Source organism: Eleutherodactylus coqui, chromosome 4 (genome assembly GCF_035609145.1).
Source record: "Eleutherodactylus coqui strain aEleCoq1 chromosome 4, aEleCoq1.hap1, whole genome shotgun sequence".
In the NCBI taxonomy this organism is placed as follows: Eukaryota; Metazoa; Chordata; class Amphibia; order Anura; family Eleutherodactylidae; genus Eleutherodactylus; species Eleutherodactylus coqui.
Genome location: NC_089840.1, coordinates 63,670,799 through 63,814,977, shown reverse-complemented (window position 1 = coordinate 63,814,977; position 144,179 = coordinate 63,670,799). Strand labels below are relative to the sequence as shown.

Sequence of the window (144,179 nt, the reverse complement as noted above, 5' to 3'; positions counted from 1 at the left end):
CTGAACGTGGATTTTAAGGTGAATTTAAAATCCATCATTCAGCCGCAGACAGATAAAGCATCTCTCAATAGAGCGTATGCTGTGTTCTCCACGGGAGCCGGGAGATTACACTGTATTCTGCTGGCAGCTCCAAGGAGAACAATGCAGTAGTGTGCAGAGCTCAGACCACATGCTGGGCTCTGCTAACAGCTCCTGGAAGCCCTTTTACATGCAAATGAAGATGATAAAGTGTTAATGGACATAAGTTTCCATCAACACATCATGCAAAATATCGCTAAAACTTTCAATCGTTTGAAAGATTATTTATCCGTGTAAATGGGCCTCAACTCTACCCCAGAGAGAAAAATCACAAGGCATAAGGTACGGGAAACATGGAGGCAGAGGAAGGAGTTCTCTATCGTCATGACCAGCACAGCCAATCCATCTATTTGGTAGTTGCCTTTTGAGCTCACATCTGACTTCATTGTGAAAACCTGCAGCAGACGCCATATGTGTAGCGTCCAGGTACGAAATCCCCGTCATGATTTCCTCATGGAAAAAGAACACTTTCCTACGTGTTATAGCGTAAAACACATTCACCTTGGGGAGTCGCGCATACGCTACGTGTAGACAAGTGGGTTTTCCCTCCCCCAGATTGAAATTATGTTTGTTGCCCGAAAGGTGGAAGGCACCTTCATCACTAAAGTCTCCATGAAACCTTCGCTTCCATTAGAGTTTGCTGCCTTTTCAGAAAGTACGTCGCCATGCTTTGTCATCCGGTTTTAGGGCCGGACAACAACTACAATCGATAGGCATAACATCACAAACATTTGCGCAGAATCTTCCGCACAGTTGGCTGCGGGATGTACATTTCTCCGCTTGCTCTGACGGTGGATTTCTGAGGACTTCGTGTGCACGGACGCGCTCCGCTGTTTCCTCGCTTACTGGTGGATGGACGGATTATTTTTCTATTACAGTTGCAAACGTTTTCCTTAAAACTGGAATACCGCTTATAAATTGTGTGCCCACTAGGTGGATCGTCAGCAAGCTTTGTTCAGAAATGAGGTTGCACAAGGGCACAAAACTCTTTCCTGTCTTCATTGGCAGCCATTTTGTCCCATATCCCCTTAGCAGCGACTACGGCAGAATAAAACATTTTGGGCCTCATTTAGCAAAACTGTCTACCATAAGAATGTTCTTGTTGTCCATAGCAGCCAATCACAGCGCAGCTTTCATTTTATCTCAACAGCTTGAGAAATGAAAGCTGCGCTGTGATTGGTTGCCATGGGCAACAAGGATGTCTTATGGTAGACCGTTTGGCTAAATGAAAATGTTTGAGTTTCTGTTTCCATTGATATCAAATTTCTGTATCCGAGTGTCATTAAACGTGAGTCATGATGGACAGCCAATCGGGAACATGGCTTGTAATAACCCTATAGATAAAAAGGTCATTAGTGCACCAAAAATGGCGCAAGTACAAAGTGCCAGCCAGTAAGATTTCTTTTTTAATTTAGACTGTGTTGATGAAGCTCTATATTTGCTATGTATTCCGTACAATATGTCTGACGCGCATTGTGCAGCATAAGAGGTTTGCAACCGTCTGATCGTCAGCATTTTTCCATAATTATAGATGTGGTGATTCCGTATTTATACAAGAATCACTGCGGCCAGACATTTACTGAGATTATATGCTTCACAATCTAATGTTGTGAGAAAGTATATGCCCACCAGATTTTCCATCATTGCATATATTGAATGCTTTATGATCTCTATCCAAAATGTTCTATTAGACAAAGACAATCTGAGTTAACACAATTAGTTTGTCTGTTACCATGGAAACAAATTGGTCTGTACAGGAGCTGTAGACACAAAATAGGAAATTTTCAATTCAGACAATTTACAGAGTTGATTTTTTAAAATTCCTTTCATTTCTTGTGAAGGCGGACAGAGCCTATCTCCAAGAAAACTGTCACAACCCAAGAAAGTTCCAGAATAGATGAGGAATTGGTTGAGATCAGGGGCATAACTAAAGGCTCAGGGGGCCCTGATGCAAAAGGTGAGCTGGGGCCTCCCCTCTATCTGTACCCGTACCCATACCTAAACCATGCTGCACATAGGCAGAACTTGAAGCTTCTGGGCCCCAATGCAAAACCTGTAACAGGGCCCCCAACTATAATGCTTTATTCATAGTACTGGGCTCCCTATATGGAGAAGAGAGGCCTTATGGGCCCCCTAAAGCTCCTGGGTCCTGGTGCAACCGCATCCCCTGCATCCTCCATAGTTACGCTAGTGCACCAGTTATCAGCCCAACATTCCCCTGGGCTCTGGCTGGCTGACTCCCATCCTGCCAAAAGTAGAGAGGCCTTGTGGGCCCCCTAAGGCTCCTGGGGCCGGGTGCAACCGCATCCCCTGCACCCTCTATAGTCACGCCCCTGATTGAGATATATCAGTTTAAGGGCTCTTTCACACGAGCATAGGCGATTTTAGTCCGGCTGTGTCAAGGCCACAGAGTGACTGAAAATCGTGTGAACGGGCGTTAAAACTACTGTTTTAACGCCCGTTCAGACAGCCGAATAGGCGATCCAACCCGTTTGTGTGCAGGCCACCTTAGGGTCCAATCACACGGGGCAGTTTGGTTGCAATAAAAACCACACCAAAAAGTCTATTGGTGAAACCATTTTTTTTTTACCAGGTTTGTAGTAAAATGTGGCAAAAACCGCATGCAATTTTGCACATGCACTTTTTGGGGCGGTTTCTATTACAATCGAACTGCCCCGTGTGAATGGAGCCTTAAACATTTATACCACAGAGGGAGTCTATGGAGAAGGCTTCGCTGTTTCGTCTGCTACAACTAGTTATCATGAGCAGTGGTGACAAATTCTGGGCTCAAAGATGCAGTCAAATCAGTGGCCGGGGATCTGGGTTTTACCGGATTGGGGCTGCATTCACACGAACGTATAGTGGCTCGGTTTTCACGCCGAGCCGATATACGTCGTCCTCATATGCAGGGGGGGGGGGGGGGAGGATGGAAGAGCCAGGAGCAGGAACTGAGCTCCTGCCCCCTCTCCGCCCCTCTGCACTATTTGCAATGGGGAGAGGTGGGGCTAATTCTCGGAACTTCGCCCCCCCCCATGTCCCACCTCTCCCCATTGCAAATAGTGCAGAGGGGCGGAGAGGAGGCAGAGAGGGGCGGGAGCTCAGTTCCTGCTCCTGGCTCTTCCATCCTCCCCCCCCCTCCCCCCCTGCAGATGAGGACACCGTATATCGGCTCGGCGTAAAAACCGAGCCGATATACGTTCGTGTGAATGCAGCCTTAATGCTATGTTTAGACGGAACAATTATTTTTCAAATGAGCAAAAGTGAACAATAATAATATAATAATAATCTTTATTTGTATAGCGCCAACTTATTCCGCAGCGCTTTCAGGCATGGATAAATGCAAAACAATACAACAATTACAATATAAGGTACATTGGGTTAGACACAAATGGGTTGAGGGTGGTACAGGAGGTGCAGGGGGTGGGGAACACAGGCAATAGGAAATATTATGTACAGATCATTTATCAGAAGGCAAACAGGGTGGAGCACCATAGTGAGGGGCAGGGGACTAGGTCAGGAGATTTGGTATGCTTCCCTGAAGAGGTGCGTTTTTAAGGCACGTCTGAAATTTCGTGCATCGGGAATTGTCCGGATGCCTTGGGGTAGAGCATTCCAGAGGATGGGTGCTGCTCTGGTGAAGTCCTGTAGGCGAGCATGAGAGGTTCGTATTACAGGGGTGTTTAGTCTGAGGGTGTTAGCTGATCGGAGTGAGCGCGCTGGGTGGTATACTGACAGGAGGGAGGCAATGTATGGTGGTGCAGCGCCATGCAGAGCTTTGTGAGTGAGGTAGAGGAGTTTAAATTTAGTTCTGCAGTGGATGGGCAGCCAATGCAGCGACTGGCATAATGCAGAGGCGTCTGAATAACGACTAGATAGAAAAATGAGTCTAGCTGCTGCATTTAGTATGGATTGGAGCGGAGCGAGTCTAGTGCGGGGGAGGCCAATGAGTAGCGAGTTGCAGTAGTCAAGCCGGGAGTGGATGAGCGCAACCACGAGCGTCTTTAGCGTGTCCGTGGTTAGGAACGGACGTATTTTAGCAATATTTCTGAGGTGCATGTGGCATGTTTGGGCCAGAGATTGGATATGGGGGGCAAAGGAGAGGTCAGAGTCCAGTGTGACGCCAAGGCATCGGGCATGCCGTCGGGGGGTTATGATGGTGCCAGACACTGGAATGGAGATGTTCAGGGGAGGTCGGTTAGAAGGTGGAAAGACAAGGAGGTCAGTTTTAGAGAGGTTTAGTTTGAGAAAAAGGGAGGACATAGTGTTAGAGACAGCAGACAGACAGTCGGTGATATTTTGGAGGAATGGTCCAGAGATTTCACGAGAGGAGGTGTATAGTTGGGTGTCGTCAGCATAGAGATGGTATTGGAGGCCGAATCTGTGGATGGTTTGTCCAATTGGGGCAGTATAGATAGAGAAAAGAAGGGGACCAAGGACCGAGCCCTGGGGTACCCCGACAGCGAGAGGAAGTGGAGCAGAGATAGAACCAGCAAAGGAAACACTGAAAGAGCGGTCAGAGAGGTAGGAGGAGAACCAGGAGAGAGCAGTATCCTTTAGACCAATAGAGTGGAGCATAGTGAGAAGGAGATTATGGTCGACCGTGTCAAATGCAGCAGACAGGTCAAGGAGGATTAGTAGAGAGTAATCACCTCTCGACTTTGCAGTCATCAGGTCATTTGTTACTTTTGTAAGGGCAGTTTCGGTCGAGTGTAGAGAGCGGAAACCAGACTGGAGGGGGTCGAGGAGTGAGTTGTCAGAGAGAAAGCGAGTAAGCCGGGAGTAGACCAGGCGTTCCAGTAATTTGGAGATAAAGGGGAGGTTTGAGACGGGTCGGTAGTTAGCAGCATTAGTCGGGTCCAGGGTTGGTTTTTTAAGCAGAGGGGATATAATGGAGTGTTTGAATGAGGAGGGAAAAGTGCCAGAGGTTAGGGAGAGGTTGCAGATTGTGGTAAGGTGAGTGATGAGAGCTGGGGAAAGGGAGTGGAGGAGGTGAGAGGGGAGAGGGTCGCTGGCGCAGGTGGTAGGGCGGGCAGTGGAAAGGAGCCTGGAGACTTCTTCCTCTGTCGTTGGTTCTAACGTAGATAGTGAGTAGGTGCTGGGTGCAGTGCTGATGAAGCTGGGATCAGGGCTAACCACGCAGCTTTCAGAGATTTCTTTTCGAATGTGGTCAATTTTTTCTTTGAAATAGGCAGCTAGCTCTCCAGCAGTCAGGTCTGTCGCAGGGGCCTGTTCCTTGGGGCTGAGGAGGGAGTGAAAGGTCTCAAAGAGTTGTTTGGGGTTGTGGGATAGTGAGGAGACAAGGGAGGTGAAATAAACTTGTTTGGCATGGTGAAGGGCTAGGTTATACATTTTAAGCATGAATTTGAAGTGGAGGAAGTCTGCTGGCAGCTTTGACTTTCTCCACAGCCGCTCGGCGCACCTAGAGCACCGCCGGATGAAGCGTGTTTGGGACGTGAGCCAGGGTTGCCGTGGTCTGCATTTGACAGCTCGCGTCACGGGCGGTGCCACTTCATCCAAGGCACGGCTGAGGGTGGTGTGGTAGTATTCGGCTGCCAGGTTAGGGCAGGGGAGGCGAGAGATGGGCGATAGGGAGGACTGAATAGCTTCGGCAAACTGTTTAGTGCGGACAGACTGGAGGTTCCTAGAGGTGCGATAGATAGGAGGGTCAGGAGAGATGCTAGGGTGCCTGATGGAGAAAGAGAGAAGGTTGTGATCCGAGAGTGGAAGTGGGGAGTTAGTAAAGTGAGAAGCAGAGCAGAGACGGAGGAAAACTAAATCGAGAGTGTTACCATCTCTATGAGTGGGGGAGTCAGAGATTAGCGATAGGCCAAGGGAGGAGGTAAGTGTTAAGAGCCGGGAGGCAGATGAGGAGCTAGAGTCGTTAGTAGGAATGTTGAAATCACAAAGGATGAGGGTTGGGATTTCACAGGATAGGAAGTGGGGGAGCCAGGCAGCAAAGTGGTCTAGAAACAGGCGGGTAGGACCTGGGGGGCGGTAAATAACTGCGACACGCAGAGGCAGTGGGCGGAAGAGTCGCAGATAATAATCATTCTGTTTAAACGCGAGCCAACAACTGAACGACGAATGGGAATCGCGCACTTTTCGTTCGTTGTTCAGTTTCTACGGGACTAAAAATCCCCATTGGCTCAGGCACTTGTCATTGTGTTTAAACGCTCCCAACAGAGGAATACGAAACCATGAACGAGAAGTGAAGGATTCTCAACGGTGATCTGCTTGTCTGTACGAGTGCAAACAAGTTAGCAGTGACTGTGAAGAAGTACATTTTTTTTCTTTGTTTAACCCCTTAGTGACCACCCGTACATTTTTTACATCCTGGGTGTCTGGGCTTTATTCTACAGGGCCGTAAAAGCACGTTAGTCCTGTAGATTAAATCTGCAGGATTTGGGGAGTGTGACAGCTCTGTCACCGGGGGCCGTGGTGTGTGGTCCCCAGTCAAGTAGATGCTGTTTAACAGATAATGGTGATCACGTGAAAGTTACATTTTTTTTTTTTAAGTTTGTAAAGTTCGTTTCAATCAGTGAAGGGAGATGAAACTTCTTACCACAGTCCTCCAGATTTGTCCCCTGACGCAATCATCCTCCATTGACCTTGCGAATGCGCTCGCTGGCGAAATTGGACGCATGCGCAGAAGCAGAGGACAGCCCAGGAAATGTAAAATCTCCTTGCTCCCGACTTCCCCAGTCACATGATCGCCATTATCCAATGGTATAAAAGGGTAGTAATCTACCTTATTCAGATCACTTCCTATAATGTCTACAGAATTTACAAGAAGTCCCCGGGAACGCTCACTGTCCTGCAGTTCCACCAGCAGCTTGTTGAGCGCCTTTTGTTTGAGACGAAGCATACGAGTCTGAGGAGGTGCGCAGGCTCACAGAGCGCCACTTTTTTACACCCCATCTCTGCCACTGAGGTCAAGAAATACCCCCCAAAAAATGTTTAGTTTGCAGCAAGCATGGGAGGAGGGATACCAGTTTTTATTGCCCCATGTGCCTATCCCACCCAGGCATCTGTAGTTACCCCTGTTTTGAGACATACCACACAGTTTTACACTATTAGGGCTTATTCCCACGAGCATATATTGGCCGTCCGTTTTCATGGCCGGCTAATATACGCTATGATCTGATGCATCAGATCACATGGCCGTATTCCTGAGACGTAAAAGTGCCCCGCCAGGCCGATATAGCGCTGGACGTTTTTACATCGGGCCCAAAAGATAGTCCTGGAATTATCTTTTGGGCTGGCATACGTCGGCCGCTGCATGGGCTCCTGCGGGAGCCCATGCCAGCGGCTGGAGGTGGGAGGGAGTTTAGCAGCATGGCTGCTAAATTCTTTCCCTCTGCTCTCCTTCCCGCTGACTCTTTGCAATGAGAGGGGGCGGGGTGGAGCTAAGCACATCTCGTCCCGCCTCCTCCCATTGCTGGCTGCGGACAAGGGGCGGGATGTGAGGGCAGCTAAGCTCTTTCCCTCTCGCTGCCCCTTGTCCATAGCCATCAATGGTCGGAGGCAAAGAACCTATTGCAAAGAGCCAGTGGGGAGGAGAGCAGAGGTTAGCCTGCAATAGGGAGGGAGGGGAAAGGGGCGACGGCATGGTAGTCTCAGCGTATACGCGCTGGGACCCATGTCGTGTGAACGGGTGCACAAACATTTGATAATTTTATAATAATTTTTTGCAAAAAACTGTGGGGTCAGAATGTTCAGTACACCTAGATAAATGGGTGATGGGGTCTAGTTTTCAAAATGGGGTAATTTGTGGGGGATGTTCTATTGTTTTGGCAACTTCATGGCTCTTCAAGTAAGAAATGGAGCCTGGAATTTATTCAGTTGTGCTCTGAAAGCCAAAGGGTGTTCCCTCCACTCCAGGCCTAACCATGTGTCCAGTAAGTAGATTGGGGCTACAATGGGTATGTATCTGAACACAGGACAAACAGGGCTATCCCTTTTGGGGCGTAAATCCTCATTTTCATGTGCACTATAGAAAAAATCCTTTTTAAAATGACATATTTGTAAATATATAAAGTTTTTATTTGTCTCCTCTAAATTAAATTCACTTCTGAAAAAAAACTGTGGGGTTAAAATACTCATGACACCCCTCAGTGAATACATTAAGCTGTGTATTTTTTTTAAAATTGCCTTTGCAGTCTTGGTTTGGTGTAGGAAAACACAATGTTCCTCAAAATTTTAATTAATGCTATGTTTGTATGTCTCCTAAATGGTTAAAAAACCTAAAGTTTTTCCAAATTTGCTTCCAGAATAGAATAAACAGATGGAAATATATATCTCATCAAAAGTTTGTACAGTATGTTTGCACATTTTTTACATATTACAGTTTTTTACATATTACAGTATTCATGCCGGCCGATATACGGTGTCCCTCTCTGCAGAGGGAGGAGGCTGGAAGAGCCAGGAGTAGTGCCCTGAGCTCCCGCCCCCTCTCCGCCCCTGGCACTATTTGCAATGGGAGGAGGCGAGACAGGGGCGGAGCTAAGTCCCGGAACTTAGCCCACCCCCACCCTGCTCCCGGCTCTTCCAGCCTCCTCCCCCTGCAGAGAGGGCCAGCGTGAATACCCAGCAGATATACATTCATCTGAATAAGCCCTTACTTGGATATGCAAAACCTTTACAGAGTTATTCTATGTTACAGTGACATGTCAGTAAGATTTGGGCTGGTCATTAAGGCGCAAGGAGGCTTGGTCACTAACGGGTTAAGGACTCTTGTAGACGAACGTAGGCGTATATACGTACGTTTGCGAGAGCCTGACGTGATTGCGTTGTGAAGGGAGCACTATCACGTGCTTTTGTTCGCGTTCTGCTGTACGTTTCCATGCTGCCTGGCCCATTCACATCACAACGGGACACACCCATGCTGTGATTGAACTGCTAAGCAGCCTAATTAGTCCACAGTGTTGTCAGTTCACACAGCGAAATTGTGCACATCCCCATAGACTTCCATGGTGCCAAGGATGTGAAAATGCGCAAAAAACATAGAGCATATCGCCTCCCTGAATAGACAGTGCAAAAACACAGAATCTGTTCTATTGTCAGTGGTTTGCGCGTGTGGGTGCGCAAAATCATCTGTTTTGCAGGAGCCCTAACGTTGGTGTTTTGTTTGTAACTTTAGTTGCAGTGAACGAGTTCCTCTGCTTAGACAAAACTGTGTGAAGGATTCTTCTTCCTTGCTTTTCCCATTGGGCTGGCCACTAGAGATGAGCGAGCGTACTCGGAAAAGCACTACTTGCTCGAGTAATTTGCTTTATCCGAGTATCGCTGTGCTCGTCCCTGAAGATTCGGGTGCCGGCACGGAGCGGGAAGCTGCAGGGGAGAGCGGGGAGGAACGGAGGTAAGATCTTTCTCTCCTGCCCGCTCCCCGCTGTGACTCACCTGTCAGCCGCAGCGGCACCTGAATCTTCAGGGACGAGCACAGCGATACTCGGATAAAGCAAATTACTCGAGCGAGTAGTGCTTTTCCGAGTACGCTCGCTCATCTCTACTGGCCACCTAATGCTCTATCTCTTCCTTTCTTTTTGGGGTTTGTCACCTGGAAATCATGTATTACAACTGAGGAAACCCTCCAAAGACAATGTGTCAATATGTTTTGTGTGATATCACTTAGCTGCACTGGTGAAGCTGCAGCAAGGAGTGCCTTCTTTGAGGCTATAAGGCTGGGTTCACAGATTTGCCGCGGAAATTCCATCTGGAATTCCACCTCATGTGAAAGGGCCCCTAAATTGTACTGTAGATTGTGGTGGAATTTCAGCTCACATTCCACAGCAAAAATTCTGTAGCAATTTCGCTAACATGTAAGTAAATCAGATTTTACAAACTCAGGGTGCATTCAGACGACCGTGGGAAAGGTGGGATGGGGGCGGAGCTAATTCCCCAAACTTAGCCCTGCCCCTGTCCCGCCCCCTCTCATTGCAAATAGTGCAGAGGGGGTGGAGAGGAGGCAGAGAGGGGACGGGAGCTCAGAGCACTGCTCCCGACTCTTCCAGCCTCCTCCCCTTGCAGAGAGGGAGACGCCGTATATCGGCCGGCGTGAATACTCGGCCGATATACGGTCGTCTGAATGCGCCCTCATTCACAGGACTTTGTAGAGATTGTTGCTTTTGTATTAGGAATCAAAGCATGCCCTGTCCTTCACCATATTTTGACATTTATGTGACGTTTTTCTCCCACTGAATGAAATGGAAAACAGATCCTTAAAAGACTCCTGTAAACTCCCTTTCACATCTGTGGCTGAAAATCCCAAATGAAATGGCGCATCAGGCTATGCTATTTTGCCAATTAAAATACTGGTCAGAAAGCTGGAAGTGGTCCCTATACTCAACGGGGTCCGAGGAGTCAAACAAAGGAAAGAGACAGAACTGTGGACACAGATGTGAATGGGGCCCAAAGCAGAGCTTTTCTAGATAACATATGTATTAGGGCTTATTCAGACGACTGTATATCAGCCGCGTATTCACACCAGCCAATATACGGCGTCCCTCTCTGCAGGGGGAGGACGCTGGAAGAGTCGGGAGCAGTGCACTGAGCTCCCGCCTCCTCTCCACCCCCTCTCTACTATTTGCAATGAGGGAAGGCGGGAAGGGGCGGAGTTCATTCCCGGAATTTAGCCCTGCCCCCGTCCAGCCTCTCATTGCAAAGAGTGCAGAGGGGCGGAGAGGAGGCAGAGAGGGGGCGGGAGCTCAGAGCACTGCTCCTGACTTTTCCAGCCTCCTCCCCCTGCAGAGAGTGACGCCATATATCGGCCGGCGTGAATATCCGGCTGATATACAGTCGTCTGAATAAGCCCTAAGTCTAATAATCATAACTCATAGATCAAATACATGCAGATATTAAATAGCATTTTACAAATTCCCTAATTCTTTGCCAGAAGCATATCCTGTGCCGATGGCCATGCTGCCATTTATAAGAGTATATAATGGCTTGCGAACCGTGTATTCGCTTTTCATTACAGTAATGCCCTCACGACCCGGAGCCGATCTCCAATAGCAATCAGGTGCAGTGGCTTTATCTACGCATTAGAACGCAGATCTATCATCTTCGATTAAGATTAGCTGGCATTACATTAGAAATCACTTTCTGCAATCACTGCCCCAGGGAGGCTTTAATGTGCAGTTCATTTAAAAATTTGGTTTGGCATGAATTTCTTCCCTAGATGCGATAACACTAATAGAAACCGGTCTCTTACCAGAGTTTATAGGAAAAGTATGCCCCCTGCAGATAGACAAAGGGAACAGCAATGACATTATAACCGTCCGTTATATCCAGCAGAAAATCAAATTACTTCTTAGCACTAAAAAAAGATTTTACCGCAATAACAAACAATCTGATAACATGAGATCCACATAATCCTGGACTGCATATAAACTAATTGCCGGGACATCTGATTAGATGAATGTCATTAAGACAAATGGATACTTGATCCAATTTAGGACTTGTCTGTGATTCAGCTTTCTACCCAGCTCATCAGTGAGTACATTCAGATAGCACTTACTGTCTTGAGTAGCCTTTCAAATCTTGTCAGCAAAGTCTTATATTAGATGTGTTTTTGTATAAGAGAGTGGTGTATCTAATGTAAAAGAGAAGGGGCCCCGCAGCAAAGATCAAACTGGGCCCCTTATTAAGGTGCTAGATTTTGGTAAGCAAGGCAAAAGAATCTGGTGTTCATTTTCCCCTTCACTCACTTTTCATGATCCTTAGGGCTCTTTCACACGAGCGTATATCAGCCGCCGTTTGCACAGTCGGCCGATATACGCTGTGATCTGATGCATTGGATTCCAATGCATCAGATCACATGGGCGTATTCCTGCGACGTAAAAGCGCCTGGCCGGGCAAATATAGCGACAGGCGCTTTTACATCGGGCCCAAAAGATAGTCCTGGAACTATCTTTCGGGCCGAAATACATCGGCCGCTGTATGGGTTCCTATGGGAGCCAATGACAACAGCCGGAAAAGGGAGGTGGGAGGGAGTTTAGCAGCATGACTGCTAAACTCCCTCCCTCTTTTCTCCTTCCCTCGGGCTGATTGCAATGGGAGGAGGCGGGAAGGGCAGTGCTTAGCTCCGCCCCCACCACCTCTCATTGCAATCAGCCAGAGGGGAGTAGATAGGCAGTGAGCCGGCAAGGGGAGGAAAGGAAAAACGTTAGATTTGTGCGCCCGTTCACGAGTTTTTAATCATCATATCGTAGCGTATATCGGCGAGCTGTGAAAACGGTGGCTGATATATGCTTGTGTTAAAGAGCACTTAAGAGCTCTTTCACATGAGAGTAGGCCTTTTTACATTTTCTCGTTTATGCCATATATTGCCATGAATGGAAATTTTTCGGAGATCACGGCCAGTGTTTTCTTGCCCATTCACACAACCGTGAGCGTCGTTGGACTCCCTTTCTTTGTCCAGCTCCCATAGGAGTCTATTGGAGCCGCAGCCCTATATCGGGCAAAAGATAGTTCCAGAACTATCTTTTTGCCCAGCGTATATGTGGCAGCACGGATTTCGGTCGCTTATGTTCCATTTTTTTTACGGTTCAACGTTTTTACGTGCTGTATATTTGTCCACGTGAACGGATGCATTGGAAACCAATGCCTCAGATGGTCGCGTATATCAGTCGGGCATAAAAACATCCCCCGTTTATGTGCTCGTGTGAATGGAGCCTTAGACCTTATTCACACGCTATTTTACCGCAATAAAATGGTGGCCGAAAATTGCAACCATCTGAAGTTTCAATGCATTCATTCAAATGGGCGATTTTACGGCACGGAAAATCGGACAGCTGAAAAAGATAGCACATACGCTGACAATTCTGGTCGTGCCCTATCTTTTGGCAGCTCCCATAGAATCTATGGCAAGGGAAGGGACTTTAGCATGACTAGCGCTGCTAAACTGTCTCCCCCCTCCCTTTAACGGCAGCTCCCATAGGCTTTTATGGGAGCTTCTATTGCCGCGATCAGCTGGCAAAGGAAGGGGGAGTGGTGGAGAAAGAGTTTAGCACAGCTAAACTCCCTCCCCCTGGCCAACAGAATTCCAGGCTACAGTGTATATATGCTGCACCCACCAGTGTGAACGGGCAGAAAATGTGATGTTTAGCCGTGACTTGGTCGCTGCTTTCTCTTGTTCATGCCATTTTTTTTTTGGCCGCGATGTGTGTGGCTGAAATTTGTAACACCTGTGTGAATAAAGCCTTAAAGGAGTTTTTGAGGCACAAAATGAAAAATCTGAAAATGCTGAAATGCAGAAGGTTAAATTAGTTCCATGTCATGGCAGGCTAGCTTCACCCCCCGCAGTGAAGTCAGAATGAATGGAGCGCTGGCCGAGAAAGAGCAATGCATTTTGAACATTAGAAACTCCTATTGACTTTTGCGCAAAAAAATTGCGTTCGGCAGCGATGTGATGCAAGGTTATTCTCAGGAATAAGTATTGCTGACACACATAAATCGCAGGAACAAAGATGCGATTTTCTCACGGCAAAATCGCAATCCCCAGTGTGAAGGGTCCTTTTACACAGGATGACCTTTCGGGCGCAGATAGCTGACAGGTGGTCCCAGCAATACTCTGTGCTTTTGCACAGGCATGATCATCATTAGTGAATGGCGGTGCAGCAGGTCAGGGATCGTTCCAGCCCACCCACCTCCATTCACAGTAAACAGGGAGTTGTTCATAAATGAATGACTGCCTGTTTATATGAGCTGATCCGTTATTCCGTTTTAGACTTCATTCGCACGAGCGTATATCGGACGCGTTTTCACGGCCGGCCTATATGCTACCCATCTGATGCATTGGTTTCCAATGCCTCAGTTGAGATGGCCTTTTTTGCGGAGTGTAAAAACAGCCATCCGGAAAAGACAGTGCATTAGGTTCGCATTCCGGTTGGCAATTTTTATGCCGGCCCGAAAAGATAGTTCTGGAAACTCCTATGGGACCTGCCGAAAAAGGGAGGTGGGAGGGAGTTTAGCAGCGTCTCTGCTAAACCCCTCCCCGCCCCTTGCCTACTGTTGGCAAAGAGAGGGGGTGGAACGGGGCAGGAGATTAGCACAATAGCTTTCGCCCCGTCCCGCCACCTCTCATTGCAGACAGCCGGCAAGGAGCGAAGAGGGCCTAGAGTTCAGAAAACTAGCTCCCGCCCAATGCTATTGCAGCCAGCAAGGCGTGGAGAGGGGGAGGGAGTTTATCAGAGCTAAACTCTCTCCCTTCACCCGACTCTATTCCGGGTGCGGCTGTCTGAACGGGCGCAGAAACAGAAGATGCAGTCATGACTTGGTCACGGCTACCTCTCATTCATGCGATTACCGGTCGGGTTATGGCCGTGACACGGCTGGACAAAAATCGCTGCGCCCTTGTGAAAGAGCCCTTATACGTGCATAAACTGAACAACGAATGAGAAGTGAATGAATTGTCATTTGTCGATAATTGGTCAGATTTCCACTGAATGCAGAAATCTAAACCATTTTTATTGGCCGTGTACAAGGGTCCTTAGGAAGAACTTTTTATGGTTCCAACAGGCCATTTAATGGGTAACTATTATCAAACATGAACCAGGAGTTTATGGGAGTTCAAACATCATTGTTTACAAATCACCATTGTCTGCTTGTTTAATCGGGCAAACGTATCAGCATTGTCCTCCAAGCCCTCTGTTTGCCATCTTGATATTTTATCATTTAGGGGAAGGTTAGCCAGGGAGTGATGGGGGCATTTTATGGTATTTAAGAGTGGATTAGGCAGAGGGGACAGAGCCCAGATTGGAAACAGACATTGTGCTTCTCTCATGGAGTTCTTGGGTGTAGTTGCATGCAATGTTCAGAACTGACTGAAGTTAAGTAATCTTTTTCTTGCTTAATGTTACTTTGTTATTTATGCGCTGATTATTATTATTCTTTACTTGCTTATGTTACTTTGTTATTTATGTGCTGTTTATTATTATTCTTTACTTATGTTACTTTATGTCTTTATTTTTCCTGCTACATTAAATAAATTCCTATTATTTTACAGGGTGAGCACAAAAACAGTCCTTGATTTCCAACAGATGTAGATTGAAATCAAGGACTGTTTTTTGTGCTCACCCTGTACTTATCATTGTGACTGTATCTGTATTCATTACAATCTTTGCATCCACGGTAATACATAAACTTTAGGCCATATTTACCTTGCGCCGAGTATCATCTAATTGTGATACAGATGGAACTTGTATGATGAAATGACCCATTTTTTTCTGCGTATTCATACAAATGAGCAATTTTGATCTTGGACCTAGAGACCGAGATAGAAAACTCGCAGCATGTCCTGTTTTTTGGAAGCTATATCACCCATTATTTTCTATGGGAGCAAAAAAAAAAAAATGCAGGACACTTGCACACAGATGCAATTTTCATGTGAGTATGATGTGATTCTATATTTTACCTATTGAAACAACATGCAATGTTTTTGTGGGTAAAAAAAGTTCATGCACAGGAAAATCGCATCTTGGACCGATATCGCACTCGTTCGTGTAAATCCAGCCTCAATAACATTGGCCTGTTGAAAAACGAAGGGACCAAAAATAGTGTAACAGTGTATATGGATATGTAATATCAGAGACCTTATTCACTGTTCTGCTAAGTAAAATGTTCATTCACAGCACACGCCTTACATTAACCCCACCGATTTCCTATTACTTACACTTGAAACGAGTGTGAATAATAGCTGAAATCTATGCCAGATCATAGTTGGAGGCTCAACGATGCACCAAATATATTAAAAGGCCTTCGCATCTTTATACATTTGCTGCACTTTATGACCGCTCAGTCTTTACTTAGACCGGCATATATAATGCCACTCTTAAGTAAATCTGCACCTTAATTTTAATTTTGTCCAAATTTTCATTAATGTACATATTGCTCGTCTATGGACCATCTTGCCAGATTGCAATATTTTCATTGCTCAAGGCAGGCATCACACGGGCCACATTCTCGTTCAAGATCTATGCATTGCGAGACGCACAAATTTGAACCCCATCCTTTTAAATGGGGTCATACACATAAGTGATTCACCTTCACCCTGTCCGCATCATGATGCGAGAAACAAATCGCAGCACCTCCTATTTTTGGTCGCGCCCGCGCATCAGCCATTATTTTCAATCCCGCCTGTGGCAGCATCGCCCTATGTGCTAGGTGCACGCTGGTGCGATGCAAGGACTCCCCATTGAAAACACCTGCATTAGAGATGAGTGAGCGTACTTGCTAAGGGCAAATACTTGAGCGAGTATTGCCTTTTGCGAGTACCTGCCCGCTCGTCTCAAAAGATTCGGGTGGCGGGGAGCGGCCGGGGAGGAACGGGTGGGAGATCTCTCTCTCTCACGCGCTCCGCCCTGCTCACTCCCGCAACTCACCGCTCACCTCCGCTGGCACCCGAATCATTATAACATCATGAAGGAAGGTTATATAAGCAATCGCCAACCAGACCCTGATTTGAGGGTTTTACTTGGAGTTGGATTGTAAGTATGTCCCTTCATTGACTCTTGTTTATCTGTTGTTCCTTCTCATCTTCCATGTATATACAAATATGTATATGTGCATATTTGGTGTATATATGCATTTTTTTTTTTTTTTCATTCACTTTGTCTTCTCTGTATTCTTCACTCGCGCAAGAAGGACCAATTGATTTCAAACCTTTTTTTTTTTTTTTTACACTTTCTCCTGGCGTTATACGTAAAAACACAGTGAATACGCCTATAACATGCGTATTCACTGCAATTTTTTAAAACTCTCCCATAGATTTGAATGGGCGATTTTGGCCCGTTATACAGACCAAAATGGGACATGCTGCAAGTTTTTTTTCATGTGCGTGAAAAACATGCCAGCATATTGGCAATGGAGACCAATGGTGTGCTATGCTGTCTGTAAAAAAAATAGGGACTTAATATAGATGCTATATATCACTGTATGAATGAGCCCTAAGTTTCCTCTGTTTAATGTGGCTTCTCCTCTTATTTCTAGGCCCTTTTATTCTGTGATACTTCAGGCGGACGACTGAGAAGGAGCAGCATTTCCACGTGGATCCTACTCCTAACTTGAACATGGACCATCCACTATTCTTACCAGGATATGTAAGTCAGCATGTATCATCCAACATAGAATTAGGTGAGAACAGAAGTTAAAGGGGTTTTCCAGGACATAAAAAAAATTATGTAAGGTTAAAATGAAGAGAAATGGAATATTCACCTATCCTGGTGACTCCTGGACCAGCATCGGAGCCCCAGTGCCTGCGCAATGAACTTAGAAGAAGCAGTTGGCGGTCAAATGTTGTACATGGTGCACATGAATGCTTAGCTAGTCACAGGCGTCAGCAGGGATTCTTCCATGGCCGCTGAAGCCTATGACTGGCGGTTATGGGCATAATGAATGGCACATGACCACCCACTGCTTCTGCGGGATCCATGCGGCAGGCACCGGGGCTGCAGCGATCAACAGGCAGTCACTGGCATAGGTGAAATATTCAATTTTTCTTCATTTTAACCTTGTATAATTTTTGTCCCAGAAAACCCTCATTTTCTTTATGTAACACTCACTGAGTACATCGGATACAATCAAGCAGGAAAGTCACACTCTGTGCTGTTTGTGTAGATTATGTATAGGATATCTGTGACTATGTAAAATCTTCCAGTGATCACACAATGTTACATGTGTGACTGTTACTATACAGAACAGGGGTGTAAAATATGTAGAAGGAACATGTAAATGCCATACATTTTATCTGTTACTTCACATGGTGTACCATTTCCAAGGGGCAATTCGAATCCTCCCTAGAGGCTAAAGGGCTTAATTGGAGCACAACTGGCGGTCATTGTGTGGTTTATGGCCAGACTCGCACTCTGAGTGTTACATGATCTTCATTGTTCCCTTCTTGTTCTAATAATCAGGAATGTATCCACAGAGAAGAGAGCTATAAAGAGAAACCACATTGTAAGGAGAACGGGGTCTGAGACCTCATCCAGACTTCACTGTAGTAATATGCAGAATGTAACAGAATTGTATCAATGCTTCAGGATTTATTGCTTTTTTGGCATAAGGAAGACTATTTTTGTTTTTTAACCAAGAAAATAAGTTTGCTGGAGATATCAGCTACTACCATGTTTCCCTGAAAATAAGACATACCCTGAAAATAAGACATAACATGCTTTTTCCAGAATTTTTGAGGATGCAAAATAATTTTTCAGGCTTTTTGAGGATGCTTGAAATATAAGCCCTACTCCAAAATTAAGCCCTGCTAACAACAGTTAATTTAAAAAGTCAATTTAAATAGTGTCCAGGCAGCTATACATGTAAAAAAGTTAAACCTTTTTGAACAAAAATTAATATGACACTGTCTTATTTTCAGGGGAAACCGGTAATTGCTATAATATAGAACTATACTGCACGGGTGTGTTTATACACTGCGGCATTACTGCAGTTTTATGCAGATTCCGCACCAAAAGTCTGCAGTATTTTCCTGTACAATGCATGTGAATGGGGTTCACATCATTTCGGTGGGGACCATGTAGCATATAAACCCGGAAAATCTCCTGATGTACTGTACAGTATGTTTCTAATGCCCATAGACCTGACTAACCAAAAGAATGTCTTTTACACATGTTAGGTTAGCAAATGATCACTTAGGCCTCCTTCCCACAAACGGATTTACGCCGCGTAAATCCGCGGCAAAAATCCGCTGCGTTGCCCCCTGCTATTAGGTTCTATTGAACCTAATAGCACAATGCTCACGGTGCGGAATTCCACCGCGAAATCTCCCGTCCTCACCCGCAGCATGCTCTATTTGCCGCGGGTGTACGCGCTGACGGCTTCCATTGCAGTCAATGGAAGCCGTCCGTTCACGCTATCTCCCGCTGTAACGAGCGGAAGATAGCGTGAAAAAATGCTTCCCCGCCTACCGCCGCGCGTCATATGACGCGGCCGGCGCGTCACATGACACGGCCGGCCGCGTCATATGACGCGGTGGGCGTGTCACATGATGCAACGGCGGTGGACGGGGAAGCGTCTTCACGCTATCTTCCGCTGGTAAGTATGGGGTCTCTGGAGGGCGCCGTGACGGGCTTCACTGCGGAATATTTCGCAGCGGAGCCCGTCACGCTTGTGTGAAGCCGGCCTTACAGTTACCTTAATAAAAAATTGTAGCTAGGATTTTCAATATAACTGTATGCAAATAAAGAAGTAATCTAAACTGTTTATCGGCTTCACAATGGGGTCAATGGCAGCCATATGTATCTGTAGACAAATGTAAGGTTAATTTCGTCTCTCAGTAAAACCACTGGTTTAGAGCTGCCTCCGACATGTACAGTACTGTGTAAAGTTTTTAGGCAGGTGTGCAAAAAATGCAGCAAAGTAAGAATACTTTCTGGAATAGAAATTAGAGATGAGCGAGCATACTCGAGCGAGTAGTGCCTTATGCGAGTACCTGCCCGCTCATCTCTAAAGATTCGGGTGCCGGCGGGGGAGAGAGGTGAGTTGCGGGAGTGAGCAGGGAGGAGCGGGGGGGGGGGGAGAGAGTGAGAGAGAAATCTCCCTCTCGTTCCTCCCCGCTCTCCCCCTGCCCCCCACCGTCACCCGAATCTTTAGAGATGAGCGGGCAGGTACTCGCATAAGGCACTACTCGCTCGAGTATACTCGCTCATCTCTAGTGCTAATAGTTTGTCAAATTCTAGCTACAAGAGGGGCCTGGACGCCTTTCTTGGGAGATACAATATTATAGGTTATAATGATTAATAACTTTAGAAGGTCATCCAGGGATTATTCCAATCGCTTATATTGGAGTTAGAAAGGAATTTTTTTCCCTTAAGTGGGGACATTTGGCTTCTATCTCATTGGGGTTTAATACTGATTTGATTTAGATTTCTCTTTTGTTGATTCATTTTTTTTATTTTGTTAGTTAACAAAAAAAATCTACTAACACTTTTATCTTTGAAGGCATTCTTAAGGCCCTTTTTACACGCAACAATTATTGCTCAAAATTAGTTCAAACGGCCCAAAGTGAGCGATAATCATTACATGTAAACACACGCAGTCGTGCACTATTCGTTCATTTTTGCTTAGAGATGTTTTTTAGCCAGCATAAAAACCATCCCTTGGCTCTTCAAAAGATTTTCTTAACAGTGTACTCATTGTGTTTGCTTTGCATACATAATGAGTACACTGTTTACTCTTTAGGGAGGAGAACAATGGAATCAGCTGGCCAGATATTTGCTCAACTGGGAGTGTGCTAGCCATCACATAAACACACGCCGAGCTGAGCAAAGAACTCATGGAGGAAAATGCAGATGATTAAAGCTATTATCTGCACATGTAATTTTATGCAAAAATTTTGGCAGTTCGTTTAGTCGCTCTGATTTTTACGTGGTTAAAAGGGCCTTTACTTTGCTGCATTTTTTCCACACCTGCCTAAAACCTTTGCACAATACTGTATCTGGCTGTACTTTCTGGACAAAGTACACATTTGTAAACAGCCTTTTAAAATTTCCAACACTACTTTCTAAGGTTTATCGAATGGTCCAATGGGCAAGCTAAACAATCTTTGCTGCCATGGGTTCGTTCTATAACCCGGCCTCCCTTTGCCTCTGTGATGTGAATGACCTCTCCGACATCATCCACAGGAAGATTGAAATGTTCCGCATGCATCTGGAGCTCGCAGGCTGGCGCATTTGCAGATGAATCTGTGCAATAAAGAGACACAAAAGATGGATAAAGAGGAACAATTAATGTTCAGCAGATGATGTTTTCTTTTACAGGTCCCAGCATCTAAGCACATAAAGAAGATGCAGGCGTCGTGTTACGTTGAGGTAAGCAGACTGTTACATAGGAATATACTATGTGATACATTTATAGCCTCTGTTTACCCTATGTCATTACTAAGGTGAACAGATCTTCCCACAGCGGGACAAAGGGGTGTAATCAGGGGCGGGGCTTATCATAACATGTTAGTTTACCTCCATCATTATAAAATGTACAAGGCCATTTAAAAAAAGACAGGGAGCAAATTCCACAGCATTTCTGCATCACCTGACAAGCGGCGCTGCAACTGACCAGGCCGCTGAGAACTGGAGCGCTGACAGCGTGAAGCCTTCGGAGGGGGGAAGGGGGAGCGCCGCTTAGTATGAAATTGGCTACGGATACTTGGCTGATTTCCAGTCAAAGTCTGCACTAGTAATATTGATTTTGACTGTCTTTGGATGCGGAAATGCTGCCGACAATCTGCAGCATTTCTGCCATGTGCAAGTCTGGGTTCACACGGGGCGGATTCCCGGCGGAAATCTCGCGGTTTGGCCGCAACGAAAAACCGCGAGATTTCCGCCGGGAGAAGCGCTGCTTCAAAACCCGTGGCTGAGTGCCGCGGGTTTTGAAGCGGCCTGGCCGCTCGCTTTTCCGCTGCGGCTGGCGCTCCCATAGAGGAGAGCGCGGCCACAGTGGAAGAAGAAAAAGAATGAACATGCTGCGGCCGACGAATCTGCGCCGCAGCTCCGGCTTCTGCCAGCTTTGCCGCGGTGGATTCGCCGTCCCGTGTGGACGAGATTTCTGAGAAATCTCGTCCACATGGCTGGCCAATCCTGGCATTAGCGGCCGCAGGCGGATCTGCCGCGGCGAAATTCCCGCGGCAAATCCGCCCTGTGTGAACCCAGCCTAAACAATGTGGAAGTATGTGCACCTGCAGCAGCGCCTTTTCCCTTCTCCTCTTCTCCTGCAAGACCAAGGAGGAGAGGTCAGGGGAGGTAGATCGCAGTGTGCGCATCCGGCATGGCGCCGCAGAGTGATTTCCAGCCGGGGAGCTGCAGCACCCCGGTTGGTAATCATTTTAATGTTGACCCCATGTCACGAAAGTGGGACACACTTCTCGAAAGCAGGACAGATTGCTGTCCCGCTTTAGACCCAAAGCTTGGCTGTCCCACCTAAATCGGGGTGTCTGGTCACTTTATGATTACTATTACAGGAAGAAGAGGCCGAAGTACAGCAGGCCACAGTGACCCACGAAAAGGGTGAGTTCTGATATTCTATAGCAACTTCTCTCCAAAGGTTTACATCTTGTACTGTCATATTTGCCTCATCATATATTTAAGCCATGACTCCTCTCCATTGTGACAGCCGATCTTTATTCGGTGGGTCAGTATAATTATGGCAATACCAAATGTATAGTTTTTTTACGTTGTACTACTCAAAAACATAAAATACATTTTTTTAATTGCTTTCTGTTACCATTCTTTGACCTTATAACCTTTTATTTTTTTGTCAATGGGCTGGTGTGAGGTTTTGTTTCTAGAAGGATAACTTGTAGTTTCTATTGCTACCATTTTGGGGTATTTTTTAATCCCTCTTCATTCAGTTTTTTTTAATTGAAGACAGGGGAACCAAACAACACAATTCTAGCATGCAGATGTAAATTTTTTTTCTGATGGTGTTCACTGTGCAGAATAAATAATATAATATTTAATAAATTGTACTTTTACAGAAAGGAGGGTACCAATTTAAAAAAAACAACTTATTTTTTGATATGACAATTTGGAAATTTTTTTTTTAACCTTGTAATATTTTTCAAATTCACTAATAATTTTTTTTTTTAAGTTTTTTTTTTTTTTTTTTTTTTTTTTTTTTTAGTCCTCGTAGGGGACTTGAAGTGGTTATCATCTCATCATTTGTGCAATATACTCAATACTTCCATATTGCAGTATATCATACATTTGCAAGCATTCTAATAATGGCAAGGCATAATAAGACATCCATGGCTGGCCTGGGGGACATCACAAGGCATGGTAACTGAACAGCACCCATGATCTTGTCGTAGGAAGGCCTTTTCGATAAACGAACCCCCTCCCTCTTTTGGGTCATTTAAATGCCATTGTCAGTTCTGATAGTGGCATCTAATCTGGGATCAGTCTTGTCTCCAATCATGGCCATTGCCACCAGGTGTTGGCTGTGAAAGACAACTGACGCCCACTGTGTATGGCGTGTTTGGCTTCGGAGTATGCTCTATACAATGACGCCTGACTTGTGTAGTACATGTACAGTGCTCGCTAGTTGGGTTATAAAGTACTACATCATTCAACATGATGGGTGGCTTTGATGTTTACTCTTATATATAACTACTAGTAATAATCTTATTTAAACCTTTTTACAGAAAGAAAACTAGAACCCGGGACGGGCCATGACTACAATCCAAACGTGACGTAAGTATAATACATGAAGACAATAGAGGAGAATTCAAGACAGATGTAAAAGAAAGTGGCGCAGTTGCCCATCGCAAGCAATTAGATTATGGCTTTTATATTTTTAGAGGCCCCTTTCCTAGAACCTTCTTAGTTGCTTTGGGCTCCATTTCTCCCTTGTACTAGTTTTGATAAATCTCCCCCAATGGAGCAGTGACTGGTATCCCCTCATAATGTGTCCTATAGAGATGAGCGAGCGTACTCGCTAAGGCAAATTACTCGAGCGAGTAGTGCCTTATGCGAGTACCTGCCCGCTCGTCTCAAAAGATTCGGGTGCCGGGGGAAAGATCTCTCTCTCCCCTGCTCACTCCCGCAACTCACCGCTCTCCCCCGCCGGCACCCCAATCTTTTGAGATGAACGGGCAGGTACTCGCATAAGGCACTACTCGCTCGAGTAATTTGCCTTAGCGAGTACGCTCGCTCATCTATAGTGTCCTATTTCTTCTTTTTATTTCTCTTACAGATGGCTGAAGAAGATGATGAGAGCGCCGCGACCATCTATGCGTTTAGGTCACATTACAGATACCTTCTTTGTAGCATGATTTACAAATAGTCAGGAATATGTGTGTCTTATTTATGCATAAAGGACAATTCTCTTCCATCTATGGGAAGCTGAAGATGAAAAAATCCTGTATATTCTTGTATTTTTTTTTTGCTTTTTTTTTTTAACTCCATACATCACAATAAATGAGGTTTTCTGTAAGCGTGTATTCACATGGGCGCGTTTCACACGTGAATTATGTGCATTGCAATATGCACAGAAATCACATGTGAAAACAACCTAGTTTTTTTGATTTGTTAACTTACATGAGCATTTTAGATTTTTTTTTTTGCTCACACTGAGCACAAGAACGAAAAATCACAGCATGTCCCATTTTTGGCCGATTTTGTTCATTATTTCCCAGGGGAGCCAAAAGAAATTAGATCACGCTCGCATGTACAGTAAATGCGATTTTTTTTTCATGCAAGTGTAATGCGATTTTCTATTTTTTAACTATTGGAACAACTTACGATTTTTCGCAGTAGGAGGGGAAAAAAAATCATAGGTTTACGAATGCGGTATCGGTTCCTTGGATGAATATTGTACTCATCCATGTAAATAAAGCCTTACATTTAAATAGAACAAAGTCCTAATAATTGTAACCTATGATGTGTTTTCTGTTATAGGCAAACCTATAGTGGAGATCAGTACTTTCCTTAATGACAGACCATCGTCATCATGTAAGTATGAAAAAGCTGCAGAGCTGAATTCATACTGCTGGAGTCTGGTGGTTATATCAACACAAGTTTTGCTTTATAATCCCCTCTGCATTTCTTTTTATAAGGCCGGTTTCACATGAGTGTATTATGGCTGCATTTGTTCAGTGTGTTCTGAACTAACTGTTGGTATCCTGACCTGAATCCCCGAGTTTCATAGAAACCTATGATGCTTAGAGTTCGGGTCAGGATACCGACAGTCAGGCTGAGACACTCGTCCATATTGTGGACACATTAATGCAACTATAATATTCTTGTATGAAACCAGCCTAATTCCTGTATATGCACTGGCTACCACACTATGCATATATTGTAGTTATATATATGACCCGTCTTACATATGAGTACCCAGCTTGCTGGGGGGTAAAAGATAACTGGGAAAGGCAATGGGAAACCACCCCTATCTAGTAGATAGGCTCACCACGGAAAATCGCAGCATGCCGCGATTTGAATCCCGCAAGCGGAGAATGGCTATGATTCTTCGCTCGTGGGCATCGGGCTGTGCTTTCCATAGTTAGCCTATAGAAAGCGTGTCATGCGAGGTCCACGGGCGATTTATCACAGCAGATCTCGCAATAACTCTCCCGTGGACAGCCAGCCTAATGCTACAAGGACATGACTATAACCAGAATGAACGTAATGTATGTACTTTGCAGGTGATTACAAGAATCCTTTTCTATCTGTCCTTTCTATATAATGTCTTCAATGTTTCTGGTTTTGTTAAATTAATCAAGTACTTCTAATCATTTCTTGTTCATTTCTCTACAGCAGGAGAACCGGCTTCCTATCCAGGTAAATGCAAGCACGGTTAAAGGAACCTGTCACCGCACACTGAATCAGGATTTCTGAGATGGAAATATCCCTCTAATGCTACAAGGATGTAACCATAACACTGTGCAACACAATTTTTGTAACCGATAAGCAGATAGGTGGCTCATAGTAACTTTGGTGCGCTGAATTCAAATAGGATATCCGTTTTTTTCTGCCACGTAAGGTTTTCCAGTTATGGGGAATAATGTAATCCAATTGCCGTTGTACTTTATTTTTTGGAAATCTGCCTATACAATTAATCCAGTCGGCTCGCCATTAACCTTGCTTAATAAAAAGAATAACAGAAGTGATTGTGCAACTATTCCGCAATCACTTGTTACACACCGTGTGCTGACTGAACACTATAAGGGTAGGTTTATGTTACATATAGGGTATGTTTCCATATGGCAGAAACGCTGTGGATCATCCACCAGTAAGTTGTAATTAATGAACTGTGGTTTTACAGATCATTGGTTAGACTGGGACTATTTTTTTCAAAATTTAATAACAATATGGTTGAGCGGCGCGGATGTCTAAACAACCCAGACAATTTCTTCGGAAAGTTCACAACAAGGACACAGCAGAGGAAAATAACATCCTTGGTAAAGTGGGCCTATCACAAGTATTTCAGGATAAAGCTTGGTGACCAAGATAAGAAGTGGCACCGCACATCCTCTGTGTGTCATGTAACACTCAGTTCATAGAGGCTGAGAGCAAGAGTAGAACGCCATTTGCCATTCCGATGGTATGGCGAGAACAAAGAGACCACCATACTGACTGTTACTTCTGCATGACAAATACCAAAGGTTTCTCCAGTAAACACAAAGATAAAATTCTGTATCCACATATACCTTTTGCAATAAAACCTGTGCCCCATGATGCCAGATTACCTACTCCTGATCCAATGGGGGGGGGGTTACTCTTGGCCTCTGGCTGGGCAGCATCCCTGGGACTACTATGGTGGTCACTATTACTAGTCGGGCCAATATAGGGGACGCTGTTACTACTGGGGCCCCTATGGGAGTCACTTATTACTGTGGCCACTATGGGGGTCACTATTACTCCTGGGGCTACTATAGGGGTCACTATTGGGGCTCATTCCCATGGATATAAGCGCATTTGTCATGGAAATGCGATATGTAATTGCAGGACCAAAAATAATTTACACCCGCGTTTTTCGCCTGCCCTGACGTGTTTTTAAGTGCACGAATACACTGCATATTTGTGCATGCAAAAAAGAGCGTAGACAGGCTCATTGGTGTCCAAATAAGCAGGTTTCCTGCATACATGCTGCGTATTTGTGCCGCTCATTTACTTCAATGGCTTATTGCAGTGTGTAATAGGCCCCAACAAGAAACACTGCGTATTTTTTCATGCGATTGTACATCGTGCGAAAAAATATGCTCATGTGAACGAACCCATTGAAATCAATGGGTTCTATCTACTGCATATTACGCATGCCAGACATCTCAGTCATTGAAGATGGGAAGGAAAGTACAATCCGAATATGATGGGTTCTTACAGAGGCAAAGTAATCTTTCTTACCGGAGGAAGTCAAGATCCAAGCGTCAATTTCCTCCCAAAACAGTTGAATAGTAATATTACGGCACGTCCAAACTGCTATCATCATAAATAAAGGAAATGGTTTGTAACTTGAAAGTGAGACATGCGGCTAGTATTCAATGTTACCAGTAGAATCAGCAGGTTCTAATTTAAAAAAAAACTAACTTATCAATTACTTTGTTATGAAAATTAAAAAAACAATTGTTGCACAGTATTATCAGAATGAACATCATATGTGTACTTGCAGGCGGTGACGACAATAATGTTTTCTTTTGTCCTTTCTATGTAATGTCTTCAGCGTTTCTGGTTTTGTTAAATGAATCAATTATTTCTGGTCATTTCTCTTCAGCAGAAGAAGTAGCAGGAGGACCGGCTTCCTGCCCAGGTAAATACAAGTGCGGTTAAAGGAACCTGTTACCCCATATTGAAAATGGAAATATCCCTCTAATGCTACAAGGACATGACTATAATTAGAATGACCCATAATATATGTACTTGCAGGTGGTAACGACAATAATGTTTTCTTTCTGTCCGCTCTATATAATGTCTTCAGTGTTTCCAGTTTTGTTAAGGCCTTATGTCCACGGTACGCATCAATTCCCTGCAGGGAGTCCCGCACGGAATCCAGCACTGCCCACAGCCAGTGAACCATGCTTACCTGCATTCCCCGGCAGCGGCACCCGCGTGGATCTTTCCACATGCGGGTTCGCTGTACCGCGCATGGTCCTCACGGCTCACTGTCGGACATGTGCAGTAGTTGTTTTTTTTTAAATCTCCTGCTTTCCCGTGAATTGGACGGCTTCCATTAACTTCAATCAAAGCCGTCTTTGTGGGATCTGCACAAAAATGGAGCATGCTGCGATTTGTTTTCCGGACCAAAAGGTCGGCAAATCAGATCCACTTATATTAATCCATTTGCAGACGCCCATGCATCTCTATTGGGTGGCTTGATTTGCGGATCTCCTGTGCGCATTCTGCAAATTAAATTTGCCTGTGGACATTAAATTAACCAATTATTTATTGGTCATTTCTCTACAGCAGAAGAAGTAGCAGGACAATCGGCTTCCTATCCAGGTAAATATAAGTGTGGTTAAAGGAACCTATCACGACACATGGAAACAGGATTTCTGGTTTTGTTAAATGAATCAATTATTTCTGGTCATTTCTCTTCAGCAGAAGAAGTAGCAGGAGGACCGGCTTCCTGCCCAGGTAAATACAAGCGCGGTTAAAGGAACCTGTCACCCCTACATTGAAACGTCGTGGAAATATACCTCTAGTGCTACATGGACAAGGCTGTAATTAGAATGAAGATAATATATGTACTTGCAGGCAGTAGCTACAAGAATCCGTTTTCCATCTGTTCGTTATATATAATGTCTTCAGTGTTTCTGGTTTTCTTAAATTAATCAATTTCTGATCATTTCTTGGTTGTTTCTCTTCAGCGAAAGATGCGTCAGGAGAACAGTCTTCCTATCCAGGTAAATACAAGTGCGGTTAAAGGTACTTGTCACCAACATATTTCACTGGAAAAAAGCCAAAAATGCAATACCTAATAAAGGTGCAAAGCAGGCAAGATCACCATAACACTGGCATTAGAGCCGCTAAGCAGGCACGATCGCCAGTGGACCGTCACAATGGCCGTAAGGTCAGTACAATGGCCGTAGAACTAATATACAGCAAGCCAGACTATAAACCAAGGAGTCCGTCACGGAATCCAGCACTGCCCGCAGCCAGTGAACCATGCTTACCTGCATTCCCCGGCAGCGGCATCTGTGCGGATCCCTCCACATCCGGGTTCGCTGTACTGCGCATGGTCCTCATGGCTAAGCGTCGGACATGTGCAGTACAGTTTTTTTTGTTTGTTTTTTAATCTGCTTACCCGCGAATCGGACACTTCAATTAACTTGAATCGAAGCCGTCTGTGTGGGATCTGCACAAAAATGGAGCATGCTGCGATTTGTTTTCCAGACCAAAAGGTCCACAAATCAGATCCGCTTGTATTAATCCATTTGCGGGCGCCCATGCATCTCTATTAGGCGGCTTAATTTGCGAATCTCCCACGAGGATTCCACAAATCAGCTTTGCCCGTGGACATTGGGTCTAAATTAACCAATTATTTCTGATCATTTCTTGGTCATTTCTCTACAGCAGAAGAAGTAGCAGGAGGACCGGCTTCCTATCCAGGTAAATACAAGTGCGGTTAAAGGAACCTATCACGACACACGGAAATAGAATTTCTGGTTTTGCTAAAAGAATCAATTATTTCTGGTCATTTCTCTTCAGCAGAAGAAGTAGCAGGAGGACCGGCTTCCTGCCCAGGTAAATATAAGTGTGGTTAAAGGAACCTGTTACCCCATATTGAAACGTGGTGGAAATATCCCTCTAATGCTACATGGACAAGGCTGTAATCAGAATGAACATAATATATGTACTTGCAGGCAGTGGCTACAAGAATCTGTTTTCCATCTGTTTGTTATATATAATGTCTTTAGTGTTTCTGATTTTGTTAAATTAATCAATTTCTGATCATTTCTTGGTCGTTTCTCTTCAGCAAAAGAAGCGTCAGGAGAACAGTCTTCCTATTCAGGTAAATACAAGTGCGGTTAAAGGAACCTGTCACCGACATATTTCACTGGAAGAAAGCCAAAAATGCAATACCTAATAAAGGTGCAAAGCAGGCACGATCGCCAGAGGACTCGCACAATGGTCGTAAGGTCAGTACAATGGCCATAGAACCTACCAATATGCAGCAAGCCAGACTATAAACCGGAGGAGCTAAACTGTCCACTGCAGACTTATATGCAGTCACCCACTCAACCCAGCCCAGATTGGGGAGGAGCGACTGCATGCAACTAAATCCGCTATGTGAACGACACCACAGAAGCCAGCCAATAGATGGGTGCGTCCCACAACACAGGATTACAACTCACACTGACATAGCAGTGGGTTGCCCTGTATCTCAACAGTGGGCCACATTGGCTGACATCTTGGGCTCCCCCAGAAGTCTATAGCAAACTGCATAAAGGAACTATTGTTACACACTAATAAAATGCGGGTGTTAGTTAGCATTTTGGCTAAGACGTATAAGCTGACGGGCCGAGGCCACACTGCGTCCGTCAGAACCTACACTATCTCACTGTAAAGTAAATTAAAATCACAGAGGTGAGGGGGAACACAAAAACATATTTCACTGGAAAAAAGCCAAAAATGCAATACCTAATAAAGGTGCAAAGCAGGTACGATAGCTGCTAAGCAGGCACGATTGCCATAAGACCGGCACAATGGCCATCAGGTCAGTACAATGGCCGTAGAACCTACCAATATGCAGCAAGCCAGACTATCAACCAAGGAGTCCGAGAAGAAATCCAGCCCTGCCCGCAGCCAGTGAACCATGCTTACCTGCATTCCCCGGCAGCGGAATCCACACGGATCCCTCCACATCCGGGTTCGCTGTACCGAGCATGGTCCTCACGGCTCACCGTCGGACATGTGCAGTACAGTTTGTTTGTTTTTTAAATCTCCTGCTTTCCTGCGAATTGGACGGCTTCCATTAACTTGAATCAAAGCCGTCTGTATGGGATCTGCACAAAAATGGAGCATGCTGCGATTTGTTTTCCGGACCAAAAGGTCCGCAAATCAGATCCGCTTGTATAATCCATTTGCGGACTCCCATGCATCTCTATTGGGCGGCTTGATTTGCGGATCTCCCATGAGAATTCCACAAATTAAATTTGTCCGTGTACATTGGGTGTAAATTAACCAATTATTTCTGATCATTTCTTGGTCATTTCTCTACAGCAGAAGTAGCAGGAGGACCGGCTTCCTATCCAGGTAAATACAAGTGTGGTTAAAGGAACCTGTCACCCCTACATTGAAACGCTGTGGAAATATCCCTCTAGTGCTACATGGACAAGGCTGTAATCAGAATGAACATAATATATGTACTTGCAGACGGTGGCTACAGGAATCCATTTTCCATCTGTTCGTTATATATAATGTCTTTAGTGTTTCTGGTTTTGTTAAATTAATCAATTTCTGATCATTTCTTGGTCGTTTCTCTTCAGCAAAAGAAGCGTCAGAAAAACAGTCTTCCTATTCAGGTAAATACAAGTTTGGTTAAAGGTACCTGTCACCAAATTCATGCAGTTATGTACGGCATGTATGTCAAATTCTGAAACGCGGAGCGTTTGAAAATGAACACGCCTCGAGTTAGATACTGTTTGATTCTGGACAGTGCTGAGTCTCAGGGAAGTGTCACGATGGCTTCTGCCCGCCTGCATCCTTTAGAGTGGCAACTTGCTCCCTACATACAGGCAGGGGGAGGCTGGCGCAGTGCCGTCTCCGTGACGTCTCCGTAACTCAGGAGTGCCATTCGAAATCAAGGTACAAAGTATTTTTATTCTGATACGCCAAAAGGTTCCAGAATAAGACCCACATTGGCGCATTGTGCATACCTGTCCTGGGTGATTCAGGCACTATGAACCAGGTAACAGGTTCCCTTTAATACCTGTGATGTAAATCCCTGACTTCCTTCTCTTCAGTGTAAAGTCTACAGTGTTTCTAGATTTGTCTGATTTCATAAAATTCACATTGGTTTTTCTCTTTTTTTTTGAACTCCGGTCTCTGCTGTGTCTGCAAGGGCAATAATCTTCTATAAAAGTCTTCAAAATCTCTCTCTTAACATAAGAAGCCGCACTGCTTCTCAGGGTCAGTGAGAAGTCTTAAGCTCAATGTCCACGTGCGGATTTAATTTATTAAATCTGTGCGGGAGATCCGCAGCTCTAGCCGCCCATAGGATTTTCTTACCTGTCCAGATCCGGCACGGGTCTCCTCTGTGCCGGCCAGATCTTCTTTCTTCAGCACAGCGAATCTGTCCGGACAATCTGGCGATGTGCTGGTCGCATGCGCAGTGCAATTCTTATTTTATTTTATTTTTTTTAATCTCCTGCTTTTTCTCCGGATCCGCGTCCCGTCCACAGTGACAGCTGTGGCTGTGCCGTGGATCGAATAGCTTCCATTGACTTCAATGGAAGCCGCCCTGTGGGATCCGCAGACGAATGGAGCATGCTGTGATTTCTTCCCGCGTGTGCAGTTTGCACGCCGGGAAAAAAAAAATGACATCCGTATGCTTTAAATTGCCTTGCGGATGCTAATGCATCCCTATGGGCGACTACAGGTGTGGCTCTCCAGGGTGGGAGACTTGAGCAGATATTATAATTAAAATCTGCCCGTGGACATTGGGCCTTAGAGTGCCTTCACATGGGGCATATTTGCTGCTGACTGTCTACAGCAGAAAATCAGCAATGAATACTCAGGAAATCCATAGAGACAAGATCCGTACCTAAGTGGTGTGGATTTTGCAACAGATCTTGGTTTTAGACCTTTGCATTACAAAGGTTGACATTTGCAGTCAAAATCTGCAGCATAAATTGACAAGCTGTAAATTTAAAATCTGCAATGCATTTCAAAAACACTCCACCCAAATGATTTTTTTTCTTTAAATCTCGTCCACATAGCTTGTATTGTAAATGCGGCTAATTTTCTACAAAAAGTCATCATTTGGATAAATATTCTTAATGTCACAAAAAAGTGCACAGACCAGACTTTGATATGTTTTTCTATTTTGATGTAGAGTTTAGAAATGTGAAATCTGATTTACTTTTCACTTGATACAGATCTTATGTTAATACATCATATTTTTGTTTGGCTTATCTCCCATACAGTACCATCAGAGGAGGAGTCTAAAGGAGAGGAGGTGGTGCCCGCGCCATCTTGAGACAAATGAGGCACTGTTACTATCTGGAGGGTTCATTTGTCTCATGTCGGAGAAGGAAGAGGCCCTCTTTATCCTCATAAGTTAAAATAAGAGTCATCCACCTTAGCTGGGTGATAAAAAACCCTATTAAATTTTGATGAAGCATCCTTGAAACAGAAGAAGAATTTTAATGGTTTGATATTGCTATATCTGCAAGCTACTCCTAACTTTATGGGTATTTTGTACAAAAAGTATTTGAATAGTCGATGCTCAAATCAACCATTTCGATCCAAGTGTTTTTTGATTAGCTAATTTCCTGGGTTTCTCGAGATCCCACCACTTTCTTTATATGAAACTTTAGAGAATATGATGTTATTATCTTTGCAATATGGTTTGTTTGTCCTGTCGCAAGGAGTACATTAATTTTATTATGTTAAAAAATCACTAAAAATACAGTTTAAACAGAAACCGAAGAAGAGAGGATATGCCTAATGCCATCAGCAGCAGTAGAGGTACCCAAAGGTCTACAGAAGAGGAACCTCTAGCATCAGGTACAGAAAGCCGATTAGCTACCATTAGTGTTAGATTTTATATCCTATATCTGAAAAAAAATCTCCTAATCTCAGGAGCCCATTGGTTACTTATCTTTAGCTACATGAAGATGCATTTTATGGCTAGTGCTATATGGTGATTTTTGTCCAGGACTTATGTCATGTGGCAAAAAATAAATAAATAAAAATCGCACTATGGCCCTACTATATTATCCTAATGTAAATGAATTTGGTCGCACTATGGTCTGCAGGTTGCCATGACCTAACAATCACAAGATATCCAAACCTGCTGGATTACTTGCACTTGTCAAGTCTAGATCATGGTCACTTGCGAGTTGCAATGCGATTACCGTATATACTCGAGTATAAACCTAGTTTTTCATCGCAAAAAAAGAAACATAAAAAGCCTCCATACGCCCCTCCCAGCCGACGTCCGTGTCCCCGGTGGTGGTGCAGCAAGCTGCTAGAATCCTGATCACTGTCCTCTTTGCTCAGCTCTGTCATTCACCGCCGTCAGCGCTGTGATTGGCTATGAATGATCGAGCACCGGCTTTCACAGCGCTGACGGCTGGGGATTTGAAAGCCGAATTCTCCCCGCTGTCATCTCCCTGCTTGGCTTTCAAATCTCCCACTGTCAGCGCTGTGAAAGGAAGTGCTGCGATTGGATCGAGCACTGGCCAATCACAGCCGCCAATCGATCATTCACAGCCTATAACAGCGCTGATGGCAGGGAATGACAGAGCTAAGCAGAGAGGACAGCGGGGAGGATTCTAGCAGCTTGCCGCACCGCTGCCCGGGACACAGAGGTCGGCTGGGAGGTGAGTATGGAGGGGTTTTATTTACCCAGCATATACTCGAGTCAATAAGTTTTACCAGTTTTTTGTGGTAAAACTTATTGACTCGGCTAATACTCGAGTGTATACAGTACATTAGGATGTGATGTAGCAGGGCAATAGTGGGATATTTATGTCATATGTAAAGTATGTCACAGCAGCTATCAGCCGCACTTTCCCAAACAGCAGCGTCTGCAGTAGTAAACTGATATTAATAAGTGTCCGTAATTTGTCGTGACACCAGTGCTATACAGTACAAAGTTGTGAGAGAAGCAATCAGGCAGAGGCTGAAGATTATAGTAGAACCACATTGCAATGGTTTACCGAACTCCACAGGCTTATAGCATTCACAGATTCTCAGCATACAATTATTTACAATCTTCGCCAACTGTACAATGGCAGTCACGTAGCCTGAGTGATCTGGGGAGGAGTTGGAGGTAAGCCACTTGCATAAAACTAGACCCTGCTGCGTCCCAAATAAGGAATAGATGGCCTTCTGTGAACAGGAGGCTTCTGTGGTTCTGGAGACTACCGCTCTGACCTCGGTGTACTCTCTTCTGAACGGATTAAGGCACAAGATGCTGTGCTGACTCGCTCACCCAGGGAACTGGTCCAGGCCTGAGGCTCGTGGGTGGTCTCGCTCACGGTTAAAAGCTCGCTCGTGACTCCAACGGGAAGAAGGGCTTCTCCGGACTCCTTCCTCACAACTTCTCACATGTACTAGACCTTTTCTACGCTCCGCTCCTTGTTCCTCTCCCTGGCTTCTCCTCACTACTCTGTTCCTTACTGCACATATGACTACTCCATTTGCTTTCCATAGAATGACTGCAAAGTCACTGCGTGCTTCCGGTCTTCCTGTTTGGGACTTTTTATTCTCTCCCCTGACCAATCACGGGCTCCCTCCCTCTGTCATACCACTGTCTATCAGCTAATCCCCAACACTTTCTCAAAGGACAAACTTGCCAATAAGAAAAATATAAATTATTTTAGCAAATAAACTTGGAGAACAAGTTGGAAAGAGAAGCTTCAGTTAATAGAATACAAGTACGCAATTATAACAGAACCATTGAATAACCCCACTAACTCTAGTAAGGTCGGGCTCATACGAGCGTAACTTTACCGTGTATTACGCGGTAATTTGCAGACAGTCAAATACATTTCCTTATGCTGTTTCCTTGACATTTGCATGTATGCATTGCTTAAAAGGCAGGCAAAAAAACGCAGCACACTATATTGGCGCGTATGTGTGAGCCTATTGTGCGTAAATAATGCTATCTATACACTTACATTGCGTATAGGTGGTGTAGACACGCGCTGTTGCAAAGCGACAGCGCGAGAAATTTAAACAAAAAAACAAAACAGGAAGTCGGCACTTTACAGCATGCGAGAGATGCTCTGTTATGCGCCGTACAATATTGCTGCCATATGTGGTGATAGGCCGGCTCCACAACGTTTCAACTTAGCAGTGGCGGTCACCAGCACACAGTCCTAAGGTAACGCAAATATTGTTCAAAATCTTGTGTTTTTTTTTTTTGGCATTGGCTTAAGCTCTTTTATCTTAACTGACAGGCCTGCACTTTATTCACATGTTGGGTTTTTCTAAGGATCCACCTCACTTACATATTTGCAGCGTGTTTGGTACCGAAGGATAGGTGACGTTTCTTTGGACTTATCTTGGGGGTACCCTGATGCATAGAGCTGCAGGACGATTTGGGCTTTCTGTAGCAGTCTCTATAGCTATAGTCCCTGCTGCTTTGTTTTCTCAGCGATATCAGTTCTGATGTACTATGAGGCCGCACTTCTCACATACAGGTTCCCTCCGTTCTCATTACCCTGTCCCCCTCTAGCAAGTGCAACATCTCCAAGTCTCATCTTGCACAGTTCCCTCAACTTACTGCTCACTACTTTTGCAGCCATCTTTACCTGCAAAGCCTGAGCACTACTCTAATAACTCTGCAGCTTGCCACTTGCTCCCAGTGTCTTGCTTCTATGATTCCTGCCCATGCACCTATCATCCCCAGCCTTCCAGACATCCCACCTTGTCTCTGCAACCAATCAGAAGTAATATACAGCACTCCACAGAGAAATACACAAAATGCAATGATGTTTGATGGCCAGTAGAGGTCGCCCTTATACTATCCAAGGAAATATCATCTGAGCCCCTTACACAATTCAGAATTAAGACTTTCTAACAATTGTCTAATCTATTCCTGGCAGATACCTCAGGACAAACCTTTACACAGAATATCAGAGAAGATTGGGGTGAATGTGACAAACCTGATGAACGTGACCTTCATATATTTCCCGATTCCTTTTCTACAGCTGCTGAAGAAAAAATATCATCACATTTGCCATCAAATATCTAAGGGAAATGACTGTGACAAACTTGTAAATGTGTCCTTCAAGTTCACTTTTACTGTTGGTGCAGAAAAATGTGGCGTTCTGTCCTCCATGTAATCATATTCTACCATTAACTGATATTATTACCAATAATTATACTCCAACAACAATAAAATCTCATCATTTCTAGTTTTCTTTCATGGGTAACGGATTCATGGCTGGACGGCTCCGGGTGATGACAACCCGAATTCATGCCAGTTTGGAGTCCATTGCTTCCTGCTAGGGACAATTATTATGAATTAGATTTGCATATAAAATATTACATAAATGACCTGTCAGCTAAATCATAATGGATATAGCTTGGGATATGTTGAGATGCCCGCTGCATAATTTATCCTCTAGGGCCCTGGGCAAGGTAAATCAAACTGATGCTGACTATATGTAAATATGCCTGAGAGCTTTTTCACATGAGCGTATATCAATCGCCATTTTCATGGCCAGACGATATATGCTACGATGTGAATGGGTGCACAAATCTAACGTTTGTACGCCCATTCAGATGGCATGGGCCCAGCGCATATACGCCGAGGCCGCCATGCCGTTGCCCCTTCCCTCCCCAGCTCACCTCCTCTTTCCGCCCCTTTGACTGATTGCAATGGGGGGCGGCAGGACGGGGGCAAAGTTAAGCGCCGCCCTGTCCCACCTCCTCCAATTGCTGGCTGTAAGAAGGGGGCAGGAGCTTAGCTCCGCCCCCACCCAGCCCCCTGTCCGCAGCAAGCAATGGGAGGAGGCAGGATGGGCGGTGCTTAGCTCCGCTCCGCCCCCTCCCATTGCAATCAGCTGGAGGGAGGGAGTTTAGCAGTCACTATGTGATCTGATGCATTGGAATCCAGTGCATCAGATCACATCATATATCGTCCGACTGTGAAACCGGCAGGACGATATGCGCTCGTGTGAAAGAGCCCTCAGGCTGCTTTCACTTTTGCAGCAGGGATTCCGTTTTTCTGCCACTTCCATGCAGTGCCGCCTCCTGTTTGATACTTATCAGGCACCAGCTTGATGTTAACATTTTTGCTTTCACTTTCAACATCAATCCCATGATGCATTAGTACAGCATTACATGAGCCGCTACAGACTGTAAAATCATTAGTAGCTGTGATAGGAGTGTCTTTGTCCCCTTCTAAGAAGTTTCTGTGGTATGATCCATGTAACCGCATCACACAGACTGAGAAATTGACTAATTTCTAATCAGAATCAGAGCCTTTAATGAGGAGGCGGACAGAAGTTTCAGACAGAAATGAATTACTAATCAAATTAACAATAGCCAACATAATGTATGTATATGGGGGCTCCTGTTACAATTTAGTGCAAAGTTGTTATGTGGTTGCAGAATACCTATTTAGATGCATTTACACACAAAGATGATCGCTCAAAAGATGGCTTTTGAGCGATCATTTTGCATAAACTACTACTTGGTACTAATGCCTATTAGTAGCGTGTGAGCCGCCAGGAGCTGTATTCAGGGAACAGACCACCCACTGTTTACTGAATACATTCCCTTTGTTCTGCCATGGTGCTGACTCCTTCCACAGAGCTCACAGGCTGGATACCGGCTCCTGTATGTAGGCTATGCTGAAGGGCCTGGTACAAAACCTAGCTGGCAGCCATTCCTTCCTCTCTTCAGCATGCAAGGCCACGCCAGGAGGCTTGGTACAGAATACCCACCAGCAGCTGCTCCTCCTTCCTCACATTGACATTGGTGTACTTTACTCTCATGCTGCAATCTAGTGCCCCAGAATGTTAAGAACCTTCCTAGACATGTGATCTCCCGACTGCCTTTCACAAAATAGTATACATTTATATTGCAAAAGGAACCAATAACAGTTAACACTGAAGGGCGACAAGTAGTCGGCATTCCTCCACAGTTTAAGGTTTGGCACACACTTGCTTTGAATGTGAGTTGTGCCCGAGAGCTGCAGCCCGCATAATAGCAGGCATCTGCATGTCCCAATTCTTGTCCATGATGTGGACATGTGATGAGTTTCTTCATGTGTACCATAGGTCCGCATGAAAAAAACGTCAGTGTGTATAGCCCCATAGGCTATAATAGGTCCCAAATACGCTAGTATGCCAGAGACCTAACACAAATTTCAACATATCATATATGAAAACAAGATAACAACAAATCTTGCACGTTCCTTCATGACCACCCCCTTACACTACCTTCATAAGAAGAATCACAATGAAAGTGAATTTGGTTGCGTTTCGACCCACAAGGTGCTGGGACAAAAGTTGCAAGAAATCCAGCAGACGATGATACGGGATGCTGCAACAAAATAACTATTTTAACAATAGATGTCTTGAATGCAGAGATGAAAATGACCTTCAACGGTAAACCAAAGATAATTCTACAACCATGGCTGACTCGAGTGTTCAGCCAGTCAATGATCTGCTCATATGCAATCATTGTGTATGAGATATAGTCATTGGAAATACCTGACTTCGGCTTAATAAATCAGAACATACAAAAAGGTTTTATACCATATGCAATCATACCAATTTGGTATCAACTCACCGGAGTGTACAGTCATGTGGACCCTTGTACGCTGCGCTACGAAAAGTACCTGTTGTATAATATAAGTGATTAGCGAGAGATATCCACTTACTTCACTGAGGGGGCAGGATATACATCCCATTACCCCCTCACTCCAAGTTTGCTCATCAATACACTTGGTCCAAATAGCAGGTGTTACACAAGTTCATTGGCATCAAGTACAGACAACTTAAATACATCCAATATATAGCAGACAATAGGGTTAGCAACGCATTTCAGGTTTCCGTGCCCCCTTTGTCAAGCCCTTATTTCTAATGTTGTACTCATTATATAGAGTTCTATGTAGTTTCTACATAATGGGTAAAACAGTGGTAATGGCTTGACAAAGGGCGCATGGATGCCCGAAACGCGTCACTGAGTCATCGTTTGCTTGGGCGAACAATTTCTCACCCTGTGTAAAAGCAGTCTTAGGGTGAGGGGGTAGTGGGATGTATATCCTCCCACCTCAGTGAAGTGAACTATGAATATGGCTTAAAGGAGTTCCAGTGCTTTGTGGGGAACTAGGATGTACACAAAGGAGTAGTCCCATCTCAGACAAGTATGGTATATCCATAGGATATACTATAAATGTCTTATAGCAGCGGGGTACCACCTTTGGGATCAGTGTTGGACTGGAGTGCCTAGGGCGCACCAATAAAATTTATGCTTGGGGCCCACTGTACAGATGAGGAACATGAGGCACAGGAAGAGAGAATAGTGTCTGGCCTCCCATTGCATCTGGATATTTCAACCAGCCTATGTAGCTTCATAAATAGGACGTATAGGCTGGATGATATGTCGCCTGGCTGTATGTACTGCAACAAGTGTACTCAACCTTGTGCCATGGGGGTTCAGGTGTTTGGGGGGGGGGGGGGGACACTCCTGCCTCAGGGCCCACCAGGGAAATCACCTGTTCACCTTGGGCCAGTCAGAGTCTATTTGGGACCAGCTCCTATACTGAGAACAGGGGTTCCCTCACCCCGTCTCATCTAACATGGGAACATCTCTTTAAGGGCGCGGGCAGACGAGCGTAGGCGTATTTACGTTCGCATGAGCGCAACGTATAATCGCCCGAGCGATCGTTTTTCACCGATCATGACCAGAGCTAGAAAGCGTATTTTCGTTTGTTCCTACTTTGCAAACGGTCTTTTCGGCGATCGAATATGCGTTGGCGCGTATTTCGGTCGCATATGTTCCGTTTTTTTTCGAATTGCCGTTTTTACGCGCCGTAAAATCGCCCATGTGAACGAATAGATTCGAAACCATTGCCTCAGATGGTCACGTATATATGTTTGGTCGCAAAAACGCGCCGTTTATGCGCTCGTCTGCCCGCACCCTTACTTAGGGTCCTTTTAGACCAGCCAATTATCATCTGAACGAGCGAGTGACATCATCACTAACTCGTTGGCTCTCGTGCAGCCTGTTTAGAGAAGCCGATACATCGTTGGCTCGTTCATACGAGAAATCGTTCAGAATTGTTCAGTCTTTCACATTCGCTGTGAATGAGAACGAATGAGTGAGCGCTGTTTAAACTGAATGATAAGTGAATGAGCCAACGATAATTTTTTTTGCCTGCAGAAAATTAACAACAGGCGAAAAGCGAACGATTAACGATCGTTGTTGGCTTGCGTTTAGACCGAACGAGTATTGTTCACTTTTGCGTGTTAGAACGATAATTGTTCCAATTTAAAAGCACCTTCAGAGCAATAAGTGCCATGGGAAGAGCATGTCCAGATATACTCCGTGACTCCCTATTGTAAAGCATTGCAGGACGTCTCTGGCATTAGCTGCCGGCTGAGGAGAATCAGCTCATTACTGACACTTCCTGGTTTATCGCATAGCAACCGAAGCCAGCCAAACACACACACAGCCCCGTCCACGGGGAGAACCTGCATCATATACTAGCAGGCCACCGCTACGTTATTTCTCTGCTTCGCCGTCACTTTACAGGTAAGAAGGATCATTACTGCGCTGCTCATATATTCACTTTTAAGGTCCACTTGTCACTAGAAAGAACGGCCTCACTAAGTGACCCACATTTACTGAGTCTTTTTGACCTAATCTAAGGTAGTAATTTGAATGCAACTTATTAAATGGTGCACACCGCTTAATAAATTTGGCGCACTTTCACTTAAGGGTACATTGACACCAGCAATTTTCACGCATGGGATCTGACCGATTGTGATATGGTCAGATATTGCTCTTGAAATTGACCAATTGATGATGTAAATGTATTTTTAACATTATAAAAGTCCTATTGATATTTGCATAAAAAAAAACCCGCAGCAGTATCGCGATCGCAAGTGTGAAGGCGCCCTTAATTTCAATGGGAGCAAAAAATTAATAAATCGCATTGCATGATCATGCAGATACAATTTTCACGTGAGTGCAATGAAATTTTTCTATATTTACTATTGCCAAAATATGATTTTCATACAAGTAAAAATCACAAGTGCAGCAATGTGATACATTTTAGGAGAAAAACGTATCACAATTGCAGGAAAAATTGCAGGTTTAAGACCTGTGTCACACGGGCGTGTTTGTGTGCGAAAATTTTGAAAAAAACGTATTTTGTGTGCGCAAGTGCATCACGTGAAAAAAAAAACACAGCGTGTTCTATTTTCCTGCGCATTTGCCAAGAACACATCTTGAAGTCATTTAACTAATTGGCCATTTCGATGGCTGAGAGCGTCAGCGAGTTTGTTTTTTTTTGCACTTGCAATAGCGTACATCTTGCGCTCTTGAGCATATTAATATTTGCGCGCACATTGGCGCTACGGTTTGCGCATCAGGCATTGCGAATTTGCATTCTTTAACAAACCCCATTCATTGACAGTGGAAGAAGTCCACAGCTGAATTCAGGCATGCAGTATGCAACATGGAATCTGCAGTAAAGTCATGTGTGCATTTCATTATGGACTTTGCTGCAAAATTTCCATTACGTCAGCATCTACCTTTAGGGCTGCTTCACACGGGCGTATTTTTGCATGTGCAATACGCACATAATAGAATGCATTGATTTCTTGATACCGCGCTGCGTATTGCACATTTGTGCATCTCCCATTGACTTCAATGGGGGCCTTTGCTGCGCAATACTCAGAAAGATATAAATGCACACGTAAAACGCGTTCATGATAACAAACCCATTGACATCAATGGGTTCTATTCTATTTTAGCATATGCAAATATGGTCGTCTGAAGAAGCCCCTAGCTGTGGATGTCTGCCGTGGTCTAGTTCTTCAGACGACCGTATTTGCGCATGTTTTTGTGCACGTAAAATATAGATGTGCAGAGAATAGCATCCAATTATGTCAATGGGTTTATTCTCAAACGTGTTTTGTGTGCACAAAAAAAAATATACCTTCTCTTTCTGCATATTGCACAGTAAAGCCCCCCATAGAAGTCTATGGGAAGTACACAAATGCGCATGCAAATACACAAAACGCTGCGCAATTCAATGACAAACAGAATACATCTGGATCTCATTAGGCTAAATAGTCTTTAAATCAGGGTGGGGGGAGTTTTGTGCGCATGTGAACAGATCCTGCATGTGTAAAAAGTACAGTACTATGCGCCAATATACCGTATACGCAAATCAACATTGTTCACTGTGCGAATACGTTGCGCTGAGGCAAGCGTATTTGCACATACAGTCATCTGAGTAAGTCCAGGCAGTTATTTTATCGCCTTTTAGGATAATCTTTGATCTAATACCTAATATTTGTATCTTTACCTTAGACAACTATGGACCCAGGCTGCAGTGACTCCATGGAGGAGTGCGACTCAGCGATAGGCTTCACGGACATCTTGAAAGACAGTTTTTCTATTGAGAACGAGGCCGCCTATAAACAGATATTTACAGATACAATGCAAGAGAGAGGACTAAAACTGCACCAGAAAACACTAAAAAACATACAGATACAAAGAGAGCAGAGAGAAAAAACTGAAAAAGAAGAACCGGCTGATGTTCTGGCCAGGGAGTGGTTCAGCCAGGAGAAGTCCTCCGCAGACACAAGATCTTATCTTCTTGACCAGTTGATGCCTTCCGTTGTACATGGTGTTGAGTCTCTTTTAATGGAGTTGGAAAACAAAAGGGTTCTCGAAGATGATATGGTTACGTTTGACCCAATTAATTATCTTGGAGAGTTCCTCATGAGACAAAACCCCAAATTCTTTCCAGGCGCTGAGAAGTTGGCCTACGTTCGTGGCTTGGAGCAAGTAGTTGCTGATCTGAAAGACCAAGTGTTTGATTTACAATTTAACAGGTGAGGGTTAATGAGTCTATAGGGTGCATGTATGACTGTGCCTTTGGTAATATTTGTTAAGGGTGCAATTTTTCCACATTCTGCACAGCATGGCGCAGGATTTCCACATCAAAATCCACACGGCTTCTTGCAGATTTTGATGCGGAATGAAAATTGCTTTGTTCTGCTGGCAATTCTGCATCAAACTTTGCAATGACATTTGTGGTATGGAATGCAGAAAAATTCCACCAATGTGAAGGTACCTTAAAGCCAGGGCGTAACTATAGGGGATGCGATTGCACCCAAGTCCTGGAGCCTTTAGGGGCCAATAAAGGGTCTCCAGTACTATGAATAAAGCATTATAGTTGGGGGCCCTGTTACAGGTTTTGCATTGAGGCCCAGAAGATTCAAGTTACGCCTCTGTCCTAAAGGGTTTTCTGGGATGTCAAAATGTTAAAGGATTAAAATTGTGTAAAATAAAGAAAGCATGCTCACTAGCTCCATCCAGAGCGGGAGCCTTAGTGCCTGCTGCTGCTGGGAACCCAGTATAAATTGGCGGACAGTCAAGTGTGATACATTGTCTGCTTGACTGTTCAGCCAATCACAGGCTTCAGCCGCTAAGGAAGGTTCATTGCTGAAGCCTGTGGAGCAGTGATGTATACAATGAATGGCACCCGACCACCAGCCTACTTCTTACATGTTTGGAGCCATGGGAGGTGGGGTTCCAGCACTGGATGTGGGGTCACTGGAGCAAGTGAGTATGCTTTTTTCCTTTATTTTACACAATTTGAGGGTGCATTCACACGATCGTATATCGGCTGGGTATTCACTGGGTATATACGGCGTCTCTCTCTGCAGGGGGAGGAGGCTGGAAGAGCCAGGAGCAGTGCTCTGAGCTCCCGCCCCTCTCTGCCTCCTCTCCACCCCCCTGCACTATTTTCAATGAGGAGAGGTGAGACGGGGGCAGAGCTAATTCCTGGAACTTAGCCCCGCCCCATCCCGCCTCCTCTCATTGCAAATAGTGCAGAGAGGCGGAGTGGAGGCGGAGTGGAGGCGGAGTGGAGGCGGAGTGGAGGCGGAGTGGAGGCGGGAGCTCAGAGCACTGCTCCTGTCTCCTCCAGCTTCCTCCCCCTGCAGAGAGAGACGCTGTATATCGTCCGGGCGTGAAAACCCAGCCGATATACGGTCGTCTGAATGCACCCTTAGGTCGGATTCATACAAGCGTAAGCTTATTTGTGTGTGTTTTTGCGGAATGAGTGTTGTGTATTTGCGTGTGCAACAAAACATGCACGGATGTTCTCAGCCATTGAAATGGCCAATAGTTTCATGACTTCAGAATGTTGACAGACTAGTATTAGGCTCTCTGACCAGTGTGAAAATTGCAGGATTTTAGGATTTTAAAAAAAATACAGATCGAGAGCAAAATTAAAAAAAAAAATCAAAAAAATTCTTTAAAAATTTGTTTACCACAAAAATGTGATTTATACACTAAAATAGGTCATCTTTTGATGATACATCCCCTTTAATGACATTTCAGTTTTCTGCAGAACTATACTTAAAAAACATAAAACCATGTATATTTTTTAGTATTGACCAAGTTGGATATTATTTGTGGTACCTGGTCTATGGTTTCACTCTAGTACTTCTGTATTTAGCTTCAATGATGTATGATATTATAGATTATGCTGTATTCGGTGATTGTCATAACTTTGCTGATTGCAGGCTTGGACAGCTAAAAGAGCAATTGAAGGAAAACCAAAATAATAGGGTACAAGTGGAAAGTATACAGAGCCAAGTAATGGAGATGAGAAAAGGAGCCTTGTCTTTACAGTTCCAAGAATGGACTCTGGATGTTAGTGGCAGGATTCCCCTAGCACTGGTAAGTGTAGTTATGCACAGACACACATGCAACTATGTTACATGATACACTGGTAAGCCAGCAGCTAAAAGAGTAGTGATGAGCCAACTATTGAAAAGTTTGGTTTGGCCAGTTCGCTAAATTTCGGCAAAACGTTTGTTTTGATCCAGATTACTTTGAACCAAACTAGAACTTCATCAACACCCCTAAGACTGGTGTATAACACTAGAGCCCTAAATACCCTGTATAGCACTCTTAGGCCTCATGTCCACGGGCAAATTATGAATTAGGATCCGCAGCAGATCACCCGCATGCGGATCCGCATCCCATAGGGATGCATTGACCACCCGCGGGTAGATAAATACCCGCGGATGGTCAATAAAAGTGATTTTAAAAAAAATGGAGCATGGAAAAAAATGGACCATGCTCCATTTTCGTGCGGGTCTCCCGCGAGGACGGCTCCCACAGGCTTCTATTGAAGCCTATGGAAGCCGTCTGGATCCGCGGAAGACCAAAATCAGAATATACTCACCTGCTCCGGATCTTCCCTTCTTCGCGGCTTCATCTTCTCTCCGTCGCGGCCGGATCTTTTTTCTTTGGGCAGGCGCATGCGCTCGGCACGCAACCAACATGCCGTGCACATCCGCCGGGCCGAAGAAAGAAGATCCGGCCGTGACGGAGAGAAGATGAAGCCGCGAAGAAGGGAAGATCCGGAGCGTGCGAGAGGTGAGTTAATTCTTCTTTTCAGCACTCATGTCCGCGGGGCAGGAGGGACCCGCTACGGATTCTCCATGGAGAATCCGTAGCTGGCCTGATTTTCCCCGTGGACATGAGGCCTTAGGGCAGAGAGGAGTGGGTCTAGGTACTTTTGAGATGTTTTTAAGGCAAAGTCAATGAAAAAAAAAGACAAAAAAGGAGGGAAAAGAAAAAGAGGAAGAAAAAAAGCAGAAAGAAAAAGAAGAGGAAAGATTATTTTTTCTTCTTTTTTTCCCTTTTTCTTCTTTAGCAGGTTTAGTCAAGACGAACTGCTTGAGGTTTGGGTTCTCAGCATTGCAAAGCTCGATCTGAAAGAGTACCAACTCTCGGGTTACTCAGCATAATAAAAGAGTAACTGTACTTTTTCAAAACTTTTGACATGATAGAGTGACATGTCAAAAGTTTTGATCAGTAGGGATCCGGGTATGGAGACCATGCTGTTCGCCGAAATACAGAGCTTGCGGCACTCACACAAGCGCTGGGCCCCTTTTGCTGTCTTTGCCGGCTCTGCTGGGCAGCTGAAGACGGATTCATACACATGCTGTAATTTATTTCTCGCTGGTATACATGGATCAATCAGCCCATTGACTTTCATTGAATCCATGCACAGTGAATCATGCGTGCGTGCATTGCATGCATGATACACTTTGCAAAACAAGTTCGTGGCAACCAGCCCTTACTGCCAGGTTTTCCCGCAGATTATAACTAATTGCACGAAGTTACTTTGTAATCAATTTACTGTGATGGGACCCTAAAAGGTGAAATTGTTCAAAGTGGAAAATCCCTTTAAGATGCTTTTCCTGGGGTATACTACTACATCTTATTCCTTAATTATTTCCTGTTCCCTCTCCTGTTTAGGTACAAAGTGCTTTAAAGTCCTTTTTTGAGGTCGTCTCTGAATATGCATTCGATAACCAAGCAGGTAGGATTCACTAATAGTAATAATATAAAGTTCATTGGTGAACACGGCATACTTACTGCCTCCTGTCACACTGATGTATAATGAATGATGATGATGTTTTGCTGTTACACATATATAATAAATGATAACCTTTTGTTCTGGCAGCATACAATAAAGAACTGGTGACTGCAGACACAATGGAGCAGAAGTTATATGAGGACGAATTTGTAGAGGTAAAAACATTAATCCCATCTGTCTGTTCTGCTTTCTTTCCTTATTTAATAGCTGCCGTCGTTATCTATATATTTGCCCCTGTACAGCGATCTCACACATGCCTTTGCCGTATACATGAGGCATAAGGGCTTATTCATATGGGCCATTTTCATATATATGCTGTGTGTATATGCAGCTGACTGCCCATGGATAGCACACTGGGAGATAGTGACAGATATTAAGGGCTTAAACAGATGAACGTGTTTGCGCACATTTTTGTGTTTAATATGTTTTTATTAGGACTTTTGTAGAAATTCTTTACATAAAAATAACAGTACAGACATAACAAGTAGCTAGTCTCGCAGGACTGCTTCATTAAACCAAGAGCTATAAAACTGTTCGATCATACCAAAATCTATTGAGGCTCACAAATGCTCGATGCCTAGCTGGCGTCCCATCATTAGTTATAGATTTGACGTGGGTCTTTCCATAACCGGACCCGCCAATATGCTTAGCCCTTATAAACAAAAGAGAAAAAAAAACAAGAAAGGGAAAACAAAAACAAAAACACCACAGATTTTGAATAGTTGAGACCACAAAAAAAAGAGAAGAAAAAGCACCGAAAAGAAAAAACACGGGAGCGTACAGACCTAGAATACAAGCAGATGGGAAAGGGGATAGTATGGGGGAAAGGGGGGAGAGAGAGAAAAAGAGAAAGGAAAAAAAATATATATATATATAACAAAAAATATATAATGATGAAAATAAAAGGGGGGTGGGGGGAGTTATCAGGGATAGGTAACCCAACAAGAAGGGGGGTGGCCCTTACGTGGCGCGCAGAATGAATGTATGGCCGCTCTATTCCAATCAGCTGTCAACCCAGGAACCGTGTTTGCGGCCTGACCTTGTGGGAGCCCTGGGGAGGCTTGTCTCCTCACCACCCTGTGATATTCTGAAACTCTGCTGAGTCGCGAAATTCGTTCCATATTGACCAGGCCCGCCTGCCTGGGCTCCCGACACCAGAGCCCTCATCTCACAATTCCTCCATGTACATTAGCTGATTCAGTTCTTGTATAAATTCCAGAGTCGATAGGGTGACGGCGCTTCGCCAGTGGCGTGGAATAACGGCCCTGGCTGCAGTGAGGAAATGACGTAGGAGACCCTTCTTGATCGTGGCAAAGAGACCAGGAATAACAGAGAGCAGTGCCAGTTGTGGGGTGACCTCCACCATACTGTGGGACACCCCCTCAAACAGTTCAAAAACGGTCCTCCAGAAGGACTGAATGAGCGGGCACTCCCACCAGATGTGCAGCATGGTTCCACGCGCGATCCCGCATCTCCAGCAAGTGTCTGGCACTGATGGGAATATGCGGTGGAGCAGATCTGGGCATCTATACCACCTGGAGAGGAGCTTGAAATTTTTCTCTTGCACCGCACAGGCCAGGGGTAGTTTGTGAGCGAATGTGAATGCTCTCTCCCAATCAGAGTCCTGCAGTTCCAGTGACAGGTCCCTCTCCCACCCCTTGGTGTATTGGGGAAGACCCTGGGTGAGCTTCCCTAGTATAATGCCGTGGATCCTTGAGAGAGCACGGGGGGGGGGGGGGGGGGGGTAGTTTGTAGAAACAGTTTTTCAATGGGTTCCATGGGATCCCGGAGGTGACACGACTCCATCCGAGTCCTCCAGATGGAGGACAACTGGAGGTATTCCAACCATTGTAGTTTTGTGTCAGGTTGGGATGCCTGTAGATCATTAAATGATGGGAGGCCCACTGGTCCCATTATCTGACAGCATCGTGTGTCCTCTTCCTCTCTCCAGCAAAGGAAGCTCTGTTTGTCCTGCCCTGGGGGGAATGCGGGATTGTGGAACAGGGGGGTCATTGCTCCTCTACGGATCACAACCTCTCCTCTTGCCGTCAGTCTATCCCATACGTCAAGGCAGTTCATGGTCAGGGGTGTATGAGGAAGAGCCACGGCAGCAGGTGTATATGTGGCCATACCATCGCTTTTTCTAGGTCCACCCATTGTTTCGCACCGGCGTGATAATGCCAGTCCAGTAGTCTAGTAAGGACCGCGGCTGAGTAATAAATTTTAAGGTCGAGTAAGCCCACTCCCCCCCTCGCCTTTGGGCGGGACATGGTCCAATAGCTGATACGACTATTCGGGCCCCCCCACACAAATCTGCGAAACACCCGTTGAACCAATTTGAAAAACTGTGCCGGGAGTTTAATTGGCAGAGCCTGGAAGAGGTATAAAAGTTTGGGGGCCACGTCCATCTTCAAGACATTAACTCGTCCGAACCAATTCAATTGCTTGGCAGCATAGCCATCCAGCTCACGTATCACTTTCTCCAATAAGGGAACATAGTTAAGGTGGTATAAGGAAGAGATAACTGCCACAATATGTGCTCCTAGATATTTGATGGAGGTTGCTCGCCATTTGAATTTGAATTGATCAGCTAGATGGGCTACCTCGGTAGCCAGGAGGGATACATTCATGGCTTCAGATTTGTGGAAATTTACTTTAAAATTACTTAAACGCCCAAATTTAGAAAACTCCTGAAGGATCGCCGGGAACGAGACGCGTGGCTGAGAGACAAACAATAAAAGGTCATCTGCGTATAGAGCTGCCCTACAAGTCTGGGTCCCAACCTGCCAGCCGCGTATGTTGGGGTTGTCTCGCAGTGCCGCAGCCAAATGCTCCATAGCGATGGCGTAGAGAAGGGGGGACAGCGGGCATCCCTGTCTCGTTCCGTTCCTAATAGGCACGGGGTCGGACAGGAGGCCATTCACAGGAATCTTTGCCGACGGGTTCCGGTACAACGCGAACACCCTGTTCAGGAACTTAGGCCCCAACCCCGTCAGTGAGGAACGTAAGAAGTCCCAACTAACGCGGTCGAAGGCCTTCTCCGCGTCCACCGAGAGGAGGCAAAACGGCCGTGACAGTTGCTTGGCCTGACTAATCAGCAGGAGGCTCTTATTGGTGTTATCTCTTGCCTCCCGACCTTTTATGAAACCCACTTGATCGTTATGTATATGGGCCGGCAAGATTGGGGTCAGCCTATTCGCTAGAATTTTGGAAAACAACTTAATGTCTAGATTAATGAGCGAGATAGGGCGATAACTGGGGCATAGCCCCTGATCTTTGCCTGGTTTGGCAAGCACGGTAATATGGGCTGTGAGTGATTGTGCAGGGAATGGGGTCGACGAAGAAATTTGGTTGAATGTATCTCTCAGAATAGGAGTTAAGATTTCCCGGAACTGCTTAAAAAAATGGGAGGTAAACCCATCCGGTCCAGGGGCCTTCCCCGATGGCGAGGTCTTTATGGCTTCACTAATCTCTTCCGCGGTAAAGTCTGTCTCTAAAGCTTCCCTATCCTCTTCTAATATGCTTGGTAGGGCCGTCTCGGCGATGTATTCGTTGATCTTATTTTCCCGGGTGTTATGGGCCATATCCGCCAAGTGACCTCTTATATTGTAGAGCCCATGATAGTAATCCCGGAATGCCTCTGTAATCTCTTTGGGGTCATGTTTCTTGTGGCCTGTCCTGTCTAGGATGTGGGGGATGTATGTGTGATTCGACCTGCCGCGAAGATATCGTGCTAGGGAGCGTCCACATTTGTTGGCATGTTCGTACGAGTACCGTTTCAAACAGTCATGGAATTTGCGCACATTTTTATGTGCACAAGACTCGCGCCCACCAAACGTGCCAAATCAAACCCATTGCTTTCAACAGGTTTGTTCTCATGAGTATGTTTCTTGCGCGCAATTTATGCGAGCAAAAAAAAGATAAGACTTGCCCTATCTCTTTGCGTTTTACGCAGAAAACTGCCATAGACGTCTATGGCAGGTTAAAAAAAATCAAGGGGAGGGTGTGACCCTGCGGACAACACAGCGAAAAGGAGACAGCCGGCCCTTATTAGGCTTTAAATAGCCCTTCAATTCCACGGAAAGGTAGTATCACGTATGCGTGTGAACTGGCATTGCAAGCGCAAAATTAACATTACTATGCGCTGACACCCGCGTATCGGCCTGAGTATTGCCATCGCCAAATCTTGCTCAAAGGCAAATACGCTCTGTTGCGACGAGCGTATTTGTGCATATGTTCCCTTGTCGAAGCCCTAAAGAAATTGCAGTATGCCCTATTCTGACATCTTGAACAACAGTCTCCCATGCAAATCAATAGGTGTGCAAAAAAAAAAAAAAAAGGCAATGGATGGCACACAGATGTAAAAAACAGACACATGCGACAAATAGGAAAGCAACACGGTCAAACATACGGATTAAAATTGGTCCATTTTGCATAGACCACAATCGGACACTCTTGTCTGAATAAGCCCTAATTCTTTGTACAACCGTTTTATCCTTGACATATTCCGGATTCTGTTGTCTCTGTAACTAATGGATGCAAAAGTGCAATAATATAATTAGCCTATTTACTATTTTATAAACTGGCCCTAAGGGGATTTGTGTTATTTAGGCCTCTTTCACACGGGCGATGCGTTTTCCCACTGGCTGCATCGCGGGCAAAAAAACATGTGAGAAGGAAAAATCTGCGATCGAGTTGTGGCTCATCTATTCACACAGGCGGCGTATTAGCAAAAATGTATGATACATCGGTTGGCATAAATCCTCAGAAGGGTTAACTATAGCCAGCTGTCCTCTTTTCCCAGCGTTGGACGCAGCTAAACTCCCTGCCAGCTCATAGAAGCCTAGGGGAGGCTTCAGCATATTTCGGACGAAAGATAGGGCAAGACCTATCTTTTCCGGCTGTGCATAAAATCAGCCACTGATTGCAATGGATTTCAGTGGATTTGTTTTCACTGTTGGGATTCTTGCTCGTTAATTGTACGGGCGAGAAAAGATAGGACTTTGCCGTATCTTTCCTGCAGGTAGTATTAACCACGCATGGGAAAGCTAGGACAGGACCTATCTTCCAACAATTTTTTCATACTCCGGCGCTATGGTGCAGAGTTTGAACAGCCATCGAAAAACCTCATTCAGGCGCAACTATGCTCTGCACCGGCGAGCATAGTGCGCCTACGGCCGTCTGAAACCACCCTTATAACGTAATGCTTGACTACTGCATGTCATTTGCCTTTATTCTATTCTTTCTTTTCTCTTGCAGTATGTATATCCAGTCATCAGTCACCTCAGCACAGACTTATTCCAGGAGCTCCTGCAACACATGGCGCAGTGCGCTGATATGTTCCGCGAGACCATTCGACATGATATTTGGAGGCAGAAATTTTCTGATCTGTTTCTTGCATGTGATTCAGGAAAGGTTAGTTCCTTGTGTTCTATTTATTTTTTTTTAAAGGGAACCGATCATCAACTATAATCGCAATAAACCAAGTTATGGTACTTGGATGACGTGGACTCTGGGGAGCTGTGCTTTGTAATCACACAATCACGGCTGCATAACGGCACAAAACGAAACCATTGATTTCAATAGGATTTTAGTGGTTTCGTTTTTACTATCAGGATTCTGCAGCCAAGAAAAAATAGGGCCTGCCCTACTACATGTGGGGAAGATTGGGCAGCACCTACTTCTTGGTCTGCACTGAGTTTAAAAAGCCTGCAAAGGGGAAGAAATTCCCCTCATTCAGGTGCAACTACACTAGTCTGAAACCGCCCTTATACTCGCACATAGATAAGACTTGTATACGGTGCCGGTCACACAGATACGTTTAGTGCACTCTGCAGACTTACAGCCTGAAAATTATGCCTGCAAAATGCGATGAAGCGAAGCCATTGATTTCAATGGATTCGTTCTCACGAGCGTTTCTCGCTCGCAATTCCTACATGCGAAAAAAGATAGGTCCTGCTCTACCATTCTGCTGCTTCTTCTTTTGCACACGCAATAGCTCAGGCTTTGAACAGTCCCATCGACTGTTTTACTTCTTCATACACAAATACGCTCCGTAAAGTCAAGCGTATCTGCACACATGTTCATCTGTTTAAGCCCTAAGCGCTAGTAGTGACGCCCATACTTCTAGATCAGATGGGCTTCCCCACACTTTTTAAGTGTACCACACAAAGTGCTGCCAACCCAGGCGACTTCAACATTTCAAGGTCGGACTGCTTCTGCAAAACCAATTATAATTTTGTGGTATTAGTTGATATCTTGTCCAAAATAAGCAAGTTCACAACATGCATTAACCCTTTCCAATCCACAGTCTGACCTCTGAAGACATTATGATTTAAGGCTGTACAGCTCCAATGTTGGAAGACACCTGTTAGGGTTCTCTTACTGTATATTGCCCACCTCTCTGCTGTTGGAGCCTATCCAACGTGTCACCTCATGCAGTACTGGCTTTAGCCAGCAGATAGCGCTGTTGTGTAACGGCATAAAAAGAGTAAGCCCCCTAGGAAAACCAGGATACAAATTGCATTGGAAAGGGTTAAGGGTCTTCACATTAGTTTGAATTTAAGTGGGCGGTCTCTTACTGATAATGGGTGATATCAGTAGACGGAGGAAACCTGATAGCACCCATTGACAGTGCTGCAAAACTGTGCTGCCATTGGCACTGCAGGTGGGCGGGGTTTGGCCATGTGCAGCTAGACAGACTGCCTGTTTTTACCCTTAGGTTAGCGCCACACTGAGTTCTTTTGTATTGAGATTTTCCCATTTTAACTATTATGGAACTGTTGCAGTCCACACCAGTGCAGTAGAGGGGGTACAACTCATTATGTTCCTCTTGACAGTAGTCGTCATTCGACACAAGTTTTTTGCAGTGTTTTTATACAGTTTTTCTATCCAAAACAAAAGAGTCGATTCTAAAAAAGAGCAGAAGTAGAATTTTGCCTGTATATTTCCTCTCACTTTACGATCCATGCCTGACATTGGCTTCTAAAAATCCATTAAAAACGTCATGATAATGGCACATGCAAAAGTATCATCAGATACTAATTAGGAAATACACGTTGTCTCAGCCAACCTCTTTATCTAGTTGTTGCAATGAAGAAAAAGGCAGTAGAATACATATTTTGAGAAATCTGCATTAACTCTGTTTATCCTTTATGTTCCTAGGTTGGCTTCCTAGACAGGCAAAGAGTTCTTTCTCTCATGGAAAACTTTTATGACCTTTTAAGTTTGAAGCCAGAGACATGGCAGCCACGCAACCCTCGACAATGTGAGACCATATACAGTATATGCCTTGCCCTTTCATTACAGTTCGGAATGTGGATATTCATTCTTGTACCTTTTCATGACCCACCAACACACTCGCATGAGCGCGATATCGGACTGTGAAAGTTGACCTGATTTCTCGCTGGCCAACGTGCGATATACCCGCGGATGTGAGGAGTTTTTCGGGCAAAAACACCTCCCATCACTTCAGGTAAAGTAGCGATCCTCCGGCATGTCGAAGGAGCGGCAAGTGTTTCCCATTGTCTTCAATGGAAAACCTTGCATCGCACTCGCGTGCAAGACGCATACCGTGCGATGTGTCTTCCTGTCCCATTGAAAACAATAGGCAATGCGTTCCGAGGAACAGAAAAAGATAAGTCAGGCAGTGATTTTTTTTTTTTTTCCCCAAATTTTTTGTTTTTTTTCTGAGTTTCACACACATACACAAAACCTCCGCAAACACACTCATCTGTTTAAGCCCTCATAGGGTTGTTTGACAAAGGAATGATGATTGAGATACATTATTTAAGTAACCAAACATTTTTCCATATCTGATTTAACTTTTTATATTTTTCTCTTTCCTTTAGGGCCACTAATTGAATTGGGGGAAATGGATCTGACTGATTTCTGGGCTGAATTCCAGGAAGGAGATAATCAACCAGAAGAGAGAGAAGAAAACCCCACTACTGCAGTTTCAACTGTAGTCAGTAGTCCTGGAGAAGGACAGAAGGAAGTGCAGTCAGACGACACTGGAGAAGGTGGAACATAAGTAGCATGATGAAATATGGAGTATGCAGAAGTTTATAGATCACTGCAGGGGGAATTAAGTATTAGATGCAGACCATTCAAATGAATGACCAAATATGTAATACAGTAATGCCCAACCAGTGGCTTGGAAGTCATATGTGACCTTTGAGCCCTCGCCTTGTGGCTCCACTATGTGAGACCTGAGTTACAATCTGGCTACTATAAAACTTTCACACTGACAATGTTACAAACATATTCTGAATTCCAGACAGTGCCAATTTGGTTGGTATCAGGGGTATAGTTTCACCGTTTTGATTTTTTAGGAAAAGAGTAGATAAAATATAACTTTTATTAATTGTTCTAAAAGAAAAATTTCGAGCTTGTAAAGAAAAAAAAAGAAAAAATAAAACCCACCACCAACACTTGACTGAACTACAAATTCCACGTGTGGTCCAGAGGAGTATAGTATCCAAGACAGGTTATTACTTCAATACCTATCTCTGGTGTTTCAAGGCTCCACCAATCGGATACTTGATCTGTATATATTTTACTCATAAGAGAGACCCCTCTCAGATAGTGTCTTCAGATGTGTTTTATTCCCATGAGACAGTTATAATAAAATAGTCCTGATGCTATGTTGATTTTGTACTTTTTATTTAGAGATGCGCTGTCATTTGTGAGTACATTATCAGACAATCATTTCAGCATCTAGGTCATCGCATAGCATGCAGACACAACGATGCTGCAGTGACCCAAAGGGTAATCATATTAATCTTATCCCCTTTCTGAATCTCTTAGTTATCAAGATTGTTCGATTACCGCTACCTATGTCAAGTGAGCAGCTTTACTAGTTCTGCCTAGTTCTGATATAGTCAGATGCCTTATTTCAGAACTACTTCACAAAGTAGTTCATGAGAATGCAATTGATATTTTTCATTAACCCCTTAATGACATGGCCTATTTTGGCATTGAGGACCAAGCGATTTTTGGTATTTTTCCATCTTCATTTTTCAAAAGCCATAACTTTTTTATTTTTCCGTCGACGCGGCCGTATAAGGGCTTGCTTTTTGCGTGGCGAACTGTAGTTTTTATCGGTGCCACTTTTGGGTACATAGACTATATTGTAAAACTTTTTAAATTTTTTTTTATGATAACAGGGAGAGAAAACGCATCAATTCTACCATAGATTTTTTTTATATTTTTTTTACAGCGTTAATCATGCAGCATACATGACACACTAATTTTTTTCTGCGGGTCGGTACGATTACAACGATACCAAAATTCTTTTTTTTTATTTAGGTTTTTACACTTTTTTGCAGTAAAAACCCTTTTTTTTGGAAACTTTTTTTTTCTCTATAGCTGCATTCAAAGTCCTGTAACTTTTTTATTTTTCTATGTACTGAGCTCTATAAGGGCTTATTTTTTGCAAAACGAGCTGTAGTTTTTGTTAGTACCATTTTGGGAAATGTATGGCTTTTTTGATCACTTTTATTGCATTTTTTGGGAGGCAAAATGCTAAAAATTAGCATTTTGCCTGTTTTTTAGCGTTTTTTGTTACGCTTTTTGCCGTACAAAATAAAAAGCATATTCAACTTTTTGTACACGTCGCTACGGACGCATCAATACCCAATATGTGGGGTTTTCATTTTTTTTTACCTTTTTTTATGCTAATATTAGAAAAAGCATAAAAAAAGGGTTTTTTTTACCTTTTTTTTTTACATTTTTCTTTTTTTTACATTTTTCTTTTCTTTTTTTTACACAATTTGAGTCCCTCTGAGGGACTTGCAGCACTGTGCCTATGATCGCTGTGATAAGGCATGGCAGAGCTACTGCTCTGCCATGCCTTATCGCTTATACAGCGATCATAGGCATTGGCAATACAGGACGCGCGCTCCCTCTGTGAACTCTTTCCTTGTCGCAATGCCTCCCCGCTGTTGCAGCGGGACGCCGGCTGTGACTGACAGCCGTCTCCCGCTGCGGGATAGCGCGAGGTCAGTCATGATCTCGCGCTATCCCGATGACGTACCGGTACGTCCTGTTGCGGGAAGTACCAGGCTCCCAGGACGTACCGGTATGTTATGGAGCGGGAAGGGGTTAAAGTAAATTTGTTATGGTTTGGTTCAAAGTATCAGGGGTGTAAGTATAGGGGGTGCAGAGGGTGCGGTCACACATGTGCCCAGTAGCCCAATAGGGCCCATAAAGTCTCTCTTCCCTTTTTAGTTTGGGGCCCAGTTCCAGATTTTGCACTGGGGCCCAGCAGCTTCAAGTTACGCCTCTGTATCTATCTATCTATCTATCTATCTATCTATCTATCTATCTATCTATCTATCTATCTCTGGTATAAGTTGTACATCTTCTTGTATATATTGTATATAATTGCACAATTTACACACAAGTATTAAGTACTGTATGCAGTTTCTTAAACATGTATGTGGTCTTTGAATATTGCATGCATTTTTTAATGTGTTTTTTTTAAATTGTGGTTCAAAAGTACAACAAAAAACATGAACCACCCCAAGGCCACTCTCACACATGCTTTCAGAAAATGCAGCTCGAAATCGTGGCATTTTTACCGCATTTTCGAGCGGCATTTTGGATTGCATGATACTGCAATTGACAACTCTTTTTAATGCACCCCATCATTGTGATGGGTGAGAGTGGCCTAAGAGGCTACAAAAGATTTTTCATGTAGTGCAGGAAATGAGTCATGTTTGGAAAGATTATACCAAAGGGCTAATTCATGTATAGAATTTGTTTTGCAGCTGTATGCAGCACGATTTAGGTATGGGTATGGGGGAAGACCCAAGCTGAATTTTTGCACCCAGGCCCCTGAACCTTTAGTTATGCCTCTGCTTGGTATAATGAGAATATGTCAGTGTTCTGCAAATCTTTGCAGTTTTATGACTTCTTGATTCTCAATGTTTACTAAGTCTCTCGAGTTAAAGAAGACCTCTCGTGTCCTCTGATAAGGAGAAAGGACTACATACCTTTACAATGGAATCCCACTGATTCCTCTGCAGTTTTCAGTTTTGTATTAGGTCCTCCCCCATTCACCCTCAATGGCTGCAGTTATTTTTGAAGCCCAATGCTAGTGTATTGTCAAAGTCTTCCCTGTCCAGAGTAAATCAAGCATCACATGAGCCATGGAAACTAGGTGGTGGAGACTGCTAGCTTTACAATCAACTAGTATCGGGCTCCAAAAGTAAAGACAGTCACTTCGGGAGTGGAGTAGAAAGCCTTAAAGAAAAAATAAAAACAGCAGAGGATGGAGCGGGAATGTAACTGTAAATTATGTAGCCCATCCTAATTATCAGAAGGCAGGACAAGTCTTCTTTAGAGATGAGCGAGTATACTCGCTAAAGGCAATTGCTCGAGCGAGCATTGCCTTTAACGAGAATCTCCCCGCTCGAGACGGAAGGTTCGGGTGCCGGCGTGGGGGAGCGGTGAGTAGCGCAGTCAGCAGGAGGGAGTGGGGGGGGGAGAGAGATCTCCCCTCCATTCCGCCCCGCTCTCCCCCGCAGCTCCCTGCCCGCTGCCGGCACCCGAACCTTCCGTCTCAAGCGGGGAGATACTCACTTAAGGCAATGCTCGCTTGAGCAATTGCCTTTAGTGAGTATACTCGCTCATCTCTAGTCTTCTTTAAAGGTATGTTTACATGCAGCGGAATTGGTGCTGATTCCACAGCAGAAAGTCTACACCAAAATCCATATCGAATTCTGAGTCAAAAACTGTGTTAAAATCCACACCATTAGTGTGGATTTTGATGCAGATCGACAGCAGACTTAACCATTTCAATTGAAATGCACCAAATGGTGCAGTTTTTTACGTGAATTTTGGTATGGATCCGCACCAAAATCTGCTATGTGTGAACAGTGAACTTACTCTAAATGTGGCTTTCAGGCAAATTTTCCGTAGGTTGGGGACCTCTGATGTAATACACTGATTGTCGGGGTCTGCTAGCTGATTATAGGGCATTAGGTAACGGTTTGTCTTCATGAGACAACTCCTTTAAAAAAAATCAGTAATACTATCTGGTATGGATATGGTAGCAACTAGACTGAAATATTCATAATTTTCTACTCTTTACATTTTGATCCTTTTAATATGACAAACTAAAGATACCTGTTGTTGAACTCATTGGGTAGATAATAAGTAGTATTTCAAAGCGAGTTCACATTTGTAATTTTTAGGACTTTTTGGTAAAAAGTACACAGAAATATTCTTCCTGCAAATTTGTTATAGAAATGCAGCAAAACATGGCAAAACTACAGCAAAGACAACTAATTACAAAAACCGAATACTACATAGTAGACAAAGGGAAACAATACTAATCAGTATATTTTTATGACTGTGTAATTGTACAGATGCATCACAGAAAGAAGAGAAGACAAGAGACCATCAGGCTGAAGACAACACAAGCAGAATGTCCCACTTTATTGAGGGCAAACCCTGGTCAGGTGAATAAGAACAAAACCTTCCAGCTCCAAATCGTATCATGGCTTAAATTGGCCTCTTTCACACGGGCTATAAAATCTCACTACAAAACGCATGCATGTGAAGCTCATGGTTTCCAATGGGTTCTTTCAGGCTACAAAACATCATTCGTGTAAGAACCCATTGGAAACCCTGGGCTTCACATACCTGCGTTTTGTAGTGAGATTTTATAGCCCGCGTGAAAGAGGCCAAAAATAGAAATACTGTGCCAACGGCTGTTTTCACATCTGCGGCAGGGGTTCCATTTGGAGAGCATGAAAGGGGAATCCCCTTGCCGAACAGGTCCATCTTATGACGGAACTAGAGATGAGCGAGCACCAAAATGCTCGGGTGCTCGTTACTCTGGACGAACTTTTCGCGATGCTCGAGGGTTCGTTTCATGTAACGAACCCCATTGAAGTCAATGGGCGACCCGAGCATTTTTGTATATCGCCGATGCTCGCTAAGGTTTTCATTTGTGAAAATCTGGGCAATTCAAGAAAGTGATGGGAACGACACAGCAACGGATAGGACGGGCGAGGGGGCTACATGTTGGGCTGCATCTCAAGTTCCCAGGTCCCACTATTAAGCCACAATAGCAGCAAGAGTGGGCCCCCCCCCCCCCGCACTGTCAGCATAAAGATCGTTCTCCTCTGCCATAGCTGTAACAGCTGTGGCAGAGAAGAACGATGTTTGCCCATTGAATTCAATGGAGCCAGCAATACAGCAGGTTCCACTGAAAGCAATGGGCTGCCGGCGATCGTGGGATGAATTGTCGGGAAGGGCTTAAATATATAAGCCCTTCCCTGCAATTCATCCAGAAATGTGTTACAATAAAAATATATACCGGCGTATAAGGCGACGGGGCGTATAAGACGACCCCCCAACTGTCACCTTATAAGCCGGGAATACAGCGGAGCAAAGAATAAAAATCATTACTCACTTCTCCTGGCATTCTGCAGTGCTGCTGCAGGCTGTCGCTCCCTCCTAGTCCCCGGCAGAGCATTGCTTTCTGGACGCAGTGGTTGAAATCCCCGCCTCCAGAAACACACGTGCCTTCAGCCAATCACGGCCATTCAATGACATCATTGTCATTGGCTGTGATTGGCTGAAGGCACGTGTGTTTCTGGAGGCGGGGATTTAAAGCCCTTCGTAGAGAAAGCAATGCTCTGCCGGGGACCAGGAGGGAGCAACAGCCTGCAGCAGCGCCGCAGAACGCCAGGAGAAGTGAGTAATGATTTTTATTCTTTGCTCCACTGTATTCCCGGCGTATAAGGTGACAGTTGGGGGGTCGTCTTATACGCCCCGTCGCCTTATACGCCGGTATATATTTTTATTGTAACACATTTCTGGATGAATTGCAGGGAAGGGCTTATATATTTAAGCCCTTCCCGACAATTCATCCCGCGATCGCCGGCAGCCCATTGCTTTCAGTGGAACCTGCTGTATTGCCGGCTCCATTGAATTCAATGGGCAAACATCGTTCTTCTCTGCCACAGCTGTTACAGCTGTGGCAGAGAAGAAGGATTTGTCTTCTATATGTTCTCAATGGGGTAGGCGCTGCTGCCGCCGGCCCCATTGAGCGCATATAGAGAAGGGCAGATTTTAATACTCGGGTGACACCTAATCTCGCCAGCCACTCACTGCAGGGGGGTGGTATAGGGCTTGAACGTTGCAGGGGGAAGTTGTAATGCCTTCCCTGTCTTTCTATTGGCCAGAAAGGCGCGCAAATTTCTCAGGGAAGAAAATGAAAGTAACCCGAACATCGCGTGGTACTCGTCTCGAGTAACGAGCATCTCGAACACCCTAATACTCGAACGAGTATCAAGCTCGGACGAGTATGCTCGCTCATCTCTAGACGGAACCGAACAGCGCTGAACTGAGCCCATTAACTATAATGGGGTCTGCTCGCTTTCTGTTTAGCTGCCTGGCATTTTACCGGATTTTATACCGCATTTGCAACGTAACCTCTGAACGGAGGTTCCAGCGCAGATGTGAACCCGGCCTTGCATTCGTATTTTCAGTTTTGTGTGTTTATTAGGGAACTTTATTTTTTACTGTAGGTAAAATGGGACAATACAATATTAGGCAATAAAAAGCTATGTTATTTTAGGCTGAGCCAGATGGGGTGTATAGTCAGTGTTTGCTATGGAAATTCTTTTGTTGTATATGCCAGTGTGTCCATTGGCCAAAAATATATTTAAAAAATGTTCAGTTGCCACATGCTTAGCCGGTGTTTGTCAGTATAGCTTTGCCTCAAGTGTATCTAAAAGCATACTGTAAGTCATAAGATTTGCATCTGGTAGAATTACTAAGCTCTACATACTTTGTAGCCATAGTTTATCACTGTGTATCTGTGTAGGTGACTTGCTGACTTCAGATCTGGCTATCCGGTATAGTTCATATGGAGACAGAAGTGAAGAAGAATGCCGTGATGCTGCCACTAAATTCACAGGTAATAGAAGCCTGTCTACTTTTGCTACTTAGTATCCGGTAAGTGGATTTAGCCCTTTTCAATGTGTGCAGATTTTCTGATGCAGAATCCACATTCTTTTTCTTCCAAGTATGGATTTCAAATCTGCATGCAGAAACGACCCGTACCGCATAGACTATGGCACACATTTCCATTAAAAGTAATAGGGTGCAGATTTGCCATGTGTTTGAAATTTTGTATCCCATCCGCAGCAAACAATACCATGTGAACATGGTCTAAAGGTTAACTGTGATGTGAGCAAAGTTGGCCAAACTAAATAGCTTTGTGTGGCGCAGAGTGCTAAGGCAGCAGAAATGCAGTCCTAAGATCTCGTTCGCAACCTGAAGGTTGCAAGTTCAATCCCTGCGTGGTTCAGGTAGCCGGCTCAAGGTTGACTCATCCGTCCAAGGCTGGTAAAATGAGTTCCTAGCTTGGTGGGGGGTAATAAATAAATTACTTGAAAGCGTTGCGAAATAAAGCCTGGTTTAGGCACAACGATTATCACTTAAAAAATCTTTTGAGCGATAATCGTTGTGTGCTTTTTTTTACAGCGCAAGGTGATTGGTCAAACGTTGAGCAATCACCTCGTGCTCTGAGCAGGAATGCAGAAGACAAGCCGGGCTGCTTGTCTTCTGCATCCAGCTGTTCCCCGCTCGGAGCGCCCGGCTGTTATAAAGCTGAGCGCTCTGAGCAGAAGATGCGGAAGACAAGCGGGGTGGCCCTGCTTGCTCTCTGCATCCAGCTATTCTCTGCCCGGAGCGCTCTGCTGTTATACAGCGGAGCGCTCCGAGCAGGGGAGGCAGAAGACAAGTGGGGTGTCCCCCGCTTGTCTTCTGCATCCAGCTGGTTTCTGCACAGAGCGCCCCGCTGTTATACAGCTGAGTGCCCCGAGCTGGGGATGAAGAACACAGCTGGACAGCTCTGTTCGACATACCCCGCCTGTCTTCAGGGAGCGGGATACAGCTGAAATAATAGTATCAGCTATAGCCCGCTGTGAATTCCTGATAACTGGTCGCTGATCTTTTAGCGATCAGCGACAGCTTAACGAAAACTGCACGATGCCAGTGCAGTTAGACACAACGATTATCGCACAAAAGATGGCTTTGAGCGATTTTTGAACGAAAATCGTTGTCTAAATCAGGCATAAGTTGGCGCTATACAAATAACAAGATTTATTTATTTATTCTAGCTTCTCTAATAACATAACACATTCAATTGCGTGAAATAAAATTATGCTGCAACTAACAAGTACAGAGTCTTCTGACAGATATTGGCACCTTAGTTTTAGTGGCTATTGCTGTTTTTGTGTCATGAGAGTGTGCACCATGTCCCTACGGCCCTGCTGTTTATTTGTGGCTTAGAGTTTTCTGACGCTTGTGGTTATACCTCATTGGTAAGGCCCTTCTAGATGGACTGATAATCATTCAGTTTTCGCAGATCCAAGAGGTCAGTGTAAATGCATGCACCGACTGAACGACGAATGATAATCCGTTCACTTATTATTCAATGTTCAGTTCAAATGAAAAATGGAACAATGCCTCTGTGGCGCCACCTAATGGAAGGCAGCATTCCTGCACGTCATTTTTATAAATTTATATAATACATGCAGCCAAAATGATGTCATCAAAAAATACAACTTGTCCTTACAAAAACAAGCCCCCATACAGCTACGTCAACGGGAAAATTAAAAGTTATGGCGCTAGGAATGCAAAACCTGAAAGAGTGATGATTAATCATTAGGACCTAAAATGGGCCCGTCATTAAGGGGTTAAGTATATTACACTGTTACACTTATTCTCGGCTCTGCAGGTGGATCTTCTTGACCAAAATAATAAGATGTGTTCATTAAAGATGCAAGTCCTTTGTATTCTTTGCCATGTGAAATTAGTGTGCGCAACCTCTGACATTTACTTTGAAGTGGTCATTCGCTGATACTCTTGTGTTTCATTAGTAGCAAGATCAAAGCAAACTTCTGGCAGCTTCAATGTAAATATAATCTGTCCATCTTAGAAGATAATGGATTCTCCGAAATACACTGCTTCACAACATAAAGAATCCCGAGCCTATAAAATGAAACTTTTTATGTGCTTCTGGTACTGTACAAAGCTCCACAGTCTCCATATTTGTGGCTTCTTTTGAAGTTTGAAATTTGAAATAATGAAAAAAAGCTAGAAAGAAAATTGATTTGCTTCTTGTTTTGGAAGGATATTGTGAAACTCCACATAAAAGGTTGAAAACCTTGCCAATGTATAATAATTTTATTTTAATACGTTCCTGTGTTTAATTTTCAGATCTACAGACCATCATCTCAGATATTCATACCCGCGGTCCATCGCGTATCCCCAGTGCTTTTGATGATAGTGCCCTTAACTTACCCCAGTTTGTTCAGCTGATGGAGACGTTTGTTGGAGAAGGTGCTCCACTGGCAGCCGTAGAGGAACTCGCGTCTTTCATACAGAAGCAATATGCTGAGACGGAAGAGGAGAGAATTGCATTGTTGGCTAAAGTATGGTACTTTTTGTTCCGATTACATGCTGTAATATTTGTATTTATGCCATATTTAGTCTTTTTTGGGTGTTTAATCTTTACTCATTTCTGTATGCCCAACGTAAGTGATCATAATCTGTGCGATATGAATGAATAAATAACCATGCACTCATAGGATTCTGTAACACAGTGGGTGTGGACCCACCGTGTCACTGACTGATGTGGCTTTGGTCACTCCGGAGGGCTACTCTAAGGGTTCCCCTGGATTTCACTCTATTATCCATTTTTAAGGGATCTAGTCTTTGCAACAAACCCCTTCCAGGTCGCTTCACCAAGAGTAGTCTCAGTGCAGTGACAACTAATCTGGGTGAACCAAAGGCGCAGAAAAGTGGACCGGCATGGATGAAGTCAGTATAATAGGACATGTCAAGTTTATACGATATGGTAAATCAGGCTGGAGGTCTGTACAGGCGGCAATCAATCGAATCATAGTCAGAAGACAGTTGGATCAGGCAGAGATAGGGAAAGCCAGGTGCAAAGAAAAAACGGGAACACCTTCACTTGGGATGCTGGGAACATTTTGCTCAGACACCTTCTTAAATAAGCTTGGAATGCCTGAGGGAAGGAAAAGCTGGGTGCGTGTGTTGGCCCCTTAAGAGATGGGCTGAACATGCATTTGTACCCTACGGGCAGTGGCAGGAGGGGTGATGTGGCATAACAAGCGACAATACTGATGACAGTAGCCAGCGGCAGGGGATTGTCAGTGAGGGCACCACTGGTCATACCCAGTGACCATGACAGATTCCCAGAGCAACTGTATGTAGGGCTAAAAAGGGCCTTAGCTGTGAGCTTTTAATATCATGAGTGTCTAGCCTAGAAGGAAGAATGTAATCCGCTGAACATGATTTAAGGATAATTTGTTTCCCACTTGACCATAATGCAATATTCTTAAATTGATGGAGATTATATCATGTATAAATATCCTATAAACTGAAATGCTCCTTAAAGGGGTTCTATACTTACCTATTCCTTCCCCGTTAATCTACTTACCAGATCTTCACCTCACTGATCTTCTCCTTTCTACTGCAGTCCTAGGGGGTCACTTCACCTCCAGCTGGCTGATTCATCATCTTCCTGTGACGTTACGTACATTCACAGCCAGTCTCCTCCTTGCCCGGCAATGTACAAGTTCACAGCCTAACAGGGAGTGCCGAGCTATTGCAGAGACTGCTCATGCCCGCTGTCTCTGCAATAGATCAGCATTCCTCCCTAGCCGTCACAGGGACATGACCTTCACTGACCTGCAGGAAGAAGAATGCGAGGAATGCTGGCTTCATAACAAGACTGCCGACTGGAGGTGACGTGACCTGGGGGACTGGAGAAGCTAAGAGAGGAGAAGATGCTGTAAGTAGACTGCCTGTGGAGGAATAGGTGAACATAGAATTTGTTTTTTTAATGACAAAACCCTTTTAGGATTATCATAAAAAAACTGTTAAATTAATTTTATTTCTATGTCAGAAAGTGTGTTCTCTATTTTCTAGAGGCTACCATTTAACTCTAATATTCTGCTTAACTACACTACATCCCAAAGGTGCGACAAGAAGCTCTTCTTGCACGACAGAAGCTAGTGCTGCAAGCCCTCTTTGAAAAATGGGACAATGATGGTTCAGGATTTCTACAGCTGGAAGAGGTAGAAGTAGTCTTGGCCAACTATAAAGAAGGGATGGAATCTGAGGTGGTGACTAGAGGTGAGACGTGCTTTTCTAAACTCATCATTTTTATGTACAAATTTACTACATAAGTTTTATAATAATGACATGAAATAGATCAAAGTGGCAATTCTAAGAATTACAATACATTTTGTAATACTAAGCATCAACATGTGGAAGCTTCATGTAACGTCTCCACAATCTATTGTCAAGGTCAGGAGTGTGGACACATTACACTACCAAATGTAATTGCACATCTGAGCAAGAATCAAAATTAGTATTTATTTACATGTGATAATACATAGTAGGGCTCCTTTGGCCCTAAAGACACCGGATATTCTCCATAGCATACTTTCTACTAACATCTAATACACTTCAGCTGGTATTTCCCTCTATTCATCCTGCAAACGATGAGTTCTCTCAGAGAAGATGGACACTGTTCATATTTGCTGACCTGATGTTCATCTTTCCGCTGTTCAGTAGGGTTCAGATGGGGACTCTGTGCAGACCAGTCCAATTGTGGAACATCCATATCCTCAAACCAATGGATCTGTGACAAGGTGCGTTGTCTTGTTGGAAGGATTGCTGACCATTTCCAGAGTATTGCTACATTCTTGCCAGCACATTATTGTCTAGCATGTCAAAGTACACCACTGTATTCATGGTTCTTGCCACAACAGACTGAGGCCATGACATGTAAAACATCCCCAGACTATAACGGAGCCTCCACCGTAGTTAACTGTTAGCGCAACACACTCAGGTAAAATACTTTCCCCAAGCTCCTGCACACCCAGGTACAGCCATCTGATCTGAAGATGGAGTAGCGTGATTCTTCACTCCATTGTTCAACTGTCCAATGACTACACTCCTTGCATCATTGGAGACTGGCAATGCATTTTCTTTGAGAGAACTCACCAGATGTTTGCAGGATGAATAGAGGGAAATGTCTGCTGAAGTGTATGCCACGGAAAGCATCCAATGTCATTAGGGCCCAGTGAGACCCCTCTAAGTATGAACACCTGTAAATAAATACTACTTTTGATTCTTGCTGAGGTGACTAATTACATTTGGTAGGATAATGGATGTCACTATAGAATTTATTTAGGAAAAGCATGGTGTAGTGGACTTCAGAATCCCACGTATGTATTGACTTAGTTGAGCGAATCCCCGGAATAGTCTCAAACAGCAATGACTTATGGCTTACAATTCATATTTACAAAGCAAGGTACCAGAATCCAGAAATAGAAGTGCAGTCATACAAAACTGAGCTCCGGGCTGGCAGAGTTCATGCAACACAATAATACAAATGCTGGTCAGGGTAGACAATAATACGAAGGCAGAATTAGAAAAAATCCAGGTCAAATCCAAAATGTCAAACTGACAGACACCTTCACAAAAAAACAGGAACCAACAGGCGTAGCTAAAGGCTCATGGGCCCGGGTGCAAAAGTTTATCTTGGGGCCCCCCAACGTCTCTTAACCCCTAACACAGTGGCCTAACTTGAAACTCCTGGGCCCCAATGCAAAACCTGTAACAGGGCCCCCAACTATAATGCTTTATTCATAGTACCGGGCCCAATGTATGGAGAAGAGAGGCCTTTTGGTCCCCCTAAGGCTCCTGGACCTGGGTGCAACCACATCCCCCATAGTTAACGCCAATGGGAACCTTGGTTATAACATAAGATGTGCAGTCTTAAGCAGGCTTATATAATCTGAAGTGATTGGCCACAAAGTGAGCACTGACCAGCTACAATAAACCTGCCCTTTTAAACTGTCACAGGATGTATGCACACTATGAAGAAGCCGTGTTGGTGAAATGACACATGTTGAGAGTAATCACTTGCGCCAATTTGCGCAGTGGTCCTCATTCCATTATATTTGCTAGATTGGCCTCTATTGGGCCTCCTTGGTTTATATACAATGTCTAGATGCACTTTATATATAAAATTACTTTAAATTGACAAAATTCTTCCTTATGCAAAATTTCCCATTCATGGCTGTCATACAAGCCTTGCATCCAGGTCACGGACTCATTAGCTTTTGTCGGCAGTAACATTTCCAAAGGCATGATTTGATCTTTTTATTGCTTTTGTATGTGGATGTAGACAATTAGCTAGCTATGACTATCAGGTTATCTTCTAGCTGGATCACACGGAATGTCATCTTCTTGGGAAATAGTAATTATTTCTTGTCTTTAGGAAGGGAGAGTCTGAGCTCTTCACAGTCTAATCGAGGATCAAGAAAGTTGTCAGTGGCCGAGTTCATCAGGTACATCCTGGGTTTGATCCATCAACTTCCAGGTCCAGAAGAAGAGGTCTATGAAAATATGGTAGAATTTCTAACCACCAGTGTGGAACGGACTCACACAGAGAAACTTCGAGGAGCCTCTCGCCGAAAGTGGCTGCAACACATTCTTTCGGTGTCTGAAACGAGTGGTGGAAGACTTGAACCAGTGTACAAAGCTGTACTTCAGGCCCTGTATAAGGTATGTCTGTTTCTCAACTCCAGTCCTCAAATACCCCCCAACAGGTTATGTTCATGATGTTCTTAGTATTGCACAGGTAATATAATTATTATCAATGTCTCAGAAATTGTTATAGGCATTCTCTATGTAGGATATCCTCAAATCATGAATTGTCTAGGGTGCCGGAGGAATGGAGCAAAGAACCACTGCTTAGATCAACATGATGTCAGGATATACTAGCATCTATAAACCTCTACAACTTTATTCCCTATATACAGGATGCAGAGGCTAATGGGAACAACAAGAAGATTAGTGCAAATATCGCCCTGCTGGAGCAAAGCTCCATGATGGAAAAGTGGAATGAAGTTCTACGTTATGTCGCTTGTACTTCCGAAGATGCCATATATCTGTTAAACAAGACACTGACTAGAGATATGAAAGGTGTCAGGTAAGAAAGTAATCAAATGACCTAGTAAAAAAGAAAACCTAATTGTGAGGCTTGATGACATAGTCATTAGAGATGAGCGAGTATACTCGCTAAGGCACATTACTCAAGGAGGAAGGGCCTTAGCCGAGTATCTCCCCACTCGTCTCTAAAGATTCGGGGACCGGCGCGGGTGACAGGTGAGTTGCGGCGGGAGAGAGGGAGAGAGAGATCTCCCCGCCGGCTCCCGAATCTTTAGAGACGAGCGGGGAGATACTCGGCTAAGGCACTACTTGCTCAAGTAATGTGCCTTAGCGAGTATACTCGCTCATCTCTAATAGTCATCTAAACCTACAATGCAGTATATGGTCATATAACAGTGAATGACTGAATTTGTTTTGTTGCGTTGCATGGCATTCCAATTTTTAGTGCGTTCATTTTGATATCAGTTTGTATTGTCAATACACTTTTAGGCCGGCGTCACATGGGCGTATCTTAGCGAGTGCAAAATTTGCGCATACAATGCGCAGAGAATAGAACCAATTGATTTCAATGGTTCCCATGCTCTATTTTCCTGCACATTTGCACATCAAAAGTCCCTGTAGAAGTCAATGAGGTTGTGCAAATGCACACAAAATACGCTAGGAGATGCGTGAAACTGCGCAAATGCATAAGAACCAATTAGCTATTTCAAACCGGAGTATATTTTTTTTGCCGCATGCAAATGCACACACCCTGCATATGGGAATAGTACAGTAAAATACGCTGATGCGCATGCAAAAGAGTATCATTAGTTTCACAAAACCGCTGCACTCATGCACGCGCAAATAGGCATACCTACGCGTGACGTCGGCCTTATTTCATATGATTTGCTTTCTAGATTTTTCTTGTGTTTTTGATAGTTTTGGTCTTTTTTTTACCAATGTATACCAATCATACAATTCCCCAGTGTTGACTACATATAATGTTCAGCTTTGCAGCAGTGGACAGTGGGATACCACAACATGTGCCTCGAGTCCAATATCACGGTAATATTCAGTTCTGGAATACGGAACGGTCTAGTGATGAGAGAAAGGGTTCTCTCATTGTACTGCCGCTTATGGACACGCAAGAGCGAGTGTTCGGTACCCTCAGCATCGATACTCTCAGAGAACTCCGAGACAGGAATATATTCCTCACACATGAAATCAGTTTTTATCAGGTATGTGTGAACAACATCAGTCTTCTACTTCTGGAAAGTGTTGAGTGAACTTTTAAGAAGTTTGGTTCGTCAGGTGCCCAAACTTTGGCCAAAAATTCAGTTTGGTCTGAATTAGTTCGAACTGAACCAGAACTTCATCAACACCCTTAAAATTGATGTATAACATCAATGTGTTGGTCCTGTGGCTCAGCGCTGTTGCCAGATCTGACCAAGGACCATATCTGCATGGAGTTTATATATTCACCCTGTGATTCATAATAATCACCTTAATTTATATAGCACATACATATTACGTGGCACTTTACATCACTTGATGCTGTCTGTCCCCATTGGGACTCAAAATTCATATTCACCTATTAGTATTTTTATTGGAGTGTGAGAGGAAGCCCACATAAATCCAGGGAGAGCATATAAGCTCCATCCAGATGTTGTCCTTGGGCAGATTTGAACCTAGGGTCTTGGCATTGCTGCACAAAAGGTACACCTTCTGAAAAATTTCGGATATCATTGTAAATTCTTGGTGGCTCAGTGGTTCCTATAGTTGCCTTGAAGCACCATTCTTGCCCCCCGTGCAGCTTCTGCATGCATTTATGTCCCCCTCATGGTCGCCTGGTTGGTTTTCCATTGCTCTAATTTCCTCCAACAAACAATTTTTGTTTCCCTATAAAACAGTATTTGTTTTTGAAGGGATATCATGTTTTTGGTTTCATTTCTCTAGGGTGTGACAAATGCTTTCAGTACAGCATACCACCATGTCCAGAGGCAAAGGAATATACTACAGCTGGTGAGCAGTGCACTTGCTTGGATCTACAGCCGTGCTCCTAATATTCGGGCCATTAACACCTACTTAATGGAACCATGTGTGGATAAGGTACTAAGATTTGGTCAAACAGTCTGTTACCAATAAAATATTATGTTCTATATATGGAGAATCGATCCTAGGCATTTAAAGTCTATGTGCATCTTTTAACCCCTTTAGTGGCACACCCGGAAAATCTCCGGGGCTTGCTGCACTAACCATGCAATTAAATTCTGGAATATTTCTGTGGACAGCTCTGGTGCTGAAATGTGCAAAGCACTGAGCTGTCATCTGAAATCTTCCGGGGTTTTAATTGCATTAGTGACTCATTTAAAAAAACTGCCCTGTGAGGCATGACATGGTAATAATAAACCCGCCACTGAAGGTGTTAAGGGGCAATTGTTTTTCATTTAAATGCATGGGCTGAAAATCATTTTTGTATTACGGTTTAATTAAAAATGTTGCACCATTTGTCTTCTGCATTTTTCACATATCACTATATACAGACACTGCAGTCTAAAGGTACCTATGCATGGGACGCAACGACTATGGCTCCAATGCTTTCACATGATAGTCATTTAGTGAATGGAGCAGGAGCGTACCGGAGATCTCTTCCCGCCGGCCACCCCCAATCACAGTAAGCAAACAGTCGTTCAAAGATTGAATGACTCATGTTTACAATGAGCAAGAAGTCACTCCTAGTCGCTTTATTTCATAGAGGTTAACCTTACCCGCTTCCACGATCCTGCGGTGTCCCCCAGTGAAGTTGGCACACGGCATGAAAATCTGACTCTTCAGAGTCCTCTGCACACACTCTCCCATATACTTGTATGGGAGAGAGCAAGCACAGGAACCTGAAAGGAGTCAGTCATTGTACTATGCACCCACTTCAGAGGACACCGCTGGATCGCAGGAGTGGATGAGTATACGTCACCCGGCTCCCTAACAGTACCATAAGTTAGTTTCTGGTGCTGTGGGGATGTGACAGGCTCTAGAGTTGAGCAAACGTACTCTGCCGAGCTTGATGCTTGTTCGAGTATATTAGCATACTCGACGGTGTTCGTTACTCGAACGAGCATCATGCCAGTTTTTGGCTCCTCTCCGCTGTGACGTGCCTGTTTTGGCCCCTCCCTGCCGCAGCGCACGCGTCAATTGCAAATCTTTTGGCTGGCGGGCAGCCGGGGGGGGGGAGAGAGAGAGAGAACGAGAGAGAGAGAGAGAACGAGAGAGAGAGAGAGAGAACGAGAACGAGAGAGAGAGAGAGAGAACGAGAGAGAGAGAACGAGAGAGAGAGAGAGAGAGAGAGAACGAGAGAGACAGAACACGAACCAAGAAAAAAAACTAAGACTGATCTCATACTTACAAACCCATGTTTTTTATGAAGGTGCGATGTGTTTTACAATAAAATCACTTCGCACTCACATGACTGCACTTACGATTTTCACTATGGAAGCAAAAACGCATCGCATTCTCACGAAACTCACATGTACATGTGAGAACAATGCGTTTTTTTTTCTTTTACCTGCTCCCTATAGGGAAGAATGGATGAGTCTTCAACTGAATCACCCAAAAATAGAACACGCTGCAATTTTTCTCTCACATCGCTTCTTCTCGCAGCACTGCAAGAGAAAAATTGCCTATGTAAATGCACCCTGTAAAATGATGGGTTATTTTCCCGTGCGACTTCTGTGCGTCTCGCAATGCACAGAAATGGTGCTGGAAAATTGCCACTGACTGATGATAAGTGCAGGAGAGAAGAAATAAGGCTGAAAACCGAGCCGTCAGTCCAGCCTCACTGACGGTTCTCCTCCCGAGACTTAGAGTATTTTTAGACAGGACATGCTTTCACACAGGAACGATAGTCGTTTAGTAAATAAAGGCAGAGTGCGCCAAAGATCTCTTCTGGCCACCCGCCCCCATTCATAGTGAACGGACAGTCCTTCATTGATGAACGACTGAATGTTTAGACTAAGCGAGATGTTACTTTATTTCAGTCATCTGAAACGAAGCGACTAACGACTGATGAGCGATTTTGTGCTCGTTATTCTGTCAGGTCCCGCTTTTGCACGGGATGACTAATGGCCAAAATCACTAGTTTGAGCAACTTTTCAGCTGCTAGCCAGCCCATGTAAAAGTACCCTTAGACTACTTATAATGCAGTGATAGGTAGATGCAAATGGCGCAATTTCTTTTATCAATACCCAATGATTGTCAATCCAAAATCCATGTATTTAAGTAAAAAGAAGTGACCCCCAAAAGTGTCCATAGCCTTTAATGTATGTGCTTAGAGATGTTTTTGACATAATACGCAAGGGGTATGTGTACATATGGATATGGCATTGCTGTAAACTATTCCTGGGATTGTGGTAATCAAGAGATGCTATGTAAAGGTACTATCGCACTTCTATATGATGGACACAAAGCACTTTGTAGTTGGCACTGAATGAGCTGATATGTATATATGACTATACAAAAAAGTTCAGGTTTTCAGACTCCCTTCCTACTACTTACATAGGCACAAGGATATGTATTTCGGAACATGATGCACACAGACAACAATACAGGAGTGTCTGAAATCTACAGTTCTCCAGCCACACTGCGAAGACGGGACAACCTGTTCAGGTGAGTGTCACCACACTTTATGGGTTAGTGCCAGTTGGGAAGACCATTGATTGTAAGGTGCAAGATGTTGCTTATGAACGTGAGATCAATATGAGAATAATTTTGAGTGTCTGTCTGGACAGGGACTATCTATTTAAATGCGGCGATAGTTCAGAAGTTATCACAACAGATGCCTATGGAGAACGGCACATTGCTGTACCCATCCGTGATCTATCAGGAAGAGCTCTGGGAGTGCTGGATCTAAACACAGGCCACTGCAGGGATCTACCAGCCCACGAGTCCCAGGACTTACAGAAAATGTTGCAGATGCTACAGGGAGCTTGTTATGAAATTTTGGAGGAAGAACCATCTACAGACATCCGAAAAAAGGCTGTTTTAGGTAAAATTTCTATACATCTTACTATAGCATTTATTTAACCCTTTCCGATCCACTGTCTGACGTCTTCCTACATTCTAATTGAAGCTTGTACAGCTCCAATGTCAGAAGACGTCCGACAGGGTATTCTTATAGTCTATTATCAGCCACTCCACTGTTGGAGCCTCTGTGGCGCACACACACTGGCTTTAGCCAGCAGATGGCACCGTTTTATAACAGCAAAAAGAGAAAGCCTTTTAGAAAACCCTGAATCCACAATTGGATTGGAAAGGGTTAATGCATCAAGCTTTCAGACCAGATCCTCATTTGGGATACACACACCAGATCACCGTGTTTCTTTAGGAGATAGACATAGTACAGAAGCCAGAAGCGAATGTGAAAGACTGAACGATTTTCATTGGAATGCGCCAACAATGTATCTGCCTGTATAAACAGGCTGCACAAGAGCAAGCGATGACATCATTCGCTCGTTTAAACGATAAATTAGCTCATCTAAAAGGGCCCTAAGCTTGCGTGGGTAAAAAAGTGGTAAAAGGTCCTTAAATAATATAGAAATTTGTATTTTTTCTATTTACCACTAGAGGGCAGTATCATCCAGTTTAATAGTGGAGAAGCTCAGTCTTCATTAGAGCGTACAGGAAGGTATTGTATATAGATTGTCAATATTGTAGGGGTTAAAATCTTTTGTACCAACGTTTAATAATTGTATAGTGAGTAATTCTGTCACATTGTTAAATACGTTGTGTTTAATCTCTTACCATTTTCAAATCTCTGCTAATGAACAGAAGGTAGACTGAATAACACCAATAGGTATAGGAAGGGAGGGCGTGTTAAAGGGTTGATCCCACAATAAGCATTTATCACCTAGGGGTCTGATTCCTGGGGCTCCCAGGGATCATGAGAACGGAGCACCCCTGAACCCACTGGGTGATTGCAGCAACATTGCACATGCGTGAGCGCAGATTCATTCTAAGGCTACAAGGAGATGTGTCACGTGACATGAAGATCAGAGTCACACTGCAACATCACATCTGTTGACTGCCAATGGTGTTGCGTTGCAACGTAATGCGACTGCGGCATGACAGGCGTAGAGGATCAAAATTGGTCGTGTTTTATTGACAAGTCACATGCAACATTTCCATTATAGACCTCAATATAAGTTGCGCATGGCTGTAATTAATTATAATCCCCAGTCCGTAAGCATCCATCACAGCCTCTGTAGTGTGCACAGTGTTACGCCATTCCTGCAGCTTTCGCCATTCTCAGATCTTTGGTGCTGTCAGCGGCATTCAGGGACCAAGTCCCATGTGGGAAGGGAGACGCTCTGTCCTTCCACGTGGTCTGTCTTGGACCCTCGTTCATCAGTTCAATTTTGGTCGTCTCTTGAATGTTGCTTTCCTCCTGCATGGGGGTAGTGCTAGGGTTGCCACATTCACTGGCCACCACCAGCTTTACTGCTGTGTTTCCCACACAAGACATGCACTTTTGAGCAGCACACACACTGCTGCTCCTGGCCTCTGTATCTGGAGCTATGACGCAGCTACAGCCCTTTCTATGCCCTTTTAGGGTGCCAGAATCTCCCGCGCTTAGCTCTGGAAAACGGACATGGCTTTGAACCTGCGAACATTCGTTCGCACGAGTGAGGGAATCTTTTCCCATGCCTTCGCATGGGCCCCTTCTGCATGTGGCTGTGGCTCTAATTATATGGTTAAAACTGATGCTTTGATTTTATATAGGGATGCCCATTTTGGCATGCATAGTTAGCAAATCGTTGTACTATAATCTACTTTATTTCCCTTTTATTTGCATGACTGCAGAGGCAGAACGAGGGTCCGCACAGAGGAGAGTAGGAGTGCTCTTTCATCGCTTCATGCTGCAAGACCTGCGACAATGTGTCAGTAAACTAGATCACCAGTCATTCGCTGAACTGAAGAGCTACAAGGAGCCCCCTGCCATGGTGCACAGTATCCTCAAGGCTGTGTTACTCATGTTTTATCCAGCCTGGGCTGAGTCAGAGGAGATTCACAGCTGGAATCAGTGCAAACTGGTAGGTTGAAGAGGGCCTGCTGTGTCCTTATTTTGGTGGGACCGGCTGCATAGCATAGACTGATGATTCCAATGATGTCTCTCTTTTCCCTCTACTCCTTCCCGTTCCACTGGGCGAGTTCTTCTTAGTTTCTGTTCCCGGAGAGATGAACATGTCAGGCTGGCGGTCTCCACTGCTCACTGATAGTGGGTGACGTTGGACTTCACTAATAAGTAAGCAGTGGGAACTACCCATCTGACACAATCATCGGAAACAAAGAAGACCCCATAATGGCAAATGGGAAAGAGCAGAGAGAAAGAAGACCTTGTTGGTGTCAGTGAGGCTGTGGTGGCAAAGCTATGCAGCCGGCCCAACAGACACGAGGACACGACAAGTCTTGGACTGTAAGACATGCAAACTTTCCTGTTTTTTTGGTGAAAAAAAGTTAAAGAAATCTGATGCATTTTTTTAAATATTGCCTGCATTTCTTCTTGTGTTTGAATTGTTCCATCTCTGGATGGAACCAAACAGCTCCAAACTAACCCCATTGACTATAATGGGGTCCATTCGGTTTCCCTTCAGCTGACCGTCTTTCAGCCGGTGACTGCAGTTTCATTGTCTGGGGAGTGTTTTTCTAGCATGGTCTAGGACCATTGGTTGTCACACGACAATACTTAAATGGCGACTGCTACAGAGACCTGTTAGCTGAGCATCTGTACCCAAAGCTTTCCCTACTGTTAATATTAAAATACTCTATCAGAAGCTCCAGTGCTAGAGGAAATCTGTGTATGATATGATAATTGGAAGTAGTTGGTAACTTATCCTTATGATCCCATTTTAACTTTATTGTCATATTTGTAGAAAGTGAATAGTGATTTGATACGGAAGATATTGTCGTTTGACCCCACTGCCCAGTGTGTACAGCTCAACCCAGAAATCCTGGCTAAGTATATTAAAGGTAAGGTACCCTTAAATGGATTTTCCATTCACTATGGCTCCATGAGGGAACAATATATTTAGAGCCAAGGTTGGATTTGGATCCAGTCCTGCTCAGAGCAGGTACGTCTATCCAAAGACCTTCCGGATAAGTTGGATAGGATTCGATCCAGGCCTTGGCACTGAATATATGGCTCATGCAAGTAGCTGTAATACAGCCTTATGGATAACCCCTAGGGTTGGGTTTATTCATATTTTTAGACTATTGTTTTCCTGTTAACTAACTTTTGAGTTGTCTCATTTTGCAATTTATAACAATAGGAAGCAACAAGTAAATTGGTATGGTTAGGACCACTATATCCGCTCATTCTGGCCAGTTACACACAGTGGCTTCTTCTACTATCCCACGGAATGTCAGTACCACAGGGTTTGGACTGTGACACCAGTTACAGAATAGGATGCGAAGATGGAGTTACAAAAATAGGAATTTTCTTTATTTTTAACAAAAAAAATAAACAAAAGGAGCAATGCTATGCAGTTTAGGAAAACAGTTCAAGAAACAAAAAATGTGTTGCTGGTACCGTAATCCTAACTACATCTAACTGAGCCCTACAATTGTTATGCTATGCATACCGGGAAATGAGTTTTCCACACTTCGTTTTAGTTCGTTACAATGTTAGAAGCACACACTTGCAATAAAGTGAACAACACAGTCTATTAGAACAGGGATTGTGGCACAACGCACAAGGTTCATAGATAACAGAAGCATTCTCCGTGACCAGTGCATTTGCAAAACTCTAATACTTGTGGTCCGATACTTCCAGGCTCTATTCTTACAAGAGTCACAATTGCAGTTTTCTTTTACGTATTTTAACTTTACAATTCTTGGTGTCCCAAACAATAGTGTTTGTCATGTCACCCTATTAGCAGGCTTGCTTGAAGCTCCAAAAAGTCATGGTTGTGTGCATACTGTTTGGCTTTTAATGAGGCCGGCCTCACTTATGACCTGATGCTATCCTCAATGTGCTGAGATTCATGGGCTCTATAGCACAGTCCAAACTTTCCTTCTCAATCACAGGGCATTGCACTTCAATAAGCAGCTCCTTGGCAGGCTTTAGCAAGCTCTATGGTGACCCCTTGGCCACAGGAGAGCAATCAGGAGTCCCAATGACCCTGCAGCATCTAAGGTTTCTCAGGCAGACATCCTGCAAAGCCCCTGCAAGCTATTGCTCTCAAACATCCTCTCCACTACACAGCATCCTATGCTTAACTCATTGTTCAAGCTGCGCTGCTCTGTGGCGCGGCATTAATACTTTTTTATAGGACTTTGGAAACTTAAGGACCTTTCCTGAGGGAGGAGCTTAGGTTGTCATTCAGTACCCCACACTTGGCTGTCTAGTTCAACCATTCTGTCCTGGAGGAGGCAGAGCTTAGCATGATGATGTCACTGGGGGGCATGGTGATGTCACTGGGGTCAGAGCCTTGCTCAGAGCATCTTTTCAGCTCCTCTTGTTAACCCCTTTCTTTACATACCAAGCTCAGAGCTGCTTGTCTTAGTAAAAGGGAGAGCAGGGCAGCGCTCTCCCCCTTACATCACTATCCTTCAACTAACTACTTTGTTGTAAGTTGAGTTATTTACATAACTTTAGACTACAAAGATGCCTTAAAATATGTGACCAATATATTTCAGGTATTCCCAGAGGAGCGGTCTGGAAACATGGCTCTATCCCAGCAGAGCATCTCTATAATTGGGCTTTCACCTGCCTCTCACTGATAGAACTCAGCCAGAAGATGCAGGACACACAGCCACCATCCCTGGTCTCTATGGCAGCACCAAATGTGAATTAAAACAAAATGGAATATGACTAGTTGTGTTTTTATTTGATCTCATATGTCATGACTGGGTAGAGATAGATACGGTACATGTCATAATGGAAATGGAGAAGTGTGCAATGGAAAGAGAAAGGCTCAAAAATATTACCCATGTGTCCAAATTCTTTAATAAATGTTAGGAAAAATGCATATGCCTGACAGTCTGGATTACTGTGTTTGTGTATCCATTATTTGGACAATCACTCCTTAAAGAGAACCTGTCACCAGATTCATGATATCCCAACCACGAGCATCAAGAGCTCACATTTCAGAAAAAACACACTTCGAAAATTGGCTTGGATTGGGGCTTGGTGTCATGGGGGAAGGCCCCGACAACTACCACCCACCCAGATTACTTAGACTTACATGTCTCTCCCTATTTATGTGCAGATCCAGGCAACATGTACATGGTGACAGGTTCCCTTTAAAGCGGCCGCACACATTAGATGAATGTGGGCTGAACCTGACGATTTTTTGGCAGGATTGGTTGGCCATTTAATAAGTATGGGGGGGGGGGGTGGAGATGGGGGGTGTTCCACACTCTCCTGATGACATATGTTGGGAGACAGAAGAGCTTGGCAAGTTGGATTTCAACACACCTGAAAGGTTTGGCATGAACCCAAACCAAGCTACTTGAAAAAGGGTTCTACTGATTTGGTTCACTCATGTGAAAGTATTAAGATGATTTTTTAAACTTGTCATTTATGAGTTAATACAACTATATGTCTGAAATGTTTAAAGCAGCACAGACCTAGGTAAGCTATTTTTGGTGGGTGGGGGATTTGGACATTCCCTAGAGACCATATTTGGCCATCAGGTTCCTTTTACTAGGATGGTGTGGGCAATGAATCACATAGTTATTTATTAAACTTTGCCACGAATTGTTAAGTTCAGGAAGATGGTCCACCACTATACTCTCTTTGTCTACTTGCACTATAAATAAAATTAAAACTGGGCTGGGCTCTTTAGAGAGAGCATAGTGGTGCCTTCACACAGTTGATGTCTCTGGTTCCTTCTTTGATGATCATCGTTGATCAATTTGGACACATTAGAGAACTTGTATCCCGGAAACCTTATTACCAAATCTAAATCCAACACTAGTCCTGAATACTGGTGTATAACACTAACAGCCAAAACCCCTGTATATAGCACTCTTTTTTATAGGTCTTCCATGGCTCTTACACAGTGTAAGACATTAGTTTTAGTGTTTTTGGTGAACTTCTGGATCGGTTCAGACCAACCCGATCTTTTTGAAAAAGTTCAGTAAACCGCCCAACAGAACTTTTCAAGGGTTCACTCATCAGTTATCTCTAACACTTGCTACATGTAGCCCATCCTCAAGCCTTTCTGTCTCTTTTGCAGCGAAGCAGTTAAGGTTTTCTGAACAGAGACTGAGAGATCCCATCTATGTAATAACATTTCAAGTAAGAACATCTTTTTAATAAAAGCAAAATTTGGGAAGCGGCATCTGTCTGTTATTTTATCTTGCTGATAAGACCCTGCCAACAGCAGGTTAGAGCTGCCGTACTGATTCCACCACGATAACATGCTCTTGTTATTGTGCTACCTGAACCCAAAGATAATCTGTTCTGCGCTTCGTATTCCTGTAAAGGGACAATTAGGGAGAAACGTCCGTGTTTCCAGGAATAATCTTCTAAAAGATATTAAACTGCCAGCACATACCCATATACTGTACGCACGACTTCCTAATAGAATATAAGAATGACAGCCAGTTATTTACTATATGAAGACTTGATGTGCGGAATTATCCCTCATTTTAAGCGAATCTCATACATGTGATGATTGAAACATGACTTGAAATATTTGTAAATGTGAAGTAATTTCTATTGGGCCATAGAAAAAGCGGAACTACTGTAGCTGAAGGATAATCAGCTTTTTTTTTAAATAAATGGCGGTCCATGTATGATGTTTCCTAGAACTGGGAAATTAATTTGTAATATTGCATGGAAGAACCACCTGCTGAAGGTATCGGGCAGACTGTTTTTTAACCCTTTCCAATCCACTGTCTGACGTCTTCCTACATTCTGATTGAAGCTTGTACAGCTCCGATGTGAGAAGACGTCCGCCAGGGTATTCTTACCGTCTATTGCCAGCCACTCCACTGTCAGAGCCTCTCTGGCGCACACACACTGGCTTTAGCCAGCAGATGGCACCGTTGTATAACAGCAAAAACAGAAAGCCTTTTAGGAAACCCTGAATCCAAAATTGGATTGGAAAGGGTTAATGGTCGCAAGGTGTGTATGTTAGCCAATAGCCACCCCTGAACGATCTAATGACCCATGTGCTTACCGGTAGTATTGTATCTTGACACCACCAGCGAGTACTGGCGGAGCCAGGATTGACAGGAGGTGACGCCCCCTGTACATGATTGGCTGCACAGTTGGCTGGCCTGCAGGTCCTGGCAGCTCACAAAGGAAGGATTTTTTTGGAGCAGCATACAGCGCATATATCTATATTACACCCCAGTTCGGCAGCATGCAGCAATTCCAGCAACCTCATTGGTCCTGATTCACAATTTTAAGCAATTTCATGGGTTGTTTGGCTTGTGTGATTCAACCTCATTGGTTGTTTGGGTTCCCTGATTCAACCTGATTGGTTGTTAGTGCTGAACTGGAGTGTAATATAGATATATGAGTATAGCGCAGCCCCTGTGGCAGTCAGGCAGCCCCAGCTGCAAGGCCCTTCCCTGGCGATGCGACACAAGCATGCACCCCCCTCCCCCTGTGTGATTTTCAAATTCTGGGTGGCAGCAGACCAAGGCGGCCTCCATCCCCCGATGTGGTGATCACCTCGCGGCCGGCAGCAGGGAGGCCACAGCGCCAGGTTGAGACACTGTGACAGCAGGGATCCCACTGCGCCGTGGGACAGCAGCAGGAGTGTCTTCGGCGCAAGCACATGCCCAATAACTCTGCGCCGGGCACCGGGCGTGATGAAGCTGAGAGGCGTGGGCTGCAGTGCGCAGGCAGCCGACGGGTGGGATGCAACGGGTTCTTTTCACTATGTATTGCGCAGGCAAATTTTTCTGGTGTAATACGCTGCGCAAATACAATTATGTGAATACGTCCTAAGGGCGGCTTCACACGAACATATGCACCATTGCGTGCGACTCAGCGCAGCGTATTTGTGCTATGAACGAGTCTTTTTTGCGTACGTATCTGTGTATTTTAGGAAACCTTTTGAGCGTGTTTATTTGCCCGCGGCAGACAAACATGTCCCGATTTAAACGGCTGTTTAGCCTGTGTTCTAGGTGGGTTTTTTTTTCACAGAATTGCGCAGCGCATTTGTTCACCTCTAGAGATGAGCGAACGTGCTCGGCCACTCCCCTTTTTCGCCCAGATACCGCGAATTCCGAGTACTTCCGTACTCGGGCGAAAAAATTCGGGGGGCGCTGTGGCGGCACGGGGGGGTAGCAGTGGGGAGTGGGGGGGGAGAGGGAGAGAGAGAGGGCTCCCCCCTGTTCCCCGCTGCTACCCCCCCGCACCGCCACGCCTCTCCCCGCCCCCCCCCCCCCGAATCTTTTCACCCGAGTACTGAAGTACTCGAAAATGGCGGTACTCGGGCGCGTAAGTACTCGAAACGAGTACGTTCGCTCATCTCTATTCACCTCCTAAAGACTTCTATGGGGACCTTTGATGAGCAAATGTGCAAGAAACCTGAAATCAACAAGTTCTATTCTCTGCATATTGCATGCACAAATTCATGCAAATACGCCTGTGTGAAATAAGAAATTATGTAAATATGTCTCAAAAGCTGGGAGGCTGAAATGCACTCTCCGCCGCGAGAAAGACTACAATTCCCAGAATCCCTCTGGCGACATCCGGTATTTTGCGGTTCGGAGCAGCAGATTCGTGTCGCCATATCTCCGGGGCTTTCCTGAATGATAAAGCTTTATACTCGTACTGAACACTTTGCCACGTTATGTGAAATATTAAGCCGCCTGTAGCAGGTCAGCTGCGTGTGACTGATGTTAAACATAGTGCCGAATGTGCAGCTGTGAACAGCATATCTACTGACGGCGCGGCCAAGATGGCGGCTCCCGGGAAACAGTAAGTAGGAGCTTATAAGACTGTAAGAGGCTGTACATAGCAGACGTCAAGCCTGCCACCTGTTCCCCGTCTTGTACAGCACGACGGTGTGATGTCTGACAGAAGCAGTCTATAACTTGTGGCACTACCAGAGCATGCTGGGAGTTGTAGTCCCAATATTGGCTATGAAAGTCCATGGCAGTGTAAAAAAACGCAGTGCATACCGATTTCACAGGGGTTTTCAGTGCGTTTTTAGGGCCGCTAAATCATTTGGGGGTAATGGCGCGACTGAACGCCGAATGAGAATTTATTAGTGTCTTGTTTGTCGTCCTGCATAAAACTGACGAGGCATCGGCCGTGTGAGCAGCAGTCGCCCGCTTAGGTATTAAAAAAACGTGCATACGCACCAAAAATGCGCACGGTGAAGATGATGTTTTTTTTCCCGGACCAAATTGCGTACAGCGATGTGAATGAGGCCTCACACGGGGGGAGCGCGGTGTAGGTCAGAATCAGACAGAAGTTGCGCAGGAAAATCGCCCAATGAATACACCCCAAAGGCGGATTCAGACGAAGGTGGTTTCGTCCTCTTTGACGGCCGCGATAATCACAGCCCCGTTACGGGACGAAGCGGAACCACTGATATCAATAGGATTTCAGTGCTTGAAGCTTTCGGGATTCTCGCCCGTTAATCGTACGGATGTGAAAAGCTACGACCCGCCATATTATCCCGCATGTAGTGAAGACGTGGTGCGGGGAGGATCGGGCAGCCGCCATCTTCCAGCTCCTGCTCTCTGGCGCGGAGTTTGAAAAGCCGGCAAAGGGGAAGAAATCCCCCTCATTCAGGCGCAGCTACGCTCCGTTCTGGCGAGCACAGTTGCGCCTACGTTCGTCTGAAGCCGCACGTATATAGGGTGTGAAGCTGAGGCATTCCGCCATAAGGGTTTATTCACTGAGCGATATTCTCGAGTGGATGTTGTGCGATGCGAAGCGCAGAAAACTTGCACAGAATAGTTTTATGCCTGCTGCACGCGGTCACGAAGTATACCGCAGCGGAATCCGGCTGTGACCCCGGCCGGTGACCCCGTGTGCCTGCATTATCTGTAATGAGGCCCGCAGGCGGTCATGTGCAGTAGAGCTTTTGTTTTTCAGTATATGTATTTCCCATAAGTAATGTTCATTGACTTCGATGGGGGCCGTCTGCGCGGAATCATCGCCAATATAAAGCATGCTACGTTTTTTCCCTCCGCTCACAGAATATGCAATTTGTATCTGCAAGTCTAAAGGAAAAATAAAAAATGCGTGCTTTTCAATTACCGCGGATCCTCCATGCAGATTCTGTCATCAGAATCCGCCCGTGTGTAGCCAGCCTTAGGCGAGACTCACAAAACTCGTGCGACTGTCAACTCCATGGAGTCATATACATAAGCGATGCTACAAGGTAAAAAATTGCTGCATATCTGGTTTTTTTATTTATTTTTTAAATTCTATATTTTATTTATTTTTTTGCGGCCCTTAGAATGCATTTGTTTTCAGTGGAACAGTCAAACACATCGCATACCGGGCACGTGAGTGTGATGTTTCCCATTGAAATCAATGGGAAACACTTGCCGATCCTCCTCCGACGAGCGTGAAAACAAGTGCTGGAGGATCGCAATTTCACAGAAGTAATGCAAGGTGTTTTTCCATTAAAAATATCGGTTTGGGTTTCTCAGCCCGATACCGCGCTCGTCCGTGTGAAGGTAGCCTCACCTTTGTCATGTTCCTTCAGTAAACCCCACAAGAAGAAGGGATCGGCTGGCGTTGGGTCTGATGACCTTGGTTGGACACAGGCTTCTCAAAACTAATTGGTTATCTAAATAACTTTAATTCCCCTTATGCGAGCATTAGATGTGCGGCACATTCCGCCATCTTGGTGAAAGTAACCTTCCGGTTGTCTTACTGAGGCCTCATGTACACGGGCGAAAATTCCGCACCGGGATTTGCCGCAGAACTTCCATCTGTGCCCGCTGCCATAGGATTGCATTAGGTAATGCAATCCTATGCAGACAGCCGTGATTTGACCGTGTGAAAACTCGCGCAGTAAACAAATCGCGGCATGTCCTATTTCTGTGTGAGCCTCGCAGAGGCCTGCACAGAAACGTCACCGCTGAGGCGCCGGCAAGGCACTGAGCATGTGCTAGCTGGGCGGCAGCCAACACATAGCAGAGTGGGGAGTGACGCCAGAGGAGGTGAGCCACAGTGGTCACTGCAGGGGCATGGCTCGCATCCTGCTGTGAGAATTCTCACAGCGGGATCCGACCTGGCCGTCTGCAGGAGGCCTAAGGCTATTTACACATTGGCAGCCACTTTGGTCGCTATCTTTACCCCTACATGTGCTATGTTCCCCTTTTGACCCATGTTACAAGCCTCTCACCAGCCAATCCAGAAACCTACTGCACACTGATGAGGAGCAAACACCCCGAAACAGCTGTCTGTGTATGGTTTTCTGGCTTGGTTTCCTATTCCCAGTCATTGTTTTACAGACTTGTTAAATGAAGGAATGCTGCTATGCAATAGGTGGCGCTGCAGAGGTATAGTTCCATCTTCCTTATTTGCATAAATTTCCCAGAGGAGCATGCACGGCCTTATAAGTCTCCTTCTGGGTGCTCTCCTTGGGGAGAGACGATCCCCCAACCTGTTCACCCCATAAGTGTCTCAGCACACGTTTTTGGTTGCTCTCCTTAAGGAGAGATGACACCCCTCTTGACCCATTTTCCCTTAGCGAATCAAAAAAAGAATAGGGCATTCTACGATTTATTTATTTAATTTTTACTCAATCTTTCCATTGGAGTTTTTTTGTTGTTTTTTTTAAAGCCCCCGTGTGTACTCCCATTCAAGTGAAGTAGTGCTATTTGTGTCCGATTTTAGTCTGCATGTGTAGAAGGTCCCTTATTCCTTCTGGACGTTTATAAGGCCGTATTTACACAACAAAGTACTCCATGTACGGACACACCCCTTTGACAATGGAAGTTTAAATACCCACTAGTTTTTTTCTTTAAACATTTCCTGGGTGAATAACAGAGGATCAGCACAATGCAGAGTTCTATAGGGGCCGTTCGCACGGCTCGGAATATTCCGCAGCAGCGTTGCAAAATATGCTGCCCCTGAATTACGCACCAAAATCTGAACTGCGGATTTTGATGCAGAATTGCCGGCAGGATTATACTATTTTCAATTCCGCACCAAAATGCGCCGTTAGCGGTGTGGATTTTGGGGCTCAATATCCCGTAGGAGGAATATTCCATCCTGTGTGAAAGGTCCCTAAAGGGAGAACATCCTGGAACTGTTGTCTCCTGGGGAGTGTAAGGCCGGCTTCACACATTCCGGGACTGTGGCAGAAGTTTTAGTACAAGCCACATGGAGAGATTCCCACGGAGCAGGAAGTTCCCCCGATGAATGTGCAGCGTTCTGAATCCACAGCATTTCTTTTTATGTTGCAGGTTTCATTCCTCGAAATACAAGGGTTAAAATCTGGAGCAGGTCCGTTACAACAACTGCTTCCAAATCTGCACAATTTAGGGGTGCTGCGCAAAGCCCACAAACGGCGATCGCTCTTTAACACTGGTGATTGCGATTTTTGCCGCAAGAAAATCACGGCAAAATCGCATATTTTTTCCCACGATTTTTGAGCATCAGCCCTGCTTTGTGTCACAAAAACATCGCTGCTACTTGCAATTTTCTTGCACTTTTTTTAGCGCCAAAGTCAATAGGCCTTTCGAATGTTAAAAACGCATCACCCGAAAATTGCATATTTGTGCTTTGTGATGCAATGAAAAGGAGGCTCCATAGTGAAACATGGGAGACAGGGCTTATTCTATGTATATCGGCCGGGTTTTCACGCCTGGACGATATACGTTGTCCCTCTCTGCAGGGGGAGGGGGCGGAGCAGTGCTCTGAGCTCCCGCCCCCTCTCCACTATTTACAATGGGAGGGGCGGGACAGGGGCAGAGCTGAGTTCCGCCCTGCTCCCTCCCATTGTAAATAGTGGAGAGGGGGTGGGAGCTCAGAGCACTGCTCCGCCCCCTCCCCCTGCAGAGAGGGACAACATATTTCGTCCGGGCGTGAAAACTCGGCCAGTATATGCACACATCGGAATAAGCCCATAAAAAATGCAAAACACACAAAGATAGGACATGCCGTGATTTTTTTCTCTCACAACATCGCATGAGTGAAAACATCGCGTATGTGAAGAAAACCATTAAAAATCACTGGTTTCATAATTCTGCGTTTTCACTCACTCTCGCATCGCGCAAAAAAACCCACAATTTCCTCTAAAGTGTGAAGGCGCCCCCTAAGTGTTCACTAACACAGACATGTCAAGAGGGCTGGAGGGGCATTAACCCTTGTGGAGAAAAAACTTTAAAAAAGTTAATGGAGCTGAAAAGTTGCCTTTCTGTGAAGCCGCACTTACCTGTGTGTTTAGGGCTTCAATGGCAGTTCTGTTTCTCTGATCCGTTTTTGGGGCAGAAAAACTAAATTAAAATGGAAATGAATGTTTCTGGTTTTCTTTCCCATCGATTTTAATGGGTTTTCAAAACCGGAAATCAAACGGAAAGCTTCCAGTTAGCGCCATCCTATTAGATTTCTGTAGTTTTGCAGGAGCAAATAGCGCGGTACTATTTATTTGTTCCCTCCTCCCCTCTCTCCCCCTGCCTGCCAGACAAAATAATTTGCAATGACACGCGCTGCGTCGCGGTGGGGAGGGGCCAAAAGAGGCACGTCGCAGTGGGGAGGAGCCAAAAACTGGGGCGAGTAACGAGCACCATCGAGTACACTAATACTTGGCTGAGTATGTTCTCTCAACTCTAATCACTGCCTCTTGCAATTTTCTCGTGCGATTTTGCCACCGTTTTTTTTTTTTACGTGAAAAACAATAGGACTTCCTAATGTTAAAAATGCATCACATCGCACTAAAATCGCAAGTTCGTGCTTTGCGATGCGATAAAAAGAAGGTTCCATAAGTCAACATGGGAGATGACACCCTGCTCACCCTTCCCCCCGGAAAGGCTACCCAAAACCTACTTATTTACTGCAAAGTGCAAACATGTCAGGGGGCGGGGCTTATCACGACGTACGATTTTACCCCCGTCGTTCTAAAAAGGACAGGGCTGCTTCAAAATACACAGGGTGCAGATTCTGACTGCTATTCGGATGCGGAAATACTGCAGAATTTTCCATGGAAATTTCTGCTGAGGACCTTCTGCAGCATTTCTGCCACGTGTAAACATACCCCACGTAATAGTGACACGCCACAGCGGCCCCAGTGGTAATGGTGACCTCCCACAGCGGCCCCAGTGGTAATGGTGACCTCGCACAGCGGCCCCCAGTGGTAATAGTGACCTCCCACAGCGGCCCCCAGTGGTAATGGTGACCTCCCACAGCGGCCCCCAGTGGTAATGGTGACCTCCCACAGCGGCCCCCAGTGGTAATGGTGACCTCCCACAGCGGCCCCCAGTGGTAATGGTGACCTCCCACAGCGGCCCCCAGTGGTAATGGTGACCTCCCACAGCGGCCCCCAGTGGTAATGGTGACCTCCCACAGCGGCCCCAGTGGTAATGGTGACCTCCCACAGCGGCCCCAGTGGTAATGGTGACCTCCCACAGCGGCCCCCAGTGGTAATGGTGACCTCCCACAGCGGCCCCCAGTGGTAATGGTGACCTCCCACAGCGGCCCCAGTGGTAATGGTGACCTCCCACAGCGGCCCCCAGTGGTAATGGTGACCTCCCACAGCGGCCCCCAGTGGTAATGGTGACACCCCACAGCGGCCCCCAGTGGTAATGTTGACCTCCCACAGCGGCCCCCAGTGGTAATGGTGACCTCCCACAGCGGCCCCCAGTGGTAATGGTGACCTCCCACAGCGGCCCCCAGTGGTAATGGTGACCTCCCACAGCGGCCCCCAGTGGTAATGGTGACCTCCCACAGCGGCCCCAGTGGTAATGGTGACCTCCCACAGCGGCCCCCAGTGGTAATGGTGACCTCCCACAGCGGCCCCCAGTGGTAATGGTGACCTCCCACAGCGGCCCCCAGTGGTAATGGTGACCTCCCACAGCGGCCCCCAGTGGTAATGGTGACCTCCCACAGCGGCCCCCAGTGGTAATGGTGACCTCCCACAGCGGCCCCCAGTGGTAATGGTGACACCCCACAGCGGCCCCCAGTGGTAATGTTGACCTCCCACAGCGGCCCCCAGTGGTAATGTTGACCTCCCACAGCGGCCCCCAGTGGTAATGGTGACCTCCCACAGCGGCCCCCAGTGGTAATGGTGACCTCCCACAGCGGCCCCCAGTGGTAATGGTGACCTCCCACAGCGGCCCCCAGTGGTAATGGTGACCTCCCACAGCGGCCCCCAGTGGTAATGGTGACCTCCCACAGCGGCCCCCAGTGGTAATGGTGACCTCCCACAGCGGCCCCCAGTGGTAATGGTGACCTCCCACAGCGGCCCCCAGTGGTAATGGTGACACCCCACCGCGGCCCCCAGTGGTAATGGTGACACCCCACAGCGGCCCCCAGTGGTAATGGTGACACCCCACAGCGGGCCCCCAGTGGTAATGGTGACACCCCACAGCGGCCCCCAGTGGTAATGGTGACACCCCACAGCGGCCCCCAGTGGTAATGGTGACACCCCACAGCGGCCCCCAGTGGTAATGGTGACACCCCACAGCGGCGCCCAGTGGTAATGGTGACATCCACCTCTGCTCAGCGCTGCTGCTGGCGCCAATCCTACGTGCACACTGGAGGATCCCGTCTGTACACAGTCAGACAGAGTTTAATGTGGTGTGCACACAGTCTTAAGCCCCAACGTCCACAGGCAGGTTTGAATTGCGGAATCCGCACTTAATATCCGCAGTTCAAGCCACCCATAGGGAAGCATGGACGCCCACACTTCAATTTACCAATGCGGATTTGTTTTCCGGATTTCTTATTCGGAAAACAAATTGCAGCACTTTCCATTTTAATGCGTTTCCCGCACAGACGGCTTCCATTGAAGTCAGTGGAAACTGTCCGATCCGTGGATTCCGTGGGAAAAGCAGAAGTTTGAAAAAAAAATGTGCTGGCCGGTACTTCCGCACGCGTCGCAGTACAGAAAAAAGTAGACTCGGACAGGTAAGCAGGATACTGGGCCATGGGCAGACTCGGACAGGTAAGCAGGGTACTGGGCCATGGGCAGGGTCGGACAGGTAAGCAGGGTACTGGGCCATGGGCAGGGTCGCATTCTGCTGCGGGCTCCTGCATGCGGAATCCGACCCGCCTGTGAACATGAACCCTAATGCCTCTCTTACACAGGCGCTTTTTACCGCGATCAGTGCGGCGTTCTGAGCGCCATGCTAATCGCGGTATAACACTCCCATTGTTTCCAATGAAGCCTAGCAGACATCCATTCAATCGAGTGGAGTGCGTCCTATTTTTTGCGTTTCACGCACCTCATCAATAATGAGGCATGCTAAACTAACGTAAGATCGCAGCGCTTCTGTGTGAAGGAGGCTTTAGGCTTCTATTGTCCGGCCATAAACACATGACTACCGTAAAGGACACCAGTTTGGGTTTGGAATACATTTGCGAGGTTTGTGGTTGGACCTCTTCTATAGGGGGCTGTACACGTTCTACACATTTCAGCACTAGTAATACTTGTAATGTGCGCTCCTGGCAGGCCACAAACGTGGTGCGACCATACAGAGCCTAGTTTTGTCTGTACTTAACGTCAGTGTCCTGCAGGGGGCAGCAGTAGTCAACATATTCCAACCGTATGCATTAAACTAATATATTGTGTGAGCTTCCTTATAACCGTTACCAATGTTAGCACATAGGTGAGCAATAATGTAAAGCGAGCGTACACAAAGCACATTACCGCAAAAGTCTAAAAGTGCCTTTAGATGGAATGATTATTGTTCAAACTATCGAAAGTGAATGGTAATTATTGGGTTTAAACACGAGCCAACGTCTGAACGACGAATGAGAATCGTTCGCTTTTCGCCCGTTGTTCATTTTCTGCGGGCATAAAATCCATTGTTGGCTCGTTCACTGATCGTTCAGTCCTCTCAGTCACTTATACAGCAGATGTGAAAGACCGAACGACCCAACGACGTATCTGCCTGTATGAACAGACTGCGCGAGAGCCAACGAGTTAGCGGTGACGTCACTCGCATGTCCACTTGGTCAAATCAGAATTAGCTTGTCTAGAAGCAGCCTCGGGCTAACTTCACACGGGCGATCATGGCCTGATATCGCGCTCGCCAACATGCGATTTTCCCGCGCATGCGAGGTGTTTGTATATCAAGACCGCCTTGCATCACTTCCGGGAGCTGTCGGCTGCGGCGGAGGATCGCGGAGTTGCTCCCATTGTTTTCAATGGGCAGACTTCGTATCGTACTGCGTGCACCCAGGACACGGTGTGCTGCTGCCGCCGACCCCATTGAAGGCAATGAGCACAACCGAAGATAGGACATCGCTCAAGTGTATGACCCCATTGAAAACAATGCTATGGGAGTGCACAGTGTGCAGCCAGCGGTCTGACTTTAGGGGGGCGACTGCGCTGGATCAGGGAGCTGTGCAAGTATAAAAAATATCCCCCACGGACTCCAGGGAACCTGCCGTGTGAGCACCATGGTTTATGGTTGTTCTACCTGGTAACCGGTCTCCTTTATAGGGGATCTGTGACCATATATTTGCAGTCCTCTCTGAGAGCAGCATAAGGCAGCGCCAGGCACGCCAATTGCAGTGATATGTCTGCTGTATGTGTCTGTGCCGTAGTTTGAGAAAAAATGTCATTTTATTAATAGCAGCACATGCATAGAGGACTACAGGAAGTAGTCGTTGATATTCATGAGCTGCAGCTAGCCCTGCGCACCCCACCTACAGCCACTGATTGCAGAGCAATGGGCAGAGAGCAGCCAATCAGTGGCTGCAGGATCAGCTGGGCAGGGCTAGTCTACAGCTCATGAATATCGAAGACTACTTCCTGTAGTCCACTATGTTATGTTTGTGCTACTACGTAGCAGTAAAACATGTCACTGATCAGCGAGCCTGTCACTACCTTGTACTGCTCTCAGCGAGGACTGCAAAAAGATGGTTACTATAAGGTCCACACAGGAAATGCCGCTGATTTCACTACGTCCTTTCATAGACTTTACAAATCTCATCCGCATGTGGAGTTTCCCCTTGGAAATTAAAATCCGCAGCGTATCAATTACTTTTACGGATTTTTTTTTTTTTTTTTTTTTTTCCATTGCAAATTTAACCTTTTTCAATGTAATGGTGGAACCTCCTGGTGAATCCACACAAAAATCTGCATGTAACCTGTGGGTTTTGCAATGGATTCACTTTAGATCTGTGGTGGACAATTTCATCATGTATAGCTCTACGCTAATACCCCCTCCCTTTATAGGAAGCAGTCATAGCAAGCCCCCTCTTCCCCACTAGGAACTGCCCCCCTTACAGCTTCCCCTGTACTCCTGTCACTTGTCAAAACAGGCCCCTGCAATACTTAGTAGTCAATGCAGCTCTTCTTTCATTGGTGATCACAGCAGACCTCCTCCCCTCACATAGTAGTCACAGCAAGACCTCTCCTCCTCCTTACATATTTCACTTCTGCACCACTCCGCAGCTTGCAGAAAGCGACATACTTCCAGCCTATTGCTGATTGCTACATATATGTTTGCCCCCTGGGGGACATTCCTAAAAGCTTTTATTATGCCACAAATTTTTGCACAAAATTTTGTAACTTTTCAGCACTTTGCGCCACTTTTGTCGAAAGCAGCCGGGGTTTGTGAGGAGGTGGCGTCACCACCCAGGACTGACTCATCTGTTTATAATTTACGCCAGAATCTGGCCTAAATCACACCAGGAATATACGGCGTACATTTCAGTGTAGGCGCATAGAGGTGCCGAGGTGCCTAATATATACAGGGGTGTACGGCTCCTAATGCCAGTCTGGGATACTTAGATCTCACTTCTTGTTTTTGAGGAGACATTGAAGGGGTAGTGCAAGTTGCAATAATCCCAACTTAATGCTTCTTGTAGAGATGCCATGTGCAAACTTGGAGGTAAGTGAGAGGCGTAATGACGGAGGTAGCAAAGTGTGAGCGACAGACGACCAGAATGATAACTGTACTCACATGGTTATCTCTGTTAGACTAAACTTGTGCAGTGTGACCTGAAGAACCCCTCCAAGGTGCTTCATTACACAGCTACATTCGGCTCTTCTCTCTATCCGCGCTTCTGGCGTTCTACATCCAGCGGAGCTCGTCAAATGAAGGAGTTTGAGCGTTATGTACAGAATAGAATATAGGACAAAGGGCGGGCGAAGACCCGCAGCACATAGAGCTAATATATAGCGGCTAGCCGGGCTCCCACTGTATTTGTACTGTATTGTGTATGTTACTGTTTCCAAGTTCATTGTCAGCCCGACATGCTACAATTCAATGCATTGGATTCTAGTTTTATAAGAGCGAGAGAGTTCATTTGGTCGCTTCCATAACTTCAACACTTTTCATCGGAGCATCCTTTTGTAGGAGACACACTTCCAGAATTGGGGCTACAAGTTGTAGCCCCCCCCCTTTTAAAAAGAGCAGCTTCCAAAAGTGGACAATGGATATACAGCTTACTACTTCCAATTAGGTGTATTCTGTAAACTAGACTAGATGCGTGTTGACTACTCGCACTGCCACTTTCAGACTATAGCAAGTAGTCTGATTTGCACAGACTGAGCATTTCGGGCTTTTAAAAACAATGTCTTGAAGATGTCTTGATTATAAAATTGACTATACTTATGTTAAAGTATATAGGTTTTACCTATTATTAACATCCTGATCTTTTTTTTTTTTTTCACAGGTATGGACTTATTCTTCCCAAGAAACTGCAACAGAAAAATGTTTGTGTGCCCAAACATTCAGCCTTTGCAGACGATTCTGATGAGGAGGTAAGAGTAACGCACTAGTAGTGAGCAGTCAACTATCCAGACTGTGCTTTACTGATACCAGTGACCATATACCACAAGGCACATGTGATAAAGTGGTGTGGCATTCACAACATGAAGGGATGACTGCAGTTGGGATAGGCTCCTCATAGGGTGAATGCACACGGACGATTTGAATTGCGGAATCCGGAGCGGACGACCATCCGCAGTACAGTGGGATTCCGCTGCGGGCTCCCAAATGCGGAATCCGACCCGCCTGTGTGCATGCGGCTTTAGACAGCACAATCTCGTTTGCACAAGATCACCAGCTCATTCGCTATCGTGCAGCCTGTTCAGACAGGCAGATTCATCATTGACTCATTCAATCGTTCACTTCTCATTCGGTGTTTCACATTCGCTATGTGAAACACTGAAGAGGAAGTGTTTAAATGGAATGACAAGTTAACGAGCCAACCATGATTTGTCTGCCTGCAGAAACCGCACGAACGATGAGCGAACGATTCTTTTTCGTCGTTGCCTTGCGTTTAGACTGAACCGTTATCGTTCACTTTGTTCATTTGGACAAGTTTGCGTTGCTGCGATTTTTGTGCGATGTGATTTTAACATTAGAAAGTCCCATTGACAGTAAAAAAAAACAAAACAACGTTGCGAAATCCCAGCGAAAAAAAACAAACGCTAGTGGGTAAAAGCCCTTAGTCATATCTAGTTTGATAGCTATACACTGAGGGTGCCTGTCCACGGGCGTGGTTTCGCCGGCGAATCACGTCGGCCAAAGCTTTTCATAGCATTGCTATGGAAAGCGCCGTCTCCATGTCCTTGAGCGGAGAATCACTGCCATTCTCCGCTCGTGGCGGGCAATTCGCAGCATGCTGCGAATTGCCCCGATCCTCTGCGGTGAGCCTATCCATCAGATTAGGCTGACCGCGGAAATTCGTGTGCGGCTCCTGCTCCCGAGCAGCGGCTCCCATGGCGTAGATCTGCCGCGGGACTTTGCAACGCCCGTGAACAGGGGGCCTTAAAGGGGTTGTCCCGCGGCAGCAAGTGGGGTTATACACTTCTGTATGGCCATATTAATGCACTTTGTAATGTACATTGTGCATTAAATATGAGCCATACAGAAGTTATCAAAAGTTTTTCACTTACCTGCTCCGTTGCTGGCGTCCTCGTCTCCATGGTTGCCGTCTAATTTTCGCCGTCTAATGGCCAAATTAGACGCGCTTGCGCAGTCCGGGTCTTCTGCTCTTCTCAATGGGGCTCGGTGTAGCTCCGCCCCGTCACAGGCCGATTCCAGCCAATCAGGAGGCTGGAATCGGCAATGGACCGCACAGAAGAGCTGCGGTCCACGGAGGTAGAAGATCCTGGCGGCCATCTTCACCGGGTAAGTAAGAAGTCACCGGAGCGCGGGGATTAAGGTAAGCGCTGTCCGGTGTTCTTTTTTAACCCCTGCATCGGGGTTGTCTCGCACCGAACGGGGGGGGGGTTGAAAAAAAAAAAAAACTGTTTCGGCACGGGACAACCCCTTTAAGCTTCAAACCAAGTTTCATGTATGTCAGGCTCAAAGAGGTCTATGGACCCATTATACATATGAATCGACAGCATTTCCCAACATGCAATTGCAGGAAAAAGTAACCTAGATTTTTGCATTGTTTACTAATAAAATGTGGTTTGATTGTTATTTAAAGGTCCTTTTACACGATAATTAGGCCTGAATGTTCCTCCGAATACTCGTTTGCCTGACAATTGGGCCATGTAAAGGGACCCACAATCAGCTGATGAATGATCACTTAGTTTCAGCAGGCATAAAAAATGTTCGCTGATCAGGGGAACATCTCCGTGTGAAAATGCGTGTCGATTGGCTCTCGTTACATCGGGCCGAGAGCTGGGCTCATCTAAAGGGACCTTTTGCCACAATTGTAGACAAACTTAATCTAATTAAACTTAAGTACTCGGTACCGTTCCTATCTTTCAGGACTCATTCAAACAAATGAATTTTTCGCACCGCTAGCAGCGCACAGAACGCTCTTCTATTAGGGACCAACAGGTTTCTATAGAAACGTTCACACGAGAGAATGTTAGGCTCGCGAAACGATGCGCACTTAACAAAGATAGGACATGCGAGTGGTCGCACGTAGCTCTGTGGTCTGCACAAAAGATAACACATGTCCTATCTTTGCTGCGTGCTTTTCATAGCTTCGAAGCAGCCTGTTCACACGATCTTTACAGCGCTGTCAGCAGCGATCTTTTTGCACTGCTAGCAGCGCGAAAATTACGTTCGTCTGAACGAGCCCTTATTGAGCACATTGAGTAATACATTCACAGTGAAGGAAGAAAAAGTAAGTGAACCATTAAATTTAATAACATGTAGATCCCTCTTTAGCAGCAATCACCTCCACCAAACATTGCTGAGGAGCAATTTTGGATGTGCAAATGTATTTCAGCTCATCAATATTTCTGGGATGCCTTGCATGCACATTCCTCTTCAGGTCATGTCTTAGCATCTTTATAGGATTTCTGCTCCTTTGAAGTCTACTGCATACGGCTCATTGTACCTTGACTGTGTACGTCAATTACATCGTGGATCTTTTTACATGTTAAACAACCCTGATTCTGGTTCAGGTGGGGCACGTCTGGAGCGTGGTATACGCGATTTCGAACTACATGGACCTGTTTTCATGCTGATCTCTTGGCAGTAGGAGGAAGTTCTTCTTTTCAGAACCGTTTGTTCTTCACTAAAGTAAAGTGAGTTAGAGGGCAGAAGATTCGCCCGTTTTTAAAGCCCCTGAGCTGTGAAGGATACTACTTTGTCATAACAAAGGTGATTCATTCTTTGGGTTTCCTCCAAAGCTGGGAAGTTTCTGAGGACCACAAAGCCAAGTGTAATGTTTATATCAAGAGAAAACCCAGCATGTGACGTACTTGGCACTCAGGGCTGAGAAGCTTAATGTTACCGATGTAATCATAGTTAATTGTTACATATTCCGAGCCGCTTATATAGAGGTGTACGTTGTCAGGAACACACGTTGGCTGCTTGGGGAACTTACCTGCACACGTCCGGCACCTTGATATTGTAATATGAAGTGCTGTTAAAATTGGGCATGGCTTTTTACCTGAAATTCGTTTTTTTAAAAATCGGGACGTTTAAATGGGCTTTCCGGAACTTGGCTATTGATGACCTATCTGCAGGATAGGTAATCAGTAGATGATCGGCTCAGGTCCTCCAACAGGATCCCTTCTGATCAGCCGATATCGGGCCGGCTTGCATTTCAGACAGACCTGGAAGCAGATGCCGTCCGTTTTAGTAAAGTGATGCACATGTGATGCGCCCGGCTCTCCACTATTGCTAATAGAACTGTAGAACATGGCACCCTGGTGCAACCGCCAGACAATTGGCACGGGGAAGAATTTGAATGGAGTGGAGATAAAAAGTTTGTCACTGGGATATCCTATTAACCCTTTCCAATCCACTGTCTGACGTCTTCCTACATTCTGATCGAAGCTTGTACAGCTGCAATGTCAGAAGACGTCCAACAGGGTATTCTTACCGTCTATTGCCAGCCACTCTGCTGTTGGAGCCTCTCTGGCACACACACACTGGCTTTAGCCAGCAGATGGCACTGTTGTATAACAGCAAAAGAGAAAGCCTTCTAGGAAACCCTGAATCTAAAATTGGATTGGAAAGGGTTAATGCATTTCCCATTGTAATCATTTATTAGGCAATCTTTCAAGTTTTGTAATGATGGTGGTAGATACAACCATACAAATGTTCTAGCTATACAGTAACATAGCCTGTAAGGCTGAAAAAAGGACATATGCCATCCAGTTCAGCATGTTGTTTTTCAGTGTTGATCCAGAGGAAGGCAAAACAGTTGATGAGGTAGAAGCCAATTTTCCTCATCTTAAAGGGGTTGTCTAGTTCTTAACTTTTGATAGCTTGTGTGCAGGATAGGCCATCGATAGTAGATCAACGGGTTTCTGATACTTAGGACACCCACTGATCAGCTGTTTGCTGGGCCATTGTGCTCATGCACTGAGTTGATTTTTGCAGGATGCAGACAACTCCGTTCCCACTGCAGTGGTCAGGTTTGGTATTACAGGCCATTCACTTCCATGGGACCTTGGCTTTATTACCAAATCTGGCCACTGCAGTTGGAATAGAGCTGCCTGCTTCTTGCAGAAATCGGCTCAGTGCATGAGCACACTGGCCTGGCAAACAGCTGATCAGTGGGAGTCCCAGGTGGTGGGTAGGATTAAAGATAGGCCAGCAATAGTTTGCTCCCTTTAACAAAAAATTTCTTCCCGACTCCAAACTGGCAATCAGAATAGTACTTGGTTCACCTACCCTTCTGAAGTAATTAGTGACTATAACATGTAATATTGTAATGCTAAAGTAAGGCGTCCAGGACCCTTTTGTACGCTTTTATGGTATTCACCATCACCACGTCCTCCATAAGAGAGTTCCAAAGTCTCACTGCTCTTACAGTAAAGAACCCCCTTCTATATCGGTGTAGAAACCTTCTTTCCTCTAGATGTATAGGATGCCCCCTTGTTACAGTCACAGTCTTCAGTTGAAATAGATGATGGGAGTGAAAAACTCTAAACGGACCCCGTTGACTATAATGGGGTCCGTTTGGTTTCACTTCAGCTGCCTGGCATTTAATCGAAGAAGAAACGCTGCATGTAGCTCTAATTTTTCCGTTATTTTGTGCCGGATCTGTGACGGACCCTCTGAATGGAGGTTGCAGTGCAGATGTGAAGACGGCCTAATTATTGCAGGCATAGATTAATGTGCAACTTCACACTTAATGTATTTATTGCATGTGCACTTGTGTAGGAGGGTCTGCCTACACGGGTCTTGCACGCCATGTACCCATCCGTGCCAGGTGGTTCAGTGATGGTATATGGGTAGGTATCCAGCTTTCCTGTCCATGTGAAGGCTATTTAGCCCAAAGAGAGGTTTCTGTGGAGCTAGGAACCCATCCCTCAGCATTTGCCTGGACATGGCGGATGGGGCTACATAGTTTGATCAAATTGTTCGCCAGGAACTTGCATTTTTTTATGCGGGTGGTATAAACTAAAGTTGTGCAATTCAGTGCAGATATTAAGTGTGTATGACTAGTGCTGAAACACATGTTTGTCTGGTCTTCCTATTACTTCTTTGTAAGTCATATAGACGGTTTCTGCTACGGCATACATTGGGAGATATAGCATGGTGGCTGGATGCAGGCCTGAGCATTGCCGCATGGACTGCTGTAGGACTCTTGTCTGTGGAACAACATCTTAGTGTTACTGTTTATGTCTTGATAATGAATGATTCCCAGTGACGTATGTAGGAGGTCAATGTACACTAAATTGGGGCTGTTCTGACATTATTAGCACTAGGTTCAAATTCCTTTGTAGAGTAATGCGTTTCAATGGAGGAGGTCAAATTCCATCCCCTTCGCAGAAGAAACTTTAATGAACACTAAGTCAGCCGGCATTCTCCTCCTTGGGTTTCGAAAGTGTTAACGACTGCAGAACTTTTCCTTTCACTTTATCTGATTTATCAGAAATAATAAAACCATGTTTATAACAGAAGATTGATAAGATGGTAATATATTCAGACATTAAAAAAGATAGATTAAAGCATAACTCCAGATTAGAGTTGTTGTTTTTGATCCCCTGTGACATGTACGAGCTCCATCCACAGGACTGATTAAGGCAAATGGGTGTCATGAGGAGCGTCTCCCTATTATTAGTGGTGGGCGCTATGCAAAACCATATTTCATAGCTGCACCCACCCCATTGATTATAGTCTAGTGTTGGTGGGTACTCATACAGAGAAGAGAGTCATCCAGTTGGAACAAGTGCTTTAACCCTTTCCAATCCACTGTCTGACGTCTGAAGACATTCTGATTGAAGGCTGTACAGCTCCGATGTTGGAAGACGTCCGGCAGGGTATTTTTACTGTATATTACTGGCTGCTCTGCTGTCGGGGGCGTCTACAACATGTCACATACCGCAGTACTGGCTCTAGACAGCAGATGGTGCCATTGTATAATGGCAGAAAGAGAAAGCCCCCTAGGAAACCCTGAATCCAAAATGACATTTCTGTGGGAGCCTCTGCGAGACCCACACAGAAATAGAACATGCCCCGATTTGATTTCCGCGTGTGATTTCACGGGGACAAATTGATCTAATGCAGTCCTATGGCAGCGGGCACGGGCGGAAATTCTGTGGGAAATCCTGATGCGCAATTTCCGCCCATGTGCAGGGGGCCGTATTCAGAGAACAGACCACCTGCTGTTCTCCGAATGTAGCTCCTGGTGGCTCACATGCATTATTAAGCTACTAATTGGCATTAGTACCAATTAGTACTTTATTCAAAATAATCGCTCAAAAGCCATCTTTTGAGCAATCATCTTTGTGTGTAAAAGGGCCTTTAGACACACTGTAGTAATAATCTTTATTTGTATAGCGCCAAGCTATTCCACAGCGCTTTGAAAGCATAGGGAACACAAACAATATGACAATATATGTGGTATTCACTTATTTGGAAACAAACAGGGTGGGGTGATCCGGGAGGTGCAGGGTCAGGAGATGAGGCACAGGGGAGCACAAACAATGCAGGAGGATAGTAACATGTGGTATTCAGTAAGTGGGAAACAACCAGGGAAGGGGTAATAAGGAGGTGTAGTGGCCAGATATGTGCTTAATATTTACTATTCAGGAATGAGACTGTTTCATTGGCAATATCATAAAAGCATCATTGTGCAGCATAAGAGATGAGCGAGTATACTCGCTAAGGCACATTACTCGAGCGAGTAGTGCCTTAGCCGAGTATCTCCCCACTCGTCTGTAAAGATTCAGGGGCCGGCGCGGGTGACAGGTGAGTTGCGACGGGGAGAGGGGGGGGAGAGAGAGATCTCCCCGCCGCCCCCCGCCGGCCCCGAATCTTTAGAGACGAGCGGGAGGATACTCGGCTAAGGCACTGCTCGCTCGAGTAGTTAGCCTTAGCGAGTATAATCGCTCATCTCTATGCAGCATCTTTCCATAGAAGCCTGTGTTCTGTTGTTACTCCTCCTAGAAATTCGCAAAAGTGACACCTTTGTGTTACAATTCCTTTTGTCAAGTCTGTGTCCCTACAGTCAGATATTTCCTGCGCATTTTGGACAATGTCAAACCTACAAACTTATTCATAAATTTCTAGGAGGAGTAACAGAGGAACGGCACAATGTAAAGTTTTTAATGAAGTGGCACGGGCTTATTCCATACAATGCCTTCTTGGTGATATGCAAATGGGAAGATGGAACAATACCTCTTCAGCGTCACCTATTGGAAGTTGGCATTCCTGCAAGTCAGTGTTAAACTTTTTAAACAAGTGATGAAGACTGGGAATTGTAAGCCAAACCAGAATAACCATACACAGGCAGCTGTTTAAGAGTGATTGTTCCTCATCAGTGTGTGAGAGGCCCATAGACGTGGGTCAAGAAGGGTAACATTTCTCCTTCAGGAGGGCTTCTAGGAGGTGTGTAAGGAGACTTATAAGACCATCCATGCTCCTCTGGGATATATGCAAATGGCACGATGGAACAATAGGTGGCGCTGCAGAGGTATTGTTCCATCTTTTCATCTGCATATTTCCCAGAGGAGCACGGATGGCCTTATAAGTCTCCTCACTCACCTTTTAGGTGTTCTCCTTAATCGGAAACGATACCCTTCCTTAGTGATGGTACACCTTAAGACCGTATGCACATGCTCTAAAAATTTCCCCAAATTATGGCCTATTTAAAAAAAACAGTGCATTGGCCATCAACCATACCATTTTATTATTTTCAATGACAATTCTCAAACTTTCTTGTCACTACACGAAAACTTCAGCCGGCCGAGCCGAGGCGCATCAACAGCGATGACGGCTGTTATAGAAACTCTTTATTAAAATGTGGAGAGCAAAGGGAGAAAATACAAGGTAATAAGACCTCCTGCTCACCGGGCCTTGAACACATTCAGAGCTTGATGCTATCAACTTTTCTTTTTCTCCCTTTTGCTTACTTAATATCACATTTTTATTAGTAAGGTATTAATTCCAGGCGTTTAGGAGATAAGGGGCAGCGCTGCGGGAGAGATTCATTTCCTGAGACTTATCAGTGGGCCGAGCATCTGTCTCCGAGCATTGTGTTTATAACCAGCGCTCTAATAAAGTCCAGCCAGGGGACTGCTCACACTTCACCGCGATCCCATCACTGATATATTGGCCGTGTTTTTCTCAGAAACAAGGCCTGTTATTCAGATCCGAAGACAATTACTGTTTGCTTTGTTGATTAGTCTTGCAGGTCTGCTAGCAATATTGGGACAGATTCAGGAAGAACTAGTCGTTTTCAGTCCCTTCAGTTGTAGGACTTGCGTAACTTTTTAGTAATGCATGCGGTACTTTACTTCAGATTTGGAAAAATCCCAAGAAGCAGGTAATTCTGTTGGTCTCTAAGACATCTACTGCCTTGGCCTCAGCAGTGGTCTCGCATGAAAAGTCTATGGTACAGAAGAAGTAGTCACAACTTGTGCCCGAGGGGCCCAAAAACTTCTCTTCCATATAAGAAGGCATCGGTAAATGGCACATGGTAGGTGTGACCCTGTTAAAAGATTTTGTGTTGAGGTCCAAGCCCTTCGAAGAATGTAGTTGTAATGTGACTAGGTCTTACTTATATAGATATAGGATTAAACACGTGTCTTTTTAAAAAAACAACTTTCTATACGTCTTTGTTTACATCTGTGTTGGTGGCTCCATTCGGAGTCTATGGTGCAGATCTGGAAGTCAGACAGATCCCATCATACTATCCAGCACCCTTATGGTGCGCCCTCCAAGGACGGTGGCGAACAACAGAAACTCCTAACACTAGAGTGAACCCAGCCTTAGGATGGCTGCACACGAACGGATTTGTATTCTGGAATCCGCGGTTGGAATCCGCACAGCGGATTTACAGCAAATACCATTTATAACATGCTATGTAAAATTGCTTTTTCCTACACACTCACCAATTGTGATTTCCATGAGCGGAGGAAAAATTAAATGAAAGCCCCCCCCCCCCCCCCCCCGAACTACTGCCCATCTGCAGTTGACATTGCGGATAGGTCGCAGGTACTCGCGTCATCTTCTAGTGACGGTGCGGGAAAAAGGAACTGCGTATGTCCAACGTAAGCTTGCCGCAGCCATCCGCAGTACAGATATCGAAGAAAAGTGACAGGTACACATGGACGCCGGCTGCAGTCAGGGCTGGATTTTGCTGATGTGCAGCCGGCCTAACATATACACCAGCAAGGGAAAGGCAGATAAAAGGGGGAAAAAATGGAAATTGATTCCTCCAGAGAGAGAGAGACCCTTTTTGATTGCAACAAAACACTATCAAGCAAGAGAAGAATGTCACAACAAGGGCCCCTTCACACTAATGTGTTTGCGCGCAAAATTTGCATGCGCAATACGCAGAATATAGAACCCATTGATTTCAACGGGTCCATTCTCATTTCTCTCTTTTGCTGTATGTTCTATTTTCGTGCACATTTGGACACCAAAGGCCCCTATAGAAATCTATGGGAAGTGTGCAAATGCACATGAAATACACGCGAAAATGCGTAATACACTGTTTAATCCCGTGAAAAAAAGATCAAATCTGGACCTCATTGGGCTGAACAGTCTTTTATATCATGGTGGCGGTGTGCCCGCCACCATGTAAACTAGCCCTGTGAGTGCAGAAAGCACAGTAAGATGCACCAATACGAGCGCATTGTTCACGGCACAAATGCGTTGCGTTTAGGCCACTCTCACACCGGCTGTTTTTTACAGCGTTTCAAACGCCGCACTAGACACTAAGTCTCCTCCATTGATTTCAATGGGACTTCTCAGATTAGCATTCAAACACAGAGTTTCTAACGCCGTGATTGTCGAATGCTGTCTGCTCTATTTTAGTACATTTCAGCACTTTTTAACTCGCCTCATAACCCATTGCAAAGATGAGGTACGTTAAATAATGCTGTCGAATGCACTTGAAAACTCCCTACAACTCCAGTTGTGCTAAAGTAACAAAAGGTGCCATACTAACCCGTCCCCTGCTGCATCAACCGTCGTCCTGGTGTCTGCTGGGCACAATGATGTCACTGAATATCACCAGACCACTGTGGCATCACGGTTTTGAACTTCTGGCATCATGGGGCACAGGATGTGAGCGCTGATGCCAGGAGAACGGGCAGTGGCATCATTCAGTGACATCATCTTCCACAACAAACACCAGAAGGCTACAGGGCTGAATTGCCTCAGGAGAGGATGGGTAAGTACAGCTCCTTTTTGTTGTTTTAGCACCTGGAGCTATAGGGAAAATGTTGGCCAGTAACCGGACAACCGATTTAAAGTTGTCTTTTTATAAAATTGGTTAATTTCACATGTTTAAAGGGGTTGTCTCATGGCAAACCTTTATGGCATATCCTATCTGTCAGTGAGGCTCATATCATTGTACACGGTGGGGCTCATAAAAGTGCCACTTTGCCTTTTTTTTACTCCAGTTGGCTGGATTTAGGAGGTTGTACCGTCAGCCTGTGATAGTCAGTGGCTGACCATGTGGTCTGTAGAAAAAGCCAAGTGTAGCTGATTGGGGAAGCCCGCGGCTTTCATAAAAACACAGAAAAACAGAATATTGGAGGCAGAAAAAGACAGTATGGCAGAAAAAAAAAATGGTCCCGGTACCACCACCAACATTTGGTCTTCCACCATTCATGGCATATCATGTATAAGACAAGGGGTTCTTGCAATTAATATTTACATCAGAATAACGATCTTGGTGGAGTATGTATTTCTCTGGTCATCAGTGTTCTCTGTGCTGCTCATTACATATAAGTAACATTAATCAATAAGGAGTCTAACGTGTTACTCCATGTTCAGTTGGCAGCATTGGTCCATAGTTGAACCTACGTGACTATGGATAACCTGAAGAGATGAGCGAGCGTACTCGATTCGGGTGTTTTTTCACTCGAGCACCGCTTTTTCCGAGTAACTGACTACTCGGACGAAAAGATTCGGGGGGCGCCGGGAGTGAGCGGGGGGTTGCAGAGGTGAGTGGGTGGGGGAGTGAGTGAGAGAGAGCTCCCCCCTGTTCCCCACTGCTACCCCCCGCCCCCCAAATCTTTTCGTCCGAGTAGTCAGTTACTCGGAAAACCGGTGCTCGAGTGCAAAAACACCCGAACCGAGTACGTTCGCTCATCTCTAATAACATGTCTTTAGTTAAAGGGGTTCTGTCATTAAAAACAAAATGATATACAGTACTTGCCTATTCCTCCCCCGTCAGTCTACTTACCAGATCTTCACCTATCTTCTCCTGTCTCCTGCAGTCCAGGGAGGTCACCTCACCTCCAGCTGGCTGATTCCTCTTCTTCCTGTGAGGTTACTTACATTGCCGGCAGTCTTCTTCCTGCCAGCCAATGTGCGTTACATCAAAGTTCACACGCCAGCAGGGGGTGTGCCGATCTACATCAGGGGCTGCCCATGCGAGCTGTCTCTGCAATAGATCAGAATCCCTTCCTAGGCAGTGAACACTACAACACTAGGACGTGACCTTCACTGACCCGGCCGAAGAGAATGTGAGGAATGCCGGCTTCATAACAAGCTGTCCAGCGTGCGGTGAGGTGACCTGTGGACTGAAGAAGCTCAGCGATGAGAAGACGTGGTAAGAAGACCGATGAGGAAGAAATTGGCGAGTATAGATTTTTTTTTTTTTTAATGACAAAACCCCTTTAAACATTATGAGTGCAGAAGTTGTTACCTTGAAAAATGGACCTAAATGAAAGCTTTGTCCCTAGAAATAAAAGACTGCGTGGACAAATAAAGAAGGCTGACTTGTTACAATGCTTATAGACCTTTAATAAAAGACGTGATGATAACTGAGAATAATATAAAAGCTACGGGAAATTGTAATCTATCAGTGCCTGCAAGACAACAGGAAATTGTCCCTATAAACCATGCACAATGCTGTATTTGTACTGAGGACACTCCAGGCAAACAAGAGGCAGGTGGGGCATTTTAGTATACAGAGGTGAAACAGAACTATCAATCAGCTGAAGAAATCCCACAAAGTAAGAAAAAACCTCACTGAGCCGTTTATAGGCGTCTCCTAGAATTATTTTTGGTAGGTTTATATGGCACTTATCCTTATTTGTATAACTTATTAAAAAAAGGTTTTTTTTTTATGTTCCTGAAGTTGGTCAGAGAAGTTAACATAGCGATGGGAGGGCAGATTTTTTTTCTGAACATCCTGTGAATGAGCCCCCTGATAAAACACTTCCCATTGAGAAAAGCTACATCTGTAGCCTGTAATAGCTGCTAATGCAAAGTTAAATAAATGTAAGCAGCTCTGTGACATACTAGGGTGGCCATACAAATCAGATTTCGATCGGCTGAGTTTGTCGGGACCGGCCAATCATCTGTTGTGCATGACGACCTCACGTCTATGGCAGATGTCAGAGGAGATAAAGATTGGGTAGTTAGATTCAACTGCTTGATCCAATTGTATGTGTATGGTGAGCTTGATAAGCAAAATTGATAGAAAAGGATTTTCAGGGAGGCTTGAAATATAAGCCCTATGCTGAAAATAAGCCCTAGCTGCATTACATAGAAAAAGGAATACATTACGTAGCAGGCTCGATCTAGGTCCCTCCCACTGCTTTCTGGAGCTCCGACGTGCTTCTTGCAGTCCTTGGTCGCCCACAGAAGATCACTTCCTGGTTACAGGATTCATAAATCCCGCCTACAGGGAGCGATGGCTCTGACTGGTTTTTGATTGCTGCTCAGCCAAGCAATGCAGCGCTCGATGAACCAATGTAATGGCTGTAATTGGCTCATCAAGCGCTGCATTGATTGGCTGAGCAGCGGTCGAAGAATTTATGAATTGGCCAATCAATGCTGTGGCTCAGCCAATTCATAAATCCCGCCTCCACAATGCGATGACTGTGATTGGTTCTTCGATCGCTGCTCAGCCAATTAATGCAGCACTCAATGAACCAATCATAGCCATAGCATTGGTTCATCGAGCACTGCATTGGTTCTCGAAGGCTGCTCAGCCAAGCAATCACAGTCATCGCTTCCTGGAGGTGGAATTTATGAATCCTGTAACCAGGAGGTGATCTTCTGTGGGCAGCCAGGGACTGCAAGAAGCAAATGAGAAAATATAAGTGCGTAAGACTAGAGTTACACAGCGGCTTTGTAGTAACGATAAATCACACGGTCAAAGATTGCAGTGAAATCCTTTCTCCATCGCTGCTAATGATGGTAAATATGGTTGCCTTTGGACCTGCAAGTTGCTACGATACAATCTTTTGTCAGAATTCCAAACCTGTTGGCTTTCTGGTGGCTCTCTTACTGAGGACACGCGGCCACATTCCCTGTCATTAGTTGTCATATAGGCAGAGCGACCGTGTGATCGTTGCCAAAGTCGCCATATAGCTCTAGCCTTACGTTTATTGACCTTATATATATATATATATATATATATATATATATATATATATATATATATATATAAAATCCGACAAACATGGCTGTCTGATTAGAGGGTTGTGTCTCATATTGAAAGTAGATGTCAGAAAGATGTATTGTTTCCTGAAGTCTACATTACATTGACTTCACCTAATGTATTTCAACATAAATCAGCTTTTCAGTACGGGTCGGGTGTACAAGTGCTACATATTACGTCCATACATTGTGCAAGCCGTCCTCACCGTCACGGTCTACACATGATTAATGCGCTCCCAGACATTTAAAGAATATACAGTACACAAGAATGGAACACCTTGAACCTTCCAGGCCTCCCAAACCTTTCCCGTATGACGGCTCCGGTCTGAGCTTGACGTACATATTGGCCGATGGTCTGCATTTTTTTTGCAACATTGGCCTTTTGTTTAACTTCACCTGTAGTTATTTCATTTCTCAATGAGTCGTGCCTGGTACTGCCAGCCTTATCACACCAGCTTACAGAGAGAAGTCGTTCTTTCGTAAAGTCTTACACCGGTGGGGTGTATCGGCGTATGTTATGTTAATGCTAAGTCAGAGATATCCGTCATTGTAGAGTACGGCCAAACTGTTAGTGGTCACAAAGGGTAACATGAGCAGAGATTCTTTAAAACAATGTTGAAATATCAAGGTTAATATAGGAGCTCATTTATGAAAGCTAATGCAAAAAGTAATGGATGTGACTACCGGTAATACGGCCTCGATATTCTACCCTCTGCTGGAACATTGTAATAGGTAAAAACATGCAATGATTTACCTTGTTGTAATTGTTGAAATCTTAAGGCCTCATGTCCACGGGCAAAAGAAGAATTAAAATCCGCAGCAGATTTTAACTCTTCTCCTGCCCACGGATCCGCACCCCATAGGGATGCATTGACCACCCGCGGGGTAGATAAATACCCGCGGATCGTCAATAAAAGGGATTTTTAAAAAAATGGAGCATGAAAAAATCTAGACCATGCTCCATTTTCGTGCGGGTCTCCCGCGGGGACGGCTCCCGCGGGCTTCTATTGAAGCCTATGGAAGCCGTCCGGATCCGCGGGAGACCTAAAATAGGAATTTAAAAGAATTTACTCATCCGGAGCGGGCGGCGAAGGTCTTCTCTTCCTCACGGCCGGATCTTTCTTGCTTCGGTTCGGCGGATGTGCCCGGCGCATGCGCGCGGCACGTTGGAGCAGTGCCGCCGCCGTGACGAGTTCATCCGCCGGCCGAAAAAGAAGATCCGGCCGTGAGGAAGAGAAGACTACGGATAGGTAAATTCTTTTAAATTCCTATTTTCAGCGCTCATGTCCGCGGGGCAGGAGGGACCCGCTGCAGATTCTCCATGTAGAATCCGTAGTGGGCCTGATTTTCCCCGTGGATATGAGGCCTAAAGGGTACCCCGGTAACATCCGAACCGCCCCATAAACTAAGTTGTTATGTGGTTCAGGATGATGTCAAGGAGCGAGGGGATATTTTTTTTGTCACCTTCTCCCCCCCATTCCTCCGGTGAAGTACGCACATGGCACAAAAAACTCCCCTATAAAAAAAATAAACCTCCCCGCCTCCCCGTCACCTCTCTAAATGGCACCGTAACTTAGTTTATGCTGCTGTTCAGAGATGAAAGGTTGAGTTTAAAGTAAAGGTTTGCTTTTAGACTTTTTAGTCTTTCACACAGTGTTTGCATTAATGCTTTGGCTTTCCATTCTGTTTTTCCATCTGAATTGCCCCAAATGGTATTCCGACAGAACCCTCAGCAGGGCCGTAGACTATAATAAGACAAAGGTGTCTCCATTTTACATGATTTCCTACATTTTTGGAGGACAGAATAGCGCAGTTGATTACACTCATCTGCCATTCAAAAATGATAGAAATCATGTCAAATGGAGGATAATATGGTCTCCATTTGATGTCCTAAAGTCTGTGGCTCCATCCAGGATTCCACCAGAATACTGTTTTTGGTGTTTCAGATGGAACCCTGGGACAGAAAACCGCTGTGTGAAAGAAACCTTAATGGCCCCATACACATTACACTGTAGTTGTCTGAAGCTGATGAGGCCAGACATGTGTATTGCGGCCTCCCAAATTACCCCCTCACAGATCATGTCAGGGTTTCGGGCATGCTGAATTCCCACCCCTGATTGTTTTGTCCCCTGGAGATAAGTCTGTACTAGAGGTGCCTAGCTGCAGATTTCTCCACTCTCGCCCCAGGTAAAACACTTGGCTGAACAGAGCAATTGCGTGTTTGGAGAAGTCAGAGAAAATCTCTATCAGCTGATTGAATATTCAGCCAACAGCTCTTTGGGCATGGCATGGCACTGAAATAATCGTTAGGACTAAAAGTGTAAATAAGGGAGATGGAACAATACCTCTGCAGCGCCACCTATTAGAAGGTGCAAGTCAATGTTAGACTCTTTATACAAGTCTTGTAACAATGACTGGGAATTGAAACCAAGCCAGAATCCATACACAGACAGCTGTTTCGGGGTGTTTACCCCTCATCAGTGTTCAGTAGGTATGTAACACTTCAGCTTCTAGCTTGGAGTTCTTTGGCTCTCCAAGTTGTGTTAGCGGTGTCTGCTTTAAATCTCATTTAAATAATCTGAAAGTATGGTGCCATACTCCAAAGTATGCTGTATTGCAGGACTGTTTTCTCCTATAAGCATCATTTCTCTGGAAGGGCCTCTTGGAGCTACACTAAGTAAAAAAAAAAACAGCAATACTCACCTAGCTCACCTTGGTCCTTCGTGATGGTCTCCCCTGCGATGCGGTAGGCTGCTGTGTCCTCTGCGCTGACAGAGGATTCTCTTCTCTTAGTAACGGGGCTTTGAATACCCCACCTCCAGCAAGTGAGCGCTGTGATTGGATCGAGCGCCAGCCAATCAGAGCCGACGCTCGATTATTCACAGTCAATTAGTGAAAGACCTCACTGAATGGCTGTGTTTTTGGTTCATCGAGCGCTGGCTCTGATTGGCTGGTGCTCGATCCAATCACAGCGCTCGCTTGCTGGATGCGGGGTATACCAGCTGAAGTTTATCAGAGGTTAGTAGAAAGTATGCCACTAAGAGTTTTCAATCTTATTAAGACCAAAGGAGCCCCACTAAGTATTAACATAAATACTTCTTTTGATTCTTGCTCAGGTATCCCATTACATTTGCTAGGATAGTGTACATGAGGCCTAGGACTTATTGGGTATGCAATATAAGTCTTTTTATAAGGAATGTGTCATCAGAAAATGACCTATTATATAATTTACATCTTTGTATAAAACATTTTTTAAGAAATTTTTTTTTTTCTTTTTGGTCACAATCTGTATTTTTTTTAAAAATCCTAAAATCCTGCATTTTTCACACTGACCACAGAACCTTAATACTAGGCTTACACTTCCTGACCGTTAAAGGAAACTTTGCAGCAGTCATCTCACTAACCTCACAGGCAGGATTACACTGAGAGGTAACATCTATATACATACCGTATTTCTCTGAAAATAGGTCCTACCCCGATAGTAAGACCTATCGGGATTTCGGGGGAGGCTTGAAATATAAGGCCTCCCAATGGCCTCTGGCGGCGCTGTGGCAAACGGCTAAGTCCTCCCTGTCTGCGTGCTCAGCTTCTTCTGGTGACGGGGCTTTGAATACTCCGCCTCCAGCAGAGCGAACCCTGTGATTGGCTATTCTCAGCGCCATCTGCCAATCACAGCCATTCAATAGATGACATCACTTAATAGCTGTGATTGGCTCATCGAGTGCCAGCTGTGATTAGCTGCCGGCGCTGTGATTAGCCAACCACAGCGCTTGCTTTGCTGGAGGCGGGGTATTCAAAGTCCCGTCGCCAGAAAGATGTTGAGCAGGCAGACAGGGAGGACACTTGCTGCAGCGCCGCCGGAGACCGTCGGGACGCTGTGGTCCGGTAAGTATAAACGCCCCCAGCCACCCCCCTGAAAAAAAGACCCTGTGCCCTTTTTGGGGCAAAAAATAATATGCGACAGTGTCTTATTTTCGGAGAAACACGGGAGATAACACGGGACCCTCCATTTACAATAACTATAAGCTGTGAGTATCTGCTCCCCTCCTTGCACAATGACCTCCACACCAGTCCCAGAGCATGCCTAGAACAGTCTCCTCTACAAGTCAATGGGTCAGTTCCTGTCCATGTGTGAATGGCCTATGAGGCTGCTGTAAAGCATCCCTCTAAATATTCAAAATGCTGTTAATCGTAGCTCTGGAAAGATGGCAACCCCATAGTTATGCATAGACAGCAGAATATAAAACAAATTAAAACCATGTAATATGTTTCTCTATCTGATTTTAATTAATAAGGAAAGCTATTAGATATAGTCCCTTTAAACGAGCCAAAGCTTACCGGATCTATTTTGTTTCTCATTTGTAAGTTTGCGTCCCTTTCATGCTGCACATTATCATGTGTTGTAAATCACATGTGAATGTAAAATACTCTACCTACAATATAAACGCAGAAATATGTATTTGATGACACATGGACCTGCGCAGACTAAATGATTTTAATGACTTTTGCATTACTGTATTGTTTAATTTATTTAATTAAGGATTCAGTATTTAAATTAAAGGGGTTGTCCCGCGGCGAAATGCAAATTTTTTTTCAACCTACCCCCGCATCCTGCCCCGTTAAAATCAATACCGTTTGTAATTTTAAAAAACGAAAATCGCTTACCTCCTTCCCAGTTCGCGCAGCATCTTCTTTTAAAGATGGCCACCGGTCCTTTCCCAATGATGCACCGCGATTTTCTCCCATGGTGCACCGCAGGTCTTCTCCCATGGTGCATCGTGGGCTCTGTGCGGTCCATTGCTGATTCCAGCCTCCTGATTGGCTGGATTCGGCACACGTGACGGGGCGGAGCTACGCGATGACACGTAGAAGGGGGCGGAGCCAGAACCGGTCGTGCCTGGACTGACCAGAAGGGAGAAGACCCTTCTGCGCAAGCGCGTCTAATCGGGCGATTAGACGCTGAAATTAGACGGCACCATGGAGACGGGGACGCCAGCAACGGAGGGGGTAAGTGAATAACTTCTGTATGGCTCATATTTAATGCACGAAGTATATTACAAAGTGCATTAATATGGCCATACAGAAGTGCTTACCCCCCACTTGCTTTCGCGAGACAACCCCTTTAATTTCACTGAGTTTATTTGCATCAACATCCACAATAACCCACTCTGAACTCTTTCCCATACTTCTGAACACTGTAGTTTCTATGCTTTGTCCCAATTAACGCTGAACCACAAACCTCTTTTAATTGGGCACCATTCACATTTTGCATTACTGTAAACTCTTATTTTCTATCAGATCTAGGTTTTTCGGCTAGGACCTTTTTTTGTTCATCCGCCTGGGCATTTCAGTAATGCACCCTGCCTGTACATAGTTAACATTTTATCAATCCCTCTTGGCACATGAACAGTGTGTGTAGCAAGGCAATGCCCTAGTTTCCTTTATACGCTACAAATTACTGGATGAATGCCATAACTGGTGTGCCAGAATGAGTTGCGTTATTCTGGGACAGGAGGTTACTAAAGGGGGAAAAAAAGATACAATTTTTTGCATTAGTTACATTCATACAAATAGGTAATAGAATTTTAGAGCAGAAAAGATATAAAATGAGGAATTAAAGAGAGGAAAATAAATAGGTAATTATCCCCTATTGGTACTGACTTACCTATCAAGTTTGACTTTCTGGCTGAAGCGTTGTTTTAACATCCCGTGTTGAGCCGCCCATATGCAATATATTGCTTTATACGAATGATTTACAGCAGTTGCTAGGAGCCATCTTATTGGAAAATGATCTTGGACTTTCTTGGTCTGTTCTACTGATTTATCCTTGTGTGAATGGCGCCTGAAGTGCGCTATCCAAAAGTAAATGGGCACCTGAGCAAGAATCAAAAGGGATAGTTATTTACATATGTTAACCCTTTGCAATCCAATTTTGGATTCAGGGTTTTCTAGGGGGCCTATTCTTTCTGCCATTATGCAATGGCGCCATCTGCTGACTAGAGCCAGTACTGCTGTATGGGAAATGCTGGAGAGGCCCCCGACAACAAAGCGGCCAGTAATATACAGTAAGAATACCCTGCCGGACGTCTTCCGACATCGGAGCTGTACAGCCTTCAATTACAATGTCTTTAGACGTCAGACAGTAGATTGGAAAGGGTTAATACTTATTGGGACCCTCTTTGGCCCTAATGAATGAGTTGGCGGGTAAGCGCTCCAATCAATGGATATTTAAACCAATTGATAGAAAAAAGTGGGGGCTCATCGGTTGTTGAACACCGATCGAGTGACAGGCGTCCACACCACCAGTCCAAGGGACCCTTGTCAGATATCCCGATGCACAAATCCCTGGGGATGTCTTCAAAAGGCACAGGAAGAGCGTCAAGGGGAGAAATCCCACAGGATGAAGACCTCGGTTGCATAAACACAATGAAATAAAATAATAAAAAACCCCACACTTCTAGAGAATGGATATTAAACAATGTGAGGGATAGATGCACTTAACTTCGTAGAGGAGTCCTGTTCCAAGGTAGGACTCCTCTAAATCCAGGTAGATCCTCAGTAATCCAAGGGACTGTTGGGTGGCTTCAATTGATTAATTTTTTTATTCAAAGATAACAAACATACATACATACATACATAGGCACTATAGACCGGTGTATAATGCAACGCGTTTCTGAGGTATATAATACAAATTTCTTAATCAAGTATAGAAAACTGGTTAAAAGTATGAGTTGTATAGTTTAAGTGTAATGGGAGTATCTGTAGGGGAGGGAGAAGGAGATTTTGTGGAGGTTCGTTGTTTATAAAGTCGTGACTTTTCTAAGGTCACATGACTCTAGTCATGTGACATTTCTAAGGTGGGCGTTAGTTGCGTCCTCCTTGTTGATCTTTCAGAGAGTATTGCCATATCGTCGGCGGTATGTTGTTTAGAATATCAACGTACACCATTCACGGGTCTTGTCACTACAATCAATGGACCGAGACCACCCCACGTAAACTATCCACAGACTATAATGGAATCTCCACCATTCATTTCCAGCATGGTTGAGATTCCATTATGGTCTGCGGATTGTTTACGTGGCGGGTCTTGGTCCGTTGAATGTAGTGGAGATCATAATGGAATCTCCACCATGCTTAATTGGTAGCACAACACACTCGGGCAAAAGGCGTTCCTGGTGGAATCCTCCACACCCAGGCATAACCATCTGATTTGTAGAGGAAGTAGTGTGATTCGTCATCCCATAGCACATTCTTCCATTGCTAAGCTATTCAATGGCAACACTCCTTAAACTATTATAGTTGGGCCTATATATCTTCTATGAGAGAACTCACTAGATGTTTGCAGGATGAATGGAAGGAAATACCAGCTGAAGTGTATTGGACGTTAGTAGAAAGTATGCCACAGAGAGGATCCAATGTCACTAGGGCCCCACTATGTATTAACATGTAGAAATAACATGTACTACTTAAGATTCTTGCTCAGGTGTCCACTTACCTTTGCTAAGATAGTGTGTCTCGTAAGTGGTTTACAGAGCGTAACATGCATATTTAGTCTTGTTAAAGTGAACATTGGGCGTGTTGATTAAAGATGAAACAGGAATTATTTATGTTCTACCTTGCAATAAGTTACGGGGAAACTTCTGGTTTGGGCATAGCTGGGCCTCCATATCATTTTCATCTTGAGCGATCACCTTACTCTGTAAATGAGATGATTATCGCTCAAAAGTCACTTGGGCGACATCTTTTGAGCGATAATCGTTGTGTCTAAATGGGCCTTAAATATTAAAGCCCATTTACACACACAGATAATCTTTCAAAAGATTCAAAGATCAGTGATTGTTTTGCATAAAGTACTAATAAGCACTAATTGCTATTAGTACTTTATCAGCTTCATTTGCATGCAAATGAGCTTCTGGGAGCTGTTACAAAACTCAGAGGTCGTTCTGAGCTCTGTAATTAGCTGCCTTGTTCAGCCATGGGCTGCTAAGAGAAAACTATGTAATCTCTAGCTCCCTGTGGAGAATTCAGCACCATGGACAGCTGACACAGCAGCGTCCTGCTTATACGACTGACAGCTAAGACCAAGCAATCAGCTCCCCCAAGGCAGAACACTGTGTGTATCCTGCTTATCAGCTGTTTTGCCGAATGATTTGTTCAGCAGAAAGCTAAAAGATGGGCAAATTTTGAGCGATAATCGTTGTGTCTAAATGATCCTTAATGTCTTCTTTTTAGTTCTTTTATGGGTACTATGCATTGTAGAATTCATGGAAAGTCACAAGCGAGTAATCTTGGTCTGTATGCTGTCCATGTATTTCACATGATGGCACACAAGTCCATTATGGCCAATTAGGTTATAAACATGTATTATATTTAAAGCATACAAATTATTAGCCTTCCTCCAAAAGGAAATACATTTTCTTATATCAGCCAATTGACCTTCTGGAGGAAAACCAATTTGCATCCTTTTTTACCGTGGAGCATTGCCTGAAAAAGAAGTCTATATCCCATCTGAATCTAGAGAAAAGCTGTAGAAGAAGACATGACCTTTATCTAATTTGAGCTGCTGAAGATGTAAAGAGAAGGCAGCCTGGGTATTGACTACCATTATACACATGATTTAATGGTAGTCTCTACAAGCCTGAGATGTAGCAGAGAGCTACTTCTATCAAGAATTAGAAAGTAATCATGCATTGCCTCAAATTAGGCACACGATAGCCGAAACTTAACCCCTTGAGTGGCACGCTTGCAAATTTTCCGGGTGGAGCTCCACTGCCCATAGCGATATAGCTGGGAAGATTTCCGGGCTATGTTTCACTATGGGACCTGCAGAGCACAATGCCTTAAGCTGTGGCATTGTGCTCTGCCTGCACAGTCCCTCATAACAGTTCAGGACTTTGAAAAAAGAAGTCGGGAGATATTACCGATCTCCTGGCAATTTCCCACTTCTATTTTCAAACTCCTGCACTGTTTTGTTTACAGGTTACCATGGAGACCATCGGCTTGTCAGAAGCCAGCCGATGGTCTCTATGGCTGTAAGAGCTGGTGCTTGGCTGTCAGAGGATAGCCAGGCACCAGCTCTTACAGCATAAATGGGAGAAAACCTCTGATCTCTGCTGTGTTAACCCTTTACATGCCGTGGTCTATGCGACCACAGCATGTAAAGGGCTGACAGTGGGAGAGGGCTCCCTCTGTCAAAGGATAGCTGGGCACCAGCTCTTACACAGCAGAGAATGAAGAAAACCTCCGATCTCTGCTGTTAACCCTTTACATGCCGCGGTCTATGCGACTGCAGCATGTAAAGGACTGTCACCATTGTACCCCCAGAATGTGATCAGGGGGTTCTAATGGGTCTCTGTGGAAGTCCCTTAAAGGGACAAAAAATTTTTTTAAAGTTTTAAAAAAAAAGTTAAAAAATTATTAAAAAGATAAAAATAAAAACTCTTTTTTTCCCTTTACTTTGTAAAAAATTAAAAATAAAATCACACATGTGCTATCCCTGCGTTGTAATGACCCAGAGAAGGAAGTTAGTACATTTTGTAACCCCTTAATGACGCGGCCCCCTTTTTTCCCCCTTTTCTTTTTTTCCTCCCCCTGTTTAAAAAAATCATAACTCCTTTATTTATCCATCGACGTCGCTGTAGGAGGGCTTGTTTTTTGCAGGACGAGTTGTATTTTTCAATGGTGCTATTTAAAGTACCCTATATTGTTCTGAAAAACTTTTACAAAATTCTAAGTGGAGTAAAAAAAAAAAATGACATTTCGCCCTCTTTCAGTGCGTTCTGTTTCTACGGCGCACAAACTGCAACAAAAATGACATGATAACTTCATTCTATGGGTCAGTATGGTTACTACAATACCAAATTTGTATAGTTTTCTTTTTGCTGTAGTACTTGTAGTTTTTTAAAAAACATTTAATTTTGTAAAATTATTTTCTGCTGCATCTTCTGAACGCAATAACTTTTTTATTTTTCTGTCGACGTACTTGAGCAAGGGCTGATTTTTTGCGGAACGTCCTGTTGTTTACGTTAGTACCATCTTGGAATACATACGACTTTTTGGTCGCTTTTTATTGCATTTTTTTCTGGGAGACGGGACTGAAAAAGTGCATTTTTGGGGTTTTTTTCTTTTTTTTTCGGACTATGTTCACCGTGCGGGCTAAATAATGCAGTATTTTGATCGATCGGAGTTCTACGGACGCGGCGATGCCAAATATGTATTTTTCTTCTATGATTTAGATTTTTTTTATTATAGATATGGCAAAAGGAGGGTGATTTTAAACTTTTTTTATTCCTTTTTTTTTTTTAAACTGTGAAAAAGTCACAAAAAAGAAAAAACTATTACACTTTGGTATTGGCGTAATCGTACTGGCCCGTAGAATTACTTTAATATATTATTTATGCTGCTCAGAGAATGCAGGGAAAAATAAAAATAAAAAACATGCCAGAATTACAGATTTTGTTCATCTTGCCACTAGAAAAAAATGGAACAAAAAGCGATCAAAATTTTACATGTTCCTAAAAATTAGATAAATGAAGACTGGAGTTCATCCCGCAACAAACAAGGCCTTCTAGAAGAGCTCTGGCAATGGAAATAAAATTAATACGGCCCTTGGAATGTGGCGACACAAAAGCAAACTTTTAAGAAAAAAAAATGTTTTAAATGTACAAAAATAGCAAAACATTAAAAAAAACTGTATAACCTTGGTATCGCCGGAATCATGCTGACTCGGAGAATAATGTTATCAGACTGAAAACAGGCCATGCGAACAGCTGGATCAGCAGGGATCCCACGCCGCGGACCCTCGCGGATCAACTATTGATGATGACTTATCCTGGAATGGGTCATCAGTAGTAAAAGTTCCGGAGAACCCCTTGGTTTACACTAGTTTTTAGAACAATATGAAATTTCTAATACTAAATAAACTCAATAATAAAATTCCAGTAAATGTGTAATGGATGTCGGTTTATTAATATTCTTTTTTTTTTTCTAGATGTCTGTTGGAGAGAGTCTGCAAAAGGAAGCATTAAAGAAACGTGTCATGAAGCAGGTATTGTGTATTACGCATCCTTGGTGACATTTTATGTATAGATTAACAGCAGTTAGAAGAAAAATCAGCCTGCTTCAGGGGCATAAATGAAGCCATGCTTGCCTCACCCAAATCCCGTCAGGGACAGTTTTAGACAAAGTGTGGCCCTGGGCAAAGATCAGTAGTGGGGCCCCAAATAATAAAATATACTGCCAGCACCGCACTCACATTCAGTCAATTCAGGCAGCGGGGTCTAGAGCTCTGCAGCACTGAACTCTATCACTTCCAGGGGCATGGCTTGGGTTATAGAAGATCAGGGGCACAAGTCAAAAGACGCACTGTATGGCCCCCGCAGCACACACAAAAAATATTCATATATAGTTGTCAAAAAGCCCAAATAATACCAACATACTGGTATATAGTGAGTGAGTAATATTATCAGAAGATAAGGAGGATAGAAAACAGGGCAAAGCAACTTAATGGATCAAAATGAAAGCTATTGTTTTTAAGTTTTCCGCATAATCATAGTGGCATTCGGATGCTTTGTGTTACTAGTAAAACCACTAAACAAATGCCAATATTACTACCATATAGTCTTAGATACCAACTCCACATAGGCTCTATGCAGACCATATAAGTGATTACAGTACCATTATATTCAGTGATCACAGGTAACGAACGTCCTTTCTGACTGAAGTTGTTTACATGAACTTTTATTCTCCATCTGGCCCTGAGCACCATGACGACTTATCCTGGCCACTACCTGTCTCTGCGAAATTTTAACCCTTTCCAATCTAATTTGTATTGTGGTTTTCCTAGGGGGCTTACTCTTTTTCTGCCATTATAGAACGGCGCTATCTGCTTAACCCTTTCCAATCCAATTTGTACCTTAGATTTCCTAGGGTCTTACTCTTTTTCTGCAGTTATACAACGGCGCTATATGCTGGCTAAAGCCAGTACTGCATGAGGTGACACGTTGGATAGGCTCCAACAGCAGAGAGGCTAGCAATATACAGTAAGAGAACCCCGACGGATGTCTTCCAACATAATAGCTGTACAGCCTTAAATCATAATGTCTTCAGAGGTCAGACAGTGGATTGGAAAGGGTTAAATACAGTTATTGTTGGCTTCTCACTCTTACAGCATCCTCCCTACGTTATCCACACCTCTGCACAATCTCCCTATGCATAGTGCCCCAGGTAATAATTCCACCTAATAGTATAACCCCCATTTGTGCCCCTTATATGCCCCAGACAGTAACTGCTGCTTTTAGTGCCCCTCACACCGTAAATTTGCCCCTACACAGTAATACTGAACAGGGAGAAATTAGGTGAAACAAGTATATGGCGACTTTTTTCCGTTTTTGGAGTAGCAGGCCAATCAGTTTTGCAAAAAATTGTCTTGCCTGGATAACCCCTCTAACGGCTTATTCAAACAAGCGATTTTCACATTCTAGAAAAATAATTGGGACTCCTATTGCACGTGAGAAAAAGAAATGTCTGATACACGGAAATAGACAGATGCAGCGCATACGGATGTCACACGGACATGCGCAATAACAAAAGTACATATTCGTGTGTTAGGGCCTAAAGCAAATGAACAGTAGAGGGTATAAATGTGAACACATGTTGCTTATAGTCTTCTATACTCCTGTGGGATAATGCTCATAAAACTTGATGCTTACAACAAATGTTCACTCTTTATACCATCTTGAAGAATTTGTGAAGTGCGGTCTTACTGCAAAACCTCCGGCTTCTTGAGCCAGGTTATTTTAGTTCTCTCTAAGGCTCAGCTCAAGGCATCCTCTCCAGTACAGCTCAATGGTTGAACTGACTTGTAGAAATAGTATTCATGCCACTCATTTCAAATCAGAATGACATTGACAAGATGATGTTTGATAGACTTGCACTGTGGCTATTGACCGCAATAGCCCAGCCCACTGCACAACTATTTCCTTAATATGCGCTCTATAACTACTATGTATTATTTTGCTGAAAACTCTTCACCAAGTAAAATTCTAAATTGCAGTTTGAAGCCACAGCTATCAAAGGATTACATAATGAATATATAATATATATACTTTTTTATTATTATTTAAAAAAACAGAACAAAAAACCTTTCCCTATTGGGACAATTTTCACACTTTTGGCATATACGAGGGGCTGCTGATAAGTCTTTGGCTTTGTGATCTTTTTTTGTTTCTATGGTAACGAATGTTACATCACATGAAAGTATTGTGCGTCTAATATATGTTTTCAAAATTTTGTGTTTGTAGCTTATGGCAAACGTGATCTAGGCACGCGGGAAAACAACATGGCCGAGTCTAAGGCGATATTCACAGCAAATGAGAGCAGAGGAGTGATAACATTCTTGTTTCTGCAATGAAAGTCCGTGAAGGACATTCATGGTGATATATCGAAGACATTGGGGGATCAATGCCCTTCATATTCTACAGCTAAGAACTGGGTTGCCAAATTTAAAACGGGCCACTTCAGCACCAATGAGGAGGAACGTCCTGGACGACCGAGAGGTTGTTGTTCCGGAGATCGTCGATGCTGTGCACAACCTCATACTGGAGAATCGACCAATTTCAGCTGAAGGAATAGCAGACATCATGGGGATTTCTCGTGAACGTGTTTGTGTCATTATCCATGAACATTTGAACATGAAGAAGCCATCTGCAAAGTGGGTCCCCAAATGTTTGACAACAGATCAGAAAAGCATCGAGTGAAAACCTCCCGGTTCATTTGTCAGCGTTTCCAGACTGATAAGAACTTCCTGGATCGATTGGTCACTATGGATGAGACCTGGATTTATTTGTATGACCCTGAAACCAAGGAGCAGTCAAAAGAGTGGAGGCACAGTGGTTCCCCTCGCCCAAAGAAGTTCAGGGTGCAAAAATCAGCCACTAAGGTGATGGCGTCTGTGTTCTGGGATAAGGAGGGCGTGCTGCTAGTGGACTACCTTCAAAATGGTTCCACCATCAGTGCAAGGAATTGCATTGAACTTTTGGACCAATTGAAGGCAGCTCTGAAGGCCAAAAGGCGCAGCAAGCTGTCCAAAGGAATCTTGTTCCTGCAAGACAACACCTCCGCTCACACTGCACAAGCGACCATGGCAAAACTGGTGGAGCTAGGCTTCCAGCTGGTTGACCACCCACCTTATTCACCAGATCTAGCTCCCTCCGACTATCATCTGTTTCCAAACCTGAAGAAACACCTCAAGGGTACCAAATTTCCCACCATTTCTGATGCCATGGCTGCTATGGATGACTGGTTTGAGGCACAACCGAAATCCTTCTTTTTGCAAGGCTTACAGAACTTGGAATACCGATGTAAGAAGTGTGTTGACATCAGTGGAGAGGATGTGGAATACATGTAAAGTTTCATCTTCCCATCTCGTTTCTTTCTGGGTAAAGCCAAAGACTTATCAGCAGCCCCTCATACAAATAAAGCCTGAATTAAATAATTCCTATTTTAGCCATGTATTTATTAAATGTAAAGACCTGGTACGTTGTGTAAATACATCTTTAAACTCATGAAGTGCCTTTTATGCAATTTTGTATTAAAGTGTAATGTTTTGTCAAAATCCATCAAAAATTCAGGTCGGTTGCTAAAAGTCTAACCCGAGCAGAGCCTTAAGTTGGTTTCACACTTGCGCCCAGGAAAGAGAATCCCCACAGCCAAATGGCTCCTTCTCAGGATGGAACTGAACCGCGCCGAACAGACCCCATTGAATATAATGGGATTTGTTTTAGATTCCAGTCACGTGGAAGAAAAAGCTGGACATCTGAGCTCTGCATGCAGCACTTTTTCTTCCGGTATTTTGAGCCCGATCTGCGGCGGAGCCTCCGACTGCAGGATCCAACGTAGATCTGAAACCGGCCAAACAGGATAAACCCTTCTAAATTATAAATGAATATTCAATATAGGCAGAGTTCATATATGCACATTTTCTGATATGTCAAATTTGCTGATGACACAAAGCTAGGAATATTAGCTTAACACTAGGGAAGAGAGAGAGAGTATTCAAAAATATCTAGAAAAGCTTGAACAGTGGGCAGAGACTAACAGAATAGTATTTAACAAGGAGAAATGGAAGGTCCTACATCTGGGCAAGAAAAATGGAAAAAGCACATACAGAATGGGAGGAATTGAGCTAAGCAGCACATGTGAAAAAGACTTGGAAATATTCAGAGGTCACAGACTGAACATGAGTCAACAATGTGATGCAGCAGCCAAAAAGGCAAATACAATTCTGGGATGTATTAAGAGAAGCATAGAGTCTAGATCACGTGAGGTCATTATCTCCCTCTACTCTTCCTTAGTCAGACCTCATCTGGAATACTGTGTCCAGTTTTGGGCACCCCACTTTAAAAAAGACATAGACAAACTGGAACAAGTTCAGAGAAGAGTTACCAAGATGGCGAGCGGTCTGCAAACAGGCGGTGATCTTTCTTCCGAATGTCACATGTAGTTTCTACCCTCTTCTCTTTTACACATAGAATCAGAAAGTAAGGGTATATTTACACAGGCCGATTGACGCCCGAGTGATTGCTCAAAAGAGCGATTTAGGGGAAGTGAATGAGAATTACTAATTTGTCAGTTCCTTGATTTTTAGCTCCCCTAAAAATAAAGTGGCTATCGGCTCATGTAAACAGGCAGGCTTTCATCTATGAACGACTGCCTATTTACTCTGAATGGAAGCAAACGACTTGAAGAGATCTCCGGCGCGCTCCGCCTCCATTGAGTGAGCAGTTATCACCCTCGTGTAAAAAAAAAAAATATATATATATATATATATATACTTATCCCCATCCACAGCATGAAGACTAACAGCTCTCCCCCCTTTTGTGTATAGGGAGACAGCTGTCTGTATTCATGCCGTGGGTGAGCGGATACCGATACGGCCTCCCTCTGCAAGCTTCAAAGTGTATTTATTCTGAAACGCCGCAGTGTTACAGAATAAAACCTCCACAGGGGCAATAGGCACCCCTGTCCCGGGGTCATGCTGCCCGTGGGGCTGGAACATAGATGTACTAAACTGGGCAAATGTGCTAACAGTGTACTGATGTAAACTGGAAGCTCTATCTTTCTCTAGTGTGTCTGTAGTAATCATACATCACGTAAAGTGTTGCAACCTAGTGCTTTGTGTAAATTGTAACTTTTCATATATGTTATGGTGATGCTGAACCTGTCCTTTCTGGTGGAGATCTAAATAAGGTTTTATCTGAATCATGACGAGAGTATTGTAATAAAATATGATGAACTACAGAAATGATCATATTTCTCTCCCTCTCTTCCAAGACCAAGCTGGAAATGCAAAAAGCCCTAGAGGAGGACGCATCCGTGTATGAATACGACAGTGTGTATGATGACATGCAGAAGACCAAGGAGGATAATGCAGCTAAGACGCTATCTGGAAAGGATAGACAGGTATCCCTCTGCTCAGCGTCCACTAAAAGGGATTTATGAGTTAAATGATGTGTTGCATTTTATGTACAACCTTTGATATTCTAGAATAAGGATGCTTTCACATCTGCTGCGGGGGGGGGGGGGGGTTCAGTTTCCTGCTCTATTTGGAACCGAACAGCACCGAACGGACCCCATTGACTATAATGCGGTCCGTTCGGTTTCCGCTCAGCTGCCCGGCATTTTACTGCTGCATGCAGTGCTTTTTCTTGAGCCAGATCTGCAATGGAACCTCCGAATGGAGATTTTAGCGCAGATGTGAAACCACCCTAATGCAGCTATATTTTGCTAACTCTTTATTGAATGATCATAATTTCTTGTGCCTATAATACAGTAAGTACAAGTATTCAGCGATGTTCTCACCTCGTTTTTTATTATATTTGGTTTATATATCGGGAAAGTGCCTTGCGCACGCCTAGCATGTATCAGTAGACCCTTATTCATCTCACGGAGGCCAAGAGACTGTCCTTTGGCTGGCATGCAGTGGCACCACGGTGCCGACATACGTGCTTTTCTATACAGTAAATCACTGAAAAAAATGTACGCTGAAATAGTTTTGTACAAGTCCTGCAGAGAACATGGGGTTTATTCAGTCGCTGAATCGGTTCCATTTTTGGCTGGTGGTTGACTGAGGTATGGGACTTAATAATCTTTTTGTCCTGCTGCAGCCAGTTGTTGTTCAGTGGATTGTCGGAGGAGGGAGTACATGGCTGAGCTCATGAGACACATACAAACATTGTTTCTTGTACACTCAACGATCACTACGTTAGGCGTAGCTGGCGTGTGACATCTTGTGATCAGTTACGCAGTACTGTATGATGGCTGCATCACGATCAGCTCTCGGATAATGTGCTGACCTCTTCTCTGCTTAGGAGAAGGCAACATTTGCAGAGGATGTCAGAGGACCTTGGACATATGGCAGGTTGACTGGAGTTATAAGTTTCTGCTGAAACATATGGATGGCAACTCTGCATCTTTCATAAATAGCATTAAGCCGTATCTCATGGGTTCACCATTTGGGTTCAATGGTGGTGTCATGGTCTGGGCCTAGGACCATTGGTTATCATACCACATCCTTGAATGGTGGATGCTCCTGGGAGCTGTTAGCTGACAGTCTACACTCATATCCTCGAAAATCGTTCCCAACCACAGGGCCATTTCTTTTTAACAACAAAATGCTCCGTGTCATCAAGCTTGGATAACTAGAGAATGGTTGGAGGAACACAACAATGAATTCTTCATACTGCCTTGGCTCCCAAACTCCGCGGACTTTAACCCCATTGAACATGTTTGGAAAGGACTGTGAGATCTGCTCCCACTTATCTGCAAAATCTGTACCATCTGAAGGAGCTGCTGCAGCGGGCATGGGTTCGAGTTGAGTATGGAGGATGTTTGCCACCTTGTGGAACCTGTTGCCTGATGTCTGTAAGCTGTGATTGCCCAAAAAGATGGAGCAACCCGTTACTGAGTAGGTGTGCCTGATGCAGTGATCGGTCAGTGTATATTTAGTTTTAATTGTAAGATAAGTGCCGGGATCATTGATTTTTTTTGTGCATTATCTGTTTTTACGTTTTAAATGTTGTCTGTGGTGAGTCAAACCCCTTTAAACCCAAGCCAGGCCTGTATCTTATTAAGTAGTCAGAAAAGTTACTGTTCATAATTGGAGCATATGTACTTTTATTTTACTCAGCCGAAGTATATCAAGAACATCCTGAAAGCAGTGGAGCATAGGAAGAAGGAGCAGGAAAAAAGAATGGAGAAGAAGATCCAGAAGGAACGTGAAATGGAAGGGGAAGAGTTTAAGGACAAGGAGGCTTTTGTCACAACTGCCTATAAGAAAAAACTTGAGGAGAAAGCTGAAGAGGAAGAGCGGGAGAGGAGGGAAGCTGCCATAGAAGGTGAGAATTCATGTTATCACATGTACACAGAATAGTCTTCTTCATAAATAAATGCATAAACTAGATAAAGAATTGTTGGTTATCCATATAACTAAGAGGACTGTCCAGATCAGAAGACCACGTTTTGTGTTGCTTCTAGAGATGAGCGAGCGTACTCGCTAAGGCAAACTACTCGAGCGAGTACCTGCCCGCTCGTCTCTAAAGATTCGGGTGTCGGCGGGGGAGAGCGGTGAGTTGCGGGAGGGAGCAGGAGGGAGCGAGGGGGAGAAAGTGAGAGAGAGATCTCCACCCCCCGTTCCTCCCCGCCCCCCGCCGGCACCCGAATCTTTAGAGACGAGCGAGCAGGTACTCGCATAAGGCACTACTCGCTCAAGTAGTTTGCCTTAGCGAGTACGCTCGCTCATCTCTAGTTGCTTACCATATATGGGGGATCTTGCTTCAGGGAGCCCTGATCAATTTCAGTAAGGGAGCCTCAATGATTTATAGGAGTTTTCCCTTCTTTGCCCCCACAAGTAAAACAGAACATCCAAGTTCTTCTCATGCCATCCATTGTTTACTATGTGCAGAGTCGCAGTCCAGCATATGGAAGCTTGCAATGTTTTATAGTTACTATAACTGGAAACAGAAACACAAATGTCCTAGTATCCTAAATTTACATTTTATGACAGAACTATGAAACATTGTAAACCAGAGGTGACCCTTGGCCAACAGTACGGTATTGGAGATGTCAACTGTATTCATTTACCCTGTTCCCTTATCAGATGGAGTAAATTGTTAGTACCGCCGTGGCATAGGTATGAATTTCCAGCCCATGGAAATCTGCAGTAGCATCCAATAAAACATTGTAACTATGGCATCAAACACACTTTCTCTTGTGTTTTAGCATCTCTGGATGTGACTAAGCAGAAGGACCTGAGTGGCTTTTACAGACATCTGCTGAATCAGACCGTGGGTGAAGAGAAAGCTCCTGAATGTAGCCTGAGAAGCTCCGAGTAAGGAAAATGTTCATGTTCTGTTTATCCTAAAATATATATTTGCCAATTTCAGAAAGCGTAGCTGCATTGATTTAGATATGTGGGATACCCATCCCAAAGTCCTAAAATACTAATTAGAAAGGAGTTTTTGTATATTAGAAGAAATACAGGGTGCTTGTTTTCTATATTGAAACTCCTCCAGTCTGCCTAAACAGCTCATTAACCCCTTAAGGACGCTTTTTTTTCCCCCCAGTTTTTTCCATTTTGTTTTTGCCTCCCCACTTTCAAAAGTTCATAACTTTTTATTTTTCTGTTGACACAACTATCTGAGGCTTGCTTTTGCAAGACCATTTTTTTTTTCAATGATGCTACTTAATGTACCATATACCATAAAATTTACTTCAATAGATTGGACTACACAGCAATACCAAAAGTTTTTGGTTTTGTTTTTTAAATTCTAAATATGGCAAAAAGTTTTTCTTTTTACTCTTTGAATGTTGTTTATTTTTACAATACCCAAAAAACTTTTCACTTTTTTTTACTATTTTTTTGGTCCCCTAAGGGGGCTTCAACTTGCAATCATTTGATCGCTTAAATCATATACTGCAATACTGCAGTATTGCAGTATATGGTATTTCTGCCAGCATTGTATTAAGACCGGCAACAGGTACATCTTAATAGGCAGAAATACATGGCAGCCCAGTGAGGCCTTCAGAAGGCAACCAAATGCCCTGATGACCGAAAAGCACGTTACGTTTCAGAATGGACAGCGGCATGTAACGGGGTAACAGCTGCGATTGGTGTCAACACAGATTGGGACTGTTATGGTCAAGTATCAGCTGTCAAAGACAGCTTACATCGGTTAAGTATAGAACAAGCTCAGCTCCTGATTTCGCTCCATATGAACGCCATACTAAGGTTAACCCTTTGCAATCCATATTTGGATTCATGGTTTCCAAGGGGGCTTTCGCTTTCTGCCATTATACAATATAGTCTGCTGGCTAGAGACAATACTGTGGTATGGGACATACTGGAGAGGCCCCTGACAACAGAGCAGCCAGTAATATACAGTAAGAATACCCTGCCGGACATCTCTCCGACATTGGAGCTGTACAGCCTTCAATCAAAATGTCTTTAGACCTTAGAGAGTGGATTGGAAAGGGTTAATTTAACTTGTCCAAATATCTACTTTCCAAGCAATGCTAGTAACTATTGACTTTTATCATAGATCTTCAGTGCTCTTGCTGCCATAAGTTAGCAGCCACTCATACCATTTACAATAGGCTTTGCTGGCTATTACATTAGATCAGTCACTAAACAGTCACTCTCTCTTAACCCAGTGATAGCCGTTTCCTCCATGCCGACAGCAAGGATGAAAGTGATCATCAGATCTTCAATGCATAATACTTCAAACCAATGTTTGTTTGTCCTTTTGTGTTTTTTTTTTTACTGCAAATACAAGCAGATTTGACTAGATACATGACTAAAGGCAGCAGATTTATCTAATTTATTAGTCTTTCAAATTACAGGCTATACCCAGAACTGAATCCAGATTTCTGTTGCACCATACTGATGGGAGGGTCAGAATTTGGCGCAAGTGGCTTGAACCAAGGACCCTTCCTGTCAGCTGTTCAGAGCACATCAGTACCGTCGCCTAATTTGAGCAACTACAGGAAGCTACCCTTTATGTCTGGGACAATGTTTCTGCAGAATGAGTTCAGCACTTAGTAGAATTGAAGTCACAACAAATTTCTGCGGTTCTGAAGGCCAAAGAAAGTCCAACACACTACTAGATGGGTGTCTCTAATCAAGTGGTTATTTAGCGTATATATTACTGTGTAGCAAATTGGGATTGATCGGGCTTTATACGTTTCATGGAATATTACTAATATATAATTGTATACTCTATTTCTGTTTTTCCTGTTCAGGGTGAAACAGGAAAAGCCAAAAGGATATTCTGATGAATCTAAACATAGGAACCAGGAGGAGAACATCGATGCCGATAGTGATTTGGAAATGGAGTCCAGTGAGGATGAGGATGCTTCAGACAAATCAAATGACAGAAAAGAACAAAAAACCCATGATAGACGTACACGAACAAGCTCATCGAGCGAGGAGGAGGAGGAGTACCACAAACACAAGGCAAAAAATAAGAAAACGGGTGACAAAGACAGAATGGGGAGAGACAAGTCTCATAGCCAGCAGAGTTATGACAGAGAAAAAATGGAAGAAAGGACAAGGTATAAGGTGCATGGCAGTAGGGAAGACCAAGTATACAATGCTAGGGTTAAAGAAGAAAGAGACGAGTGCATTAACAAGGATAGAAGGAGAGAAAAAGAGCATCTGAAGAGACGGGAGGATGACTATTATATTGAAAAGGATAGGTGTGAAAGAAAAGGCAAAGATGAGGGAAAGATGACAGAAAGGGCAGATAAAGATCGAGACCGCAGAGAGAAATTAGACAGAGAACATCGAAATAAGCAGGACAGAGAGAGATCGGGGAGGGACCGCGGGGACAGGCCGGAGAGGGACCGCGGGGACAGGCCGGAGAGGGACCGCGGGGACAGGCCGGAGAGGGACCGCGGGGACAGGCCGGAGAGGGACCGCGGGGACAGGCCGGAGAGGGACCGCGGGGACAGGCCGGAGAGGGACCGCGGGGACAGGCCGGAGAGGGACCGCGGGGACAGGCCGGAGAAGGAGCGATCTGATCGAGATCATATCGACAGAGAGAATAGATTCGGAGCAGAGAGAGAGCGAACAGACAAAAATGAACATGAAGGCGAAACAAACAAGGAGCTGGAGGATAGTTCAGATGAAGCTAAGATTCACAGTGACTCTGAGAAAAAAGAGGAGAGTTGCTCACCGCCAGAACCGTCTCAGAATGCTGACAAGGAAGAGGCTTCTAACTCCAAGCGCAAAGTGGAGGAAACCTCAAAAGAAGATAACCTCTCCAAAAACAAATTTGCAAAACGCAGTAATGAAGAAACTGTATTATCAGCCAAAGATCGATATCTCGCAAGGCAAATGGCTCGATCTGCCGTAAAATCATATGTAGAAAAAGAGGAGGACTAAAGGCAGGGTTCATTTTGGTTATCCGATGGAGCTGAAAAACCGTCAACTTACATGGCAGTAGATGCTACTTTTATGTCATCGTTGCATTTCTCTGGTAAGAAATGCGGATTCCTGGAATTTGCATCGGTAGAATAGATTTATTTATCGAGCTCTGTTTTTGAGGAATTTGTGTTACTTCGGACAAATTGTAAATTTGATTCAAATAAAAAATGTTACAATAATCCTGTGTGGTTTTGATATCAGATAAACAGTCGAAGATGTTAAGTGCCGGAAATGACCTCCTTACAGATTATGCTCCAGAATGTTGATGCCATTTTTTTCCTTTCTTCCCTTTTTCATGGCTTTTTCTTCAGTTTTTGATTATTTACACTTGCCTTAATCTAATTCATTTTTGCTATCTTTGTGAATTTTTATGGCACATAGAATTTCCTTACGTAAGCATGTAATTATCACCCAATTATGTTAATTTTTCTCGTAAAGGGAACTTCCAGCTCTAAACAATTTATGACCGATTGGCCATCAGTAATTTACAATTGGAAAACTTCGCTGGTATGTTCCAGAAGCCAGAAAATCATAGATTTTTCCAGCCACATACATAATTGGGTGAATATTCTGAGAGGCATCGTTAATCAGTTTAAGGCCGCGTTCACACAACTGTAATTTGCGGCGTGTCACCCAAGATAGGCGCAGCAAGTACGCAATATCGTCACGGTCGTGTGAGCCCAGCCTACGGATAAAAGTCAGTGTGCAGGGAAAGCGGTAAATTTTAGATTTATTTTAGTTATCTACACTTTAGGGTATCTCACTAAAGATGAGCGAATCTACTCGGTCACGCCCCTTTTTCACCCAAGCGCCGCGATTTTCGAGTACTTCCATACTCGGGCGAAAAGATTTGGGGGGCGCCGTGGGTGAGTGGGGGGTTGCAGCGGGGAGTGGGGGGAGAGGGAGAGAGAGAGGGCTACCCCCCGCTCCGCCACGCCTCCCCCCGCCCCCGGGCGCCCCCTGAATCTTTTCACCCGAGTACGGAAGTACTCGAAAATCGCGGTGCTCGATCGAGTAATTACTCGAAACGAGTATATTCGCTCATCTCTATATCTCACCTTTAGAAAGCATTAAACATGGCAAAAACCTTTCTTTCCCTATGGTGTTAGTTAACCCTTAGTTTTACTTATGCATCTGTTTACATTTGCCATGACTTGTAATAAATTCTCCCAAATTGAACTTTCATGTAATCTACCTTAAGGTTCTGTTCACACTGTTCTCATGTCTTCTGCTTATAACGGAGTCATGGGTTGTGTAGAGAAAATAAAACGGGAAACGGAATAGAAAATACTAGAGCCAGTACTGTGGTATGGGACATGCTGGAGAGCCCCCCGTCCCCGTCCCCGAGTGGCCAATAATATACAGTAAGGATACCCTGACAGACGTCTTCCAACATCGGAGCTGTGCAGCCTACAATCGGAATGTCTTCAGACGTCAGACAGTGGATTGGAAAGGGTTAAAAGCAATGAAATAGGTATGTCAATGCCACACTTACCTTGCTAGGTTGTGTAATTGAGACACAACACTCATCAGGGCGCATCTAATGGATCTTGCAAGTTCTGCTGCCTTCCAGTCTCGTACCGGTCAACACCAATCTGGGGCTGGGTTTACCATGTTGTGAATATTAATAGAAAAGCTTGGAGTCCTTGGGCACTGGACACAAGGGAATGGGTCAGTGATGTAAATAAACCAACACTACCCTTTATTGTATAAACACTTCCAAATGAGTAACGCATTTCATGCCCATATTGGGAACTTCGTCGGGTTTAGTCCACAATTTCACATACACATTTAAATAGTTATTCCTGCCATTGTCTGCCTATCAAAATAGTGTACCTGTGTTTTTAGCTAGTTTTCCGAAATATACCAGGTTCCTCTTATCCTCTCATTTGCTGCTGTTTGCACTGTTTCATGTCTAGAAGTTCTGATTTTCCATGTGGTCTTCCCCATTTTTCTGCTGTTTGCAATACACTTTCATCCAGGGGGCATTTAGCAAGGCTTACGTTCTGCCAGTAGTTTACTGTCCTGCACTTCCTTGCCCTTATTTTCCATGCTTCATTGCACAGTCTGTGGTCCAATCAGCAGATGGTCAATATCTGAATGCCTGCCCTTCTGCTTTCAAAGTATGATTTAGGCAATCTGGTCTAATGGTTAGAAAACTCAATATGATGTGTGTATGCAAGTGAGGCAGCTGTCTGACAGCAACCTCTAAGTGCAGGGGAGCACCCCTGTGAGCATGACGCACACCCCTTCCACCCCCATTGTTGAGGAAATGTCCCTTTGTTCTTGCTACTACAGATGTTCTTTATCTAATGATAGGCAGTGAATTACAGGGATCCCTAATAGCAGCCATTTCAAATGTGATTTAAAGTGGTAAAGCAACAACATTTTTAATGTAAGTATAATACAGAATTGATGAGACTAACACAATCTAGTATAATCCATTTTCGTTTTTTCCTCCACCCCCCCCCCCCTTTTAAAAAATCGTAACTCCTTTATTTATCCATCGACGTCGCTGAGAGCTTCTTTTTGTCGGGATGAGTTGTATTTTTCAATGGGGCTATTTAATGTAATTTGGAATACATGCGACTTCTTGATCGCTTTTTATTGCATTTTTTTCTTGTAGACAGGCTGACCAAAAAAGCGCATTTCTGTTGTTTGTTTTTTTTTTACGTTCATTGTGCAGGGTAAATAATGCATTACTTTGATAGATCAGACATTAATAGATGCAGCGATACCAAATAGGTATTTTTGTTTTATTCTTTAGATTCTTTTATTACAAATATGGCAAAAGGGTTGCTTTGATCGCTCCTGCAGTATGATGTAATGCCATGGCAATACATCATACTGCGATCAGGCAGGCATTCTATCAAGCCACCCCACGGGCATGGCTTGATAGGCATTCTGCCAAGACAGCCCTGAGACCTTTCAGAAGTTCCCCTGCTGCTATGACAGCTCCCGGCAATCTCATCGCAGGTGGGGGAGGGGGGGAGCACCTCGAGGTCAGAATTGACAGCTGCATTTAAAGGGTTAACAGCTCCGATCAGCTGTGTGGCTTATCAGAGCGGTTACCGCCTGGTGTTGGCTGCAAGAAACAGCTGACGCCTGCCCTGTATGGAGGGAGTTCGTTGTGTGATCTCCCTTCATACAAACCCTGACGCTGCAGGACGTTAATGTACGTCCTAGAGCAGGAAGGGGTTAAAGTATGCCAATAAGGTGTATGTTGTAATCTCTATGTGTAGGGAACCATGCGTCAAACTGCAGTATTTTGGACACTTATTAAGCAACACTTTTTGAACCGCCCAGTATGAATTTTGATAGGGATACCCTATTTCCCTGCCACCCGCACACTCCCTAGCTATTATTTATTTGGGGTGGGGGAAGCGTGTTGTGCATTCCTTGGAATTACTCAACAGAAATACATAAGAATGACTGTCATGATGATTTTATTAGCATTTTCTTTAATTAAACATGATTTATGAGTGTTTCACATCAGCAAGATCATTTGTAATAATCCTGTGAATATATGTATATTACATACATTGTTATGATGAGACTTATTTCTTATTTCTCTAATGATAGATATTAGATAATTTAATTATGTATATTACACCATGCAGAACAAAGCTCCGATGTCGGAGGCTGTCCTGCATAGTCTTCTATACATATGCAGAACAGCATCCAACATTGGAGAGCTGCCCTGCATACTGTTAGAAATATGTGTCGCACCTCGGCCGACATCAGAGCTACGCAGGAAAAGGTCCGACACTGGATTGGAAAGGTTTAGTCATAGCTGAAACGCACAGGTGCCTGTTTGCACAGGTGAGCCTTTTTATTAGAATATATCCATAGAAAGGAAAGATTAATTTATTATGAGAAGTGTCGGAATTATGTATATAGTTTTTTTCTATGTTGTATTCCTGAGAAACCGACTTGGCATTGTTCTCAGTGCTCTCCCCTTATTGGAGGTTGGCTATTTGGCATAATGCTGTGGATCAAGATTTTTGGTGAGCTGTATTTTCAAACTCCCTGATAGAGTGCCTTTTCCACACTGTGATACAGTACAGCATGCTGCGGTCTCTTAACACTGAGAGAAGGGGACGAAAGAGACAGCCGACACGGCCGTGAGCAGCAGTGCAACCAGCTATGTGAAGGAGGTACACAGGCTCTACGGTAGCAAAATGCTATGCAATTTTTTTTAATGAAGATTAAAGTTAAATGTAATTAGAAAGTTGGTTAATTTTGCAATTAGGCATCAAATAATAAGACAGCGTAGCGGTATCTTAATATACTGGGATTTAAAGTTGCTGACAACTTTGATAAAATTGAATAAAAGCTGTATAAGGTTAAGTACACACTGTGGTGCTCTTTCGTCAGCTGATCTTTTGCATATTTACATGGGTGGATTATTGGGGAAGCAAATGTTTTTGCCCAACAATCGGCCCATGTAAATGTCCCTTAAGGCTACGACTACCCATGACTGCAATAGGCTATGCACGACCAGAAATAATTTTGTAGCCTTGCACTGACATTAAGGTCAATGAGGTTATGGTGCAAATTGCAGACTACCACAATCCTGGGTTAGAGGTTGCAAGGAATCTATTGAGGTTCAGTTTTTTCGCAACCTGTGACTTGTACCTTGAACCCATTGACCTTAATGTGAAGTTGCCGGGCTATACAGTGATTTTTGGTCGCTAAATTAGTTTAGAGGATTTAAGCCGAGTGAAGGTTTTCTGGGGTATGATGTAATTTTTCACTAAGATCCACGCTCATGGTCGTGGCAGGAAAAAAAGTCCTTTCACGCGATTTTAGGGCGCCAGCAAGAAAACTTAAAAACGCCTACGCCTGTGTGAAAGAGTCCTTAAGTAGAGTTTACTTTCTCTAGAAAATCAGACACTATCCAAAAAGTGCCGTATAAATAATTAATTAAAGCACCAAATAAAGATGGCCGCGCCGCTTCTCGAACTACCTGCTGCACACTGTACATTAGTATGTCTCGGTAGTCTAAGACAGTACATGGAATGCTGTTCACATGGGCAGCACTGGTCAATCAAAACTCATGAAGCATACTAAGGCTTCATGCACACAACCGTACGCAATTTTAGTGAAAAATGCATTATTTTTACTGCGTGTGTATGCACGGATTTGGTGCATCTGTATACATTGCGTTAACACGCTCAGAAAAAAGCAAAATGGTCCAATTGATGTCACTTCTTTTTCCATTGTCTCCTGTGAGCATGTGTAAAGAAAGCAGTAAATACATTTCTGTTTACGTGATCCCATAGGCTTTAATGGACCATTTCGGCCTGTGATTCAGAACAAAGTAGAACATGCTTTTTTTTTTGTTTGTTTTTTTTCTACGAACCTAAAATACACACGTTTGAATCCACTAATGCAAATCAATGGTGGTGTATTCTGTCCGTATTACGTCTGTAAAAATTATGGATGAAATACGGGCTTAATGCACTGTGTGCTTCAGGTAGTCAGAGAAGAGGTTCGGCTATCTTTGTTTGTCCAGGACCTGGGGGTCGCATTAAAGGGCCACTCCAGGGATTTTTCTTTTTTAACCTTTTGCAATCCAATTTTGGATTCAGGGTTTCCTAAGGGGCTTTCTCTTTCTGTCATTTTACAATGGCGCCATCTGTTGGCTAGAGCCAGTACTGCAGTATGTGACATGCTGGAGAGGCCCCTGACAACAGAGCGGCTAGTAATATACAGTAAGAATGCCGTGCCGGACGTCTTCCGACATCGGAGCTGTACAGTCTTCAATCAGAATGTCGTCAGACAGTGGATTGGAAAGGGTTAATTCATTTATTATGTAGCCATCTCCCCCCAGTATATATAAGTCTGCTAGTGTTACCTTGGTTAGTTATTTCTTTCGGTCTGCAACTCCCGGCCTCTTTCTTCCTCAGATGGTCATGTGATCTCAGTACTCGGATTTACTTGGGGTAATGATTAGAGATGAGCGAACACCCAAATGCTCGGGTCCGCATTATTCGAGTCGAGCTTTTCCGGAAATTTGAGAGCTCTAATCGAGTAACAAACCCCATTGACTACAATGGGAGACTCTAGCATTTTTGTATGTGGGACGCCGGGACCTGAGCTCTTTTTTTTCTCTCCCTCTCCCTCTCCCCCTCTCCCCCTATTTCCCTCTCCCCCTCTCCCCCTATTTCCCTCTCCCCCTCTCTCCCTCTCTCTCTGCACGCTGGGGCAGGGTCAAACACGGCGTGATGCTCATTCGAGTAATGAGCACCATCGAGTACGCTAATACTCAAACAAGCATCAAGCTCGGCAGAATACTTTCGCTCAACTCTAGTTATGATCTCTGAAACTAGTCAGTTTCTCAGTGTTGTATGATGCTGTTGCCTGAATCCTACTACAGAAACTGCCTACAGGGGACACAGACACTTCTGTCACAGTTACTGATGATGATGATCGCACAGCTCCTGTCACACATTTATAATAGAGGAGATCACAGCTCTTCCTCCTGACTGTATACTTATGGTCTGTAGCTTATTTAGGTGAATATAATAGGTAATGATAATTAGCCCCTTAAGGATATGACCCTTTTGTTTCCATTTTCAGTTTCCTCCTCACTTTTAAAAAATCTAAACATTTTTCCATTTATATAGCTACATGAGGGTTTGTTTTTTGCAGGAACGAGTTGTATTTCTCAATGGTACCATTTAATGTACCACATAATTGACTAAAAAGTTTTAAAAATTTCTTAAGTGGAGTGAAATGGAAAAAAACCCCCCTCAATTCTACCATCTTTGCGGAGGATCTTGTTTTCACAGTGTTCACATTGCAGCAAAAATGACAACTTTATTCTGTGGAACAATACGATTACAATGATACAAAATTTATATAGTTTTACTGCACTACTTTTAAAAATTAAATTATCTTTGAGAAAAAAACAAGTTTTCTGTCGCCATCTTCCGACAGCTAGAACTTTTTTTTATTTTTCATTCGCTATAGTTTTGTGAAGGCTCATTTTTTGCAGGACGACCTGTACCATATTGGAGTTCGTGTGACTTTTTTGATTGCTGTTTATTAAACCATTTCTTGGAGACGGCATGACCTAAGAATCCCAATTCTGGCATTTTTTCTCTGATGACGTTCACTGTGCGGGATCATTTGTGTTACTTTGATAGATCAGACTTTTATGGACATAGCAACACCGAGTATGCTTTTGTTTATTACTATTAATATGGGAAAAGTGTTTTTCAAACTTTTACTTGCTTTATTTTTTTCCACAAATTAAAAAAAAAAATTACTTTAACATTTTTTTTTTAGTCCTACTTGAATTTGTGATCATTTGATCGCTCATAAAATATAATGTAATGCCACAATATTACATTTTACCACATTTTGACAGGCAGTCATAGACCTTTATTCATGGCAGCCCTGAAGCGCTTTAGAAGGACCCTGGTTGCTTTGGCTACCTAACGGCACACCACGATTACATTGCCATCGGGACCCCAGGATGCTATGGGGACCCTGAGCAATAATCGGGGCATTTAGAGGGTAAGCAGTTGCAATCAGTGTTGTTGCTGATCCTAATTGTTGCAGGCGGGTGTTTGCATTAACAGACACCCACCTCCCTGCTTGTTTAGAGTGGGATCGCCTTATGATCCGGTCCATATAAACCCTGCACATTCAGGATGTAAATGTACACCCTGTTGCATTAAGGGCTTAAACTGTCCGCCCGGCAGGCAGAAATGGTATAGCTTCAGCTAATGCTGTACGGATGCATCATGGGATAGATGTGAAACTGACAGTAAAGAAATCTCACCGTCAAGGTGGTGCCTGATAAGCATCAGACAGGGGGCCACATTGCAGGAAAGTGGCTGAAATACACTGAGGAGACCTCCATAGTGTGACAGCAATCAGTTAAGTGGACAGGAATGGAAAAATGTGTTTTTACCTAAGTGTCCCCTTTAATAGTAATTTTCTGTTTATGAAAGAATTTACCTCCAAACACCATGTCTACCAAGAGGAGAATAATTCCATACGTGAGACCATGTGGTATGTCGATATATTTATTATGGCAGTAAATTTCTTACAGTAACAGTTACAATACAAGGCACATACTGATAATTTACAATCTGTCTTGGAACATTCATAAGTGGAATGGCTGCATAATTTAATACAGATACATAATGTACAGGTGAATGAATAGAATATATAGATATGTACAAATATAACTCCAATTACATGCTCTACTAAAGGCTTTACTATTCCTGATCAACACAAATATATAAATATATGTATATATATACCAACAGCTGGCATCTCTCTGTGAAACCACAGGATGGCTTTGGATGCACACTTTTCACATAGAACCAGCTGATAGTATCACAGTATCACTGTGATTGTGCTATTAAAAAGAATCAGCAATCTGATTACACACAGAATAACAGTCTTCAAAAAGATATATTCTCTGAAATGGATGGCATCAAGTATAGATGATGAAGGGACAGAAATGAATGGACATTGGCACATGGTGTGTTCTGTACAGACTAATATTAGAAATGCTTCTTGGTATGAGATTGTATGCAGATAACACGGTTATTTAGTTTCATATGAATCCAGTAGGGAAAAAAAAATACTTTATGCTTCCGCATGGAATTGGAGGCATACAGGAGGACAGTATGGACGTCAGTGGCCATGTGCGGAATATGCATTGCTTCACATGCACTTTCGTTTGTGATCTCTAATGAAACCCCACAATAAGGGAACAATACAGGAGAGATTTTCTCAAAGTTGTCACAAGTAACAGAAAACCTTCCGATCAATCAGATCCCATCGTTTTAGCATTGCATACAGAAGAATAAAGTTAAAAATCATTTTTTCAGTTAATATGTTTCAGGGCTTACTCCCATCAGTGGTTCCATTCAGTCGCTGAATTCCATTTACAAACGGGTCAAAACAATGCAACATGCAGAAGCCTGTCCGGAAACCAGATGGACCCCATGATAGTCAATGGGGTCTATTTGGTGCTGATCAGAGATGAGCAAGTGTACTCGCTAAGGCAAACTACTCGAGCGAGTAGTGCCTTATGCAAGTACCTGCCTGCTTGTCTCAAAAGATTCGGGGGGCGGGGAGAGCGGGGAGGAACGGGGGGGGGGGGGGGAGATCTCTCTCCCACTCTCTCCCTCCCGCGCCCCCTTGCTCACTCCCACAACTCACCGCTCTCCCCCGCCGGCACCAGAATCTTTAGAGACGAGCGGGCAGGTACTCGAATAAGGCACTACTCGCTCGAGTAGTTTGCTTTAGCAAGTACGCTGGCTTATCTCTAGTGCTGATCAGTTCTGTCATAAGACTGTTGCATTCAACGGGGCTCCGATTTCCTACTCCTCAAACAAAGCTGGAAAACAGAACAACCGAGCTATGAACGAGCCCTTAGATGGGTAATTCAGTGCGGTCTCTCTTGTATTTCACATGCTGAACATCTGAGACCTCCTAAATGCTCAGGTTATGTAGGTTGACCCTGTAATGAAGTATTCGTTATTAAGCAAGCTGTACGTTTTTAAAGTACTTGCTCAAATGATTGAAATATAGCATTGCATTGAAATGAATGACTAACCATGTAATGCATGAATGGGTCAAATCAGCCAGACCAAAGGGACCAGGTTCCAAGCAGGAGGGGATCCTACTCTATAATGGCCATAATCTTGAATACTGGAGCACTCTCTCTTACGGTTTTTCACTTTCATATTTCCAACCTCATTTAACCACTTTACCTTCACAGCTTATGCCATGGGACTTTGTGAAACTCATTGGGAAGCACTATTCTTGGGAATCACTTGCATAGGAGAAAGCTGTCAATCAGCGGCAGTTGAGTGGGAGGAACATGCAGCTTTGTGAATAAGATCACAGCGCTGTCAGCATGCTGCAACCAATAAACTATTATGGTCCATTTAGACACAACGATTATTGCTCAAAAGCCATGTGTTGAGCGATAAATGTTGCGTCTAAACGCGTGGCCATCTTGCGCTATTTGTTCATCGGTGATATCTAGCAAGCTAGAAATCACCGATGACTGTTATCAGCACCGCATGCTGATTTTCTCAGCGGGTGGCGCTGATAGTATTTTTTCAACTGGTATCCTTCTGGCAGTTCTCAGCAGGACACCAGCTGAAAGCTTCGAGAATAATGCAGCCGTTTGCATCGCGGCAGTATCCCGCTCCGCCTGTATTAACTCCTAAGTAGCTAATTAGCTACTTAGAGTTATGCAAAGATAATCGCTCAAAACTGTCACTCAAACTGTCATTTGAGCGATTATCTTTCAGTGTAAATGGGCCTTTAGGGTATGTTCACACATAGGGGAAATGCTCCAGATTTTCTGCAGCCTTTCATTAGTACCATCAGTGTGGATGAGATTTCAAGAGATCCTATCCACACTCTGCGGGGAAAAATCGAGCAGCATACATTGACCTGCGGTGCAGATTGACGGTGCAGATTTCACCTCTTCAAATGAGGCGCTGACAGACGTGTCACAATCCACACGTTACATGTGAATACTGATGTAGATTTTGATGCAAATCTGCACCAAAATCTGTAGATTTTCTGCTGTGGAAAATCCGCTATGTGTGGACATAGCCTAAATGTGGACAAAAAAACATGACTGCAATCAGTGTGCCCGATACTACTACCATGTTTCCCCTAAAATAAGACACAGTCTTATTTTAATTTGTGACCCAAAAGAGGCATAGTGTCTTATTTTTGGGGGCTTATACTCACATGGTCCGCGGCGTCCCAGTGCCTTGTGCTGCTGGTCTCTGGCAGCAGTCTGCAGTGTCTGAGATATCTGTGCAGAGGACACGGTGCTGGCGCTCGATGAGCCAATCACAGCCATTCAGCGATGTCATTCACTGGACGCAGGGTACTCAAAGCCCTGTCACCAGAAAGAAGAGGATATCTCAGTGCAGAAGACACGGCAGCTTGCCGCAGTGCCGGGGACCATCGCAAGGGACTCAGATGTCGCAGGCCAGGTGAGTATTGATGTTTTTTTTTTCATGTACTTTAGCTAGGGCTTATTTTTGGGGTGGGGGTTTATATTTTTAAGCCTCCTCCAAAACCAGGATAGGGCTTATTTTCGGGGGGAACTGTACCTGCTGCATTCAGACAGGGAGGCATAAACACCTTTGCCTTATTTCTTATTGGTTTAGTAGGGGTTTAATGCCAACATTAACAGCTGCGTTCTTTCTAGATAAGATGAATTCTTCAGTGTTTAAATAACGTGGGGCAAGTATTCTGATAACATATGAACATTTTCTTATCTATGACGCTACTTACAGATAGCTCGATTTTCTCAAAGTTTGCATATGCTCCGAAAGGGCCCTTTTGGAATTATTTCTACACTCTAGTTACACACAGACCCAAACAAGCAGGTGGTTGTAGCCTACTCATTTGCAATAATATTGGTGATCACTTATCTGCAAATCCAATGTATTTTCTTATTGTATATTCCGTATTGTTATATGAATGTGGGTTATGTAGTGCGAGGTAATGTTCCTTTTCTATAATTACAAATAATATAATGTATCAGATATGTTATACATATTTTAATGGCAACAGATAACTAGATACGCTGCTAAATAGAGGAATTGACCTTGTCCTTTTCAGCAAAAGTAAAGGTTGACCTTTTTACCTTCACAGGTTTACATATATTGGGCCCCCTATTTTAAAGATTTAGGGAATATCTGACTTGTATTATGTCTTAAAGGCCATGTACACATTTCTGCTCTTTTTTTTATCAATGTGTTTTTGGAAATTAATGTCTTATTCATGGCTATGCTTGTAGTGTTGTCCAAGGCACTGCAGACTGGAAGACCAAAATAATAGCAAATTCTGACAGCTACTCCTGACTGGTTGTGGTTCACTTCAGGTGGCTTTTCTGCTCTTATCAGGAGTGATGGGACCAGCAGATACTCAGTGGCAGGATGAGATAAAGGAGAGATAGCTGTGTAGTATTGAGTGGGTGTGGTTATGCTACACAGCCTCTGAAAAGGAGAAGGGAGGGGGAGCTGAGCTTGTGCATGTTCATAAAAGAGACCAGCTGATCAGTGCTGGGAAGCCCTGAGCCAGAAACTTGAATGTAGGAGAAGCTGCAAACCATGTATGAGGCTTTCGAAATGCATGGGAAGGATAACTCAATTTTAACCCCCCACCTCTCCAAAAAAAAACAGATAAGGGCTTTTTTTCAGTAGGGACTTAGATATGTGTGTATTGATTTTTCATGAACAAATGTACTGAATTATAGAACGTATTCCCCTTATAGTGCTCCTGCATATGGGAACCCTCACATTATCAATTACCAGAATGTCTCATTTCCCATTTTTAATAAAAAGGGTATGGCACATCTGTAGTTTTCATTAAAAAAACTTTCTATTTGACAGGTTTATACTAGAGAGTAATTGTGCGAAGCTATATAACTTTCTATACAGTAATGTTTGTATTGTTTTGCCTCCCATACACAATCATACTGTGACCTACACTGGTAGAAAACACCCACATTCTACAATTAAATAATTTCTTTACTACTTATGTGAAATGTTCTACAGTATCTACTTAGCCCAGTTTTGCTTGAGTGTAATACTACTCTATTTTGCACCCATACTGCAGCCACATTTCCCGCGCCAACTGAAGCTCTAATTATCCAAACTAACAGAATCATGTGGATCTATAGTAATCAATAAACCAGTACATTGATTTACAGCCCAAATACAGCACATTATGCTTATTTGAAACTGGTTTAAATCTCCTGCAGTAACTGTATATACATTGCTACATTTCTTCTCTTGCGATGCCCCTTAGGGTACGTCCACATGGGATGTATTTTCTACAGCAGAAAATCTGCCTATGTTAGGGTGTGTTCATATCTATTGCTGCTGTTAAGTTCTGTCATAGAAACAGAACAATTAAAATTATAGAGTGCCATTAAATAATGGACACCAAGAGCACCTAACAGACCCCACTTACTATAATAAAGTCCATCATTCTACCGGAGTAAGTAGTGCTGCATTCATGCTGTTCATTAAAGGATGAAATCAACGGTGAAAATCTGCAGCATCAATTGACATAATGTAGAGTTAAAAATCATATCATTGATGCTGCTGATTTTTTTAAGCATCATGTGGATGAGGTTGGGTAAAATCCTATAATTCCATATTTGAAAAATGCGCCACAGGAAAAGCAGGACTTCCATTACTCTCATAAATAAAATAGCTTTTATTGCATCTTCTAAAAGGCAACACAGTGGCAAGCAGAGGATAAAAACTGGAATGCTTACATGTTTCAAACCATATAATCCTGGCTCTTAGTCATAGCTAGGATTATATGGCTTGAAACATGTAAGTGCTCCTGTTTTTATCCTCTGCTTCCCACTGCGTTGCCGTTTAGAAGATGTGTTTTATGAGCGTTATGAAAGCCCTACTTTTCCTGTGGCCTGTTGTTTCATTGCTGGTGCAAGTGTTTTTCTTCCCTGCATTCTCTTATTCATATGAGGACTGATTCAATCCTGTGATGGCGAGCTGTTTTTTCTATCTATATTTTCAAAATGGGAACATACTAGAGATGAGCGAGTATACTTGCTAAGGCACATTACTCGAGCAAGTAGTGCCTTAGCCGAGTATCTCCCCGCTCGTCTCTAAAGATTCGGGGGCCAGCGCAGGTGACAGGTGAGTTGTGGGGGGGGGAGAGAGAGATCTCCCCTCTGTTCCTCCCCGCTCTCCCGCGACGCTCCCCGCCGCCGGCACCCGAATCTTTAGAGACGAGCGGGGAGATACTCGGCTAAGGCACTACTCGCTTGAGTAATGTGCCTTAGCGAGTATACTCACTCATCTCTAGAACATACCCATAACATATTCTGGAGCCCAATGTATTTCAGTCTGCCTTGCAATCTTTTGACATCTTCTCATGGTAACTACCATTTTCTACCCTATATCTGTGTGTTCACAAGAGGTTCTATCACTTATAACAATACATAAGAATACATGTATTATAATGTATAGTTAAATATAGCTTATTACCTGCAGAGTAACAGTGCAACATTTTCATGCACACACAGGAGTTTGTAAACCTAATGCAATGCAAACCTATAAAGTGAAATAGTAAAAAATGCTAATAAAAACTAAGCCCTGAGTAGGAGTTTACTAATTGACCTGTTATAAATCATCTATATACACTTATTGATTATATGGAAAAGAAAGCTGTTGCATCACTTGGCAACAGGTACAATACAAACCATACAAAAGTAATAGAACATATAGCCATTTATGATGGCTTACTACTATCCATACTATATAACAGCTGTCTCATTTCATAGCTCAGTTTGCTGGGGTTACTTGTAAAGGTGAATTATGCAAATGGCATGTTTAATCTTAAAACTCATAACCTGTCCAAAAAAAAAGAATGCAAAGCGCTCTCAAAATTGAATGTTTTCTGCTTG

General features: G+C 44.2%; 2 protein-coding genes and 1 long non-coding RNA gene across 4 annotated transcripts; all 3 read left to right on the top strand.

The window, feature by feature from the left end:
* The first annotated feature begins 29,501 nt into the window (after positions 1-29,501).
* LOC136624637 (uncharacterized) lies at positions 29,502-31,042 on the top strand. Its single transcript, XR_010792363.1, has 3 exons — positions 29,502-29,529; positions 30,741-30,773; positions 31,007-31,042. It is a non-coding gene; the product is annotated as an uncharacterized lncRNA (long non-coding RNA).
* Positions 31,043-40,872: 9,830 nt separating this feature from the next.
* EFCAB5 (EF-hand calcium binding domain 5) lies at positions 40,873-78,870 on the top strand. Its single transcript, XM_066599592.1, has 21 exons — positions 40,873-40,964; positions 42,753-43,279; positions 44,981-45,137; positions 46,731-46,794; positions 46,939-47,006; positions 52,111-52,266; positions 54,016-54,118; positions 54,702-54,872; positions 59,226-59,318; positions 61,697-61,789; positions 64,099-64,313; positions 65,886-66,042; positions 68,201-68,487; positions 68,745-68,914; positions 69,863-70,091; positions 70,810-70,962; positions 73,406-73,512; positions 73,635-73,891; positions 75,706-75,935; positions 76,776-76,872; positions 78,541-78,870. The coding sequence occupies exons 2-21, from the start codon at positions 42,759-42,761 to the stop codon at positions 78,696-78,698; spliced, it is 3,486 nt and encodes a 1,161-aa protein (XP_066455689.1). The 5' UTR covers positions 40,873-40,964; positions 42,753-42,758; the 3' UTR covers positions 78,699-78,870.
* Positions 78,871-82,644: 3,774 nt separating this feature from the next.
* On the top strand, positions 82,645-129,903 carry NSRP1 (nuclear speckle splicing regulatory protein 1). Of its 2 annotated transcripts, XM_066599590.1 has the most exons (7): positions 82,645-82,789; positions 93,632-93,719; positions 118,232-118,288; positions 123,574-123,702; positions 125,429-125,636; positions 126,520-126,628; positions 128,539-129,903. In XM_066599590.1, the coding sequence occupies exons 1-7, from the start codon at positions 82,770-82,772 to the stop codon at positions 129,680-129,682; spliced, it is 1,755 nt and encodes a 584-aa protein (XP_066455687.1). In that variant the 5' UTR covers positions 82,645-82,769; the 3' UTR covers positions 129,683-129,903. The 2 variants fall into 2 exon arrangements, with proteins under 2 accessions (XP_066455687.1, XP_066455688.1); XM_066599591.1 differs by lacking the exons at positions 82,645-82,789; positions 93,632-93,719; positions 118,232-118,288 and adding an exon at positions 122,613-122,711.
* Positions 129,904-144,179: the final 14,276 nt, after the last annotated feature.

Coding starts and splice junctions, on each gene's coding strand:
- NSRP1 (XM_066599590.1), top strand. CDS start 82,770: ATGGCGGCTCCCGGGAAACA. Junction 93,720..118,231: donor CAGACGATTCTGATGAGGAG/GTAAGAGTAACG, acceptor TTTTTTTTCTAG/ATGTCTGTTGGAGAGAGTCT. Junction 123,703..125,428: donor TATCTGGAAAGGATAGACAG/GTATCCCTCTGC, acceptor TATTTTACTCAG/CCGAAGTATATCAAGAACAT.
- EFCAB5 (XM_066599592.1), top strand. CDS start 42,759: ATGGACCCAGGCTGCAGTGACTCCATGGAGGAGTGCGACTCAGCGATA. Junction 47,007..52,110: donor ATGAGGACGAATTTGTAGAG/GTAAAAACATTA, acceptor TTTCTCTTGCAG/TATGTATATCCAGTCATCAG. Junction 61,790..64,098: donor TGCTGCCACTAAATTCACAG/GTAATAGAAGCC, acceptor TTTAATTTTCAG/ATCTACAGACCATCATCTCA.